Raw genomic sequence first — 142163 nt, forward strand, 5'->3', positions numbered from 1 at the left:
CAAAGGCCTTGCCTCGCAATGCCCCGCCTTGCAGCACGAGCACCTCTGCGCCCGCCTCCACCGGCCCTTTCCCGGAGCGTCCCTTTGAGCCGTTCCCTTTGCAGGGGGCACAGCTTTCTCTCAGTGGCTGGCAGGGAGGCCCAGGGCGTCAATCACATGCCTGGCCAAACAGCTCTGTCTTACAGGTCCAGTGGAAGGATAGCAAACCTGGCCGGGCCCTGATCTCTTTAGACAGAGCGTTCCACCAGGTTGGAGCCACAACCGAAAAGTTCTGTTTTAATCCCCCCCCCCCCCGGTTTTTTTTAATTCAGATTTTCCTGAAAACTTGGTTTGTAATGAAATTCCCCCCTATCATGGAAGATCAGGAATATCAGCAGTCACTAGGGACAGCCCCCTCACCACCTTCCGCAGCTCTGCCCACCCACCTGCAGGGTCCTGACCTCTCAACGGGTGGGGTGGGGGAGTGTCACGCCACTGGTTCCTGCTGCCCTCCTTCCCAAGCTCGTTTTAAGAGAAGGCGGCATAAAAGACAAGGTAGTTAGAGTGGGTCCTTGAGCAGAGCAGGCGGAAGATGGCAGCTCTGGTTTCTCCAGCGCTCCACTGCTGCCTTTCACATGCATGAAAGCCAAGGCTGCCTTTGTGGGCTGAACTGAACGCCAGAGTCCAGCACACCCAGCCACTCCGCTGGAGTTGCAGCCCTGCCAGGCAGCTATCAGGGAAGCAAGCCTCTGAAACCCGTCAAGGCCCAAAGGGAACAACCAGTCCAGCAGCCATCACAGGCACCGGTTGCTGCATCACTCTAATTCAGCACCCCAACGGCAAACTCCAGTTGGGCTTAAAAGGCAGATAAAAGGAGGCCGGATTTTAGCGCGGAGCTGCCCAGGTGGTGCCCCCGCCTCACGGGGCCGCCTGCCCAAGGAGGCCCGGAAACCGCCCGGCCTCCTGGTTTTCCCAGCCTGCAGGCAGACAATAGGCGGTGCTGTAAGGGAACGGCTCAAAGGGACGCTCCGGGAAAGGGCCAGGGACGGCGGAGGCGGGCGCAGAGGTGCTCGTGCTGCGAGGCGGGGCATTGTTCCGTCCGCCGCCTCAAAAGTTCCCTCCCTGTCTTTGGGGTCCCGCTTGGCTTCGTCCACATGTCTGCACTCCCTGCCCCGCTCAATGTTTTAAGCTCCCAGCTGCTGCTCGCACTGACGGCCACGGGGTAATCCGCCTTGAGCCTCAGCGAGGCAGGCAGGCTATAAATAACATTACCCGCAGCAGCAGCAGCAGCAGCAGCAGCAGCAGCAGCAGCGCGGAGCCGAGGAAGAGAGCCGGGGGGAAAGGACCGCGCGCCTCGGGCAGAAGCAGGCGCGCCAGGGGGGCCCAACGGGCCACGCCAACCCCGCGGAGCCCCGCCCGGGCACGAGCCCCCTCGGCTCGCTGCCAAGAGCGGAGAAAACCCGGGCCGGACAGCTGGGGCCGCGGGATGGCGGCGGGCGAGCGCGCCCTGCCTGCCTGCCTGCCTGCCTGCCTGCCGGCCGGCCGACCCCAAAGGCTGCCTGGCCCGACGCACGGATCCGGCCGAGCTTGGCCGCCCAGCGCCCCTCTCGCAGCCGGGAGCCAGGCCCGCAGAGGCGCTCGGCTTCCCGGCCGCTCCGGCCCAGCGCTCGCCCCCCGCGCGAAAGGCGGGCCAGCCGGCCGGCCGCCCTCCCGCAACCCGCCCGGGCGCACCTGCAGGGCCCCGGAGAGGGGGCAGAAGAGCACCAGCTGCGCCAGCCGCCGCCGCCGCCTCATGCTGCGCGGCTCCCGCCGGGTCGGGCCGGGGCCGGGAGGGCTGCGGCTGTGGGGCCGGCGGCGCGCGCCTCGGCCCGGCCCCTGCCTGCCTGCCTGCCGGGGATGCGGCTGCGCTCCGCCCGCGGCCTTGCGGGGAGGCGCGCCGACGCACAAGCCCCGCCCCTCCTCGCCTCTCCTCTGAGCGCGTGCAGAGCGCCCTGGGCTGCCGCGCGCGCGCGCACACACACGGGAGGAGGGGCTGGGGAGCGGCGCGCAGTAGCGCGAGAGCCTCTGCCGAGACTCGGCGCCTGAGCGGTGGGGCGAGGAGGCCGCAGGCCCGGGGAAGGGGCGCTGGCTCGCGGGCCGGGCCGCCCGGACGCTTACGCTTCGGTGCGGGGCCAAAGCAGGACCGCCGCCTCTGGCAGGCGCTCTCTGCCGGTGGGCAGCGCCGCAGCAGCCCCCACGCTGCGCCAAAAGGCGGCCCGAGGCGCGCAGCCTGGGGAGGCTCGCGGGGATCGCACAGAACTCCCCGACGAAGCCCGGCCGACCGTAGCGCAAACCCCGGGCTCCAACCCGCAGATCCGCCGGGTTTTCCCGTGGGGCTCATGCGCCACTCATGCACTTCTCATCACTTCCTTCCGTGGCCACGGAATGAACAGCAAAAGGCACACGGTTCCAAAACTGCATTAAATACCTGGATCCTTAAGGATACTTATAAACAAAAGCTATTGTAACTTCACAATATCAATGCCTGTGGAGCAAGCCGCAGAAACAACGTATCACCATTTAGTGGCGCCGCAATAGTGTAAAAACTGCATTAAAATTCATGGATCCTCGTGGCTTTTACCTGAACTCCCATCAAAATCCTCTCTGAAATCACACGCTACATTAATATCCATTGAAGGGACTGGACGAAACAGAGATGTCGTTCTTGATTCTTCCGATTTTCACATGGACTTCACAAAACTCAACTGTAAATTCACACCTGGTGTCAATTCCTGCGGCCTGCCCCACAGAACGCTTGGATTCCCTGTCCTGCCGCATCACAGTGAGTGGTGCAAAAACATCGATTGCGGGACTCGATAGGGACTCGGGGAAGGAAGTGCCAACTATCGAAGATTGGATCTACAAATTGCTGTACATGGCTGAAATGGACAAGATGACAAGAAAACTGAGAAATCTGGACTCAGGGCAGTTTAACACAGATTGGGAGAAGCTGAAACAATATCTGGAGAAGAAATGGGAGGTGGGAGGAAAACTGTGGCAGTTTGAGCACTACTGAAGTATAATAAAATGTAGAGGGGGGTGACTTTACGGGGGGGGGGGAAGAGATAAATGTGAATTTATAAGCAGTTAGATTAACAGATTGATATATATATATAGATATATATAGGTTAATAAATAGAATATTGATAGAAAATAATTAATTATAAGGATTAAATATAAGGATTGAGTAACCAATAATATTTTCTTTCTTTGATAAGATTTGTATAATGCACCAAACTGAATGTCTGAAGGTATAGACGAGTTAAATTGATTGACTATGTGATGAGAGTTATATAGAATTACCATAAAAAGATAGAAAGAGTAATATATAGAGAATAAGTCAAATTGTTTGATTCAAATGTGTAAGATTTTTATGGTTTATGATATATAGGTTTATGATATATAGAAATATTTAAAATTGGAAAATGGGATAAATTGTTTATCCAAGATGGAAACAAAGACTTACAGTTTGGGTATATAATAAGAAAAATAGTTAAGGATGTACTGCTTAGTATAATGGAGAATATATATTTGTTTTAGATAGAGGAATTTAATAGAAGTAAGGGAAAAGGGACAAAGGGTTGGAAAACTGTTCGAAGTCAACAAAAGGGGGGGAAAGGGAGGGGGTTAGAAATGAAAAATTTGGGGAAAATAGAATGTAAATGTAAAATAACGGATTCTAACCCAATAAAATTTTTTCAAAAAAAAAAAGATAGGGACTCGGGGAGGGGGGGGGGAATGGCCAGAGAGAAAGGCTTGCGTGTTCCCTAATCACCGTTTCTCTGCTCAGAATTTCTGCTTCCCAAGGCTTCAATCAAAAAGATCGAGTAGCTATGCATAATTAGCAGTTTACCCTTCACGGAGTAAGCAGGCCATCCTGCCAGCCATTCTTGGGGTAAATTAGCCTACTGGATAGGTTCATTAAACAACCTGGAGGTGTACTGCCAGCTCCTGCTAGACCCCTCTCTCTCCCACTGGCCCAGCCAGACTCCATGGTTCCAGGGAAAGGCTGAATCTTTCCCGAGAGAGACCCAGGCTAGACTAATGCAGCCTGCTCTTTGATGAGCGGCTCTTAGACAGCATCCAGAAATGACCCCTGGCCAAGAATGCAGCTCTTTGGCCGCTAGCAGGGGCAGGTTTTTAGTATTACTTCCTGATACCCTGTTTCTGGTCCTAGTTTAAAGTGCTGAATTTTATCTTTAAAGTTTTAAATGTCTGTCCAGTTCCTTCTGAAGCTACCTGCATATCATTCTCTTTAGAAGAGGGCAGAGGACAACCAAAAATGCTCAAGGGGCTGCAGCACCATTCCTGTGTTGAAGGTCTGGGACTTTTCAGTCTACAGAAAAGATGCAAGGGGGGTGGGGTTGGGGGACATGGCAGAGGTTTACAATTGATGCATTGGGTGGCAAAAGTGGATGTAGGATACTTTTCCACGCTTTCCCAAAATACTAGAATTCAGGGGCATCCAGTGATGTTGATGGGTAGTAGATTCAGGATGAAGAAAAGGAAACACTTCTTTACACAAAGAGTGATTAAAATGTGGAATTCCCTGCCAGAAGATGTAGCAATGGCCACAATAGTAGAGGGCTTTAAAAGGTGAAGAATTCTTGGATGAGTCATCCATCAATGGCTACTAGCCAAGGGGATTAAAGGGAACCTACATTTTCAGAGGCAGGAAACTTCTGAAACCCAGTGCTAAGAAGTTGTAATCCTAGTCCTGTTACATTGCTTATTAGATTTTTTCATCCTGTTGGTTGTATTGACTTGCACTGTGTAATCCACCTTGAGTCTCAATGGAAAAGGTGAACTATAAATAATGTAAATAAATAGATATTCCATGTTTATTGGCACTCTGGGCACCTGGTTGGCTACTGTATGAGACAGGAAAATGGGCGGCTGGTCTGATCCCACAGGGCTCTTCTGATCTTCCTCCAATGCCTTCCTCATTGCACTTCTCATTGGGAACGTGGTGGGTGGCCTTCTCAACAGTAACACACAACCTCTGAAACTCCCGCTCAGACGAAGGTCACATTGATCCCTAATTCTCGTTCATGCACGAGTAAAGACAGTGCTTCATCAGAAAATCTTTGATGCCCAAATATTTGTCTGCTTTCTTCTGTCTGCTTTTGGCTTGTTTCCCCTTGTGGGGTGTTCAGTAGCATAGAACAATCATCCCACATAAAAGGAGTGTGCCCTCTTCTGCATTTTCCCCAGAAGTGCCGTCCCTTTTTGAGATACAGCACCTAAAACTGTACTCCAAATAGGACCACACTATAGATCAGGGATAGCCAAACTTGTTTAATGTAAGAGAATAAACATCAGATGTTTGAGAGCTGCAAGACATGGTGCATTGAAGTGACTTCAGAGGAAGAGGTGGGTTTGGGGGGAGTGTCCTGAAAGTGACATCACAGGAAGGGGGGTTGGGTGCAGTATGCTGGAAGTGACATCAACAGAAGGGGTTGAGCTTGGGAAGAGCCATCACCTGACCTTTGACTTAGAAGTGACATCACAAAAGTGATGTCACATTCTTGCTAGGCTTCACCTCCCAAAGTCCCCAGATATTTTCTGGGTCAGATCTGCCAAACCCAACATTTTTACTGAAAATATGAAAGACATGGAAGTGTGAGCTTTGCCTTCCGGAGTGTCAGAACCAGTGGGGGGCTCTGTCGCCAGGTTGGCCTCTTCCTGCCACTCTACTCCCTCTCTGCTGGTCAGACCACTCCCTCTGCTCTCTTTGTACCTGCACGGTCTCCCAGCTACTCCTCCCCAGTTCTCGTGGCCCAGTCTGGAATTGATGACTCTGAGGGCTCCTCTGGAGGAGAGGAGCCTCGTGTAACCAGCCAGGACTCCTCAGGAGAAGAGGAACCTTGTGTAGCCAGCCCTAGCCGACTCAGCAGAAGCCGATGATCAGGATCAACAGCTGCTGGCTGATCAGAGTTTACAGCCAGCAGCTGAGGCAGAGGCACCAGCACCCTCCAGCCCCAATACCACAGGCCTCTCTGGCCACTGGGAGAGCTGCCCTTGGCTTCTCCCTGCTCAGCACGCCTCCCCTGCTCCTCCCTGTAGAGTCATAGAATCATAAGAGTTGGAAGGGGCCATACAGACCTTCTAGTTCAACCCCCTGCCCAGTGCAGGATCAGCCTAAAGCATCTCTGACAAGTATTCATCCAGCCTCTTCTTGAAAACTGCCAGTGAGGGGGAGCTCACCACCTCCCTAGGCAACTGATTCTACCTTTGAACTACTCTGACCGTGAAAACATTTTTCCTAATATCCAGCCGGTACCTTTGTGCATGTAGTTTTAGCCCATTGCCTCGGGGGTCCTGCCCTCTGCTGCCAACCGGAACAGCTCCCCCTTGCCCCCCTCCAAATGGCAGTGGGGACTGGCTGGGCTTTGCCAGGGCCAGAGAAGCCGCTGCTGTGGGGGTGGGGCATGCTGCTCCATGGGTGGTTCCTGGCTCAGTTGCCTGACCAGCCCAGAAGCATAGAGACCACCTTGTTCCTACACCGCCCGCTCAGCCATCCCGGTAACAAGCTGGGCAGCATTGGAACCAGCAGTGGCGCCAGGGTTTTTGGTGTTCGCAGCCAGCCGGCAGGCCGGGCACTCACACGCACACATACATGCACTGGCCTGCGTGATGATGCCATGTGTGACATCAGCAGGGGTGCGTGCGCGCCGCCAGCTCAATTGCTGCGGCAGGTGGCTGGGACGCCACACGGGTGGCCTCCAAGCTCTCCCGCTCGGTTGCCCTGCACCACTGCAGATGCCTGCCCGCGGCTGCTGCACCTGGCTGGGAGCGTGTGCAGGCGGTGGCAGTGGCACGGGGCGGGAGGGCTAGGAGGCTGCAGCTCCATAGCAAGCGGTCCTGCCCCCTGCGCCTCCTCTGGCGCCCCCTCCGGCACCCCACGCCCTGAGGCCACCACCTACCTACCTGGCCTCAATGGGCATGCCGGCCCTGGTTGGAACTCCTCCCAGGCTGTACAGCCATGCCAGAGGCTTCCTTGTGCCCAGCGGTTGCACCGCAGCCTGTCTCAGCTGCCCTCGGCCTGGCCAGCCCGACGGCTGTAGGAGCCTCCGCCGCTCCTCTACCAGATCACCCTTATCCACATGCTTGTTAATCTTTTCAAAGAACTCCAAAACGTTGGTGAGGCAGGATTTCCCTTTGCAGGAATGAATATTATATGCACTAAAATTCTTGATGGTTGTTGGGGGTTTTCCGGGCTGTATTGCCGTGGTCTTGGCATTGTAGTTCCTGACGTTTCGCCAGCAGCTGTGGCTGGCATCTTCAGAGGTGTAGCACCAAAAGACAGAGATCTCTCAGTGTCACAGTGTGACACTGAGAGATCTCTGTCTTTTGGTGCTACACCTCTGAAGATGCCAGCCACAGCTGCTGGCGAAACGTCAGGAACTACAATGCCAAGACCACGGCAATACAGCCCGGAAAACCCCCAACAACCATCGTTCTCCGGCCGTGAAAGCCTTCGACAATACACTAAAATTCTTCTTCAATATTGTGTGGCACCTTAAAAAATTAACAAGTTTATATTTCAGCAAAATCTTTCATTGATGTTTGTCTGTTGTTCTTCCCCCTGTGACTACTTTCCATGTTGACCCTTGCCCTTCCATTTATTTATCTATTTACTTCATTTATACAGACAAAATTAGATTTATAACAAATGCTATACCCCACCTTTCTCCCAAACGAAGCAGCAAAGTGGCTTACATCGTTCTCCCCTCCTGTTTTATTCTCACAACAGCCCACTGGGGTAGATCAGGCTGAATGTGTGATCAGTCCAAGATCACCTTGCAAGTTTCCATGGCAGAGCGGGGATTTGAACCTGGGTACAGCCCTCTAACTACTGCCTCTCTGTAACATTGCAATGAATTAAATGTGTGCATTTCTGTCATTATCATAACACAACAAAAAGTCATGGGGGAAGCCACAAGTCTTTTCTGCTGGCAGTCCCCAGCAGAAAATGGCATGACCTTTCAGGGCAAAATGTGGGTACATTCCAATCCACATAGCACAAGAAATGGCTTTGACCAAGACTTCTCTGGAAACATCTACTAATGCAAGTTTAGACAACAAAAGAGCAACCCAAGAAAGTGGACAGTTGGTCTTCAACTGGGGGATGAAACCATATGGATCCTCTAAAAAAATCCGTTCCACTTTGACCAGTCAAGCAGCGCAAAACTTCCAAATGGGAACATTCAAAGGGTAAGATCCTCCAGGTGCCGCTAGAGAGTCTTATTTTTTCTATTTGATTCTGAAGAAAACAATGAATCTTTGCTGGCTTTTTAGTGTAGTGGGGAGTATTAAGGTAAAACTTTTAGACTCCTTTTTGTTTTGGTATGGCTAGGTGAGTTAATAGGAAATAAATAATAAACACAGAAATCAAAAGCTGAATGTGCAAGGAAGAAATTAAAGGGACAATAGCAGGAACAAGAGCTGCTGCTGAAGGGGGTTTCTTCTGATTAAACATACTTTGAGATGTTGCCTATGGAAACAGGAATTATCAGATGTTTATGAGGAACACACATTAAATAAAAATCAGGTGCAACTGCCATTTAATCCTGTTTTAAGATGGTTGTGGAAAAGCGATATTCTAGCAGTACAAAAGGGTATGCAATCAATTCTAAGAAGTGCCCCCCTCACTCTATTCCAATCTCCGGCTAATTTCCTAGGACTCTGGTGTGACTGTACCAACAGTTCATTACTTCTTGTGTGTATGTACTTTCTCCTTTAAATACTCTTTGCTTTGAAAACACCAGTCTTGACAGTTTCCTTGGGAAGATGACCCAGTAAACGCTGATGGAGGTCTGGCTCATTACTCCTCTCACATAGCTTTACTCCTTGATGCTAATTCCCCTCTCTTACTCGCAAGGCGTCTCATTCCAGTAACACAAGGGTACAAATGTATTGGGAATCAATGATGAACATTATAGAAAAAATTATTGACCCTACTGTATGTCGCAAACCAGAAACTATATTGTTGAATGTATGGCACGGAACCACACAGTACCCACCTAGAGGGCAGATCTAGTGCCATTCATGATAACAGCAGCAAAGAGGACTGTCGCGCTGTCTGGCCGGCCACACGTGCAAATGCCGCCTCGTTCACTCATAATTTCGTGAGGGCCTGTTGCTGCTTGGCGCCCTTTGGGGGAAGGCAGGCTTGCTGTCGCCTAGCAACAGAGAGAGGAGGTGGCCACGGATTGGCAGGCAGCCTCCTTAACAGCAGTTGGGGGCGGGGGGGGGGGAGGGACGAAAGCCAGTTCGGAGAAAAAGAGCAGTTTAACCTTACACAAAGCTCAGTTAGTTTGTCAAGTAACATTTAAATGCTTGTTATTTTGTTGCCTTACTGTTGCCTATGAGAGTTTCTGTGTCTTAGCACGAATTTATCTATGTTAATAAACACCAACAAATATATAAGCCTGTGCATTAAGTTTCTGCCAGCTGTTTAAAATTCACACAGATAAGAAAAGAACCCAGAAACAGGACAAATGATACAGACTCGGCCGTTTAATCTCCTTAAGGAAAGCTGCGAAGGGTATGAGAGGCTGTGAGCAATACTCGGGACAGCAGTCAGCGGAGTGAACGCCTAGACAAGCTCAAAGGTGAAGAAGGGGCCGTATACCTCCTGTCAAACAATGGATTGCAAAGGTCTGGAACCTTTTAATCTCTGATAAAATAACTGACCAAATAGCTTCTTCCGAGAACCCCAACTGTAAATTGTTCTTTATGGAGACATGGCTTCCCTTCCTAAATTATATTACAGAACACCTTATTGAAGATAACATTATACCTAAGAAATATGTAGATATTTGCCTTTATTGATGGTTAATGACTTGTAAATAAGCTCAGTTTGATTAACATATCTTGTTAAGAATGTTTGGAATCTGGTTATTGTTATGTTGTTGTTGTTGTTGTTACTGTTAACTTAAAAATTTAAAACAAAAAGATTAAAAAATGATACACACACACACACATACATTATTTTAATATATGATGATGGTGATGATATTAATTCATGTGCATTACAGGTGGGGTGGTCCAGTGATAGGTCGCAAGTTTAAATTTGTATGATAAACAACTGCTTCTTTCAAACCTGTCAGTGTGTCTCTGCAACTGTACGTCTTGAATGTATGTGTGAAAAGGATCTAGGGGGTCTTAGTAGACCATACACTGAACATGAGTCAACACTGTGATGTGGTAGCTAAAAAGGCAGATGCAATTTTAGGCTGTATCAACAGAAGCATAGCATCCAGATGACATGAACTGATGGTATTGCTTTACTCTGCTCTGCTTAGACCTCACCTAGAGTATTGTGTTCAGTTTTGGGCACCACACTTTAAGAGAGATATAGACAAGTTGGAACACATCCAGAGGAGGGCAACAAAGATGGTGAGGGGTCTGGAGACCAAGTTCTATGAGGAAAGGTTGAAGGAGCTTGGTATGTTTAGCCTGGGGAGGAGACAACTAAGAGGTGATATGATAAGCAAAGAAAAACATACATATATACATAATACTTTGTCTCCATAATATATACTTTGTCTCCAGAATCGGGTACATATTGCCTCTGAACATGGAAATTTCATTCAGAAGCGTGGCCTCCAGATGGGCAATGCGTGGTCATCAGTGTTAGGAAAGTTGGCTAATCCAAGACAATTGGATATCAGGAGCAAAATTTGAGCTTAAACTGTTGGTTTTTTTTTCTAATGCCAGGGATCAGTCCTGGAGTGTAGGAAGAAAGAATAAATGAACATGCCTCTCAGCACTTGCGAAGTGCATTTTTCTCCCTTCAGAGTTACTACATATGGATTGGGGAAAAGCTTCCATACAAGAGAGTATTTTAGCTACACGGATGTGCTGTGGTGTCTATTTTCTGGATATTAAGCCCTGCCACAATTGTGGCTGTGTATTTGTGCCTTGCAATTGGTCTGGACACAGAAAAGGATCCCACAGAGTCACTTTCTCACAAGGAGTCCTATGACACTGTCAGGGCTTGCAGCGGCCGCCGCTGGGCGGTCTGCTCCTGACATCAAAGGGGGGCCAGGGATTCTGCAGGACCCTGCTCTGTGGAAGGAGGGGCGGTATACATCACCCTGACTCCCTCTCAATCCACTCGCTGGCCTGCTCAACCTGGCCTGCTCACCCCCTGCGTCCTCCATCATCTCCTTCTCCCAGAACTCTCCTCCAAGCCTCCACTCTCACACTGCTCTGCTCTCCCTCCACACCATCTCTCCTTACTCACACCCACCACCTCAGGGCTCTTCCCAGCCACCTTATATAGGGTTTCCTTTCCCCGCCTCGCCCTCCTTCTAGGCTTGTTCTCTCTCCTGACTTGGCCCAGCTGTGCCTTCCCTCAGGTGTTTCCCTCCTACCACTAATCCCTTCTTGGCTTCCTTGCCTTGCTGGCAGGGTGGGGTTGAATGCGAGCCATCCCCAGCTGAGGTCTCCTTGGCCTTGCTCACGAGGAGCTGCCCCAGCCGGCTTGTGTGCTGCTGAGCATGCCAGGCCTTGCTCGCGAGGAGCTGCCCCAGCCGGCTTCTGTGCTGCTGAGCATGCCAGGCCTTGCTCGCGAGGAGCTGCCCCAGCCGGCTTCTGTGCTGCTGAGCATGCCTGGCCTTGCTTGCGAGGAGCTGCCCCAGCCGGCTTCTGTGCTGCTGAGCATGCCTGGCCTTGCTCGCGAGGAGCTGCCCTGGCCAGCTTCTGGGCTGCCTGCTCATTGATGCCGGGCAGGGCTACCCATCTCCTCCCCCAGAATGCCTGGCCCTTTTCCTCTAGCCTGCTTAGCCCCCTCTCTTCCCCCTGGGGGGTGGGACTGGCTGGCATCTCCCTGCTCCCCCCAGCCTTCTGAGGCTTTGGCCTTTCGCCCCTTCCCCCTGGAGTAGGCAGGTTCTGGCTCTGTTTGCCAGACAGAGTGGTTGAACTGCTGTCTCCCGGCCACCCCCTGCTGCTGCCTGCCAGCAAGTCCGGGGGCTGGGCTGCTGACCCCGGACAGGCACTAAGAAATATTATAACGTGGAAAGTTTATGCTAGAATAAACAGTGATTAAAGTGCAAGAAGGCTCGTTTCTTTTTTGATACAACAGACTAACGTAACTGATTATCTTTCTCTAATTATAAGACATGATGCAGCAAAAGGTTTCCCCAAGAATGCCAAATATACGTAGGTGGTAAAGGCGCTTTAAGCCATTACACACCATTTGTGATCAGACTCCCCAGGGACTTTGGTAGCAGAGTTACCCTCTCCGTGGACTCAGCGGCTCAAAGCAGTTTCTCCAAGGAAGTCCCCAAAGGGCTCCCAGTCTAAGTGATGGGCATTAGTTAGACTTCATTGTTGCTTCTGCATCACTTCCAACAACATTCCATTAAACATCTGGCAAGTTTCCAGATGCCTCACGGTTGCACTGCTGTCTTTCCCAAACTTGCTTTAGTGGGTTCTTTCTGGAAGATCATATCCAAAACAGGTTCAGGAGAATGTAGAAGGGAAGGGGAGGATTTACACATGTCCTGTTCTTGTCCATTTTTTTCCACCCATCATTTCCCATTTTGGCACTTTTTACTTTTTTTTTTTTTAGATAGTTGGGGTATTTTTAGTTACTTGATAGTTGGGGTATCGTTAGAGTGGTAAAGCACTATCACAATATCTTGACCCCCAACAATAAAAAGCTCATCAATGGTGATTGGAGAAACGGAGGTAGGGAAAACCCAGTGAACCTTTGTGAGGCAGCCCCACTCCCACTGCCTATGCCTTTGCGTTTTGCAGCAGCAGCAGTCAGAGCTGAGCCGGGCCCGGGCCCCAGGCAGAAGCATCCTGAGAATACGTTGGAGTCTTCCCCCTTCCCTTTCGCTTCCCTTGTGAGAATTCACGAATTAGCCAGCAGATGGCGCTTTAGAGTCAGCATTGATCATTGCTAAGGGGCGCAGGGGCGGGGTGGGGCAGGAGGGGATTTTGTTTTTTTCAAGGGCAGGCAGGAGTGCATTTTTCCAAAGGTGTTTTCCATAGTGGGCTGGCCTTACGGGTGCAGTGGCAACAGAGCTTCTGGACCAGGGGTTTACTGCATTTTGCTGGCCCAGTGCCCTGACACCTCTGCCGCCACTCCACTGAAGTTTTTTTCAGGTTAATGGATACCATTATAACATTATTGTGTTATATTAGTCTATCAGGTTATTAGAATTCCCAGCTTTCATTTTTTATAAAAATAGGTTTCTAGCCTCTTTAGTTGCTATGTTATGTGCTATGTTAGCACATGTATCTTAATTCCTGCAATAGGAGGAGGAGTAGAAAAGAATAAAAGTTGACATTAGAAAACGAATTTTGTATTGAGGAGTTTTTTCAATGCTCCCCCAAAGTTTCCAATTTTTCTACTGGAAAAATTGAAAAAATTCCATGCAAGGGGAAGGAAAAACATTTTCTACCCAAAATCTCCCATCCTTGTGCAAGATCCCAATATCCCTATATCCATTTTTATGCTGCTCTTCCTCCAAGGACCTCAGAATAGCATTCATGAGTCTACTCCATTTTATTTTCACAACAACCCTGTGAGATAGGCTGAGAGTGAGTGGCCCTAGGTCTTCAGGCCTGAATTGGGATTTGAAGCCGGATCTTCCACGTCTTAGTTCAGCACAACCACTCTACCACACAGGCAGTGTATACGCCATACATTCTTGTTGGGCTCTCCTCTAGCCACTCCTGTAACTGGCAGGCGTGCTTGTTGGGAGGCATAGGCTTCCGGGTCTCCAGAGCGACCCACCGGTGTTCAACAAAGGACAAGATGCCACAGGGCCGGCGGCCATACAGGAGTTTGAAGGGGCTGAATCTTGTTGAGGCCTGCGGGGTCTCCCCTATGGCATCCAGGGATGACTCCCACTGCATTGGCTTTTCCTGAACCGATTTCCTCAGGGCGGACTTCAAGGTCTGGTTAAACTGTTTCACCAACCCGACGGTTTGGGGGTGACAGAGTGATGTGAGTAACTGTGTGATCCCCAAGGTGTGACACAACTGTCATATGAACAACGCCCCGGAGGAGGGTGCCCTGGTCCATTAGAATCTCTGCCAGAAGTCCAACCGCGGCGAGGTAGTGCAACAAGGCCCCGGTGATCCCCAGGGCATGCCTGGTGCAGAGCGGGATCACCTTGGGGAATCGAGTGGCATAATCAAGGATTACCAGGATATACCATGCTCCTCTTGGGGTTCTGGAGAGAGGCCCTACGGAGTCTATAGCTATGCTCTGAAATGGGATGGCAATGACTGGCAGGGGAGTAAGAGTGGGGCCCTTGGAGGCGTTCCACGTGCCAAAAAGCAAAAGATGCCTTTTGGCACATGGGACAAGTCTGGCACTGTCCCTTCACCTCAGGGAAGATGGCTGGCCAGAAGACGTGGTCAAGGACCTGGGCAAGGGTCTTCGTAGAGCCCTGGTGCCCAACCCAGGTGTATTCAAGGGCAAAGTTCAGGACCTCCAGCTGGCAGGCCACAGACATCAGAAGCTGGTGCATTTCTTCTCTGCCTCGGGGGTCCTTTGTCCATTGAATCCACACCCCGCCTTGCTTCTCCACCTGCAGCAGATGGTGGGCCTGGCAAGCATCCCTTGCCTGGCCTTTGTAGATGGCGACATCATCCCACATGCAGCGGAGGGGCCTGTTCATCTCCTGGGCAGTTCAGAACTGGAGGCCCCCTTCCCAGGATGTTCTCTGAGGACCCTCTGTGGCCTCGGAGGAGGGGCCAGCCAAGACCTCTTCTTGCTCCTCACCCAAGCAAGCCTGGACCAAGCCTGTGGCCTGGTGGAGGAGGATTGCCAAGGCCAGGCATCCCTTCCCAGCAGGATGTGGTAGGATAAGCCAGAGACTCGGGTGACATCCGGTTCACATATCCTCCCCTGGATTCTCATGGTGATGTGCACCACCGGCTACTGGTGCTGATGCCGGGAGGCACACGTCACTTGGGCCCACTGGGAGGTCGTCGGGGACAAGGTGGGCCCTGATCGCGGAGATGGTGCTGCCCGAGTCTCAGAGAGCTCACAGGCGGCAGCTGAACACATCCACCAGGATGAAGAAGGCCAGGTACCGCTGTCCGTGGGGTCGAACCGGCAGAGCTGCGTCCCATTCTGCATCGCGCTCCGTCACGGGGCGATCCCACTGGAAACGCCCCATCTTCCTGCAAGTGCGGCAGGGGCATTGCCCTGTCTTTGTGGGTCAACCCCGGGGTGGTTCTCTGGTAGGAGGGCTGTCCTGGTGACGTTGGATACAGGCCGGGCAGCACTAGGCGGCATTGGGAAGGCACCCTGTAGTGGCAGTCTGAGCTAGCGGGCCCAGCCCAAGGTTCGCACTCACCCTCCATGGGTCTCACCTGGTCCAGCCTGAAAATTTTCTCCTGGCCCCACAGGATGGGGCAGGGGGGCTGCAGCAGGGGACCCGTCCCCTAGGAGAAGAGCCGTATCGGCTCTTGAGTAGTTCTCAAGACAGGTCATCAGATCCTTGAGAAAAGGGAGATTACTGCAGAGGGCTCGAGCCCCGACAGGTGGGAATGCAATCTGAAGGACCTGCTCGGCCACCACCTTCTCAACAAGTATTACTTCCCCGGAGGTCTCAGGACCAAGCCACTGAGCAACCAACTCTGTAAGCTCTGTCACTATGAGTTGAGGGCGGTCTCCCTTCTTCCACTGGTGCACTCGAAACTGCTCTCTTTCCATTGTCTCATAACGGTCCGAGATGGTGGCCTCGAGGGTGCTGTAGTTAGCCGCTTGGTTGTTTGGGAGGGCTCAAAGTGCCGTTTGCCTTCCTTGTGAGGACGGGCCTAGGATGAAAGGCCTTGGGTGGCCTTGGACCTTGGGCGGGCTCTGCAGGACTCTCAGATACCTCCAAGTAGGCCTCCACATTCTCATCGGGGGCTAGGCGGGAGAGCTGGAAGCAGGGGGGACGCGAGGGAGCTTCCCTCTGCTTTGCCCGACCCAGCATAACCGCCCGGGAGTGGCAGCAGTCCCGTCCCAGGGCAGCCTGGGCTTCTTGCTGTGGTTCCCTACATCCTGCAGCTGCTTGTCTTGGCATTCTGCCACCCACGACCCAAACTGGGTCAAGTCCATGGCGGGTGCAGTCAAGGAGGATTCAGTTGGCCCTCTCTGGCCTGAAAACCGGAGCATCACTGGAGCTATGTGGGGCCGGTTGAGGGTCCACCCCGCAGGTGTCAGAAGGTGTGCCCAGGGGCAGGGCACAGTGCCTGTGCAGGCCACCAAGTTGTTGGGCTTCTCCTCCTCGGGGACAGAGTCTGGGGCTGGAGCCCTGCCCCCAGGGATGCCGTGTCCAGTGTCCAGCCGATGGGGAAGCCTCAAAAAAGGTGGAGGAAGTGGATTACGGCTGCACCCATGTCCCTCCATCACTGCCTTTGCCAGACCTCCCAGGCAAGCCTTAGGAGAGTTCTGGTCTTCCTCCCTGGTTTCCCTCTCCTTCTCTAGGGGTGGGCCAACCCTGGGCCTTTCCTCCTACCCCCCTTCCCATAGGCCAGTACAGCCTATCAAGAGTTTTCCCTTGGCCTTTCCCCAATCCCCTGAGGTGGCAGGAGGCCTGTTGGCTCTCACTCAACGGCAACATCCACTCCAGGGCTTCTTTGCCTCTAGTAGCCCTCCCCCCGCCAGGAGGGCAGTGCAGCACTTGCCGCTGTAGCTGTAGCCAGGGCAGCCACCAACACTAACCGCCATGGTGTTGGCTCTTGCTGGGCTGGACTCAGCCCCCTTGCTCCGTGGCTTGGCTCCACTTCTGCCGTGGCTGCTGCCAGCAGGTTGAGCAGGCGAGCCCCTCCCTGGGCCAGCTGCTGGGGAGTTGGGGGGCTTGGCTGTTCCTGCAGTGCTGTGCCCTGGCCAGACTGCCGCTCCTCTACTGGTGGTGGCTACACCGTGGCAGCCATGATCCCCACCGCCCCTTGGAATACCAGTGGGTGCAGGGGAGGGTGCTGCAGCCCCGGGCAGTTCTGTATGGTCTTTGCCAGGTGGAAGAGGGCAAGATGTCTTGCATAACTGTACACTGGGGGGTGGCTTTGCAGACTGTATGGCTTTTAAGTAAACTACTGGGCTTGCATCTCTTTTCAAGTATTAAAGCAGATTAGCGATCCGATCCTCATTAGAGAGCTGGTAAAAATACACACACTCACAGGCCCTGGATTCTGGTTGGGTTTTGTGTGTGTGTGTGGGGGGGGGGGGGTACAATGTGCTCACCAAGTAAAGATCTCCTGAAGTTAAAGATGAAACCCAGAGAATGAGAGGATCCTGGAGAAGGTGAGAGAGAGGATTTACCCCAAACAGCTGCAACCTGCTCGCTATCTGCTGCGTGACCCAGCAGGAGCGTCAGCTGTGCAAGCAGCCTGTTGCAGAGTGCATCTGTGTATTCCGCAAGGTTCGCAAGGAGGGGCAAAAGATGTGGGAAAGGAATTCATGGGATGCACCTAGGGCTGGCGCCAGGGTTTCTGGCGCCTGAGGCCGGGGGCAGCTTCAGGTCTGTTGCTTCCCCCCCACGCACAGGCAGAGTGCATGCATGTGCACTTCGACTGCGTGATGTCATTGGGTGTGAGGTCATCACACAGCATGCTGCTGCCAGCCAGCCCCATTGGCGCAGCAGGCGGCTAGGACAGTGCGTGGGTGGCCTCCCAGCCCTCCCCCTTGGTTGCCCTGCGCTGCCCCAGCTGCCTGCTGCGCCTGGCCCGCAGCGGTGTACTGACGGCGGCGCAGGGCAGCTGGGCAGGAGGGCTGGGAGGCCGCCCGCTCAGACCACTCCACGCTGCCAGTGTGCGCTCCCAACCATGCGCAGCAGGTGGCTGGGGAGGCGCGTGTGCCCTCCCAGCCCTCCCATTCCATTGCTCCGTGTGCCAGCCTGGACGCCTGCCATGCCTGGCCCGCGGCTGCTGTGCTCAGTTGGGGGCGCGTGCTAGTGGCGGTGGTGGCAGTGCGGGAGGGCTAGGAGGCTGCACAGCAGGTGGCTGGGGCGGTGCGCAGGTGTCTTCCCATCCCTCCCGCTCAGCCACCAGTGCTGCCGTCGCCAGCTCTGTGGCATGCGCCCCCGCCTTTGGCACCCCCTCCGGCGCCTCAGCGCTCAAGGTGGTTGCCAGACCCGCCTCAATGGACGCGCCAGCCCTGGATGCACCGTTCAGAACCGTTGCCAATGTGGCTGGTATGAATGGACTGGTGTGATCAAGACTTGTTGATGGCTCTTCATGCAACACCTATCAGAATTTGGGGAAGACAGAAAGACCGCCAGCAGCCGTCCGTTTGGGAATGAGAGGAAAAGGAGGACTGAGCAGGGAGTTGGTTAGAGGTGAGGAGTTCGGGGCACTCCTGCTCCTTCCGGAAGTCTGAGGAAGGATGAGCTCCTGTGCTGCTTGTATTCGAAAGCTTGCTTTCTTTTGGAAGCCGTTCAGAAGGACCCTGTAACTCTGGGCTCTATCCAAAGGAAACAAAACCCTCTAGCTAAATCAAAACGTAGTCAAGATTAAATTGACAAATAAAGCATTTAAGAGTATTTTCACTCCTCCCTCCCCTCTCCACCTATATATCTGACCAGTTTTTTCTTGCCCTCCATGCATCTGACGAAGAGAACTGTGATTCTCAAAAGCTTATGCTGCAATAAAGTTGGTTAGTCATAAAGGTGCTACTGGACTCTTTTTGATTTTACTGTTACCTTTTTGTACCTCTGTGACCAGAAATATATGGCACTTTTGGGCAATGATCACATACGACTATGGAGGGCTCTGTGAAATGCACCTCCCCTCCCAACAATGAAAATTAGTTGTGGCTTGTTTCAAATAGAGTACAGCTCCGTACTTGGCTTTATGCTTGTCTAAAAAATGTTCTGCTGCCATTCCCTATTGTAGCTCTTTCCCTGAACGTCCTAATTGTGGTTCATTATTGTACTTTGCGCAGTGACTGTCCTGACTGACGATTATGTTGTATTTTCACTTGCACAGTGTAATCTGCCTTGGGTCTCAATGAGAAAGGCGGACTATAAATAAATAAATAAAATCATCTGTGTACAGCTGAAAGTGGATCGGAGGAGCCCTGCTGTGGAGGGCTCCGGACGGGCAGTCACGTTGCTCCGTAGCAGCCGGACACACGGAAGCGCGGGGCACCTTCCAGCTGATTCCAGCAAAGGGCTTGCGATCCCGCCCTGCCTTGTTCGGCCACACGGGTCTGACGCCCGCTTCGAACTGGAAAGCGTCCCGTGCCGAGCGGGCCAGGCGCACAGCCGAGCCGCCCAGGCGCAACAGGGCCCGCAGCCCCCTCGCGGGTGCCGAAACTGGCGGCCCGGAGCGAAGGGGCAGAGACGCCGGCGACGAGGGCGGAGAAGGGCCGCGGGAGGCAGGCGCAGGGGTGGCCGGCTCAGGCCCCGGAGCGCCGGGAATGAATCGGGAAGAGCTCCGACGGCGCCAGCTGGGCCCTTCCCCGGGATTTCTGCCGCCGCTTCGCCGTCCTGCATGACTTGAGAAACTTGCCCGGCCTGCCGGGCCAGAAGCGCGCGTGGAGGAGGGCGGCCGGAGCGGCCCCTGCGACGCCCCGAGGCTCCGGCGGCTCCGTCCAGGGCGCGGGCGAGTCCCCTCGGCCCCCGGCAGAACGCCTTGGCCGCTTCCCACCCAAGGCGCGGCGCGGCGCGGGCAGGCGGGGGGGGGGCGGGGGCGCCGAAAGCCCGCCCAGGCCGGCAGACACGTGTGGGCGGTCCGCCCGCCCCGGAGAAGAAGCAGGAAACTTTCGGCAGCAGGAAGGCGGCGCGCAGTCGGCGACGGGACAGGCCGGGACGGGGCGCCATGGAGAGCGGCGGGCTCCTGCTGTGGGCGCTGCCGTCGGCGCTGCTGCTGGCGCTGCTGCTGCAGCTGAGCCCCCGGCTGCGCTTCCGGGCCAAGGTCCTCTCCTACTGCGCCCTCTGCCTCATGGCCTCCGCCCTCACGGCCCCCGCCTGCCTGCTCTGGAACGGGGGCCGCACCGTGGAGAACATGAGGTGCGGCGGGGCGGGCGCGGCGCGGGGCGGGGCGGGGGCCGAGGGGCGCGGGGGTCCGGCCCGGAGCGGGCGCCTCTCTGGCTTGGCCGCCTCCGCCAGCTCCGCGGGGTGAGCGGAAAAACCGGGCGCGGCCGCAGAACCGCCTGCCCGGGCAGGTCGCCGCCTCGCTGCGCCGTGAGGCTGAGGAGCTGCGCGCGGGAACCAGACGCGGCGCGGTGGAATAACGTCCGGGTGGCTCTTCGGGAGTTGCGGCTGCCCATTAAAAGAAGCCCGCCTGTACCTCTTTTTGTTGTGGCTATATAAGAGGAAAGGCGTATGAACAAAAAGGGCCAGAAGCTGCCTTGAGAAAAAATGCAAGATGAGAATTGAGAGGACCCAAGAGATCTTTATAACATTACAATGATAGAGGCATTTGAAAATGATAGCTTTTTGAAAATCTCCAGTACAGAGTGGGAGAAATTGCAGTCACTGTGGGGCAGTGGGGGAGGGAAAATCATACCTATGTGGGTGGAACTGGGAAGGATCCAGACTTCGCAGTGATCTTTCTTAAAAGATTTTGGTGCAGCACGTTTAGGAGAGCTTACAGGAAAGTGGAGGGAATGCTAAAAGAGGCCCAAGAGTGCTAAAAGGCTGTGTAGAAGCTGAGAAAAAACTCCACTTCCAATCAGCAGCAAATACAGACTAAATATGGAAATGACCCAAGTTTGATCCACTTTTATTTATTTGTTTCTATTGATCTATAGCCATTTCACTTTTCTCACTGAGACTCAAGGCAGATTATATAGTGTGAGATTAATAAGGTCAGTATCAAGGACATTTCAATAAACAATGCCATAGGGTACATAAATGCAAATTTGCAAAGACATAACCTTAGCAAAAATCAAATACAGATGTGAAGAAATTACGAAAACAGAGCATAAGCAACTCTGACATTAAGTAACCTGGAACTACGCAGTAGGATCCTACTTAAAGCAACAGGTAGGACATAAGGTGGCAAATAGTACACAGTAGTGAAGTCTATGGTCCCTAGCTATTTACCAAAGCATCTCTTTGAGACCACCACCTTACAGTGCAGCCCTCCTATCTAAATAAAAAGCCCTCTTGAATAATCCAGTTTTGCATCATTTGTGGAAAGCCGGGAGATGGAAGCCGTCCTGACCCCTTCAGGCAGGCCGTTCCATAAGGTGGAAGCCACCACAGAGAAGGCCCGTGCACAGGCAGCTGTCGATTTTGCCCATGTGCAGGGTGGCACCTGCAGGACACCCCGTTCAGGTGAGCGAAGCTGCTGTGGAGGAGCATGGAGAGAGGTGGTCTTGAAGGTATGCTGGACCAAGGCCGTGAAGTAAGCTCTTCCTGCGTTCCCCAGACATTGTGATTCCCATCAGTTTAAGCTTCTTAACCTCATGGAGGCACATCCTTGAATAGCTGCAGCAAAATCATAGGAAGTGTCCACATTGATGTTTAGATTTCTGTAGGTGTGCTTTGCTAAGGTTATGTCTTTGCATATTTGCATTTATATACTCTGTGGCACTGAGTATGTATTGGGTGTGTTTTCGGTGTGTTTTGAAGGTCATAACTTCAGGTAAAAATGTTGTTCCAATATGCAGGTGTTTCACCAGCTCTTAGGGGTGTTTCTGAAAATTGTATGTGAGCTACCTTCATTGTGTACTGCAGAGTGATTTTTTTCATATGGCAGTTTTCGTACAAATTTGTGACTGTGGAATATGCACACAGCGCCACGAGGCTTAGCTTCCAAAGGTATGCTGTGGTAGCAAACTAGACACTTACATGATTTCTTCCTCCCCTTAGATGTGTTTGTGGGTTCCCTTCTTAACAGAGTAGAAAAATATCACCGGTGAAGGGACCCAAAGACAGACAGGTGGTTGGCTCCTGAAAGGTGCCAGCCAGTGCAGTTGAACCCTGACCTCCTGCTCCACCAAGCTGTTGCAGAGCCTGTTGTTGGCATGGAAGGAGGGCCCATTGTTATGACAAATGCCTCTTTCATGCCCAAGGTGTGTCACAAATCGTAGCCTTGCCGTAGCTTTAAAGGTGAGGCTGGTGTCTTGGTGAAAGGCAGAACCTTTTTTCTCGGGCAACCATGTGAGCTGGCTGGGGATTTATCGGGCATCCCCTGAGATGCTGTCTCTACTGTGTCACGCTGCCCGTCTGCCACCCTGTTCCTTTTGCAGTGGTTCCAAATCATGCCAGGGGCTGGCGTAAGCAAAAAGATTCTCCTGGGCAGTTTGGAGCATGAAAAACGATGAATTGTAGCTGACTGCCAAAGCTGAAATTTCCTGCCCTCTCCCAGTAAATATGTGTGGCTTCTCTTTCGCCCAGACAGCGTGGGCATCTGGCATGCGCACCCGGGCACCTTGTTAGTGACATCTCTGTCACTTCTCTCTATCTGCTTTTAACTACATGCCTATAGTTATTCACCCACTTCACTTATACATCATTTTTTCCCCCAATGGGAACCCAGAGCAGTTCCACTGTTCTCTATTAACCCTGTAATACAGGTTCGGCTGAGAGAAAGTGGCTGGCCCCGGATCACCAGCAAGCGTCCGTGGCAGAGTGGGGGATTGGAGCCTGGGTCTTCCAGATACTAGTCTGACAGTAACCGCTGCGCCCCAGTGGCTTCCTAATATGAGCCCTTTTGGGGGTGGGTCTGGTGTGCGGGTGTTGGAGCAGGGCTGGCTTGCCTGCATGGGCTTCTGTCTCCTTACGAAGAGCCTGAGCAAGAAGTCCCCCTCGCCCTGCTTGTTCTGGGTGGCCTCCCCGTGTCTGCTGGGCTATGAAGGAGCCGTCCTCTGTTTTTGCCTCTCCATCTGGTATTCACATAAGTATTTTCTTGTGTGCTTTTTTGGATACTTTCTTCATTGGCTGTTATAAGAGGGCCAAAAGAACAGGCTGCAGGTGGGACTGAACAATTCTTAAAAGCAAAACAAAGCATGAGCTTGCACAAACAAGGGTGATGGCTGTTAGTCTGGTCCAGGAAGGCAGTTGGCTGAAATAGGTGCGAGTTACTTTCCAAAGGGGGGGCACTCTGTGGGGGCCTGACCGGAAGGCTAGCGGCAGCATGGTTGCTGCTTCTCATGGCAGATTTCGGGGAGCTACAAAACCCAAGTGTCCTTATTCCAGTAATAATGATACTTAGCATTTATGTTCTGCTTTTGGGCCCTCCAGTGTGCTTGACAGACATTATCTTTTGGTCTCTGGAAATTTGGGGAAACACTTTAAAAAGCTCCAATGAAATCTGTTTTGGAATGAGTGGAATACAAGTTTTTTTAAAAGACAAAGTTTAACTCGCTCAAAACGCATAGCATGAGGATTTTTGTGCAAGACGAGCTACAGTATTGAATAATCATTCCTGTGCACATACAGACAACGTACTTTCAAATAGGGGGGTTTGATCCAGGATTTGTGATCTGGCTAAAGAGCCGGATTTATGCTGATCTGAATTATTTGTCTGCAGTGTTGGAGCATCAGGAGGGCACTGGGTGGCATGAAGTGGAAGCGAGCTCCGCACGGCAGCTGAACACCAGCACGAGGTTGGCGGGCAGGAGCAGTGGAAGGCTGGTGGACAGGAGAGCTTGTGGACTGGGGGAGAGGCTGGGGGAGAGGCTGGTGGGGGACAGGAGGCAGCAGGCAGAGTGAGTTCCCGTCTCACCACTCCACTCCTGCCTGAGCTCCAGTAGAGCCCTTCAAGGCACTGCTAGCTATACTTTAAACTCCTCGGCTCTGGGATGCCTCCCACCCCAGTTTCAGTTTGGTAGGATCCTGTGGTTTGACATTGGTTCCCTCGCTGTTGGTCTTTGTTGGTTCAGCTTACATTGGGAGTGGGACTTGCGTTTGGGTCTGGCTTTTGGGCAGGGTTGTCCCTTTGCTTAAGGTTTGCCTTTGCCTGGGAAGACTTAGAAATGTTCCCCCATAGGAAACAATGGAGAGTGGCTGAGGGCAGCTTGTTCAGGGCCCATAGAATTGGACCCCAAGGTCCAATCTTCCTGAAATTACGGGGGTATTTAGTGGTCAGGAAGGAGTAGATTCCCTGCAAATGCGGTGGAGTTTACTTGAAAAGTGACAGACCCCACCCCTCCGCCCCATCCCTCCAAGTAGTCCCCCCCCCATTATTCCCCACAGAGAATAATTACTGGGTGAATTCAAGATTTTTCGAACTGGATTCGAGAACCTGACCCAGATTTCAGGGGTACTGAGGTTTTTGGGTATCCCTGAAACCTGGATGCAGATCAGGCAGATATTTTTAATGCGCCGTCCCTACTTTCAAAGTTCTGTTCATTGTCTAAATGTGACTCATTCTGTCCAATTAATATGCTATAACTTGCATGACCATGATAAAGTTATAAAGTTTGCATGAGGAGGTCAGGAAGGCCCCCAAACTTCTATAGCCCTGCAGAACGTGTAAGACTGAACTGTTCAGGGGAGAGAATTAGGGCTGTAGTGGAACTGAACGCTTTTATCGTGGGAGTTGGATCGTGGTCTCTTGCATTGTCTTTTGCACGCTTTCACTTGCTGTGGCTGCCTGAACTTCTGCTTCTGTAATCCATTTTCTACATTGCTTCTGGTGCATCATGTCTTAGACTGTTTTCGTCGGCATGGTCTTCTGGTTTTGTAATCCTCGTCTTGTTGCCCTGCTGGTTGGCTGTTTCATGCTGCCTGGTTTTTATGCTTTGTAATCCACCTTGAGTTTCAGCAAGAAAAGCGACATAAATGACTTCAGTAAATTAAATTAGTATCCAAATGAAAATTACTTATTTACTTACCTCGTTTATAGCCCACCTTTCTTGATGAAACTCAAGGTGGATTAATAAACTAAACACCTATTCAAATACCCAGATCTGGGTGGTTCAGGCTAGCCCAAGCTCATCATAACTTGGAAGCTAAGCGGGGCAGGGGCACCAAGGAAGTCCAGGCTTCTTGCTACACAGAGGCAGCCAGTGGCAAACTGCCTCCGTTCAGCTTTTGCCTTGAAAACCCCAGCAGGGGTCGCCACAAGTTGGCTCCAACTTAATGGCACTTTACACATACAACATCCAAATATTGCTGCTAGTCCTATTGTGACCATTTGTGACTTTTTAAATTTAAATAACATCTTTTCTTTACCACAAAATCTGTATTTTCTGATTTCAGCTTCTACTTTCCCCTACCTCTTAGATGGTAAACACTATGAGACATGTGCCAAGGTCGCTTAGAGCGAAGCAGTTTGCTGCGCTCTCTCTAGTCTTGTGTGTGCACTTGTGCAAGAGGGCGCCGTGTGGCCGGTGAAGTGCACTGAAGGTTTCTCATCCTTGATTCAGGCACTTTCTGCATGGGAAGGTTACTCCATGGCATGCCCTGGTAGAAGGAGGAGGCTGGTGGCGAGAGGCCAGCACTAACCCCTTCTCCTCTTAAGAGGATTTTGGGAGCTGCTCGCTAAAAGTTGTTGTGTTGCTGACAGTACTAGCTCTCAGAATCCTCTTGCCAGCCTGTTCGTTTCTGAACTGCTTTATATAATAGGTTCGGGCCCCAGCTTGTCCAGACCTGCTGGTGTCTCCAGTTCGGGCCAGCCAGACCTAAACAGGACCCTCCCAATGCAGAGCAGGATGGAGACAGCCGCCTCCTGCCCCTTCGCATCTGGCCCGCGGAGGAGCCCCTCCCACGGGCCAGTGACGGCAGCTAGTCGTCGTATTCTTGTCTCCTTGGAGGCATTTGTTATCTTAAAGGCAGGCAGGAGAGGAGAGACAGAAAATGTGTGTAAAAGTTCCCTTCCTGGCATCTTGTCCTGTGACGCAACCAGGCAAGTTGTGACATTTATGGTTCTTTTCCTCCCTTGCTCTTTCTGCATTGCCACGAGCTCCATGGTTTTCCCTCCAACTAACTGCGAGGTGCCTTAGGCTGAGAGAGTGAGTGTGACAGGCCCGTGGTCTCCGAATAAACTTCAAGGCCTTCTTTGTCTTTTATCACATTTATATGCTTCCCTTAAAAAGGCTCAAGGCAACAACAGTTTAAAATGAAGAAAACAACAGATATATAAAATCATGGGCCAGGCAGACCATTTCCACCATCCCTCTCTTGTCCAGTGAGGGAAATGAGGCAGAGAGGGTGGCTTTCCCACAAGAGAGACGGCAGCACAGAGGGGGGATGAGTCTAGACCGCCAAAATCTTGGTCTGCCTTGAAAGTGACATCTCTCAGTCTAGAGAAACTTGACTGTCCCAATCGAAAGAAGGGACTGCACATTCTGCTTTCAGGAGTGGCATCTCACACCCTGCCTCGGCAAAAAGGATTGCCAGTCGGTTGAAACATCTCGGCCTGTGTGTGGTGCTAGCTGGCTTCCTTCCAAATGCCCCTCCCTCTTGCTTGCATCTCTTACACCACCTGAGTGTTGTGAAATGGACCTTGCCCTCGCTCTGGTGAGAGCTGGGTGTGGGGAAGGTGGGCAGCAGGCCAGTTCTGCCCTTTCTGTGGGTTCCTGTGAGGTAGTGTGTAATCGGTCCTCCCTCAACCCTTGTTTCCTGGGCAATCTGGCTTGGGGAGTGATGGCTTCTCACTGTTCTAGCTAGTTCAGAGTGAGGGCATTCTTTCAGGGAGTGTCTGCTCCAGTCTTTTATTTACGCTGCTTCTCTGGAGAGGGTTCCCACTATTGTTGTTCCTGAGAGAGTCAAGAGAGACCAGTGTGCTACCTCAAGTCCTAGCAGGTGGATGGTGTTGTGGGATTTTGGGGGTATGTTTCATCCTATGAGATTTCACCTCTGCTTTCTCATTTCCAGTTTCCTTCTTAACTGAGCTGGAGCCTTGAGCCCCCCAGTTACCAGTGGCCCCCCCCCCCAAAGGGTGTAGTGTGTGAAGAGACTAAGCACTTTGGGGCACATTTGGGTGGCCCAGATTTTAAGGGCTGGAAGTAGTCTTCTAAACAATATTGGTGGAAATGAACAAGGACTTGAGAATGAGAGTGGGATGGTAATGGAGGGCCAAGTGAGTCAAGGACCCTTAGAAGAGGAAATGAGGTACAGTTGCCTGTATGCCAGTGCTAGAAGCGTCTGAGCCAAAATGGAGCTGGAGCACTTGGTGCCAGTTTTATTTTCTTTTATAGTCCACCTTTCTCACTGAGGCTCAAAGCAGATTATACAGTGTAAATCAATGCAGTCAACACGATGGGACATCCGGTAAGCAGTGCAATCGTATCAAGACTGCAGACATAAAATGTGAAACAAAGCTGTAACAAGGCATAAGTATTAGCACGACATGCTAAACAATGGAGAAATTACATAGCAGGATCATATGTATAGCAAGAGATAGTATGTACTAATCACAGTAGTACACTTGACATTCGCCCTCTAAAGCAGAGGACATCTTTAGGTGATTCCCACTGTCCAGTCAGGGAGGCAGGAACTATCATCATCATCATATACCTTTATTGGCATAACAGGCAAGAACTAATTTTCTTCCTCTTCCTGTCTGGCATATGGGACACCCTGGCCGTTTCCGCACGGCTTACCTCAACCCGGAATGCTGTGCAACATGCCGGAAAAAATGCGGAAGATCTCATTTTCTCACGCGAGTTTTGCACGATGTTGTGCAACATCGCGCAAAACTCGCGTGAGAAAACGTGATCTTCTTCGTTTTTTCCGGCATGTTGTGCAGCGTTCCGGGTTGAGGTAAGTCGTGCGGAAACGGACCCTCTCTTCAATTCTGTTCCTGCCTCCAGGGAGAGCAGTTCTTCAGCAGACTAGCTCTGCTACTTTCTTATCACTTCACTTTCACTTTCCCATCCCTGCTCCTTTGCTCTCCTCTTCCTCTTTCCTTTGTCTTTCAAACTCTGTTGACTTAGAACTTCCATAGTTCCTCTCGATCTTCTTGCTGTCCTCTCCTCTCTCTTACTACTCTCCCTGGCTGACTGAGAGGATCACGGTAGCCATTTGGGGCAGCCGCCTACAAGATGGACACCATAGATTCTGAGATGCAGAGGAGTTAGCTGTGTTAGTCTGTGGTAGCAAAATCAAAAAGAGTCCAGTAGCACCTTTAAGACTAACCAATTTTATTGTAGCATAAGCTTTCGAGAATCAAGTTCTCTTCGTCAGATGCATGGTACAGAAACTGGTCAAATATAGAAGAGGAGGGGGGAGGAGGGGAGGAGAGAGAAGATGCAATTGGGGGGGAGAGGGAGGATGCAACCAAAACATTCCTTTGCTAGTAAATGTAAACATCTCCTTTTGGTGTGGCTTGTGTGAGGCTTCAAAGGAGTTTGCCGTGCTAGTTTGTAGCAGCAAAACAGCTAGACCATCCAATTCCAATGCAGTATAAGCCTTCGATAACCACAGCTCTTCCTGTCAGATGCATCTGACAAAGAGAACTGTGGTCCCCGAAAGCCCACGCCAGGTGCCACTGGGCTCCCCCAGACCCCGCCTCTGTGAAGGAAATCTGTTACCTGTGATAATGTGATAACCATTCATAGTCCCTATTCAGTCCCAGCTTGACAGAGTCAAATTTGCATATGAATTCCAGTTCAGCAGCCTCCTGTTGGATCTTGTTTTTGAAAGGTTTCTGTTGAACCACAGCGACCTTTAAATCTTTGATGGAATGTCCTGGTAGATTGAAGTGTTCTCCCACTGGTTTCTGGACGTTTCCATTTCTAATGTCAGATTTGTGTCCATTTATTCTTTTGCGTAGAGGTTGGCTGGTTTGTCCAATGTACAGAGCAGAAGGACATTGTTGGCACATGAGGGCATATATCAGATTGGAGGATGAGCAGCTGTAAGAGCCAGAGACAGTGTAGTTGATGCCATTGGGTCCTGTAATTGTATTCCCTGGGTAGATATAGGGGCAGAGCTGTCATCTGGGTCTGTTGCAGGGCCTGGTACCTGCGCTGGTGACTCTGCTGGCCGATTCATGGTTGTGAGTGAGAAGTCGTTTAAGATTGGGGGGCTGTCTGTAGGCAAGGAAAGGTCTTCCACCCAGGACTTCTGAGAGAGAGGTATCATTTTCCAGGATGGGTTGTAGCTCACTGATGATACGTTGGATGGGTTTGAGCTGGGAGCTATAGGTGACAACCAGTGGTGTTCTGTTGTTAGTTCCTTTAGGTTTGTCCTGGAGCAGGCTGTTTCTAGACTAGTACCCAGATACTATACTATACTATACTATACTATACTATACTATACTATACTATACTATACTATACTATACTATACTATACTATACTATACTATACTATACTATACTAGCAAAGGAATGTTTTGGTTGCACCCTCCCCTTTCCCCCCCTAATTGCCTCTTCTCTCTCCTCCCCTTCTCCTCCCTCCTCTTCTATATTTGACCAGTCTCTGTATCTTGCATCTGACGAAGAGAACTTGATTCTCGAAAGCTTATGCTACAATAAAATTGGTTAGTCTTAAAGGTGCTGATAGATTCTGAGGACAGCTTTCCTAGACGACAGAGAGGAATGCGCCCCAGTATTCGCATCTAACGCAATGGGGATTGATGAATCTGGTGCCAACATGCCTCCCAGCTTGTACGTGCTCCCAGCAATGAGTTGGCACCGACATGCCTCTACGGCTTGTGTGGTCTCCCAGCTACAAGTTGGCCTCAGAGCCACAGAAGATCTTCAAAAGGCCCATTCCACTGAGCGGGAGCTGGAAGCATCTTCATGCTCCTGCTCTGCGGCTGGAGTTGGCATTTTACCTCAGCCCAGGCTTTTGGCTGGAAAAGACACCAGGAATCTCAGCTCCAGCGCCACAGTGAATGTGCCTATGCCGACCTCCTGGCTTTCCCCCTTTGAACTCTGCCTTTACAACAGGACTCTCCCCATCAGGTGGGTAAAATATGAAGGGCACAAACTTGCCTGTGTCTGTGAACCTTTTAACTTCCTAAGACTAACCATGAGGGAGGAAATATATAATCTCTGCCAGGCTGAAACCTCTGTTAATAGTGGTGTGGTATCTACCTCCTCCTCCTCCATCCTCCACGGGTGAGGCTGTGGCTCAGTGGAAGAGCTTCTGCTTTGCATGCAGAACGATCCAGGTTCATTCCCCGTTAACTCCAGTTAAAAAGATCAGGTAGATGATTGGAAAAACCTCTTCCTGAGACCCTGGAGACCTGCTGCCAGTCTGAGTCGACAACGCTGACCTTGATGGACCGATGGTCTGAGTCAGAATAAGGCAGCTTGTAATGTATAGCAGACAGGGACCGCCACTGAGCAGGGGGATCGCCCTCAGAGAGCATCTGTAATGACAAGGAGAAGGAAGAATTCCTTCAGATGAGGAGGAGGAGGAAATATCCATGCCAGAACAGTCAGCCCAGCTGTCTGAATCTGAGGTCTACCAGTATTTACTACCTAAGACATTCTCAGCCTGAGGGCTGCAGGACTTACCTTCGGGGGAGGAGGACCCTTAGACAGAGAATACCAAATCCAGACCCAGGGAAACAAGAGTCTCTCCCTCGGGAAGGTTCCTGAGAAAAAGTCCTCCCATTTCCAGAATATTTTGGGAGACAGCTCAAGGCTGAGTGGTCTAAACCATCAGCCAATAAGCAATTCCCTAACGTAAAAAAAACTCCCAAAACCTGTACTCACTACCTTTCTTTGCTATGAGATGTTGTAGGTACCTGCGATCGACGCTGCAGTGGCTACACTTCAGTCATCTGGTTCCTGTCAGAGGACGGGCAAGGATTAGTCAGAGGCATCCATGACAAGAAGAGAGAGGCCACACTGAAGAGAGCTTGCGAGGCCATGGCCATGGCTATTAAGGCTACAGCCATTGCCTCCGGAGCATCAGGAGTATGGATCAGAAAACTGACCCCACTTCTCCCGTACAACAACAGATGCCCCCCTTGAAGGGGCAGACAGAAGTTTAAAGGCGGACCTTCACGGCAGACACCATCCTGGATGCACTTTTTCTTCCAGGACTATGGTCTTGGCAGCAGTAACAAGTCAGCACCCTTGAATAAGAGCATGGACAGCAGATTTACACTCTAAAAATATCATCTTGGCTTACCACTTTGAGAGAGACAAGCTATTTGGGGATGCCCTGGGAAAGATCTGGGTTGAGACCCAGGACAAAAGAAAGTGTTGCCAAAAACACTCAAACAATCTGAGAGGCGATTCCTTGGCCCTCGGCCATTTTATTCACAACACACACTACCAAGTTCCAGACAGGATTCCAAGCGACTATCCTGGGATAATCTAGACAGCCCTTTAATAAGGGGGGGGGTCCTTTCAAAAACCCACTTGTAAGGATAGTGGTTAAGTAACTGGATGCAGTACTCTGCTGGTTCAAATCTCACTACTGCCATGAACTTACCACATGGCCTTGGGTAAACCAGTCCTCTCAGTTCCAGCTCCCCAGCTGTACTGTGATCTTTGTCCCAAGATCAAACAGACAGTTCTTCACACGTGGAAAGAGATCTGACCTTGATACCCAGATCTCTAAGACAGGACTCGCAAGCTGTCCCTGTAAGAGGCCAACTACTCTTTACCATCAAGACTGGGTTGACAAGCAGGCAGACCTTAGAAATACTCTCACAAGGCTATTCCATACAATTTGAAAGCTACTCACCAGAATGTTTTGTCATCTCTCTCCTACGCAAAACCTTAACTCAAACTGTAATCCAACACCTTCTGGGCATTCAAGCTGTAGAGCATGTACCCCACAACGAAAGAGGATGGGGGAGTCTATCTTCTTCACAGTCCCTAAAAAGAATGGGGGCTGGAGGGCGTTATTAGACCGCGACTTTTTGAACACGTTTATCAAATCCATCACTTCTGAATGGAGATTCTGCGCTCAATTGCAGAGGCCATTCAACCAGAAGAATACATATCATTTACAGATCTCATGGAAGCATACCTCCATGTACCAATTCTGACTCCCCATCAACAATACCTAAGATTTTGTGTGTGGGGGGGAAATCAATGGGCAGTTCTGAGCTGTCCCTTTCAGCCCATCCACCACGCCAAGAGTGTTCACAGAGCTCCTGATCAACCCCATCGTATGTCTCAGAGAGAGAGAGGTATTCATGTTCACTTGTCTGATCTTCTGGTCAGATCAAGTTCAAAAGAAAAATCTCACCATGACACTCAGTTCACCATTCAGTTCCTACAAAGCTGGAACACCTGGGTGTATGACCATCAAAAGGGTGTTGTGTATCCCTCACCAAAGAAAAGGTCAGGGAGACCAAACAGCTGGCCGAGACTGTCACCAGAGTGAAAATCACTTCTCACGACACTACCCAAACTGATGGGTTTGCTAGTGGCCAACAACAATGTAATACCTTGGGGTTGTCTACATGCAAGGCCGCTTCCGACCTTTCTCAGAACTTATTAACAACAGATTATGGAGAAGAGAGATTTTCCCATTCAGGTACCACTTCAGATCAAAAGATTCATGACGCCTCGAGAACAATAAATATGTACAGATGTAAGCATCACAGGTTAGGCACGTCTTCGTATCAATGTCTTGGAAATGTGAGCGTTTGTCTGGCCCTGTTCCAACTCAGAGATCAGATAGTGAACTCTCACATCCTGATCTGTGTGGACACGGTCGCAGATAAGACATATGTAAACAAGCAGGGGGGGATCCAAGACCTTGAGACGGCGCAAGGAGACGACAAGGATACTTACCTGGGAGGAAGGTCACCTAGCCTTGATCAGAACTGAACACATCAAAGGCATATCCAGTGTCCAGGCAGACTGGCTGAGCAGGCAGACCATTCAACAAGGGGAATAGTCCCTTAAGAAAGATCTCATCTAATGGATAATATCGCACTTCACAACACCTCTCATGGACCTGTTTGCATCCCAACACAACCATCAACTACCAAGGTACATGACAAGGTTTGTTCCACCCACAAGCAGATGCCCTGACATCACAGTGGCCATTAGGCCTCCTCTACTCATTACCACCCTTACCAGTAATACCCAAACTCCTGAGAAGGATCTAGGAACAGGGAGTGAAGTGCTAGTGACTGCCTCTTGGTGGCCCCTCCGACTGCTTTTCCACACTCCAACAGATGGTGATATCTCCACCCCTCATCCTACCGACTTCTCTGGTCACGTTACAGCAGGGAATGATTTGGCACTCTCATTTAGACTCACTCTGCTTAACTGTGTGGAAATAGAAAGGAAAACCTTCCTAAGATGGGGATATTCCAGAGAGGCGGCCGACACTCTCCTAGCATCCAGAAAACAGTTCACGGTCAGAATTTTCAATTCCTCTTGGAAAGCCCTCACTCAGTGGGGCAGGAGGAAAGCAGTGGACTTTTTGAACAGCCCTGACCAAACATCCATTTGAACTGGTCAAGGATGTTCCCCTGAGAAGGCTGAGAATGAAGACCATCTTCCTCATTGTGGTCTTGTCTGCCAGAAGAATCTCACACCTAAGTGCACCGTTAGTCAGACCTGAACTCTGTCTTTCACAACAATAAGGTGATACTTCATACTGTCCCCACCTTTTCTTCCAAAAGTCTGTTCCAAATTCCATAGGTTGCAGGAGTTAAGGCGACCGTATTTCCACCTGTGCTCTAAGTATCCTAGGGAGAGGCTCTGGACGCTCAAGGCCTGTCTGCGCCAAACATGCAAGTCAGAAATTCGGACTTACTGTTCATCAATATATCTCTCCTCAATTTGGGGAAGAAAATGCCTTCCGCAGCCGTAGGTGCCAATAGCAAAACATACACTGTTGAAGCTCTCATCACAAAGCTCTCATCGCAGAGGTTGCTAATGGAATAACGGCTCACCCTGTGAGGAGTGCCACTACCAGTGCAGCATTACACAGGAGCACCTCTGTAGAAGAAGTCTGCAAGGCAGCAACAAGGTTGTCAGTCTCAACCTTGGTAAGATGCTACAAATCAAATCTATATGATTTAGCGGACACCACCTGCGGTAGAAAAGTACTGCAGCGCATGATCTTGGACGAAGACCACATCCCACCCAGAAAGTGGAACCTGCTTTGGGAGCAGCCAAGATGTCCTCTGCCTCAGAGGGAGAACGGACCTTTGGACACTTACCGTGAAGGGTCCTTCTCCTCTGAGGAAAGGAGGACATCTTGCCCTCCCCGGGTCATCCTCCTCCTCTACCCTGCTGCCTCATTCTTCTACCTCCTCCGGGTTATGCTTTATTTATAGTACATGTTAACAAAACAGGTGTTTTTTCCTCTCAGTATTGATAGTTGCTGAATGATAAATTCAGTGTTACTGCTTTGTGGAGTCACCTGAACTGAAGAGAGAGGGTGTTCCACACGCCAGAGAGGAAGAGGAAGAAACTTAGTTCCTGCTTCCCTAATTGGATGGTGGGAATCACCTAAGATGTCCTCCTTTCCTCAGAGGAGAAGGACTCTTCACAGTACGTGTCCAAAGGTCTGTTCTCTTTCCCTTCATTAAAGCACCTTCCTGAACCACTCAGTTATAATACAGCCCTATTACCTCTGTAAAAAAAGCCTGCTTGAATAATTCAGCTTTACGTAGATTGTGGAAAGCCGGGAGAACGGAAGCCTTCCTGACCTCTTCAGGCAGATCATTCCACAAAGTAGGGGCTACCACAGAGAAAGTACGTTTATGGGCAATTGTGGAATCTCCAGAAGGGCCTGTTCAGATAAGCGAAGCTGCTCCGGTGGCGCATAGGGGAGAGGCAGTCTTGCAGGTATGAGGGGCCAAGGCCATGAAGTGCTTTGTATGCGATAGCCAAAACCTTGAATTGAGCCCAGTGACTGATGGGAAGCCAATGGAGAGACCACAGAATGGGAGTAATATGCATATTCTGCCTGGCTCCTGATAGTAACTGAGCTGTGATGTTCTGTGTCAGCTGGAGTCTCTGAGCTGACTTTGAGGAGAGGCCTATGTAGCGTGCATTACAGTAGTCTAGTCTTTTTTTTTTTAATAATATTTTTTTATTTTTCAATATCTAACATACAAAACTACTACATACATACATAACCTACAAGACAGTAACTACAAAAGACTACAATAGCACAAGGGATGGGAAAGAAGGGAGAAAAAAGAAAAAGGGAAGGAGGGGTGGAAAAAAGGGGAAGGTGACCTACAAACACTAAACACTACATTTCAATGCTTTCCCTTCATACTGCCATAATAAAAAATAGCTTAATAAAATAGTGACGGAGTGGTTGATCATACAAATTACAAATTACAGTTCAAATTAACTTTTTCCCTCCCCTGGGCCTCGGGCGCAATTCCCTCTGCGCAGCTACCGCCGGAGCGCTCACTGCCTCCCCCCTCCCTCCCTTCAGGCTTCGGATCCTCTTCTTTTTGCTTGGTGTCTGGTCCAAATTCTGGATTTTTATCCACGAAATCCCTTAGCTGATCTTCCGAATTAATCTTGTAAGCTTTATCTTTATAACTAAACCCGATTCCTTCCGGGAGTAGCCATTTATACTTTATATCCCGTTCCCTCAAAAGAGCTGCCAACATCTTGTACTTAAATCTTTTCTTCCGCACTAAAAATGGAACGTCCTTCAATATCTTGACTTTATTTCCCAGAAAGTCCAATTCCGCATTGTATGAATTATATAGCATACTGTCCCGGACCCTCCTAGATGAAAACTCGATAACAATCTCACGAGGCAGCTGCCGCTTCGTTGCATATTTTGAAGATGCCCGATGGACTCCCAAAATGGCGCTTTTCACTTCTTCTTTAGTTGCCCTCGCAGGTGTCGCTAAAAGTTCCGAGGCGAGATCCCATAAATCCTCTTTTTCCTCCTCTTTAACATTCTGGAGACGCAAAATGGTTTGTGTTCGCTCCACTTGCAATCCGATCAGCTGATTTTCCACCAACTTTAATTCCCTGTTCGCTGCTCTCGTAAGTGACGCACTTTCCCGGGCAGACTTCTCTGCCCCCCCCCGCTGCTTCTTTAATGGCTTTCACATTGCTTTCAATTAAGCCCACCCTTTGATCTGTTTCATTCAGCTTGTCAACAAAGGGTTTTATGGCTTCCATAACCGCTCTTTTAACCAGTTCCTCAAGCGTCTCGCCCCTCTGCAAGGCCGCCGTAACTGACTTGCCAAGAGAAGGACTCTGCTTTTTCGCTGCCATTTTAGGGGGGGGGGAACCGCCAATCTTCCGAGACTCTATGAGGGGGGAAAAATCCGAGTCTTCTAACCTTCAGACCCCACCACTCCTCACATGCGCTTGTAGTAACAGAAGGGATTCGCTTACTTGCAGGCTTTCGCCTAATCCTGCTCCTTGCCGTTTTCCATAGCCCGGCAGCACACTGGGTGCCGCGCTCGTCTGCCGGCCTCCATAGGGACAAACGGGCGATTTACCCCCTGCCTCGATCTGTCAGAGGGCTCTTCCCGCCGCGTCCCGGACTCAGACTCCCTGCCTGAGAGTCTGGGGGCTAACCTTTGCAGATCAGCCGCCCGGCCAGGCGGCTCGGCCGCTTCCTCTCGGACCTGCCGAGAGGAGCGTCCGACATGGCTACGAAAACGAATCCACAGTAGTCTAGTCTTAATGTTAATGTGGCATGGATCCAGGTGGCCAGATTGGCTGTGTCAAGGTAGGGGCCATCTTCAAGGATGAATTGGAAGAAAGTGGGTTTTTTCAGCTGAATTGACTTGCTTCTCAAGCATTAATTTTGGATCCAATATACCCCCTAGTACTCTTGACCGTTAGCAAAGGTCACCTGAACTCCCTCAAATGTCGGAAGCACCATGTATTTCAAGGTCTCCGCTTTCCCAACCAGCATCAGTTCTGTCTTGTCTGGGTTCCATTTCAGTTTGTTCAGTTTCAGCCATTTGACCACAGCGGACAGGCAGGGACCTCTAGCGCAACACCAGGTAATAGAGTTGGGTGTTGTCAGCATATTAGAATCATAGGGTTGGAAGGTACCTCTGGGGTCATCTAGTCCACCCCCCTGCACAGTGCAGGAAATTCACAACTATCTCCCCTCCCCACACCCCAAGTGACCCTGCTCGATGCCCAGAAGATGGCAAAACACTGTCAGGATCCTTAGCTGAACTGCCGAGGGGAAAATTGCTTCCTGACCCCAAGGTGGCGATCGGCATTACCTTGGGCATGTAAGAAGACCACAAGAACTAAGCACTGATATAACGCATTCTGCCCTCCCCTCATGATCTGCCCAGGTTCACAGAATCAGCGTTGCTGTCAGATGGCCATCTAAACTTCTGCTTTAAAACCTCCAAAGAAGGAGAGCCCACCACCTCCCGAGGAAGCCTGTTCCACTGAGGAATCCCTCTGTCAGGAAGTTCTTCCTAATGATTAGCTGAAAATTCTTGATTTATTTCAACCCGTTGGTTTTGGTCCGACCTTCTGGGGCAGCAGAAAACAACTCTGTGCCATCCTCTATATGAAAGCCCTCGAGTACTTCAAGATGGTTGTCATATCACCTTTCAGTCATCTCTTTTTCAGGCTAAACATTCCGAGTTCCTTCAGCCTTTCCTCACAGGACTTGGTCTCCAGACTCCTCACCATCTTCTTTGCCCTCCTCTGGACACGTTCCAGCTTGTCTATATCCTTTTTAAATTGTGGTGCCCCAAACGGAACACAATTAGATGAGATCTAACCAGAGTAGAGCTATACCATCACTTCACATGATTTGGACACTATAGCCCAAAAACGCATTTTCTTTTTTAGCTACCATATCACACTGCTGACTCATGTTCAGTATACGGTCTAATAAGACCCCTAGATCCTTTTCGTACATAACTACTGCCAAGACAAGTCTCCCCCATCCTATAGTTATGCATTTGATTTTTCCTACCTAAATGCAAAACTTTACACTTATCTCTGTTGAAATTCATTTTATTTGTTTTAGACCAGTTTTCCAGTCTGTCAAGATCATCCTGTATCCTGACTGTATCTTCTGGTACCCCTCCCAATTTAGTATCATCTACAAATAAAGAATTCCTTCTATTCCTTCATCCAAATCATTTATAAAAATGTTGGAACACAACAGTTCCCAGGACCATATTGATGACAGCCAAACCTAAAACTACAAATTATTTGTCTTAAGGGCTTTACGTAGAGGCTGAATAGCTGGGGGGATAGGATTGTGCCCTGTGGATCCCCACAGGATAGGACCGTGATGACAAGTTGTCTCTAATAGCAAACCTTTAAGACCGGTCTGTGAAGGGTGGTTTAAACCAAGGCATATCCCCTGATACTTACTACTGCCTCTCAAGTGCCTCTACAGAATGGCATAGTCCACTGTATCACAGTCTACAGAGATGCAAGAGGGCCAACAAAGAAGCATGGCTTTTGTCTACATTTAGGTTAACTAAGGTTACCAGTGCTGTGTCTCTGCCCCATGGCCCATGCAGAGAAGATGAGTTGTTTGAAAATGTCTGGAGTTGGTCTGCTACTGCTTTCTCAGTCACTTTGCCCAAAAAGGGCAGGTTAGAGACTGTCGTTACGTTCTTAGACACGTGAGCTGCTTTGGCCACTGCTAGCTCAATAGGGAGCTAGTCTGGTTGGGGTTGCTTTCCCAGAGGGCTAGCAGTAAAGAGGTGCTCTGAGAAGCTGTGACTGACCCAAGGTCACCAAGCTGGATTCAGGCGGAGGAGTGGGGAGTAAAACCCGGCTCTCCAGATTAGAGTCCTGCCGCTCTTAACCACGACACCAAACTGGGAGAGGATACAATCATCATTATTCTTAGAGGTGGGGCTCCCTGTGGGCTATTCCAGGTCATTCTGTGAATCTGTCAGTTATTTTGTGGGGTTCTTGCTGTTGCCTTGGAGCTTTGTTGGCTGTGTAACCTTTTTGCCAACATACCAGAGGCATACTACAGTTGCACATAATGGCCCATTTTGTTTAACGGGGACAAATTCAACTATTCCTGCATGTATCATCAAATGGTAACGTAGCCATACAGGACAGGAGGAGAGAAGCCAATTGGAAGTTGGACCTGTCGCAGGCTTGAGCCCGCTTGTGTTCCAGAAAGGTGCTTCTCTGCTTGGGAAAGAGGAGTTTGTCTTTTCTGCTGCAGTTGGTGGGCCACGTGCTTTGCGTGCCCCATTCCCTCCCTAGAGCTCCAGTTCAAATTCCTTTGGGAAGAGTGTCTGTGACTTGCTGCCAGGCTAGACAGTTTGCTTCCCTGCCTTGGTATGAGGCAACTGTAGACAAATAGAGGATTTGACCCACATGATACTTTGGTGCCCTGGATATGCACTAGAACAAGAAAGATTCCTTAGGAACATTTTATCATGGCTCTTAGAGAAGCCAGAACAGGTTGAATTAATGCTTCAGCTGGCAGACAGAGATAAATTTGTTATAGCTAGCTGGCAAGAGTTATTGCCTCTGAAATAATATTTAAAAAACCCTGGCCTACTGGCTCCCTATTAGATTGATTCACTGTTGTCTCACTCTGGGTCATTGGTACTGGTATTTTATTTTTGAATTAATATTTGATTTAGGCTGTCAGTTATTTCTAAATAGTTGTATGGATTTTAAATGTTGAAATTATTATTATTATTATTATTATTATTATTAAATGCAATTATGGTTATGTGTTATTTAAAGAGACTTATTAGGAAGTCATGGTTGTTTTACTGGTTGTCTTGGTAGTTATTGTTTTATTGTATTTATTGCTATGGTTCTTGGGCTAATGCACTAAACAAATGAGCAATGGTATAAGACACCTAAAAAACCCCATTTGTCTAGAGGAACCCTCTGACTTGTGCTGTACAGTTGAGAGGTGCCGGACTCAGTTTCACAGGCAATCCAGACCATGTTGCTGGGACCCCTTTCATTCCAGGGGATTCTCTCTATTTCTTACTTCAGAACTGACTTGTGACTCTTAAGTTTTTCCCACTGAAATGTAATTTCCCATGGAGGGAGAGCGGTGTTGCATAGTCCAAGTGGCACATAGTGTTTCAGGCCACCAATCCCATTATTTTTTCCTCCCTCCCTTCCTTCTCCCATCTTAATTTTTTTCCTGTTTCTCTCCAAGTAGGCTGGTATGTTTGATCTGCCTCTGTCCTGTCCACAGGATCATCAAGAATGTTGTCAGGAGCTTCAAATACCTCTATGGCTTGAGGTTTGATGTGAAGGGCCTGGAGCATTTCCAGGTGGAGGGCCCGTGCGTCATTGTTTCGAACCACCAGAGTGTCTTGGATATGATGGGTGAGAAGTTTAGGGTGATTTTCAAAGGGATTGATATTAAAGCAAAGATTCCAGAAATTGATAGAAGCATTAAAACACTACCAAAAAGTGTTAAGATAAGAAGAATCCTAAACAATTTAAAAGTAAAGTTGTCTAAAAGTAACACAAAATGTGGTTAAATCAGGAAACAGTTGTAAAATGACTTCTTAAAACCAGCTGGTCTAGCAATCCTACCTGTGCATAAGGAAAATACCTGGCATAGAAGGAGCCAAAAGGTGCTTATATCAATCAGACTGTTCCTGGGAACCCAAATATATCGGAACTTAGATGGCCTAGGGATATGGGGTGGTCTTTCCATAGCCAGTCTCTCCTGGTAACGGTGGGAGGAAGAGCAGGGTCTGCAAAGATGGTTCTAAGTGCTAGGGGTAGGGATCCTGACTACAGGTTGGGAAATTCCTGGAGATTTGGGAGTGGGGCTTGGGGAAGATGGAGTTTGAGGAGGGAAGGGAACTCGGTGGAGATATGGCTCCATAGAGTCCACCCCACAAAGCAGCTGTTTCCTCCAGGGGAACTCGTCTGTGTAGTCTGGGGGATCAGCTGCAATTCTGGGAAATATCCAGGCCCCACCTGGAGGTTGGCAAACCTTGTAAAGTGGGTTCAAGTGAGGAAAAAATGCTCCTGCAGGGTCTCTGCTCTCAAGCCAGTTAGTGCTCTTCCCATACTGCGGCGGGCCTGGAGATGAATCTGCAGTTCTCTTAAGACAGACAATAGGCAGCAAGCTGCCAGCTGGGGCTCTGGCCGTCTTCCAGGCCTTGCCATTATCCAGTCTGGATGTGGACAGCCAGGGTCACTTCCTGCCTCTCAAGAAAGGGCCAAAGCAGCTGTGCACTAAAGAGGGGACCTGGACCTCCATCAGGAAGTGCAGGCCTGATGCAGACCAAGTTGCCTCCCCAAGACCTTGACTGGCTCTGTCAGCCAACTGATCCAGAACTCCCAAATAGATTTGGAAGAAGGGCAAGGTACCGTTTTGTGGCAGACTTATCCCATGGTGAACTCGGAGCAAGAGACCCTCAAGACTTCCTGGCTGAAGTGGGGCTACAGCCAAGGGCTTTCTCCAGTCCCAGTATCCACAGTCTGCTCTGCCGTTAATGCTGGGCACTGGGTTCTGCAGAACAAACTTGACTTGTTCTCCCTCTCTTCTGTAGGGCTGATGGAGATCCTACCAGACCGCTGCGTCCAGATTGGCAAGCGGGAGCTTCTCTACTTTGGCTCTGTAGGTCTCATCATGTACCTGGGCGGGGTCATCTTTATCAACCGAAAGAGTACCAGCAACGCCAAGTCTGTGATGTCCGGTGTTGGCCAAGCTATGACCACTGACAATGTGAGTGAGTGTGTTGGAAGGAGGGTAGACTTGGGGGAGGCAAGTTTTTATTTTGCTAGCCCCCGGAGTCTTGGCTCACAGAGTGCTTCAGCCACATGGAGTTCTCTGAGGAGCTCGTGTGTAACAGCAGTAAAAATGAGCTTCCTTTTAGGGGAGCAGGTGGAAGAGGTGGGGCCCACATTTCCCTGAAGGCGAGTCGTCTCCTGACAGGCAAGAGTTCAGCCATTGCTTGGTGTGCTCCACTGGAAAGATTAACACCCTACATCTTGAGACAAGCAAGCCAAGAGTATTTCTCTGCCCCCCAGTAAACCCCAGGAATTGTAGTTTGGTACTGATCGTTCTGTTGATCTCTTCTCTCCACCCTGTAGTGCTGAGAAAAAACAAAAAAGGGTTGGAACACAGTTTTGCTTTCATATCAGTGTTTTGTGTGGATCCTAGAAAGTGTGGAAAGTTTCCCCAGTTCCAGGTCACGACTTTGTTGTGTGTCATTGGATTTCTATCCCACATTACTTTGAATTAAAAATTTTTTACATTTTTTAAAAAAAAACATAACAACAACATTCGATTTATATATCGCCCTTCAGGAAAATTTAAAGCCCACTCAGAACTGTTTACAAAGTGTATTATTATTATTATCCTCACGACAATCCCTTTGTGAGGTGGTTGGGGCTGAGAGAGTGTGACTGGCCCAAGGTCACCCAGCTGGCTTCAAGCAGGGCAGTGGGGAATCAAACCTGGCTCCCCAGATTAGAGTCCCTCGTTCTTAACTGCTATATCAAACTGGCTCTAATACTTTTTAAAAGTTAATGTTTTCTGGAATGCCTCTTTAAATGAAAGTGGAGAATCCTTTCTGGAGAGAGAGTATAGAGGAGAGGGCCTTTGTGTCCCCCTCTCCCCTTAATGGAAACAGCTCCTTTGAATACCTCCGAAATGCTCCTATCCTAACTGTTTTGCTGTAACCGTTAATTTCTTTACTTGTGTTGTTAAATAGGTTCAGTATCTTTTAACCTGCATAGAGCAGAATGGAGGGGGGAAAGTACAGAGGTAGTGGTGGGGGGTTTTTTTGCCTCTTCTAGGAGCTGGTGTACTGCAGCCCAGATCTTTGCCGGCAAGGCTGTGTTTGTGGCCCTGCTCTCCTGGTTGCTTGTCCAGCCCAACCACCTTGTGGTCTGTCTGCTGTCTGATAGAGCAGAATTGGGAAGGCTCTCTCTCTCCCTCCCAGCGGGCCGTTGGTATGCCCTGCTGGGTGAGCGTAGGGGGGGGGGCACTAGTGGTATAGGCTTGAGCGAAGAGGCTGGATGGTCACCCTTCCACTCTCCTCCCTTCAGAAGGTGTGACTGGGTAGGGATGTGGGCAGTCAGCCAGTTCAGTCATTTTTAGTTGAGTGATTTGGATTACATTTAAATAACATGGCATGTTACAGCACATTCAGATCAACTGCAATTTATTTAAAGGATCACTTCCTGCTTCATTGATACACCAGGCCAAATTGGCCCTAAAACAAGAACCACCAGGCTGTTCAGAGCTCCCAGCCTCACCAATCCTGACTAGTCACACTCACAGCCTGGTAAGACCAACGTCCTTTACAACAAGGCCAAACGAGGAGGGTGCATCTCCACTGACCTTTCAGCAGATTTTGAGGGCCTCTGACACGGCTCCAGGCTGGGGTTGGAGTCATGGGCCGCCCCAAGAGCCCCTCCAGTGGTAGACACTGTCTTGGCAGGAGAACCCCCCCCCAACAGCATCTGTGCACACAAGCGACTGCAGAGGCACCAACTGGAGCAGGCTGGCCACGACTCTCTCCAGGACGCGCCTCTTTCTCCTCCCTCTGGGCGTTGGCTGCTTGGCCACCGGGGGTGGGGGGTGGGGGTGGGGAGGGGGCTCCTGCAGGTGGTCGCTTCCTCCTGATCTCCCCAAGAGCTTCATAACTTGTCTTTTCCAAGTGGTATGCACAGTCCTCTAATCTGACAATATTCTGGTTTTCTGTTACTCAGGCAGACCACCCGCCCCCAAAAATCTTACTTGGCATCAAACAGATTCCTTTCTCCCACAAGCACCTGAGTTAAATGGGAACGGAGGAGGCTGAGGATGGGGAAAAGGCTTATTCTGAACTCTACACAGTTTAATTCACAAGCATCAGAATCAGTATTTTAAAATGAAACTGCCTTCTTCTACTGTTGTTAGAAGTTATTTTATAAATACGTCTTTATTTTTTAAATGGTATGAAGTTGGAAAGGGGGAAAGGAGAAAATCAGAAATTGAGTTTTATTTTTAGATGATTGGGTGAGAAGCCCTTATTTTTGAAAATCCTGCCTAAATCTGTACCCACCCATAAACTGAATTGTGCATGAAGAGGCAGGGGACTTTTATGGCTTAGTTTTAATCCCTTTCTTGTTTGTACAGTACGGTTTTATCATTTCTTGTATTAAATTTGGATAAATTATTTTTTTAAAAAAGAGGCAAGGGACTGCATTCATTCAGTGTTGATGGTTAGGCACTCTGTGCATGCTCTGAATTACATTTTCTTCTACAACTTAATCCTACTATTGAACATACTCCTAGGCTAAGCACAGGAGAGGTCTTGGCACAAATTACAGGATTAATCCCAGAGTGGTATAACTGTGTGATTCTGTTTTAGCAAAACCAAAAAAGGAGTTTTAGCCACCATAACATCTAGCAGAATTATTGTAGTTTAAGACCTTTCATGAATTGAATTCTCATTTAGTAGATATGAATATAAAGGAGATCTGTGCACAGTGGGGTTGAAATACCTTAAAATACAAGAGGTAGTTTGTGACATTTCTACTCAAAGTACTCTAAGTATGAGATACACACAGTGACCATTCTCATCAGTTATAATTTCTGTTTAAGCTCTGGTCATTCATGCTTCAATAAATCTGTTAGTATTTGAGGAAGGAGAGCAATTGTAACAGCCATTAAAATAAATTATTGCCCCGGCTTATTATCTTTTGATGTTAAGCAGACCATGCTTGGTGGAAGGCCGTCTCCTGCTTGGTGTTGGCAGCATGTGGCTCTGGTCTATTGATGTGGGTTCTTCCCTTCTCAATGGGCAGGTGAAAGTTTGGATCTATCCAGAGGGCACGAGAAACGGAAATGGGGATCTCTTGCCATTCAAGAAAGGAGCATTCCATCTGGCCATCCAGACCCAGGTAATAGGAAGGGGCTTTGTATGGCCATCGAGGTCCAGACCCTGTTCAAGGCCAGGCATTCAGACCTTTCTCTGCCTTGCTGTCCAGTCCGTACTTGAAGATGTCCAGGGAGGGAAAGGTCTCCACCCTCTTGGGTTCCTTTGCTGGACTCCCCTTTAGGAAGTTTATCCTAACATTCACCTGAAATCTCCCCTCCTGTAACTGAAGCCCGACAGATCTAACCTCTAACCATTAGAGATGGTATCTAACTCATAATTGTATAAACTTCTTAAGGTCCCCATAGCGCTTTGTTCCTTCTCTAGATGCATTAGGCTTCCTTTGTGGAGGGCGAGTACAGTCTCTGGGCCTTGTGGACCCTGCAGTGTAGGAGCGATTGAGGCTTGCTTTCTAATCTGCTTCCTGGTCTTCTTCCAAGGTTCCAGTCATTCCTGTGGTGTATTCCTCCTTCACTACATTTTACAACCCGGAGAAGAATCTGTTTACATCAGGTATGGCAATGGATTGGAAGCCGTTTCTTCTGCTTCCGTCGAGATGAGGCTTTGCCTCTCAGAAGCGTTTTGACTGTAGCTTTACGTCAAATGAACGTGAGCTTTCTGGGCATGACTGCCCCACCCAATTACGTGAGGCAAACAGTCCCCATCTGCTGCTTCTGCATGTTGAAGGGATTTGTGCTGGCAGAAAGCTTTTCTTGCTCAGGGTGGTTGGGAAATATCCCCCCCCCCCACACACACACACATGCATGCACACAATTTGGGGATGTTCAGCAGCAAAAAGAGTTGATGGGAGTGGAAAGGGAGAGCAGAGGGGGGTATGGAAGCAGGAAGCCAAAAGAACGCTGGACTGGTCAGCCCCTGCCTTCCTCGCTGCTCTTCTGTTCGTTTCTGTTGGTCACCGCATTGGTCACGTGAGAGTTGATAGTCTGTTGCCTCTTCGCTGGGATGCTGCCTCAGCCTCTTAAGGTGAAGGATCTCTCTAGACATCCAGGTTTTTAAAGAGTTGGCTCAGGTTTCCCCAGACTCAACCTGGGTTCCTGCAGCCATGCAGCAGCTCTGGGAAATGGATGTTAAAGGAAATAAAGGAGAGCCCAAACAGCCACAGAATGCCACCACGGGGGCAAGTGGGGAGAGGTCTCTAATTTTGCTGCTCCATGTGGAGTATTCTGGGCACGTGGAACAGTAAAAACAAGGAAATACCCTCCCCTGCCCTGCCCAATTTTGACATGAGAAATGGCTTGAGGTGGGAGGAGCCCCTCCTTCCCCCACGGGAGGCCCTTTGGGCTTGCCTTTATTTCCTTTAACATCCATTCCCCACAGCTGCTGTGTGGGGGGGGGGAGCCCAAGCTGGGGCTCTGGGTCCTTGACCCACCTCTTTAAAAACCTGGATGTCTAGAGAGACCCTAAGACAGAGAAGTGTGGGGGTTGCCTGGCCATGGCAAGAGGTTTCTGACTCTCGTGAATGAGCCCTGCAGCGAGATGAGGCTTGGTTCTGTCCTCTGGTGCCCCCACCACACTATCAGGTGCAGGCAAATGGCTTCTCAAAGGGGGCGGTGCAAAGGCCTCAGCGAGGCTTTCCGGGGTCACGTTAGGTCATGCCGGGCTCTGGCTTGCAGCTTTCTTGAGCAAAGACTGTGCTTTAAAATGCACTGGAAAGGATCCTGCAGAGGGCCCAAGGGGCAGGCAGCTGAGGAGTTTGAGGCTTCCGGCTTAAACGAAAGAAAATCTGGAGTGGGGGCTCAGGTTGCCGTTGTGCAGGCTGTAGAGCACTTCCTCTTTTCCCCATCACATTGGCATTGAGCAGTGGCAGTGACCATCTCTGAGAAGGCACGCTGTGCATCATTAACTGGCAGGATTTGCTACTGCCAGGAGGGCTGCTGGCTCCTGGCTGACAGAGTCCTCTCTTCCGTGGATCTGTCTCATCTGCTCGAAAGAACTTCCCATTTGAGGGGCAGTCTATCCCTGAATCCTAATTGCCAAGGGAACAAATGATACAAGGCTCTTGCTGTCCTGCTATGTTAGGCATCAGGTGGCCACTATTGGATCCCAGAGGCTGGATCAGAGCGGTTAGTTACAGTCTGATCCTGCGGGCCTCGTGTGCTTGCTTGATGTCGAGCAGGCTAGCAGCGTTTTAAGGACACCCTCTGTGGTCACAGCTCTTCTCTTTGGGGGCTCTGAAACAGGGTGAGAGTGAGAGAGACTCCTCTGACCCCAAAGGCTTCTGGGCTCTGTGTGCCTTAAGCCACAATTCCTCAATCGGCGCAGGCAGCATGGATGGGGGCCTTGAAATCTGCGACATGGACAGTAGCCGAAGCATCCCTGTGCTGGCTCTGGTCTGTCCTGCATCTCCTCTGTTGTCTTCTCTCTCACCCCCCACCCCCCACCCCGTCAGATCCTGCACTGCAGAAATGGGAAGTCCTGCTGTCAACGGCAGCTCCTCTTCCAAGCTTGGCTGTCGGAGCTCGGCGGGGGGGAGGGGGCTGTTCCTCTGCCTGTGGGTCAGGCAAGGCAGCTGTCTGCCCTGCTGGTGCTTCCTTTTATTTGTATTTATCATCTTGTGGTTCATGGAAGCTTCTGGCCCAATCTGTTGTTCACCAGCCTTGAAGGTACCACGGGACTTTGTCTTACCTTCTGGCTCTATGCCAAAAAACTGACCTGTTCCGGCAAATGCTGCTTTTTAACGTAACTTGATCGGGTTGCATGTCTATCTTGCCGTTCTTCCATGGAACTCAAGGGGGAAGCTGGGCGGTGCCCCCACAGCCGCAGGTCTGCCCCAAGTCAGCCAAGTGGCTGCCTCCGGTATCTTCAGAGCATGCCCAGGACCCTCGTTTGCCCTGTCTGGCTTCTGCAGCCTCCCTTTGAGTAACAAGACCAGTGTGGCTGCTTTGTTCTGCAAGTGCTGTCCAGCCTCAAACTGGAAAAGTTGGCGAACCAGCCAGGAGGGGAAAGCTGAGGGCAAGGGAGAGGCGTGCCCAGTGCAGCATGGAAGGCGAGTCTGGGCAGGGAAGATGATCCCAGGCACGCCTCTTGCCCAGTGCCGTGGTGAGGTGGTGCTCCCGTCCCTCAGCCTCTTACTTTTATACTGTGCTTGTTTATTTTACTCCTATTATCGGGCATTTTTATTTTAATATTATTGTAGTATTATTAATGTTGTGACCCGCCCTAAGCCCTCTCTTGGGGAGGATGGGTAAGAAATCTAATAATTTAAATTCGGTTAAATTCCCGGGCTTCTGAGCTGGAGTTTAGACCCATCCAAACAGACAACTGTCCGTTCCTTCACAGCATTGTTTTGTTCATGGAGGAGGTGAACGTGACATGCTGCCACATCAGCTCAACCAATCACAGTTGGAGGCTTGACTGCAACAAGGACAGTACATCAGATTTGTCCTCCTCCATGAATTAATCAAACCAAAGCCCTTACAAATGTAAACAAACAAAATCTGAACTAGTGGCCATCATCCCACCTTGCAGCGGTGTTAAGTACTTTCTGTTAATCTAAATTTAAAGTTTTTAGAGGGAGATGATTTGACCTTGAGCTCACAAGCCGCCGTGCCCCCCCCCCTGCATTGTCAGTCATGAAAGGAGGCGGTTGATAAGCTGGAAGCCACCTGCTCAGTCTTCCTTCTTTCCTTGCCAGGCAGAATCCGGGTTGAAGTCCTGCCACCCATCCACACCAGCGGCATGACAGCCACAGACGTCACAGAGCTGTGTGACACATGCTACACCACCATGAGGGAGACCTTCTTCAGACTGTCAGGAACAGCCAGAAGAGTGAATGGATCCACACCCCACCTTGCCCAGTAGTAGCCTTTGGCCAAACTGGGTTCACCCCCCCCCCCCCCACACACACACCAAAGGACTTCTGCCTGTTGCCAAAAATGGCCGTGGCTCTGTTGCTTGGGGTCGTGGGAATCTTTGAAAAGCCTGGGGGCGGGTCTCTGTGTAAGCATAGCCCTGGAAAGGGAGTGCCACCTTCCTGCTATTCACCCCTCGTACCAGCACACACACACACCCCCCCCCCCCGAGGAAGGCATTTTCTTGCGTGTTTGCTGTACCGTTCTCCAGAATTGCCTGCTTGGAACTCAACTGAAGTCTCCATTGGCCTGTTTGGCACTTTCCAGCTGTTCAGACTGATGACATCCAGATGCACACACTCTCTCTCCCCCCTCCCCTGCCCTTCCCCAAGGTTGTGGGGGGAGGATGTTCCTGCAGTCGTACGGTTTATGGGGACCGCTCTCATCTTTGCATTGAGTGGCTGTAATCTTTTCCAAGATGGCAGGAGAGCTTTGAAAAAGGGGCTTTGGAACCTTGTAGAGCCTCCCCCACAAGTTGAGGAGTGGGGAGGAGAGCAGCGTGGCGGCTGTTTCTAGGCTCCAGCATGACAACGTGCAGCTCTTCCCTTCTTCGTTTGGTCGTGCTGCTCCAAAATGGGGGCAGGGGCACAAGAGAGGCCTTCATGCAAATGTCAGAGAATTTATAATGGATTCAACATTGCTCTGTTTGGGGCTGGCCAGGCCTCTGTGGCCAACCAAGAACAGATGCCACAAACTTCGGTGTGTGTGTGTGGGGGGGGGGGGCACTTTGCACAAAGCCTTTGGGAACCACGAGGCTTGCCCTATGATAAGAGGGCTGAGCTTGCCAAGGGGAGGGGAGGGGAATGTTCTTCTCTGTCTTTTCTTTCCTTACCCATCTCCCATTGATTTGAAAACTATGCTGCTAAGTTGCAAGTAGCTCTTTAAACAGGGAAGTAAAGAAGTGTTTGGGTTGGTCAAGTAAAATCAAGGGTCAGCAAGTGATTAAGTTTCTGCTTCTTTGGCATAAAAATGTTCCAAAAAGTCATTAAAATTGGCATCTCCCGAATTCCACTTTGGGTTCTCACAGAGATGTGTGGCTGGACTTGAGGATGCAGGCAGCATGACTTTAGCTGAATTACAGTTTCCGTACAAATGCTCTGGCCTGTGGATTGGGCAAGAAAAATACGTCTGCTTCAGTGTTGAGTAATCCCATGGGCTACAGTGGGATTATCTATTTGAAAGAAATTGATTTCAGGAGAGCAGCCCAAGGACACAGCCCCATAAGTAGCCCCCCCCCCCCCGCCCACTGAAACACAAAAGCTCTTGCCCCAGTTCCCACTTGCGGCAGTGGGGCTTGTGCCAGGGGAAGCCATTCCTGCGCTTGGCCCTCCTGGCCCTTGGAGAAAACAAAGTCCTTCCATCTTAAAAATATGTTGCTAGAATTATGGGGTCTGATGAAACAAACAGAGCTCAGTAGTGTGACTATTACTGCAATAGTTTATAATGTTCTTGAGATAGTGTGTGTGTGTGTGTGGGGGGGGGGGTTGCCCTTGGGGCTCACCAATCGCTTCTGCTTATTAAAGGGCTTTCTAAATATGTGGTCTTAAGTTCCAGCAAACAGGGATTCTTTTGAGTGCCAGCTGGCCACTGCTCTGACTCTGGAAATGGTTGCAAAATTTCCAGAAGTGCCTCCTAGCCCTCTGGGCCTCCCACCGATTTGGAAACAGCCTGGCAGAACAAGCACTGGCCATGTGTTTGTGTGCGTCCGGGGTATGCACTGGCTGCGGCAGCTTCCTTCCCCCTTGAGATTGGTTGTAAGCCTGTGCCATGCTAGCAAAGAGCAGCATTCCTGTGCCCTCAGAGGGTGGGTTGAGGTCAGCTGGAGCATCTAAGCCCAGGGGGAGAGCTGGCTGGCCTGGCTTCTTCTGTGGAACACCTCTTGGAGGTTTTCTCAAAACCAGCCTCTCTGGGACAAAGGCCCAGCACGGTTGTCGTCCTGCTAACACAAGGGTGTGGCTGCATCTTTCCTCAGATTTGGAGGGGGGGGGCGTCTGATGGCCAAGGCCAGGACTTTCTCTTGGTCACATGCGATGTCCCCCCCCCCATCCTGAGTGTGTGCAAATGTTGTTCTGGGCATGGGGGCAGCTTGCCACGAGGTGATCCGCTTGCCTTCCTGATAAAGTTGCCAGTTGCTCTTCTGCTGTCAAGAGGGCTTGGCTTTAACAACCAAGCAAGTGTATGTAAACATTCTTGTTAGTTTTATGCTGAAATTTGTTTTGAGGGAGAAGGGGTTTTGCAAACTATTGCTTGAATAAAGGAGCCACGTGGCTTTAAAAGAAATGGGCTGTTTCCAGGGCATTCAGATAACAGCAGGCCCTCGCCAAGCACTTGGCCCCCAGGATGCGCTAGCCTGAGGCTGACACAGATACTTCAGGCTCTACAGTTAGCAAGGAGGGCAGCGTGGCTGGCAGCCAGAGCAAAGCTCCTTCCCAACTATTGAAGTGTTTTGATAGCTCGCTAATTTGGCCACTTACAATGAAGGAGCCACTGCGGGGACTTGGACCCCCACAGCCTTTCAGAGGATGTCGTCATTTTCACCTTTTTGCACCCGGGGTGACCCAGGTTTAAGCTGCAGAGGTGGGGAGTGCACTGCCTGTGGCGCTTCCTGGGTGTTGCTCTGGCCCCTTTCCCTTGAGGGAAGCAGCAGGTGGAATGGAAAAGTGCCCCTGGGTTGCTGGAGTCATGCAAAGAAGTCACACTGGCACACCCTTCTGTCTTGCCTTGTGCAAGAACACTGAACCCACAACTCAAGTTTCCTTCAAGCATATGGATGGGAGCCAAGAGTGGAAAGAGGACTAAAACCCTCTGTGCAAGGTGGCGGCAGTCAGGACTACTCTGGTATAAGACAAGATCCCTGAAGTAGTTTGTGGGGAAGAAGTCTGGATCGCTTATACAAGAAGGGCAGCCAAGAAAGGCCCTGCCCACTGCAAAACCAACGTCGGCCCACTGTTGCTTAGAAAGTGATTATGTGTTGGATAAAATGGGGCAGGTTATTTTTTTTGAATAAAGTCAATGATTTAAAAAGAGCCGTCAGACCCTGTTGGATGTTTTGCAGGCCAGGCCAGGCCAGCTGTAAAGGTGCTGGTTAAAAACATCCATCTGGGGCAGAAGTTGGCCCCCTATTTTGGCCTTGAGCAGAGTTTATTGTGCCACACTCTGGGAGTGCCCTTGAAGACAATCCAGAAACTTCAGCTGGAAAGCTTGTGTCTTGCTTTACTGCCATGAAACGTGCTTCAAGGTGCTGGGGGGGGGGGGCGGCTACATGTGGCAAGTCCACTCCCCCCACACATGCACATAGGTGCTTACCTAGGCACATTAAAAATTCCTTACTGGAAACGAGGCCGACAGCAGCCCCTGCCTGGTAGAAGGGGCCTTCCTGAGGGTGACAGGGCAGGCTCTCCCTGTTGGCGGCCTTGTGGAGATCAAGGGAAGGTGGGTATCCAACAGGGCGAGGCCTCAGCCTGGGCTAAGGACAGTGGCCACCCCCCCCCCAATTTCATCCTGGTCTCTTATCAGCTCTGGTAACTCCTTTGTGGATTTGCTTGTCCTTTTTCCATGTCTGCCCAGAAATATTGGGGGGGGGGGCTCTTACACACGACCTAATTAAAATTGTGTACGGGATGTTCCAGGACCAGTTCAAAATTTGGCACAGTGTCCCACAAAATACAGTTTCCCCAATCCAAATGAGCAGTTGCTGATTACGTACCTTTCTTTTTTCAATATCTCTGATAGATTAAATATACATTTTTACAAATGTAAGTTTATTGCAATCATTTTTAAAAGGGAAAAAAATCACAGGCCCTCTCAGTTGCTGGCCTAGAGTCCCCAAGTATTAAATGACAAGTGAATCGTACCATTTCATGCAGTAATGAGCTGAATATACACCTGAAGAATTTTGCCCCCAATCCTGCACTGGAATAAAGCAAGCTTCTGTTCGTTCATGTTGCTAATGGCCTCAAAGGCAGCCTCTTCCTCACAGCAACTCTGTACTAAAGGTTGATCTGCAGGGTAGCAAAAGACTAATTTATTTGTAATAGGTATTGGCTGCATGGAAAAAATTCTTCTGCAACCTAATGGGGGTTCCATGCAACCACGCCTAGAACGGGAAAACGAGCTCACTGTCATCTCATTACAGCCATCTCCATTTAACACCGAAAACCTGTTTTGGGATTAGGTGAGGGTAATTCAGCACCCTCCCAGAACTACAATGCCCAGGAGCATTTCAGGGAGCCCTGAGCAGTAGAAAGCTGAAGCTGGTAGCACGATGCCTTTTCACATGAACAGCTGACTTTTCCCAAGCTGTCCCTTGAGGGAAAAACTGCACTTTTGATTCGTGGTTGCTGTCTGAACCTCACACCACTTGAGGCTAGGCGGGCAGATGGGCAAGAAGTACCTCTTCAGGAATAAGATCCTGTTCATTTCAGCAGAGCTGCCATTCTGTGGATACGCAGGCCCACAGCCGACCGTGCGTGTTTCGCTGGCTCAAGGTTCCAGTTACCAGAACCAGTCTCGGCTGCAGTGCCCGGGAGGTATATATGATAAACACTGGGAAAGAGGGGAGGGGGGACCAGGTCAAAAAGTAGGGCTCTTCTTCCTTCTCCGTCCACCAAGTTCAGGTTGGCAGGTGCCTACATGGAGATACAAACACCCAAATCCATGATGGTTCCGTTTTCACCACATCATTCAACCCCCCTTTAAAAACAGGAGCCCAGTAAAACGGCTGGCTCCAACCTCCGCGTCTGCTGGCGCCTGGGAGTGGATGCAAATGAAGGTGAGACCGGCCTGCCGCTCAGACTGGGGTCCGGCCTCTAGGCTGCAGCCTCAGACCCAGCGTTCACTTTTAGAAAAACAGCCCCTCCCCCTTGTAGTCCTCCCAAGCAAGACTTAAGGAAGGGCTTGCCTTTCCTCTGAGGAGCTTAAGGCAACATAAGGTTCTCTTCCCCCCCCCCCCATTTTATCCTCTCAACAACTTTGTGAGGTAGGTAGATTGAAACTAGCCCAAGGTTATCTAGAGAAGTGCTGGGCAGAGTGGTGATGGGTCCTAGTTCAGCACATGAACCCTGGGGCATGCAACATGCTACCAGCAAAACCATGTTGTGGAGCCAAGGGGAGGGTCCACCCCCCCAACTTCCTCCTGCACTCCAGAAAGGCACTGGGCCCCTAAGGTCAGCATGCTGCCCACCCCCCAGTCCCTGAGAGGTGGAATCTGCCCCCCACATACACACATCTGGAGAAGTGGAAACAATCACAGCTGGAAGGCTCGAGATTACAACAGAGAAATTCTCCAGGGGCTTGTAACAGATTTCCCCCCTTGGCCAGAATGGAGAAATTTCCCGTGGTGGGGGAGGGAATCAGAACATTAGTTCTCCGCCATCAACCGCTGGCATTCCAGCCACACCTGACAGGTATGTGGGCAACAATGGAGCCAGGCACAATCACGAGGGCCCATGTGATCAGGTTGTGGGGCCCCTGCGCCAACCACAACTCTAAAGCAGGAAGGATAGTTCTGCTGCTTGTGCCCTCTTGCTGCCTCCGTCCCACTGGCTACGGAAACAATAGGAAAGCCTGCAAAGACAACAGGGCAGCGGGAATTTCCATGCCCCCCCCCCCCCGCCGCAAGGAGACACATTGCCTGCACGCTCCCATACACCAACGAAGGTGGGTTGGCGGCCACCTTAGAGCCGTCCCCTGGTGTTCCCATTTAGTAGCCCTGCTTCTACAGCCTCTTCCTGTTCCACAATGGCTCCCACCATGCAGAACAGGCTTCCTAAGAAAAGGGGAGGGGGGTCACAGTCTTCAAAGTTTTTAGGAAATGTTGTAAGGCTGTTTTATTGGTGAGGTGTGTGTTGCAAGTGTTTCCTGGAGTGAGGAATAGGATTTTGTTGTATTCTGTCCATTTTTAAACTTGGAATTGTAAACCACCTTGAGCCACAAGAGAAAGGTGGGGTGGAAATGCTTTATTAAAGAAATAAAATAAACCACCTTTGGGTAGGGTTGCTGGTCTCCTGGTGGGGCTAGGGACCCCCCACTCCCTGCCTCCTCCTCCCACCGCTACTCCTCTGGCCGATGGGAGAAAGGGGCGGGAACGGGCCTCCCAGTGCCAGGTGGTGGCATCACTCCCAGGAGTGCTCCTGGGCTTCGTGCCAGACTTAACTCGGCCCCAAATCAGCCCAGCATGAAGCCTGGGAGCACTTCCGGGGCCCGAGTGATGATGTCACTCCCGGAAGGGATGTGCCCGCACTGCCCCAGGAGCGTGCACGCATGAGAAGAAACTAGAAGCAAGTGCCAAGTCTCCCCCCTGCCTGCCACTACTGGCTGCTCAGATTTTAGCTGGTACTGTTAAAAATTTCTTACTGTGCGGGGGGAGGGGGGGAAATGAAAATGAGAAAGAAAAAAGGACAGGAATAAAACCGGAGGCTGCCTGCCTCCCCACACCCTTACATGTCTCCAGCTGCTCCTCCAAAAAGGAGATTTGCTCACTGAGGGAGTCTATCCTGTCCAGCTGCTGCCACACGTGCAGGATCAGGCCCAGCGGGCTGGCACTGACGCTCTCCAGCCCTGGCAGCTCCAGTTTGAGGAGAGGGGCCAACGCCAGTTGAAGCTTCTGCAGAGAGGGAGAAGAGAGGCTGCATGGTGGCCTGTGCAGGGGTGGCCAAGGAGAAGCCAAGGAGTCCACAGAGGCAAACCACATGGTGGGCCTGCCTTGCCGCATCCTGTCCAGCGCACCCATTTGCGGGCAAGGTCAGCCCAACGGACCTCTGGAAGCTCCCATGCAGGGCACAGGCGCACAAGCCGGCCTGCTGTTTGGCCCCCTGCTTTCTCTGAGCCACTGTTGGACAACTTCTCCATGCATGTGTCCGAGCACAGCTAGTAGGCATCACCACATCATGTGGAAGTGAATCCCACAGGCTCACTTCTCTGCTAGCCACCCTGAACACACTACCCATCACCCAAGGTTTTCCATGCAGCCAGAGGGACTCACTTCCTCCAGCGCCAGCACTCTGCTCCTCAGCTCCTCCACGTCCTTCTGCACAGTCAGGTCGGAGGCTCCAGCTACGCAGGATAATTGCAAACAGAGAAGAGTTCAAGAGTCCCCAAAGGGAAATGGGTTGGGTTGGTGTCAGCAATCCCAAAGAGGCTCTAAGGCGATTTTGTTCCCTGGGAGGAGGAGCAGAATAGGACAGTGCAGTCCTGGCCATGGCCTGGCCACCCACTAACCCCCCCCCCCCACTCCACAGCAATAGTCGGCATTGCTCAAGCAAGTCAGCTGGACCCAACTGGCTGAATGTGCTGCTAGCGCACCCTGGGTTTGCCTAGGGTGGTGCACTCAGGCTCAGCCACATGCCCCCCTCCTTGGGAAACTACTGTGGATAGGGCCAGCCCCACTTTGGGGATCCCCCCTACCCAAGGAGTGGAAAGGGTGAGCAAAAGGGGGGGGCTCTGTTACCACCTGCATCCCTGGGGAGTGGCTATTGGAGACTCATGAGGGGCTCCCCAGTACTCCTCTCTTGCGAGATGCCAACCAGGGTCAGCAAGAGTCCTCCTTCCCACACCGCCAGCTCTGAAGACGATGCCCAGCCTTGCTACTTCCGCCAGCTGTGGGTGCCAGCCCTCCGCGCATTATTACTCACGGTACGAGTTTGAAGTGGCACAGCGCGTACCAAAAGTAATAATGGGCTGTGGTCGGCATAGCCTGGCGCTCCTCTTCTGGGCTGCTGACTCCTACTTGGCAGTGGAAGTGCGACCAGGGAGCAAGGACAAGCAGCAGGCCTCAGCAGATGCTGCCCCCTGCTGAGCGCCCAGGCACTTGGCTGCCCCAGAGATGCCAGACTGGGTCCAGGAGTAGAAGATGCGTCACGTATACCAGGAATCAGGAACCAGCCTCCACCGAATCTCAGCCCTGAATCAGAAAGCGCCTCTTGCCAGCTGCTACGGCCCAAAAGACAAGCTTGGCCTCCAATGCCAGGGCTGGGGGTTGAATAGGATTTTCAAGGAGGGGCTTTAGATTTCTGCACAGCTCCCTCCTAGGACAGCCTACAAATATTTGGGACGAGGCTTTCAAGACACAGAGCAAAAAATCCCCTTTCCGGCCCAAGGAATATCTACTAATCCACTCATCTGGGAGGGACGATGGCTCAGAGGCAGGGCCTTTGCTTTGCATGTACAAGGTGGTCCCCGGTTCAATCTCCACCATTCCCAGCTGAATGGATCCAGTCACAGGCAACATGACATACCCAAGAGAGCAGCTGCAAATCAGAGCAGACAATACTACGCTTGATAGATCAGTAGCCTGACTCGTAGAAGGCAGTTTCCTGTGTGTCCGCCAAGACAAGTTCTGCTGGGATGCAAGCCAGACCTTAATGCACGCAGGGAAGAGGGGACGGGGCTCTCTCTCTCTGTCAAAGGGCGCTCAGAGTTTCCCTGCGGCACCAAGAACAAAAACTCTACGATGTCACTGCTCTCTAACTCTAAGGAATTTCTAGGGGTGTCCCAAGGACAGGGTTTCTCCCGCTAAACCATCTCTAGTTGGAAAGTGTCCTCTTTGATGCTTTCCCTTAATCTTATGCAGCAGAAACAATACAACTCCCTAGTAAGTTAACCTGGACAACGGTCTCCTTACCCAGACTAGTGACACCAGGGGCATCGGTGGGTGCTTCTGGGGCCTGGCATGTTTTCCCATCAGCCCGGAGCATATGCCCCTGCTGGCACCTGCAGCTGTAACTCCCAGCCACGTTGGAGCAAGCCTGACTGCACCCGTGTCTTCCTCCGGCACATTCGTCCACATCTGCAACCAGAGAGGGAAAAGGGGTTTTGAGGCAACCAAGGAAACAAGCATTCAGCACACACTCTAAAGGACTGACGCTGCTCCCAGGCAGTTCCACTGGCCTGCCTGTTCCATCTATACCGTTGGCGGGAGGGGGGGGGGCTGGGGCTCAGATGGCCCCATGAACTGCAGAGCAGCTGTAACGCCCTTCTGCTTCTGCTCAGCCAGCCACCCTCAGCCAAGCCTGTTCTTAGAAGTGCCATCGTTCCAGGCACTCTATAAGGATCTACCAGTTGAATCTCAATAACTTCACTGCAAGAGTCCAAGACTGCATGAGTTAAAGATTTATTGATGATCCCCAGTTCAGCATCCCAAAACGTTCTTTGTGAGGAATAAAGTCTGGTTCTCAATACTCAGCATATATCGACATTTAAGCACAGCCCCGTTCCCCCCCTTCTATCTACAGCGAATAGGAAGGAATTTAGCTACAGCAGATATCTACAGGAATGCGAGCTAAGAGAATGTTTTTATAAAGTCAAGGTTATTTATCTATGGCAATGGCTCTTTTCTTGCAAAAAGTTCAACATAGTCAGATAACATAAGTCTCTGCCTGTCAGCTAACAGGATCCTTTACACACAAGATTTTACACAGCATGTCAACAAGTATCAAGCCCCAGCATAAGAGTTAACATGAAGTCCCTAAAGTATGGCAGGGGCTGCCAAGACCATGAAGCTTGTAAAGTACAGCTTATGGCAAGGGCCATGTCCCTGACACGCTCTTCCTTCTATTCCAGGCCACTGTGTTGCTGGCAGGCGCCTCCCCAGCGACAAGCTGATGGTTGTAAGGAGATGCCCCCTCCTTCTGGATTCTGGACTTACCCGAAACACTGACTGGGTGTTTTTGCTTCTCCCCCACTTACTCACTTGCACACTGGTGATTTTACAGGCATGCTTCAAAGCAGCCACTGCTTGTTACAATAAGCAACACCAAGAACTGAAGCTATTATTTGCCCTTAAGAGGGATCTCTCTCTCTCTCTCTCTCTCTCTCTCTCTCTCTCTCTCTCTCTCTCTCTCTCTCTGTATATATGTATTGAGCAAGTTTGGCCTCTCATGGGTTTTCCTCCATATCTACAGTCATACAGTTCCACTGAAGCCCCTTAAATGTCACAACCACAAGCACGAGCCAAGGGAGAGAGACAGAGGGCCAAAGCTGAAATTCTCAGAATGGCGAACTCTACACTGCAGCACACATGTGTGAGCCAGCAGAGTGGGATCTGGTGGCATGGAAGACACACAGCACTTCCCTAATCCACTCTTTAAATGAGGAGGCACACGATCCCCAACAAGCTTGCTCATCCCATTTCCCCCCCCCCCGCTCATCCCCCCCACCCCCATGTGAGCAATGTCATTCTGCACTGGGCAAGGGGTTGGACTAGATGGTCTGTATGGCCCCTTCCAACTCTATGATTCACCACTGGAACTGCCCAGCACCATAGTAGCTGGACCACATGGCTGGTGAGGGAGCTGACGTGGTGACCTGCAGCAAAAGCTATGCCATGTTCATCTTATCTGAGGGTAATTGAAAGGACACTTGTAGCAAGTGTAGCCCTACTGGAGAAGAACATGCACGGACTTGAGGCACGCCTATCCACACTTCAGCTTATCAGGGAAGGTGAAGAATTCTTGGAAAGAACACATGAAGCACTCTTGGGAGGTCAACAGGAGGAGGAAGAGAAGGTAACCCAGGGAAAGAAAGAGCACCAAGTACAGGAAGAGGACAAGTGGAAGAACGCGACCCACAAGAGCAGGAAAATCAGGAGACATTCTGAGCCTTTATGGCTGAGCAATCAGTAACCAGGCCCTCCCCACAGAGCATGACTCTAGACTACTGGAACAAGAACTCCTATCCAAGGCTCCACAGAGTAAAAAGGGGGGGTTTCTCAGGCCCCTGTAGATAGGAGGACCTGTGCTTCTTCCCTCCCAAATTGGGGATTCCCTACTGAGAGAGGTAGAGGCTGAAGTGTGCTGACCAGACCTGTCATCTCGAGAGCTACCTTGTTTACCAGGTGCATGCATCCAAGACGTGACAGAAAGGCTGGAGAGACTCATCAGATACACAGATTATTATCCCTTCTTGCTCATCCATGTGGGAACAAATGACACTGCCCAGCAGAATCCAGAATGTACTAGAAGAGACGATGCAATAGAAAGCGGAAGGACCTGAGAGCCCAGGTTGTGATTTCCTCACTTCTTCCTGTTGAGGGCCGTGGCTTAGGAAGGGAGCAGAATACTGGAAACAAGTAACTGGCTACCCAGATGGTATCCTCAGGAAAGACTGGGTTTCCTGGACATGGACTATGCTGTCAGGATGAAGCACTTCTCACGGGGGCAGGAAAAAACTGTTTCGCAGGAGCCCCACAAATCTGATAAAGGCTTTCAACTAAATCCTGTGGGCAAGGGAGACAAACCCCCAACACTAGGATGATACAAATTATTGGGGATAAAAGCTCTAATGGTGAGTGGGGAGGGACACGTGTGCAGGGACCCATTAATTTGTAGGTCAGAACAAATACAAAGAACTCAAGAAACACAAACCACAGAATCCAATGTCTCTACACTAATGTGCAGAGTTTGGGAAACAAACCAGAGGAAGCTGAAGTCTTAATACAGGATGGGAACTATGACCTAACAGGTATTACTGAAACTTGGTGGGATGAGAGACACGACTGGAGAATTAAGACTGAGGGGTACATTTTTTTAAAAGGAAGAGATCAATAAGGAAGGGGGGAGGAGTGCCATTATATGTCAAGGATGTATGTATTTGTGAGGAAATCTATGCATCTGGGCATGGAAGGCCAGTTGAGAGCCTTTGGGTAAAAATAAAAGGAGAAAGAAATAACACTGATATTATGACGGGGGTCTGCTATAGACCACCAAGTCCAGGCGGACTTGGATGACGCACTCGTAAAATCAGATTACAACGTTTTCAAAGAGACAGGACACAGTGGTCATGGGAGATTTCAATTACCCAGATATTTGCTGGAAGTCAAAATCAGCTAACGATGTAAGGTCTAATAAATTCCAGACTTGTCTTGCTGATAACTTCATATTCCAGACGGTGAAGAAGGAAACAAGAGGGTCTGCTATCTTGGACTTGATTCTCACCACCAGGAAAGAACTGGTTGATGATGTGGAAACAGTGGGCACCCTGGGTAAGAGCGACTATTTTGAAATTTAAGCTCTTGGGGAAGGGAAAAGATTAAAATAGACACACAGGTTGGATTTTAGAAAAGCTAATTTTAACAAGCTCAAAGTTATGCTGAGAATACCATGGTCAGAAATACTCAGGGAGAAGGGAGTTCAAGATTAGTGGGAGTTCCTTAGCAGATTGAAGTCACAATCACAAATGATTTCAGTAAGAAAGAAAAATGGAAGGAACCTAAGGAAGCTAAGATGGCTCCATAAACAGCTTTCTATAGACCTGAGAATTTAAAAAGACACATTGAAGAAACGGAAGGGGGGCCTAGGAACCAAGGATGAATATGAACAAATTACCAATGCTTGTAGGAAGAGTATTAGGCTAAAGCTCAGTACAAGCTTAGGCTAGCGAGAGATGCTAAACACAACCAAAAAAGGTTCTTTGGTAATATTTAGAGCAAGAAAAAGAACCCAGAAGTGGTAGGCCCACTGCTGGGAGAAGCACGTGGAATTTTATCAGGTGATGAAGAGAGGACAGAACTGCTCAATTCATACTTTGCCCAAGTCTTCTCTTGCAAGGGAAACTCTGCAAAAATGGCAAAGAGAACACGTGATGAAGGAATGGAGTTGCAACTTTGGATAGGCACAGGGTGATAAGCAGACACCTAGCTTCTTTAAATGAAATCAAGTCCTCAGGGCCACATGAATCACATCCTAGAGTACTAAAGAAATTTGCTGATATAACTGCAGAGCCTCTGTCTATAATCTTTGAGAATTCTTGGAGAACAGGTGAGATGCCAGAAGATTTGAGGCGGGCAAATGTTGTCCCCATCTTCAAGAAGGGGAAAAGGGAGGATCCAAGTAACTTCCGACTCAGCAGCTTGACATTCATACTTAGAAAGGTTTTAAAACAGATCTAAGTCAGTCCTTGAGCATTTAGAAAAGACAGCTGTGATTACTAAGAGCCAGCATGGGTTCCTCAAGAACAAGTCACATCAGATTCATCCTTTTTTGAGAGAATGTTGGAATGCTGAGGACATAGTTTATCTTGATTTCGGTAAGGCTTTTGATAAGATTCCACATGATATTCTTGTCGACAAGTTGCTGTTAGGTGGATTTGTAACTGGTTGACAAATTGCACCCGAAGAGTGCTGGCAAATGGTTCCTCATCCTCTTGGAGACAAGTGACAAGCGGAGAGCCTCAGGGATCTTTCCTGGGTCCTGAGTAGTTCAACATATTTATAATTAACTTGCAATTTATTAAAATTGCAGATGATACTAAATTGGGAGGGGTTGCAAATACAGAAAAAAGGCAGAATCAAGATTCAGGACGATCACAGAATCACAGAGCTGGAAGGGGCCATACAGACCTTCTAATCCAACCCCCTGCCCAACGCAGGATGAGCCTAAAGCATCCCTGACAAGTATTCATCCAGCCTCTTCTTGAAAACTGCCAGTGAAGGGGAGCTCACCACCTCCATAGGCAGCTGATTCCACTTTTTTTAGGCATATCAAAAGTTTTTCCTAATATCCAGCTGGTACCTTTGTGCATGTAGTTTTAGCCCATTGCTTCGGGTCCTACCCTCTGCTGCCAACTGGAACAGCTCCCTGCCCTCCTCCAAATGACAGCCTTTCAAATATTTAAAGAGAGCAATCATGTCCCCCCTCAATCTCCTCTTCTCCAAACTAAACATTGCTCATATTTAGTTTACAGTACACTCTTACTCCAAGATGTGTTTCGCATACACTACTACCCAGAAGTGTATCCCCCATCCTGTATTTGTGCTTCACATTTTTGTGGCCCAGATGTAGTACTGTGCACTTGTCTTTGTTGAATCTCATCCTGTTCACAACCGCCCACTTCTCCAGAGTATTCAGGTCTTGTTGAATTTGAACTCTATCTTCTTGGGTGTTTGCCACTCCTCCCAATTTGGTGTCATCAGCAAATTTAATGAGTAGCCCATTTACCCCTTCATCCAGATCACTGATAAAAATATTGAAAAGTACTGGGCCCAAAACCGATCCCTGTGGCACCCCACTGGACACCTCCCTCTAATCTGATGAAACGCCATTGACTACCAATCTTTGGGTGCAGTCCTAACCAGTTCCCTATCCACCGAACTGTCCTATAGTCTAGTCTGCAGTCTTCCAGTTTACCCATTAGAATGTCATGGGGGACCTTATCAAAAACTTTGCTGAAATCCAGGTAAATCACGTTGACAGAGTTCCCACGATCCTGACCAGCTGAAAACTGGGCTACAACTAACAAAATGAATTTCAACAGAGATAAATGTAAAGTTCTGCATTTAAGTAGGAAAAATCAACGGCATAATTATAGGATGGGGGAGACTTATTTTGGCAAAAAGGATCTAGGGGTGCAAAAAGGATCTAGAGGTCTTAGTAGATCATACACTGAACATGAGTCAGCAGTGTGATGTTGTAGCTAAATAGGCAAATGCAACTTGGGGTTGCATCATCAATAGTGTCCAGATCACACAAAGTCATGGCATCACTTTATTCTGCTCTGGTTAGCCCTCATTTGGAGTACAGTTTTGGGCAGGACACTTTAAGAAGAATGTTGACAAGCTGGAACATGTCCAAATAAGGGCTACAATGATGGTAAGGGGATCCTATGAGGAAAGGCTGAAGGAGCTGGGCATACTTAACCTGGAGAGGAGATGACAGAGGTGATGCGATAGCCCTCTTCAAGTATTTGAAGGGCTGTCACATGGAGGATAGAGAGGAATTGTTTTATGTTGCCCCAGCAGGTTAGACCAGAAACAATAGGTTAAAAGTCAATCCAAAGCGTTTTCAGCTAAGCATTAGGAAGCACTTCCTGACGGTTAGAGCAGTCCCTCAGTGGAACAGGCTTCCTCGGGAGGTGGTGGGCTCTCCTTCTTTGGAGGTGTTTAAGAAGAAGCTAGATGGCCACCTGACAGCACGGCTGATTCTATAACTCAGTACGTGAGAGGGAGGGCAGGAAGGGGTGAGCTAGAGCTAGGATCCTCCTACGGCCCTCTCGGTGTCCCAGGTAATGCTGACAGGGGTCATTTCGTAGAAAAAGAGCTGCAGGAATTCATTAGCATAACTCATTCGCATATGCCACACCCCTTGACATCACCGGAAGTGTGTCAGAAGGCAACACCCACCCCCTCAGGCTCCACCCTAAAAATCTCCAGGTTTTTCCCATAGTGTTTTTCTAGACTGATTAGAGCTCACCACAGAGAAGAAAGCCAGCAAAACAGATATTTAAAGATAAAAATTAATGTTGCAAGTGCACACTGTACATCTGGGAAGGGGGGACATCATAACACAGTGTGTTTCTATAGTGCTTTTCTAGACAGATTAGAGCTCATCACAGAGAACAAAGCCAGAAAAACACAGATACCGGGGGGGGGGGTAGATAAATAATAGCAACACTCACCACCGCTTGCAGACCTGGAGGAAAGAGGTGCAGGCCCAGCTCCGAGGCTGCTGCGGCCTACGCGGGGCCTGCACTGGCTTCCAAGCTGAGAGGACGGCCCGTGCAGGCCCGAGCAGCCCGGCTGCCTGTGGGGCTGGTTTTGGAGACTGCTGCAGGCCGCGCGCCACCTTGACTGGCCTGCGGGCCGGGAGGACGGGCTGCACAGGGCTGAGTGGCCCGGCTGGCCGCGGGGCCGGCTCCAGAGGCTGCCGCGTGCCGCCTCAACAGGCCTGAGGGTTGGGAGGACGGGCCGCATGGGCCGCCCCCCCCCCCCGCAGCTTCCCCCCTGGCTTCCTACCAGGGAATCCAGGTGGTGATGGGGTGCTGGTGCCGCCGCCACCTGCTGCTAAAGACATGGGCAGCGGGGAGGAAGGGGAATCACGTGGGCGGGGACACCAGCCAGGCCATCTCTTTTCAGAGGTTCTGGAACGGCGTTCCGGCACGTTCCCCCTCAAAATGAGCCCTGAATGCCGATCACCACTTTGGGGACAGGAATGAATTTTCCTCCAGGTCAGATTGGCCAGGGATCCTGGAGGTTTTTTGCCTTCCTCTGGGCATAGAGGAAGAAGCTGTAAATCAGGTTTAGCAGCTTCGTGACTTAGGTCAGTGGGGGGGGGGGGGGTGAGGTAGCTGTGAATTTCCTGCATTGTGCAGGTGGTTTGACTAGATGATCCTTAGGATCCCTTCTGGCTCTATATTTCTATGTAGTCCTCATGCTGTCTCCAGCGGCAGCCTCCAGCCACTCAGAAGCAGCTGGAAAAGTGGGGGGCAGCCACTCACCCCACCAAGTGTCTATTAGCCACAGGGGTCCAGACACAAAATAACCTCTCACCCTCATCCTCCAGTCTCCTTGCAATGCCATTCTTTGTGTGGACTGTTAATTAAAGGGCCTGGCACAACAACTGGTCCCATTTATACAGAGAAAATTAAAATTCTCCACCCCAAAAGGCCAAATTCCACAGGTATACAAATGTTTCTAATTTTTCTTGCTTTTCAAAACTTAACTGTGGTTTACTCATTAGGCTGCTGCCATCCTGACTCCAGTAAATCAGGTTTTGCAGCTCCTTTTATTCAGCTGCACCATCCACAAAATCCCAATTTCCTAGTTCAATGATGAAACTTTTAAAACACAGATGATAGCTTAACTTGCAGAGTATTGTAATATTAACCAAGGAACTGTGAATTCTGATATTAAATGGGAAACTTGTAAAGCTTTTATTTATTTATTTAAAGCATATGCATCCCACAAGAAGAAGCTTAAAGGAAGGGAAGAAATGAACATGAAAACAAGTTGAAATGTTTGTTAACTCAGTTTGCTACATGTCCCAATCCAGATCTCTGTTGAGAGTTGCAAAAGGTTAAATATGAGTTAAATAATACTGTCAATCATATTGGGAATGAGGAGAGAGAGCTGGCAGATTTTTGGCCCATCATTTAAGGCCAAACCAAACAACAAGGGATACCTCCGAGCCTGCTGAAATGTAAAAAAGAGGGGGAAACCCTGGGAGGCAAATCAGCAATTGTATAGTAGCTGAAGTCTTTAAACTATCCTCAATTACTTCAACAATGAAAAACAATTATGTGAAACACTTTAACAGCCGTTAGTTGAACTGTATTAGCAACTTTAGACAAACAAAATGTAGCAGAGATGACGACTCAATATACACAATTTAAATGCAAGTAAGTTACTAGTCCTTACAGAACTTATAGTTCAATGAGTTCTTATTTAATTTTTCTCTTGTTTGTTCTTCCAGATGTGTGAGAACGGTTCTACTCCAACTTCAAACTCAGCAACTTCATTCATATTCCACTATAATGATGCAATGAAACAATGATGTATTCCAACCTCATGTAGGATGTGTGATTTTTCACAACTGATTGAAGTTAGAATAGGGGAGAGCCTGGATAGCTTCTTGATAGCCTAATGGGCGAGTGCCAGCATTCTCTTCCCGTTTCGTATTGGTCACTTTTTCAAAGGCGTAACATTAAGCAATTATTAATGTCCGTCAAAAACTACATATGGTAACTGGATGAGACATGACCACATATGATTGTTTAATGTTCAGCAATAAAGAGCAGTACAACTACCTATCATGGACTGCACGCGTGACACGGCTGTGGAACCCACAAAGCCAGAAGGGGCCGCAAAGCCAGAAGGAGCTAAAGAGCCAAGAATCAGGCGGTCAGAGAGAGTAAACAAGAACATACCACCAAAAAGACTTTCCTGTCTGGCAAGGACAGAAGTTGTGCCTGAACCCTCCCCATGGGGAGACGTAACAAAAATGCCTGCCAAAGAAGCAGAGAAGTGAAGAAGGGCTGCAGAGGAAGAGATTGAATCTCTCATCAAAAATCAGACATGGACCCGTGAAGAACTCCCTCCATGGAAGAGAACAGTACAAGTGGATTTTCAAGACCAAACACGATGCAGAAGGTGAAGTTGAAAGATACAAGACGAGACTGGTTGCCAAAGGCTACACTCAGAAATACGGTGAAGCCTACAATGAAACCTTCACACCAGTGGTGAGGCACACTTCAATAAGGATGCTCCTGCGTATAGCTGCAGTGCAAAAGATGCACGTGAAACATCTAGACATAAAAACAGCTTTTCTGCACGGTGAAATAAAAAGAGGAAGTTTACACGGAAGAAGATTCAAACAATCCCAGGAAAGGCGCCTCATTTGTAAACTGCAAAAGAACTTATACGGGCTCAAACAAGCTGCAAGATGTTGGAATGAAAAACTATGCCAAATGTTGTCCAAAGAAGGTTTTAAGTAAGGCAAAGCTGAACAATGCCTTTACTCAAAGTACCAAGACAACAGATGAACTTACATTCTGGTTTACATCGACGATCTGATTTTGTGTTATGACGAGAAGAAGGACTACAATGAAATAGTCCAAATCTGAGTTAAGAGGCTGAAGTGAAAGAGTTAGGAGTTATCACCTACTACGTGGGAGTCCAAGTAGAAAGAGAAGAAGGTGGGAGTTATCTTCTCAGGTGAAAACAGAAGTCCTAGAGTTTCTGGAATATATTCAAATGAAAAATTGTAAGGCAGCAGATACTCCTACGGAAGTAAATTACCTAAAGCAACAAGGAAATGATGGTCTTCTGCCCGACAACAGACATTACAGGGAAGCACTCAGAAAATTGCTGTACATAAGTACATTAACGCATCCAGATATAGCAGCAGCAGTTGGCAGGTTGTGCAGGAAGGCTGAGTCACCAAGCAAAGGAGATTGGAACGCAGTCAAGAGACTGGCCAGATACCTGAATGGGGACTGTGCCTCTGAAACTGAGGTTGCCAACAAGTAGTAAACCCAGATGGTTGGGATATATGGATGCAGATTGGGCAGGAGATACCAAGGACAGAAAGTCTATCAGTGGACATTTATTCTTTTATGTCAATGGAGTAGTGAGCTGGAGCAGCAGAAAACAAGGAATTCTGGTGCTGTCCTCGACTGAAGCTGAATACGTATCCAAAAAACAAATAGAGGGGCTCTCCCTGGGACTCAAAGCCCCAAACAAAGAAGAAATCCTGGAGGACTCTGAACAAAATTATACAGTCTTCTAAATACTCGCTTTTATAATTTTATAAAGTGCCAATGGTGCAAAAGTGTCTAAAGTCTATCAGTACATATCAAATCAACAATTATTACAAAATATTTAAGAACATTACAACATATACTAATGTATCCAAATGGTGGGAGAAATATACAACAATCCTAAATAAGTCGGTTCATTTACAGTAGTCCGTTCATGTCGTGGCTACTCACAGCTCCGCAGCTTTGGCGTGGTAATCTACAGCTCCACAGCTTCACATATTCTATACGGTTTTCTGCAGCTTCAGCGTTATTTCTGATTCACTGGTTACAGAGCTTTTGCACCGACGTGAGTGGACTACTATAAATGAACTGACTTATTTAGGATTGTTGTATATTTCTCCCACCATTTGGATACATTAGTATATGTTGTAATAAAACATATAAAAGCGAGTATTTAGAAGAATGTATAATTTTGTTCAGAGTCCTCCGGGATTTCCTCTTTGTTTGGGGCTGAATACGTATCAGCAGCAGAGGCATACAGACAACTGAAGTGGATGGTGCAACTGATGAATGACTTTGAGATAGAAGAACCCAAACCGATAAAACTCTTTTGAGGACACTCAAGGGTGCATAAAACTTGCACGAACAGAAAAGATGAACTCTAGAACCAAACATATTGATGTGAAACAACATCCAGTGAGAAATATGGAAGAGGATGGGCTTATTGAGTTGGAGTATTGCCGCATAGAAGAGATGATTGCCGATATGCTCACTAAGCCACTCCCTAAAGACAAGTTTGAAAGTCTACACAAGAAGTTAAACCTTGTGGACTCCGTACACTGGACCTTGAGAAGGGGTGTTGGAATTACAATGTCTTGTGTACGGAGAAGGCAGAAGACACAGAATACCTGCAGGGCTCAGCAAATCTAAGCGTTAGATAGACAGCAAAATAAGATGCTTCTTTCTCCGTCTCCTCTATTCTTCTTGCATGTCTCCAGATTGATATTCTTAGGCTACTTCCCCGCTTCTTCCCAGAAGTCCCCCTCTCCCAGTTTAGTGAGGTAGTTAGTATCTATTCTACTTCTCTGCTTTCTATCAAAGTTGTAGTTCCTGAATAAACTCTCTTCATTCACTTCTCAATCAGACTCAAGATCATTCCTAAGATATACCAGAGCCTACAACTGTGAATGACCTGTAGTTTCTGTCAGGCAGAAAGGCATCATATAAATATATTAATAAATAAACAATCACTAATTCCCAATTGGTAGTACCCTGGCATAAAATGGAGTTGAGCTACCCCAACCATCGTGACCGGCTGCGAAGTTAATGCTTTCCCAGGGGGTGATGCTTTTAGACACAGCCACGATTGCATGGGGGAATTCTCCCATCAGTGAGAAGAAGGGGAGGGTTTTACCTGTCTGGCAGCACCTTCCAGTCCACCCTGCAGGGCAGGCACACTCGTTGGGAAACAAACACTTCCCACCATTTTGGCAAGGCGGATGGCAGATGGCTGGAAAAAAGACCACTCATTAAAACTAACAGCCAAAGTAACTGGCAGGGACTGTGAGCCCCAGGGAAGGCATCTAGTCTGCAGAAAGGCTGGGGAGTCAGACATGGCTTTAGATGCCTCTCTGCCATGGCAGTCACTGGATTTCCATGGGCCACTCACGGTCTCCCAGCCTATCCTCCTTCGCAGAACTGTTGTGAGGACAGAGGGGGGAACCAAGTGCGCCACTCTGAATCCCCTGGAGAAATGGCAGGATAAAAATCGCCATAAAGAAACCAACGGGCAAGGCCCTTCCTGTGTTAAGGCAGGAAAGGCCCATCCAGGCTCTTCTTCCCAGTCTTGTGAATGCGGCAAGTGGCTGTGGCCAACAAAAAGGAAGGCTCTGTGCCCTTCTGGCTGCCACATAAGTGGGGAGTGGGCTGCGAGGGGCGATGGACCCATCAGTGCTGAGAGGGCAAATTGAGCCACTTGAAAGAAATGGGACAGAAACACCACCCAGAATCCCCAGCGCAATAGGGCCTTCCCACTCCCAAAATGGAGGGCCACAATGCATGGCAGGCGCTGCTGGAGACCCAGGCAGCCCACACCCCTTCACAGGCAGGCAAAGGAGGGGAAGGAGCAGGGCAGTCTTCCCAACACCCAACAAGGATACTGGACGGGGGGGGGGGCAGGCATGGGCACGTAGCTAACCAGAATCCTTCTGATCACTTGCCAGGAAGAACGGTGCACTTTCAGGGCCCTGCTTCCTCTGAAATGTAGTGGATTGGGTCCTAATTTTCACTAAAAAGGGTTTGCTGGCAGAGAAGCAAGGCACCCTTCGTGTGCTCAGAAGCACTTGGGGGGGGTCTCAGTGCCGGTACAAAGCCCCCACCCTGAAGAGCCGCGTCTCTGCAGCACCCCTAGAAAGCTGCACCTCTCCAGCATCAAAGGAAATCTGGGCTTACTCAGCACTTCATGATCATCTGCCATCTTTTCACCAAACTTATGGGAGAGTGGCTAGATGACAGGTCACCTGGAGGAGAGAAGGGTCCTGGCCCTTGACAGAAGAGGCTTACCTGCATTACATCCACGCCAGGAGTGGCCATTCACCCATCTCCACCCAGGACAGCACCTGTACGCTAGCTGAGAAACGGTCTGATATGCCCAACGGCGGGAGACCTTGTAGGTCGTGCTGCAGAGAAGGAGCGGGAAAGGACTGTTCCAAGCCGGTCTGCAGCGCTTCTCCTCTAAGGAGCCAACTGCCCCTTCCAGAAAAGTCCCAAGAAGGAAGAGTGGAGGAGGGGACAGTGCAGCCCCCTCCCAAGCAGCCCCTCCAGCTATTGAACTAAAGGAGGCTCCACAGAACAAGGAAGAGCAAAAATCTTCCATACACAAGGATGTGACACAACACTCAGAGGGAGAGGCAGGCTAGTGTGGAGGGACCCTTGAACCAGGTCTTCGCCCCCCAATGACCCAGACCCATCGCATGCCCTCCAATGAACCAGACCCTTGTTCCATCCAAGTCAGTACTGTGTACTCAGACCGGTACCTGGAGTTTTAGGCAGAGGCCAGCTGGGGGCCTCTTTGGAAGCTGGAACGTTTGGAAGCAAAGAGAGCTGGAGGCCTCCGAACAGGGGTGGCTCTGGCCCAGGACTGGGGTACTCTGAGCTCCAGAGCTGCAACTGGTAGGTTTGGGAAATTCAGTGCACTGACATGCACATGATTTCCTCTTGTACCATGTTTCATCTGCTGCCGATCTGAGGCAACAGAAATGTATGCCCAATATGCTGAACTGGATGCCTCCATCCCTTCTGGGCACCTGAGATCTTACCAGGTACTACTTGCACTCTGTTTAGGCCTCAGTTAAAATTGCTTTTGAAAAAACGGAATTCTAGGAAAGTTGAATTTTGCACCTATTACGAAATTCTGCCTTCTTTCTGTATGTTTAGGTGAAATACCTGCAGCCCTGTCCAAAAGCAATTGAATATGCGTGGAGGGAGAGAAAATTGACACCAATGAGAAAATTGTTCTTTTGGAGAGGCGGGAGCTGGAGCACTAGCAGTCCAGCTGACAGGTGGTATCGCAAGGGAGCCCAAGCCACAAGTCCTCACCGTGCACTGTCCCACCAAGGCCCTAATCCGAGGCTACTGCGCCGGGCTCTGAGAGGGAGCAGGGAAGGGAGCTGCTGGACTGGGGAGTCTTTTTCTGTTGCCTTCCTTAACTGCTGGGGGGAATTAGCTGAGGTTACTGTGTGGGAGGACAGTGTTGGGGGGGGGGCAGTGAATGCGTCGAGCCTGCTGCGAAGTGGTGCCAGTTGGAGTAAGTGTTTTTTTCTGTTTGTCTCTTTTGCCTGAGTTGGAACTAATTGAGGAGGGTGACTGTTGCTAATTGGAGAGTGTCTGTTATGCCTGGGGCTGACTGCTGGCCCCGGCCTCTGCTGGGTGAGCCTTGAGTTGCATTAGGCTCCTCTTCGATCTTCCCTTTGGCTCTTAGCCTGAGGGTCCGGCCCGTGGGCTCTGTTAGAAGCTGAGTATCTCTTACATCTTATAGGAGTTAGGCTTTTCCCCGCTCTTCTGCCAACCTTTCACAAGTTGACTTCTGAGGCAGTTTGGCAGGGGAATTATCAGGGAAGTACCATAAAACCTGAACCACCTCTGAAATGGATTGCAGCAGCATGGCTGGTGAGAGAGCTGAGGCAGCGACATACACTGAACATGAGTCAGCAGCGTGATATGGTAGCTAAAAACGCAAATGCAGTTTGGGGCTATATAAACAGAAGCATAGTGTCCAGAACACAAGAAGTGACGGTATCACTCTACTCTGCTCTGGTTAGACCTTACCTAGAGTATTGTGTTTAGTTTTGGGCACCACAATTTAAGAAGGATATAGACAGGCTGGAACGTGTCCAGAGGAGGGCAATGAAGATGGTGAGGGGTCTGGAGACCAAGTCCTAGGTGGAAAGGTTGAAAGAGCTTGGAATGTTTAGCCTGGAGACGATTGAGAGGTGATATGACAACCATCTTCAAGTACTCGAAGGGCTGTCATATAGAGGATGGTGCAGAGTTGTTTTCTGCTGCCCCAGAAGGTTGGACCAGAACCAACAGCTTGAAATTACATCGAAAGAGTTTTCGGCTAAGCGTTAGGAAGAACTTCCTGACAGTTAGAGCAGTCCCTCAGTGGAATGGGCTTCCTCGGGAGGTGGTGGGCTCTCCTTCTTTGGAGGTTTTTAAGCAGAAGCTAGATGTCCATCGGACAGCAATGCTGATTCTGTGAACCCGGGCAGATCACGAGAGGGAGGGCAGGAAGGGCTGCATCAGTGCTTAGTTCTCGTGGCCTTCTTACCTGCCCAGGGTAAGGCCGATCACCACCTTGGGGTCAGGTAGCAATTTTCCACGGGCCAGTTTGGTTAGGGATCCTGGAGGTGTTTCACCATCTTCTGGGCATGAAGCGGGGGACACTGGGGCAGTCGGGGGGGGGGGGTTGTTATGAATTTCCTGCATTGTGCAGGGGGTTGGACTAGATGACCCTGGAGGTACCTTCCAATTCTATGATTCATCATTAACTTCCTGCGAACAGCTTGCTAAGGGTTGACCAGGAACACAAAAGCATCCAGGTGAAGGCCACCCCCTACCGATTGACTCCCGCAGCCACCATCTCTACTTCAGCCCTGAAGCAAGCCGCAGCCTGCCTCCTTGCCCAACCCCCGATGTCTTGCATTAGCAGCACCAGGGAGAACAGAACCACCCCCCACCCCCCCGGCCAGGTCCCCAGGAAGGGAACTGCTCCATACCTGTATGTACTGCAAACCCTCTGTCCCTGGCACATGGTGAGGTAGGGCTGGTAGACAGGGTGCACGGAGGACACCAAGAAGGACACGGTGCGGCTCTGCACTTCTGCAGAACACACTCTGCGCCTACGAATCAATGATCCCAGCAGAAGGTGAGAAACACCAAGAAAGAAGCTCCACGGCAAGAGAGGCCAGACAGCGTGCGAGTTCAGTGACACGTCCTCTAGCACGGACTTTCTAAGACTAGTTTGGGCATCCTTGTTACAAACAGGGTAACTATTGCGCCTGGGGGGGGGGGAGTAAAAGGCAGGAGAGATGCCCGCCTTCTTGCAAACAACGGCACTCGGATTTGCTGAGCAGTCTACACCGTTCAGAATCTAGGTAACTTGCTTTTAATTAAAAAATAATAGATATTTCTCTAATAGACAACCCAGCCAACATACAGTAAAGCATTTCTGGATCCTACCAATGCCAGTCAGAGAAATCAAGCATGTGAAACCACTAGGTTTAATTTTGGCTGTAATGTGTCCGTTTGTTACTGGCCCTGGCTGTATCTGGCTTACTCCATTGCCTGGTTACATTTCATTTTTTAAAAAAAAAAGAAAATATAAGCAATAAAATGCTTCTTTTAAAAGCATGAGTCATAGTATTTTTGCTTCTACCTTTCTTGAGACAAACAGAAGAGATCTCCAAAGTGTTGAGGCGGGAGGACAGAGCGCATGCTTCAATTTTCAAAATTTGGAAGATCTGCACCTACACAGCGATGCAGACATGTGTCTTGCATCATTTCTGAGGGGCCAAGGAAGGCTGTCTGGCAGGAACCCCTGGGGTCTTGTATGCGGCTCACCTGGCCGTGGGCTTACCCTGGCAGAAAGGAATGATCAGCATCGGTCAATGCAAGCATCAGAAGACACCCCACAAGAAGGCAGCTGTCCCTCCTCATTTCTTCTCCTCTGTTGGGACTTTCTCCCCCCCACCTCCAGTGCAGCATGAAGGAAGAAGGGAGCGAGCAGAAGGGTCAGTTCCGTGAGCAAACCTGGAACGAGAAAAAAATAAGTGGCATGAGTGAGAGTGCTGTCCCTGGGCCACAGGGGCCGCCCAGCAGTGTAAACAGGCATTTGAGAAAGGCAGGAGCTGCCCCGGGAGGAGGAGGAGGCTGGCACTCTCATGCTCTGCCCAGGAACGAGACTTCCGTAGCCCACCTGGCAACCCCTCGCTCGCTCGTGGCCCAAGCAAGTCAGAAGGGGAGGGCCCTGAACTAAACGACAAACTGGTGTCAAATAAACCTGGCTACTATTTCATGCCAGATTTCAAAGCATTAATTTTTTTAACAACTGTAACAAAGAGAGGAACCAACCCTAATTACTCCAAACCCAAGTTGTTATAAAAGTAATACAATTATTAGCTGCTATCCACAATGATTTGTCACTCTCTTAATGCTGACCAAGAAATAAATGCACTCCATGATGTCTAATAGATCAGCTTATTTTCCTTGGATTTTATTTGAAACTATTTGTATTTAAAATTAAAATTAATCACACACACAAACTACAGATGGTTTTGGGGATGTAGTGGAGCCTACTGCAGAACACACACACACACACTCACTCACTCACACACACAGGGAGAGAGCACTCTAAATATCTGGCTTGTCTAGTGATGCTCTTGAGGCTGAACCCAAAACGAAAGGCCCAGCAGGTGGCTCAGGTTTTCTCCAGGCTACCCACCATTCGCCCAGGACCCAAAGGCCTTGCAGCCCAATCCTCCCGTTCCACCAACCAGCCCCCCTCCCACTCCCGAGGGCAACAAATGTCATCCAGACCGCCCTGGGCCACGAAGAAAGGCGGCACCATCAGAGGGGCGTCTCCAGCAACATGATTCAAGCAAGGGAGCTCCAGAGGAAAGCAGCCTCGCCTGGAGGGAAAGGGCTTGCTGACACCCAAGCCCAGCGAGCAGTCAGAGACGGTGTTCTTGGGTGAGAGAGAAACACCCCGTGCAAAGGATGCAACCGTGTACCATGCCACCCACTTGCCACATGCCTTGCCCACGAAAGAACTGAGCAGTTTTTAAAACCACAGCCTTAGAGGGGGATGAACAATCACACCCGCACATGTTGGTTGCTTTAAAGACCGCCCCCCCCCAAAGTCAAACACAGCCCAACTGTCACACGTCCTGGCCTGCCAGCTGCTCAATAGCAAGCCAGAAGTGTCTGGGCCTGCACTGGGCAGGGTGGGTCACCTGCACTGGGCACTGGGCAGGGTGGGTCACCAAGGCACAGGCTGGCCACACACAAACAGGCAGACACTCACCCCATGCCTCCCCCCACTGGCTGTCCTGGCAATGCCAAACCACTAATTTTCCTATAAAAACACGCCACACAAGAACATTCTTCTCCTCCCATTTTAAAGAGGGTTGCTTCTTATGATGCCCAATAAAAGCTTAAATAAATCAGGAAAGATCCATCCTACTCAGACGTCAGCTTCTCTCCTCCCCCATGAACTTGAAAACTTGGTTTTAATCACATGTGGCTGACCTCCTCAGACTGAGTAATCAATGCATCTTTATCCCCCATTCACTCTGTACTGACTCTGCAGGAGGGGGGGGAAACAAACAACTTTTGCTTAGATCGGCTCTTGTTGAGAAAGGTGGCTAGTTTTGTTTTCTTTAAGAAGATGAAAGCTGATCCAAGGTCAATAAAAGCCCCAAAGGGCGCCCCCCCCCCCAGTTCTGGGACTGGAATTACTAATTCTGTCTTATACAATTCACTTCACTGGGGCCCCACGACAAACTCTGGTTTCTGGAATTTGGAACACACTATTAAAACCATTCAGACTCTGCAAAAAATAGTACCTAACTGATTTGCACAGAGTAAAGTATGAGGACCAGGCTGGAGAGTTCTTGAGGCTTTGCTTCCCATGGGGCATGCATACCAGCGCTTCCATTCCACAGTTAGTTTTTGGTCAGACAAGTTTGGCAGCCCCTTAGAACTACAACGAACCCACAAAATCCTGTTTGTTGCCAGGCAAAAGTGAGGTGTGCAATCCACAAGCAGCAGCAGCAGCAGCTCCTTTTCCAGACTTAGGCCTCCAACCCTACACTGTCTGCAGCCCTCACAGAAGTCCCATATTTGAATGGCAGAAATGTACAGGAAGTGCCTTCCCCCATCCAGGACAGTGCAACAGCCTTGCCCTTTTCTATGGGTCCTGGAAAGCCATCTAAGAATCAAGTCTATCTGATGCAGGCCTAAAGATAATTACAAGTGTAACAGCCAAACGCAAGAGGATCAGATTGTGTGTGTGAGAGCATCTTCAGCAGTTACCTGGAGAAAGGAGGGATTTCTGTTCTGCTATTATGAATAATTTACAAGCAGGCAACCTGCAAGGACTTGCAGGGGGCATCTCATTTTACCCTGTCCCAATATGTCCCCTTCCCTGAGAGCCCCCACAGCCTCCCCCCTTTCCCTGCTTCCTTCTCTCCTTCCCATCCGCCAGCCCACCTGCCTTTTTCTATCCACCCCCACCTCCACCTTTCCCTCCTTCCTTCCCCCAGAAGCCCCTACCCAGCAAAACTGTTGCCCAGCTGTGTTGTGCCAGCTGCTCTTCCGGGCCCAACTGAGCAGTGGAGAACCTGCCAAGACTTGCCGGGCGTTCCTCTTACTCCCCCGCACGCTCCTCCCTGCACTATTTCTTTTTTCCCGCCTCCTGGCAATCCCCATATCCTCACCTTTCCCTGATTCCTTCTCTCCTTCCCACCCACCAAACCAAATGACTTTTTATCTAATATACCATCCTCAGCTATATTAATTATTTACTTCATTTATATCCTGCCTTTCTCTCCAAAAGGGACCCAAAGCAGCCTAAATATTCTACTGTCCTCCATTTTATCTTCACAACAATCCTGTGAGATACATTAGGCTGGGAGAGAGGAACCAGCTCACGGTCACCCAGCAAGCTTCCATCCTAATCTGAAACTCTAACCACTACACCACACTGGCTTTCACAAGGAGGCTGCTGTTAAACTGTAGTTAGCAGTAAGTTCTGCCAGGGGTTACTGCCAGGCCTCCCTCAAAGGCCAAACAGGCCTGGAAAGGGGTCTGCACCCTCCCCTTGCCTTTACTGACAGAAATCAAAACTTGAAGGCTGGTAAAATTGTGGTTGCCTAGCAACCCCCACTGCTGAGGGCATTTGTTTCTTAAATGTAGAGGTGGGTTTGTCTGAAAATCTGGGGCTCTTATCAGGTCTGTAGAAACATTTGCCTTGCCCGTTCATGGTTTTGTCTCTGCATCTAAGTAGGCACAGATGAGGCCACTCTGACAATTAGATATACTGATGGTAAAAAAAATTCTGATGAACACACAATTAGTTTGGAAACTAGCTACATTTAAGGCAATTGTGTGGATGCCACCAGCAGTTCTAAAAGATTAGAGAAGCAAAATTATTTCACTCCAATAAGTCAGAATTCTTCTACATTCCATTAAAGCAACAGTTAGTCCACACAGGGCAAAGCTCCAGAAAAAAATTAAAGGCTGACATCCAGAGCCCAGATAGCCGAGGATTTTTTCCAGTGACCTATTGGCGCAACTGTTTTTTCTTGCTCTTGTGACTTGCTACAAGCCTAAGAGTCAGGAACTTGTTCCCATTGACCAGGCACAGTCCTGATCCTCAGGTCCCTCCCCTGGCAACAGATTCTGGCTGGGGAGGCAGGCGAGGCTTGAGCTGAACTTGACACCAACCACGGCTGAAGCATTCCCCCCCCCCGGGGGGGCCTCTGCCCGGCACCCCATCTTTTTTTTAAGCAGCACTCTGAGGGTAAAAACTTCTCTTGCCTCAAGCAGCATCACATTGAAATCAGATTCGAATCAGATTCAAACCTTCTGCAGTGAAAACAATGAAGAATATCATAAACATCACAGATATCCTGTCACAAAGGCTTTTATGAATTAAAGATCAGTGTCAGATTCATGTTGGCTAAGATGGATACAGATGAAAACATTTGTGAAGCCCATCACACATCTATCCTTGTAAAAAGGAAATGCATGAAATGCCACATTTCCTCATATGCAGACCTGAGAGTGGATTCTTGGCTTCTTTAAACTGCAGCCTGACACACAGAAATGTATAGTGAAACTCTGCCCATCGCTGCCTCCCACCCAAAACTGCCAAGGGTCAGGTAAGCTCTTAGAAACACAGGAGTAGGGCTAGTTTGCAAAAGGTCGAAATGCTTCTTGCCTTCCCAGCAGCCAGCGGGGGGGGGGGGTGTCCCAGCATCTTGTAGGTGGAATAAATTGAGATGCCGTTTCGCTAACAGGCACCTCTCCTCTGTGAACGTTCCAAGTCACCCAGGTGTCCCCAACACAGCCCTTCTGCTCACACTGCCCTCTGGCCAAGTCTAAAAGCAACACCAGCGTGCTGACCTAGGACTGCCCCCAACGTCCACCACAGAGAAAGTCCCTTGGACCATGGGGAGGGAGCTGCTTGGGTCATGGCCTTGTGCCCACTGGAAGCCAGGTGCCCAGGCCCACCTTCTCAACCCCACAGCGGAAGCCAAAGCTGATCTGGCATCCCTGGTGAAAATCCATTTACCCAACATGGTCATACAGCAGCCCATGTTTCAAAAATCCCAGATCACCAGCAAAATCCAGTAATGGGACCATGTCTGTAAGCGGAAAAAAACCCAGTGGCGGCAACTGACTTCAGTCCAATCGGATCTGCAACATTCCTCAAAATCAGCACTGCTGACTAAGTGAGAATGTGCTCAGCTAACAGAAATCATTCCCACACAGTGGCCCTTAAAGAGACAGCCCACTCACAGAACACTGGCGGCTTTCCCCAGGAATCCAGAGGTCTCCCTTTTGAAAACGGATACAGGCTGTTTGGCTTCCCTTTTTAAAATGCCTTTTCTGGGAATGCGGGAAAGTGTGCTCCCAGAAAAGGTGCTGGGGGAAAAAAAAAAAACAGAAGCCAAACAGCCTGCAACGGTTTCCAAAACGAAGAACTCTGGATTCCTGGGGGAAAGCCGCCAGCATTCAGTGAACTGTTCATCCCTTTAAGGACGTGTGGAAAGGACCCATGTTATGAAGGAAGTAACAACGAATTCTGGAGCAAAATCAACCCAGCCCAGAGCGCCGGATTTAAACTCTGCAAGCTGTTCGGCCGATGCTTCCTTCGTGCAGCCCCTCAGAACGAAGGGGGGATCCCAAAGGTCTGCTCGTCCACCATCCCCTTTCCAACAGCAGCCAGAGAGATGCTTCCGTGAAGCTCACAAGGGAGAGAGCAGTTCTGCACCGCATCCCTCACCGAGAGATACACTGCCCCTGAACAGGGAAGGTCCACTTAACTATCTTGGCTAACAGCCTTCCCTATTTCTGCCTTCCATGAATTCATCGACTGTCTAACAGCCAAGGAATATTCCCTTCATGATTTGTACTACAAGACCGATGACTGATCAACCACGAGCACAAGCACGCCGCTTCAGCGGAGAGGGCTTTCCGAGAGTCCCAGGAACTTTTAAATGGACCCACCAGGCCACGGCCCGTCCTAACCCCTGCCCCAGGGGCTGATCGGCGCGCCGTTGGCTGTCCGCCCCTTGCCCGATGCCGGCCCCGAGCCCTCCCTCCGGCCCGACGCACGGAGCAAGTCGCTGCTCCCCGGCCGCAGTTCCTCCCCCTTGGAAAGTGGGTCGCCGAACCGCCGCCCGGGTCTCGGGGCTGCGGCCGGGCCAAACTGAACGACGGTGCCTCGGCGCGCTCGCAAAGGCCGTCCCGGCACGTGAGGAAGCGCCCGCCTCGACGCGGGGCGGAGATCGGCGCGTTAAAACGGCAACTCGCCCCTCGGGCGCTTCTGCGGGCGGCCCGCCCCGATCCAGCCCCACGCGGCGGCCGAGGCCCCTCCCCGCAGCCATTGTCTCGGCAGCGGCCGGGCGGGCAAGAGCCGTCCCTGCCCCGGCGCGCTTGGAGGCGCCGCCCGGCGCTCGCCCCTCCAGCCCTACCTCGGCGCGTCTCGCAGAGGCCTCTGCCGGCCGGCGCCTCTCCCCGTCCCGCGCCCAGCCACGCAGCCCCCGAGCGCCCGCGCCCCTGCCGGCCGGCCGGCCGCCTCCTCACGAGGCCGCTCCGCGCTCTGCCTCCGGCCGGCCGAGAAGAGGGCGACGAGGGGCCCCTGCGCCCCGCCGGGCTCGCGGAAGGAGCCGAGCGTGGAGCGGAACCCGGGGGCCGCCTGGCTGCGGGGGCCGGGAGGGAGCCGGGGGCCGGCCGGCCTGCCCTCCCGAGCCGCGCAGCTTCCCCAGGAGCGCTCGGCGTGGCGCGCCCCCAGCCCGAGCCCGGCTCCGCGTGACGCAGGCGAAGCCGGGCACAGGCAGTCCCGGCCCGGCTCGGCAGCAAGTGCGGCCGCGGCCGCCACCCTCTGCGGGGCTCCGACCTCGACGGAGGGCTGAGTTTGCGGCCGCTGGAAGTGCACGTGGGAATGGCCCCGCCGGGCGCCTGCTGCGCGCTTCGGGTAACGGGCGGGGGGTCCCGGGCGAATGCCGCAGAAGGAAGCCCCGCGCAAGCCCGCGGGCCAGGCCGGGGCTCGGCCCGTCGGGCTCCGTCCGGCTGTGCGGGCCCCCTCTAAGCCCGCTGCCGGACTTCTAAAGACTTTGGCCACGAACCCTTTCCCTGGAATTCAGACAGGATCCGAGCAAATCTGCAAGAAACCCTGGCAGTCCCACACAGGACGGGGCGCGGATTAAAAAAGCGAGACACTCGGAGGGAAACGGCATTTCTTGCCACAGAGAAGAAGTCGGTTCCATTTGAAGGCACCTTGATTTCTTACCCTTGGGTTGCCAGCTAGCTGACCAGCCTTTGCTCCTGCACCTTCAGTTTGTTCTGTGTACATCCTCAGAATAATGCCCCGCTCCCTGCCCTGCATGCGCCGTTTGCGCAGATGTCACAGGGACAAATCTGACCAGGTTTTTTTCCTATCAGTTGTAATCCTGGCTTGTTCTCCTGGGAGTGGAGAGTGCCCTCAAGTCGCAGCTGACTTAGGAGACCCCTGGTGGGGTTTTCATGGCAAGAGACTAGTTCTCTGTGTTTCTTTATAAACGGAGAGGCCGGCAAGCCATTGCCCCCCCCCCCACAAAACACACCTCCTGCCCTGTTTGTATGAACTGGGGCAAAGCTTCCTGCATCTGGTGGAGAAAGGCTGTATGAATAGACGTAAAGTAACGGCTGAAAGATTTGTAGGTTAGAATTGTCTTTCATTCTCACATTGCTCTAAAGCTCCAAAGTTATCAGAAGTAATGTCGAAGGCTTTCACGGCCGGAGAACGATGGTTGTTGTGGGTTTTCCGGGCTGTATTGCCGTGGTCTTGGCATTGTAGTTCCTGACGTTTCGCCAGCAGCTGCGGCTGGCATCTTCAGAGGTGTAGCACCAAAAGACAGAGACACTGAGAGATCCCTTTCTTTCGGTGCTACACCTCTGAAGATGCCAGCCACAGCTGCTGGCGAAACATCAGGAACTACAATGCCAAGACCACGGCAATACAGCCCGGAAAACCCACAACAACCATTATCAGAAGTAACTTTCTTTCAACACAGATTAAAGTCTTTGTGCCGTAAAAATTATTCTATTTAGGGAATTTATATGCTCCCTCCCCAGAGTCCTGCTTGAGTTGGTTTATGAGTTGGCTTAATACCCTAAAACACCCAAAATCACTAATATAAAAACAGAAGGAGCCACTAAAAATAAGACTGGGTCATCAAAATAGCATTAAAATCAAACACTGGGCACTCTTTAAAACCATAAAAGATCTCAAACCAGAAGCAGACCATAATATTTAAAAGATTAAGCCCCTGCATTAAATAACGGGCTTGGCTGACACGTGAAAGATACCGTGGTAATTCGTGGTGAACCTCAGGGAGGCATCCCAAAGGCCACCCACCTCGGCTCTTGCAGGGAGGGTACCAAGAGGAGGGCTGGGCGGCAGGTCTGGTCTGGTGGATTGGACAGTCTGGGAGAAGACGGTCAAGCACCTGGTCCCCGTTGCAAGAAGGGCTTTAAAAGTAAGAACCAGAACTTGGAAGTGTGCTGAGAAACAGGCAGCCAAGAGCAGTCACCTCCAATTTAAATGTAACTTTACTAATCAGTGCGCAAAAATAAACCATGAGGCGTCTTTTGAGGAATCTGTATATCTCCTCCAAGCGTAACACACAGCTAAATCCTACAAAGCTGTGAGCAACAGTTGTTCTAACAACACCATCGCAATCACATAGGCATCTCTCCACTACTAAGTGATAACAGTTTTATAACAGTTTCATTGCCAAGGCTCTCCCCAAATATCTTAGAAATTGTAGTTGGAAAAACTCCTTTCTCTGCCCTTGGAGATCTACTGATGATTGCACAATCCAAACAAATTACAAAACTCACCAGATCCATCTTGGCCAGTCATTTGTTGCTACACAAAAGTAGATCCCTTTAGAAGGTTCCTTGTCTTCTTACTGTTGGAGAAAGAGAAACCAAGTTATGCAGGTCCCCTTTTCCCTAAAAAAGACTGCTTCAGCCATTCCTAAGGGGAGCGGTTCATACATACAGCCCTTGGGTTGCCAACAAGCTGCTCAGACTTCGCTCCTGGCTATAGAGCAACTTGCTCTATAGCCATTCACAGGGAATAATGCTCTGAGCCGGTTTGTGCAGATCAAACTGCTGTGAAAGGCACGTGTGAGATCTGTTCATTTTCCAGCCAATTAGTGATCCCAAGGACCTAAAGTAGGAGGGGGGCTGTTGGTACTCAGTATTAAGAAAGGGAGACTGTTATGCATGTTGATAGGATGTGGTGCCTGCTAATCGCACTGCCAGGGTCCAATTACATTCCTTCCACAGATCCGCAAAGGCTTCTTCCACATGGTGACAATGTAGAGGCATTCCCACCGGCAAGAACGTACAACACTTCACACCTACCCTGCCTCTGCATTCCAGGACCACCATTTCCCCCACTCCACTAGAGGGCTTGTTGTAGCATCCTAGCACTATAACAGTCTATTAGGTCCATTTAGAAAGAAAAAGTCTCAAGCTCCTTTTCACACAGAGATAAGGAGAAGGCACATCACTGCAACCCGAAGAGCTAGAAATGTCCTTTTAAAATTAAATCTGGGAATTGCGAGGAGCTGGTGAACAGGCGTTGCATTATAACGCTATACTGATACGTATAAGTGATTATTGAGTGGCTTTGCATGGGTGCTGCAAAAAGCCTTGCTGTGGTTTGGGAGCCAAGCCAGAGCTCACCTGCCACGTGAAGCAGCCGGGGGAGAAACGAAAGGGGAGCAAAGCGACGGGAGTGTCAGCACGGGACAGCGCTGTGGGCAGGTTCCCTCCACCTCTCACACTGATTTACTTGTAAAGTTACTTTCTAAGCAAGTAGGTAAAACACTAAGTAGTCAACATTGCAAACAATCAAAAAAGCAACCCACTACTACTTGGTTCATTCCTGGCCAGGTGACAAAATAATTAATAAAACGTTCTCTAATGCTCCCTAACCGAAAACCCAGCAACTGAGCTGGCCCGGTAGATTTCCCTGGCAAGGAAGATTCGCAGGACAGCCGCCAGTGCTGGGAGGGGAGGCAGTGCTCCCCCCCGCCCCCCTTCCCCCGGGCATCTGAACTCAGCAAAGCAAGATCTCCTCAGCCAACGTTTGGATACAGGAAGATCCGCTAACAGGTGGCCGGGACAAAGGAGTGCTGCAGTTCAGGTGAAGAGGGTGGCCAGCAGGCAGGTGCCCCTTTTCTCAGCCTGGCATCCATGGAGACTTCTTGCTCTCCGCCTTGGCTTTCCTCGGCATGACCAGTTCTCACCTTTCCAAAGACACAGAGACAGGCTTGCCCAGGCTCCCTGTTTCTGCTGCAGTTGCTAATACAGCACAGTGATGACAGAATTTCCACACAGCAGGTTTTCCTCTTTTTTAAAAAATCAGTGGTTTAATAGTGTTATATCGCCATACCATTATACCAAAATATGCATCATGTTCTCTGAGTTCCCAGTTTCCATTTTTTTAAAAAAAAGTCTTGCCAATTTTGTTGCAGAGATATATTTCCATATGTGAACACAAGAAAAAGGGCTAGAGACTTAGTTTTTAAAAATGGAAGCTGAGAATTCAGAGAATCTGATGCATGTATATCAATATAACACTATTAAATCACCCATTTTTTTTTAAACCCTCTGCAATAGAGAGAGAAAATGGAGATTGGGGGGGGGGGAAACGGCTGCTGCGTGGGCAGGACGAGGAAAATCTCGCCCACAGCCCTTCCCCACCCAGGCTTTGCTGCAGCCTTTCCCAAAACTTCGGAGTGAAACAGGTTTGAGGAACACGAGAGAAAAGCCAGGGAGACCTCCAGAGACGTGCAAGTGCACCACAATGCTGCTGAGAACCACTTCCCAAAAGCATTGGATTTGGGGCAAATAATCTGTGCAGAAACACCCACCCACCCGCTATCCCCCCCTTCCCCCCCTTCCCCTCCACTGGCTCCATGAAACTACAAAGGAACAAACGTACGAACTCCCAAAACACTCCGGTAGCTTTTCCAGACATTTTGGGCTGTTGGTTTCTCCAGTGTGGTTCTGTTTTTATTCCCTTGATTTGTTCACACACCCAAGAGTGAGAGCAGGGCTCCCGAGTCTTTACCAGAGACAATGCATATCTGCCAGAACTTCTGTGCTCCATGGACCTCCTTGCGGTGAACACATCTTCAAGTACAGGGTTGTTCCAATTGGATTGATATGGTTCTGTGAACCAATTAAATCTGAAGTCAAATTTGACAGGCAAAAAACCTCCTGCCAAAGCTATGGAGTCTCTTTATTGGAACTCAAAATCCTGCAAAAACTGCACCAGCTTTTTATCCAAGAAAAACGTGTCTTTTTACATGCAATGCATCTCTCATCCTGGGACCCAACATGGTTCTCAAACTCTACTGAAAAGTGGGGGCCATGTTAGTCATGGCCCAGAATTGGAGGTGCCAGATGAGAGAAGGCCTCCAGGTATCCCAGGCACAAATGTGTGGAGCTGCCCAACACCCACGTGCTTGAGATGAGCCCCCTGGCTCCTTGCTGGCAAGGCAGGCAAGCACCAGGGTTTCCCTCTCCTGTGTAGTACCGAAGGGCTAACTGCAGCATTATCCACTCAGTACAGAAGCCACCAAAAATACTTTCTGGCTGCCATACATTCCTCTTGAGTTTGCCCACACGATGCCACTCTGGAGCAGCACCTCCCTGGCAGTTGCTGGCACTGCGGTAGAATGCATCAACCCAACCCAACCAGGTTGACATTTGAGGCAAACCCCAGAGAAACATTGTGATGCCAGCCTACACACATGGGGACTGCCTTTCTATACCAGAGGAAGGTCCGCCAGGTCCTGCCAGCTTCCCAGGACACTCTGGAGCAGATGATAAAGGGGAGGATGCTGCTGGTGCCAGCATCTGGTACCCATGCTGCGTGTAGTGACTGAGGGGCTGAGCCCCAACCCCACAGGCCAAACTTGCTTTTTGCCTCAGAGCCAGTGCTTTCCAGTTCACACAGGACACCCTGGAGAGAGATTAAACAAGTGCGAAGCAGCCGGAATGGACTCCTGGACTCTGGCTGCTCCACCTCTCTAGCCTCCCCATAAATAGTAGCAGCAGCAGCGGCAAATACTGCACCCCCATCCCCACAATTTCTCTATCTGTTGACGAAAATCATAATGGCCACCGTTCTGTTTTGCAATGAGTAGGGGGTATGTGGAGGGGGATGTATTTGAAAAGAAGGTTCTGGCCAGCTCTTTATGCTCGGGAAGACTGGGCCACATCCTCCTTATAATTATTGTAAGATCTTCCAGCAGCACCTAATTTAAAACAAATTTATAGGGAAATGGTAGCAAAACTTCCACCAGTGGATCCGTAGAAAATGCACTAGACAATATGCTGGTATGACCTGAGGCATATTTGGTTCCTGCCAAGGTTCTGCAGAAGAGAAGCCCTCTGGAACAGAAGCACTTCGCTGCAGGGTCCTTTTCAAACACTGCACCCCTCCCATACTGTCTCCCTTGAGCAATCCTCTAACAAAGACAATGAGCAATGGCTAACAGTAGAAACAAAAATGCTCTCCACCACAAAGGCCCCACCTTTGCAAGGCACCTTTTTGGCACACAATAGCCCCGTCTTACAGGCCACGAGCCCCAGAGAGTCTCCACCAGTACCTGTCATGTCCTGCGGCGGCCACAGGCTGCAGACCACCTCCCACCTTTCCAGAGAGCCGTTCTTGAGTCCAGTTGCCCCCAGATTTGCTGCTCTGTGCTGCCTCATGGCGTAAGGCCCGCCTGCCCCAGCTGGGCTGACTCTGTGCTTGCTGCCCCCCACCCCAGCCCTGCCGATCAGTGGCCATGGAGCACAGAGGCAGGAGGTCCCTTCGGAGGCAGAAGGGTGGCTTTTTATGCCCATCTTCCTGTGTCAATCAGGACTGGGATGGACAATCCAGACAGGAAGTCCTGCGGGTGTTGCTGGCTGATAAGGAGTTGTGTTCGCAGAACAAACACAACAGCCAGCTCGTGAGGGCCCAGGAGGGGAATTCACATGAACAGAAGGGAATGGAATGACAACAAAAGACAAAACTTTGTCCTTCGGGGCACTTCCGAAAAGTCCGATTGGCTCTCTTCAAAATATGGGGCTCTGTGGCAAACCTTCCCTAGGTTCCTCTCACCTCTCTCTTCGGCAGGAACAGTGAAAAATGCAGGTCTTCACAGACACCACACCCCAAATCCCCCTCAGTACAGCCCGGTGATGCTCTTCCTCCTTGGCCTGCCATGTACCCACCTCTGTGCGGATGTGGCTCCTCCATCTTGTGATGAGGAGGATACTGGCCCTGTCCCCTGCAGGACAAGCAAGAGGGCCAGCTGGTGATGACAACGGAGGAGCAGGGACATTCACCCCCCCCCCAATGAAAATGTACCAGAATGTCAAATGCCACCATTCCAAACACAAATGGAGAAGAGTGCCTTTGAACCCTGAGCCTTACCATGTTAAATTTTATTCCAGATGTCAAAGCCTGAGTCACCCTAAGACTGGATCCCACAAGGAAAGAAAGGCATCACTCAAAGGTGCAGAGACCATCCACTGCGCCAGAGCGCAGAGCCACCCTGCTCACACACTCCCATCGTATGCTGGTGACGCCCTCATGACAGAGGGATGGAAGCAGCTGACCACTCTGTGCTGATGCTGCTTGGCTTCTTCTGGACTTCGGCCCATAGCAGCCTCACACAGAATACAACCAGGGAGGATCAAGGGGAATCCCCCCCCCTTTCCCCCATGCACACCCATTGTAAGGAGGCTGCGGAATGACCAGTTGGACCCTTGGAACGAACACTAGCAAGACCATGCAGAGGTGGCTTTGCCAGGTACACACAGCTAGAGGCCAATCCGCATTAAGAAAAGGAAGAAGAGTAACAGGCACCCTGGAAGGCATCTCAAGCACAGCTGAGGTTTTATACTATCAAAAGCAATTGGGGCAGCTGATCATACTCAAACATGTTTGGATGCCCCACACACCAGTAACTGGTGCCGTGTCCTGTGCTGCTCTGGTGGAGGCAGGCTCACACAACTGCCACTTGCTTTTATTCCGCCGAGCAAACCTGCGTGCTCCATCTCTCCCTGCCCCCCCATGCAGGTGGCATGGCCTATAGCAGAGGTCCCCAGCTTTGGGGGGGCCTTTAGGCACCTTTGGAATTTTGAGGGGGGGTAAGTGCCACCCCCAAGTGGCTGCCACAGGAGGAGGAGCCAAACCCAACATGGCTCCCACAGGAGGTGGAGTCAAATAGAACGCCTCCTTAAAGCTTCTGGGAAGAAGGAAAGCCTGAAGGAGGGATGGAACCGCTCACTGATTAAGGAAAGCCCAGGTGCATACCCCTTCTCCTGATCATCTGAAGAAGGGTAGTTCACAACAAGCCCTGCCGTACACTTTCTGAAAGGCTCAGAGGGAACAAAGGGCAGTACTGGGAGTGACACCGGGGGAACCCTGGCCCATAGGATGCCAGCAGTGATTAGGGTGATGGTGCAATCTGAGGAGTTAAAACAGATCCGTGTTGACTGTAGAGGACACCCTCAACCCCCTCCCAAAGCGAGTCCCGTGTAGAAGATGCCTATCTTCCTTTTCTGACTGTTCAGTTTGTGGCATTTTGTTTGTTTTTCACTGTTGCAATGGAGCAACCTATCAAACACAACCCCTTTACTGTATTACTGTATCACTTAATCAGGTACCCTCCCCAAAGCCCACCAGCAAATTGTACCTTGTGTACGGGTTCGGCCTTTGACCGGTTAGCTGGTTTCCCATGGTTGCTTCCCATGGTTGACTGGTTGCTTTGACTGGCTGTGCTGTCCTTCCTTCCCTTTTTGAATTACAGACAGTGGCTAAAGAATCCAGCACAGCTACGATCACAGCCAGTCACAGGACTAGGGGGATGCTGCTTTGGAAGGTTACTGTTGAGGTTCTTCAAAGCACCCCGGCACTCTCGGGTTGCCCCCGTTCTGTCCATCAGTACAGAATGCTGCTGTGTTTACGCTCCCTGTGCCGAGGTCAGATTTATTACGGTGCTGCAGAATCACCTAACCGCCAGTAATCATCATCAGTGCCGAGAAATGCTTTTTGTAACTGCACTCTGATTTATGAATGGTTAATTGTGAACTTTTGAATAGACGGTTACTGTTCTGAGCCAACGCCGGCAGGTATCCCTTTTATTGGTTTCTGTGGAGGGCATGCTGGACGGGATGGGGGGCACAGGGGGTGAGAAGCTTCTCCTCACCCAGCACTGGTAGCAAGGCGATGGTTTCCCTTTCTATCCAGGAGAAACCATGTGTGCGCAGGCTTGCCTTTCCCTTTAGATTGCATGTTGAAAAGGAACCTTGCGTGTAGAGCTTGGAAAGGGTGTCCAAGCACACTGCTTGTGTGTGTTCTCAGAAGAAATGCTCCAGGGGGAAGTGACGAGAGGATTGGCTGCTGGTTTTTGACATTCTGATTGGCTATTGCAGGTTTGTTTAGCGCGTGCATGGAATATTAGTTTCAGTATGTCACTAGCATGCAATTAAAAAAATATGCACTAAAAGAAATGGTGAGGTGGGTGGGGTAATGAGAAATGGCACAAGCATTACAGACAGGTGAGATAACTAAATTAGGCCATTTCAGAAAAACAGATTGGAGACGGGGGACAGGTTTCAAAAAAGGGCAGGAGGGAAATAGAGAAAAGCCCAGAGAGCAGAGTATACACCATGAAGCTACGAGGAAACAACGAGGAAGAAACAGTAATGGAGGGAACTGAAACAGGAACACGAAAGCTGTCTGGAAGACACCAGTACTGAAACAGCCAGCCATAACTGCTTGGGCTAGGGAGATATATCTCACTATCCTGATACTCAAAGAGAAGTCGCCCAAGGAGGGTGTTTTTCATATTGCAAACAATGCCACAAGAAGCAATGAACTTGAATCCACTGGCTCAGGCGGCTTTTTAAAAAGGATTGAACGAAGGAAGGGAGGTAGAACTATCCATGGTTATTTCTTATGATAGCAAAATGGAATCACTTTGTTCAGAGTTGGTTTGTCTCTCAAGACCAATTACTGGGGAACAAGAGCAGGGGGGAGCTGATGAGCCTCTTGCCCTGCTGTGCTGATGGGATCCATCTTGGCACCTGCCAGAAGCAAAATTCTCGCGGCAGATAAGGTAAATCTGGAAAGAGACAGATTCGGAGAGGGGCAGGACCAACTAGGGCAGAGCCTGGCCCAGGATCCACCCACTCAGGACAGTGCCAAAGAGTGAAGGGGGCCAGGTGCCGAGGAGCACAGCTGACGGAGGAGAGCTCCAAGCCAGCAGGAAATGCTCCATTCTTTTCAGAAGCACAACGTTTACAAGTTTCACCAAGCAGAGAAAGATAAACCTAGCACCATCCAGATTCCCGTTCTCCAAGAGCACAAAGCAAGAACTGAAAGGGCATCTCACTCAAATTGGTGGGAGCATGAGAGCTTATACATTCAGTCACAAATGTACCATACATGTATGCTGCCTGATGTTAAAGATTTAAGTGCTCAGAATCAAGCAGTTGGAAAACCTTCTGCAAACCAGTCCACCCATTATAGGATCAGAAACATTAAGGCTGAGATTCTCTCCGTAGCTCAGAACTAAAAATTCGTGCAGAGCAGATCTCTCAAGAAAATGATCCATGTGGCACAACAGCTGTTGATCCCGTAACTGTCCGGAGTTGCTGACTACTCAAGAAAGGCAGCCAAAGCACTCGTGGTCTCCTCCCGACGCACTCGCCTTCTCCTTTATCCTCTGCTTGATGTGCTGTTCTGGCTGCTTCTGACAGACGGCTCCTGTTTCTCTCCTGGCAACTGACTGGCCCTGGCACTTGGGGTCAGGCTTGGTGGTAACCCAGGCAAGCTGCCTGTCCTGTCCTGCCTACCACCCTATTCAAGGTGTAATATGAATCAATGTTGTCAACCCGGCAGCATGATGGGTTGGACTACTGACCTACAAGCTGAAGCTGGGCTTGGTAGCCAGCATTAGGGTAAACGGGCGACTCATTAAATTTGCTGATGATACCAAATTGGGAGGAATGGCAAACACCCAAGAAGATAGAGTTCAAATTCAAGAAGACCTGAATACTCTGCAGAAGTGGGTGGTTGTGAACAGGATGCAATTCAGCATAGATAAGTGCACAGTATTACATCTGGGCCACAAAAATGGGAAGCAGAAACACTGGATGGGGGATACACTTCTGGGCAGTAGTATATGTGAAAGGGATCTTGAGGTAAGAGTGGACTGTAAACTGAATATGAGCAGTCAGTGTGATGCGGTGGCAAAGAGGGCCAATTCAATCCTGGGTTGTATCAAAGGGGCCATAGCGTTGAAATCGCAGGAGGTCATAGCCCCTCTCTATACTGCCTTGGTCAGGCCACACCTGGAGTATTGTGTGCAGTTCTGGAGGCCCCACTTCAAAAAGGATGTGGACAAAATCAAGAGGGTGCAGAAGAGAGCAATGAGAATGATCAGGGGTCTGGAGACCTATGAGGAAAGGCTGAGAGCCTTGGGAATGTTTAGTTTGGAGAAGAGGAGATTGAGGGGGGACATGATTGCTCTCTTTAAATATTTGACAGGCTGTCATTTGGAGGAGGGCAAGGAGCTGTTCCAGTTGGCAGCCGAGGACAGAACTCAAAGCAAAGGGCTTAAATGACATGCAGAAAGGTACCGGCTGGATATTAGGAAAAGCTTTTTCACAGTCAGAGTAGTTCAAAGGTGGAATCAGCTGCCTAGGGAGGTGGTGAGCTCCCCTTCACTGACAGTTTTCAAGAAGAGGCTGGATGAATATTTGTCAGGAATGCTTTAGGCTCATCCTGCATTGGGCAGGGGGTTGAACTAGAAGGTCTGTATGGCCCCTTCCAACTTCTATGATTATTTTCCGCTAGTCAATCCCATCACAATAGCAGTAATAAGTAATGCTGGGGGCTTAAAGTATGAAGACAATGACAATCAGTGGCCTGTCTGTATGTATTGGAGGCCTCTCCCACACTGAAACAATTTTTTCACTGAGAGCCAACTACAAGCGGCAGCAGTCATAGGTCCATCCCATGGCCACTGATGCCTTTTTAGAAGCATTTGTTGTTCTTTTAAAATTGCTGCGAGACCCCAATCTGAGAAGTGTGTGGTGCACAGCAGCCCCAGGAGCCCTTGTTCCCCCCCCACACACACACACACACCTTATCTGGTGCTGAAACAGCAATGGGGGGCTAGACAGCAGACAAACTGTAAAACACAGCCAATGGAGCAGCCAGAAGTTAAGATGGGAAGGATATAGGAAACCCCCCCCCCCTTCCCAACTGCTGATGTATTCTTTTTTCAAGGGTATCACAAATGCCCACCTGGTGACTCACTCTGTTTGAACCACATATCTCACCTCCCCACCGGGAAAAAGCTATTCTTCTCAAGAATGCACAGTTAGTATTTTTAACAGTGATTATTTTGGGTAGTGAAAACATTCTCATTTGCAAGTCTTTGCTTACTCAGGACTATGCACAGGCAAGTTAAAATCCATCTCATACTGAAAATCACAGAAATGTGGATATTCAGCTTAAAGGGCAGGCAGTTTCTTCCTTGTTTCTTTTTCTTCTTTAGGGAAAGGAGGGCCATTAGGCATCGGCCACATGCAACACTTTTGCTCAGATCAAGCGTGCACAATTTACTTTACCAGAAATCTCCTACTTCCTTTCCCTGGTAGGAAACGGGAAGCGAATGCAAGAGGGAGATTGGGAGCTTGCTTGGAAAAACAATTAAAATCTCATCAGAGAGGAAATGGGATCTGCGTCAGGAAAAAAAATCACTTTGTTGGTAAAGGAAGAGGGAATGACCTTTGCATTTAAAAGCCTGGACGGTTGACAAGACCTACACAAGGAGAGCCTTAAAAGGCCCTTTCCTGCCAGGAGGCGCTTAGCGACTGACCCCACCGTGCCGGTTGGGCGGGTGGGCCATCTGTGGGAGCCTGAGATTTATATTCAGGGGTGCTGCCTCCCGGTCTTCCTCCAGGGTTTAGAAGAGAACCCTGCTACTTTACTTTTCAAAGATAGCACAAGAATAAATTATTATTCAGACCTTCGAACATTTTGCAGACAAAAAGGGGTATGTGTTTGATACGGCAATTCTTATATAAAAAATGGTCACCTGAGCCCCTGTTACGCATCCTGCAGCCCTTGCTCCAGCTCCCAGAGGCTGCATATTCTGTTTCTCTTCTAACAATTTAAATGCTGGGTGGGGGGATATTTTGGGTAAAGATGTACGAGAAAAAGAAATTGTCCCCAATAAACTTTTGCAGCAGCATCCCACAAAATGGCAGATTTGTGAATTGCAGGCTGACTTACAAGGTGCAGACATGCTCTGTTATGACCCCTTTCTTTCTCTTGGGTAGATTTGGTCTTTAATAAGCCTTTTATTCTTGCCCCTCTAGGTAGATTGCTGCCACCAGGCATTAAATTCCAGAATAACTTAAATTTCTCCTTTTAGTAATCTGTCCAAGGGCCTGGCTTTTTCATGGTACTATGTGTCCCTGAGGAGAGGAATGGGATATAGGAATGACAGATACACTGGGATATTTAAAAAAAAACAAAGTAAACTTTTATTTTTATAAGAAGCGTATTGGTTTCATATTATTTCTAAAACTTGATGGTTTCAGAAGGGTCGTTCTCAATTCTTAAGATTACTTTACTTAAAACCAGTCACACAGACCTTCTCTCAGGCTTCACACACAGATTGCCTGCTTTTGATATTAATTTCTCTCTCAATTGCAAGAACTTTTCTCAGGCGCACACACAGCTTGCCTGCTTTCTCCCAACTGAATGTTCTTTCACAAACACACAGTTCAGGTTTCCACACAGGTTATATTTCTCTCAGACAACATACACAAGCTCAGGCTGCACACAGCTTGCCTGCTAATACTAGACTCAGTATTTCTCTCAGAACTGCTCTGCCCCCAGCTGGCCTCTCTTGCCCTGACTGAATCTTTTCTCTCCACTCAGTGGCCGTCGTCACACGGGCTTCTATTTAGCACGAAAATGGCGCAATTTCCCGGCAAACACCCACCTTATTCCAACACTGATGCGATTTTCTCTCTTCTGCTTTGTGCTTGATAGTCGCGATATTTTGCGCCTCAGTGTGAATGCCTCACATCGAAGTTTTTCGCCTCGCCACGCCATAGGCCCACCCTTTTTTTCTCTCCTCAATCCCAGAATCCATTTCTCCCATGACTCCCCTTTTTTTTTTGTAATAATGTCTTTATATCGCTATAACGACATCACACAATGAAAATTTTCTGCTGAAGAAAATAAGTAAAAATGACTGAATTGCCATCAGAGAAATTATTATTTTAACCCAAACCCACATCTCGCTAAAAATGGCCGTGTTCAGTCATTTTCCGGTTTGTTTTTTTAAAATTACGATGTTATAGCGATATAATGCCTTTATTTTTTTTGCACAGGAAAATTTTAAACTCCGCAACCGTTCTATCCGACTTCCGCTTTCAGTTTTGCGTTACCGAGAGGATCTTAGGCGCGGAAGACTGCAGCCTCATCCAGCTGACAACAACTTCAGTTGTGCACACGGATTTCAGATTATTCAGGAAACAGCAGTAGATTAGGAAGCTGATGTTATTCCATTATAGCGGAATTAAACGCCAAAATTTTTTTTAAAAAAGGGGGAGGAGCTGCTTCTGCGCCCATTAGAGAGAACGGAACAGAGCGCTTAGGTGTGGACAGCTGGGAGCGCGAAGAAACGCGAGGTGACCCAAAGAACCGTTACTGTGCCAATATCAGCGATGACGCTATATGCTGTAAATTTAACAGAACAGATGCCCGTGTGACGATGGCCCGTAACTAAAAACTGCAGTTCACTCCGCCCACACTCTCCGTCATCAACCAATCATCTCACTCACTCATCCCTCTCTTTCACCCCCACTCTTCATCTATACCACACCAAGCATTTAAAAACACGTATACACATTTACTTAAAATCATTACATGCTCCTTTCCAAGATTTAAAGCAGGGGTCCCCACAGTATGGGTGCCCATGGATGGCATGGCATACACCAGCACCTTTCCTGGTAACTGCGATGGGTTTTTAGAAAGCAGGCTTGGCCAGTCAGGCTTTTATCCAGCAAGACTTCCAGTTGACCCTTGGAAATCTGATTGGTTGTGCAATCAAGGTAGCGCAGTTTCTCACAGCATGAAGATCTTCATTGCATGACTGAAGGTAAGCTGTGTCCATGTAGGAAAATATTTTTAAACCATATGTTCATTTGAAAAGGCATCCTGTCAAACAGAGCTTCTGCCTGAAATGCTGTAGAGTTATTGCTAGAGCTGTGCACGACCTACTCCCTGACATTTTGGGGCTGGCTTCGCCTGCTGCAGCAGCCATTTTGTGCCCTGTGCCAGAATTCCAAAGGTGTACCATGAGCTCAAAAATCTTGGAGGCCCCTGTTTTAAGGACTGGGGATTCTGCAAAGGGAGAAGAGGCCTGAAGAATTACAACCCCTGCAACACACCTTGCACATTTTGAGAGGGACAGCCTTCTTGAAAAAGGCAAAAATGAGGAGAGAAGGGTATAGGGTTGCCAGGTCCCTCTATCCTCCTGCCAGGGGGGTTGGGACAAGGGGCTTCCCTTCTTCTGATACCATTCAAACCCTCGCACACGAGCGCAAAGTGCACAGGTGCTCCGGCATCAATGTGATGACTTCACTACCATAAGTGACGTTGCACTGGTCACGTGCATACTCCTGCGCTCGCACCCAGCTGATTCTGCCAGTTTGTGGCCCAAATCGGCCCTAAACGAAGTGTGGAAATGCTCCTGCAGATGGCACAACAACGTCACTTACGGAAGTGACATCGCCACGCTGGTAGGGAGTGCTCACATAGCGTGCGCTCCTGAGGTGCCTGCTGGTGGCAGTCAAGCTCTGGGAGCTTGCCCCCTCCTGCCAATCGCTGGGCAATCAGCGGATGAGGGGGCAAATCCCTGGGAGTTTGCCTGCCACTGGCAGGCTCCTGGAAACCCTAGAAGAGTACATACCTGACTGGCCAGGACCAGCACACAAGGATGGCTCTGGGTGGAAATACACATTATGAAGGACCTAGAGATGCTCAAGTGATCCTTATTTCACATGTCCCCCCCCCCCCCCAGCTTCCCATGCACTCGCTCGCATGGTCACACTTCAATTTTGAGAGCCAGTTTGGTATAGTGGTTAAGAGCGTGGGACTCTAATCTGGAAAACCGGGTTTGATTCCCCATTCCTCCACTTGAAGCCAGCTGGGTGACTGTGGGTCAGTCACAGCTTCTAGGAGCTCTCTCAGCCCCACCCACCTCACAGGGTATTTGTTGTGGGGATAATACTGACATACTTTGTAAACTGCTCTGAGTGGACGTTAAGTTGTCCTGAAGGGCGGTATATAAATCAAATGTTGTTGTTGTTATTTTGCTCCATGTGATTACATTCACATATTCGATATCAGTTCCTCCTCAGCTGCTAAAAGTATCCCAGTTTCCCCCACATCCATTCATTGAAATGCAAATCTTGACAGTTTCTCACACTGTAAAGAAATGCAAATTGGCAATTCAAAAGAGCCTCAAGTACTTGTTCTTGCAGCAAAAACAGAGCTGAATTGGCACTTTGCCCTCCAAAATCTCTTCCAGATGCAGTCACACAAAGGGAGTCCCTGTGAAAGCAGCATGCACATGCGCCAAGCAAGGACAGCTTGCACGTGAATTGAGCCCTACACACACTATCCTGTACTTGAGTACCCATAGGCACTTAGTAATGTGTATTTACACCCTCTGATGAACAGGGACAACTGGAGCACAAACCATTCCTCGCAAAAAACACCTCTTCATAAATAAAGAGAGGAGCCCTTGAGTAAATGAGTAAGCATATTGTTTTGCCAAAGGCTAGAGAACAAGTCTGAGGTCTTAAACTTCCTATTTCCCTCTTTCATTTTCTCCTATGGCAACTAGTACCTATTGCATACAGATTGCCTGAGATGTCAATATTTTTCTTGCCTCTCCAGTTTCTTCTGTGTAAAGAGGCATTCCAAAACAGCCATTTTCTCCAGGGGAACTGATCTCTGTTGCCTGGAGATGGATTGTAATTCTGGGAGATTTTCAGGCCCTACCGGGAGGTTGGCAACTCCAGGTACCACAACGTTGGTAAGTAGTGTTGCCAGTTCTAGGTTTGGACATTCCTGAAGATTGGGGGGGGCGGGGGGGGCGGAGCCTGGAGTGACCAGGATTTGGGGAGGGAGGACCTCATTGGGGTAGAATGCCATCTAATCCAATGTCCAAAGCTGCTATTTCCTCCAGGGGAATTGATCTCTGTTGCCTGGAGATTGGTTGTAATTCTGGGAGATCTTCAGCCACCACCTGGTGGTTGGCAATCCTATTCACTCCCCCAAACCCTGCCCTCCCCAGGCTCCACTTTCAAAGTCTCCAGTAATTTCCAGTGCTGGAGTTGGCAACCCTAAGACTCATGGCACAGGGGAAGGAGCTCCGCACGCCACTTTCCCACCTGAAATGGCCCCAGGTTGCCGTTCTTTGCCCTGCTGGAGAAACCTAGGTGAAGCCATCAGTACATGTAAATTTCCCCAGTGGATCAAAGATTGCCTGCTTGGGGCTGCTTCAGGCCACAAAAATGGTGGAGGGGAGGGAAGCTGAAGCTGATCCAAGCCAGGCCTGCACACTCAAGTCCTCAGCTGGGGACTCAAACAACACGGTATAGAAAACCCACAATGGGGGGTTGGAGGACGGACATGGAGTTTGTAGTGTGTGAACCAGGCCTCAGGTAACAGGAAGAGAAAAATCAAAAAGAGTTCAGTAGCACCTTTAAGACTCTTTTTGAAGGTGCTACTGGACTCTTTTTGATTTTGCTACCACAGACTAACACGGCTAACTCCTCTGCATCTAGGAAGAGAAAAAGAAGCCGAGCCCAGATCTCATTCAACTGGCACAAAGATGTTCTTCAGATTCTGCCCCCCACCCCCATGCTGCCAAAGGAGGCCATCTTTTCTGCATTGTGCAAGCTCCCTGGTAGCAACTGTTGAGGGGGGAAGAGTTATTAAGGCAATATATAGAGTAGGCAGAGGGGGAATGAAGACACAATTGCTGCAGTCCCCCCTGGAGGCAGCTCCCCGCCCACTTACCTGAGCTGGGTGTCTTGTCCATGTCTTGTCCATGTTGAGGGAGACGAGGCTTCCCTCTGGTGTTCCTGTCCTGTAAGAATTCTGAGCAGAGCAAGATTAGAGAGAGAGAGAGAGAAACCATCACGCCTCTTTCTTCCTTGGTGTTTGAGCACAGTGATCTTTTTACATGCCAAGTGTCCACCTTGTAGGGGTTCATCACCAAAGGTGACCCCCCCCTCTTCATGAGTGGCGTGCCCTAAATGCGTCCAGCAGGAGGCCAGAGAAGCACCTCCCTCTCGTCTGATGGGGCCTGGCTGGGAAGCTCCATAGCACTCAGGAGGGCCGGGAAGCTGGGAAGGAAACATTTTCACTCTCCGTGACTTCTATAGAGATGTTGACGGTTATGGAAGGGCTGTTGCTAGCATGGCATTATGTTGGCACCAGGGCAGGGAGCAGGCTGGAGGGCTGAGGATACTGCTAAGCCCCCCACTCCTCCTTCCACGTACCCCACTTCTGAGTAGCATGGCTCCAGATGCCTTACTGCTGCCCAGGGCTTTTTTTCTGGGAAAACAGGTGGTGGGACTCAGTGGGTTGCCAGCACAGGGGGCAACACTTGGCGGGAGGTGGTGCCCCTGGTACCACATGTGCGTGCGCAAAGTGCATGCATGCTCCCAAAGCCAATGATGTCACTTTGGGTCAGCTGGAACAAGGAGGGAGTTTTTAAAAGTTTAAATCACCCTTGGCGAAAATGGTCACATGGCCGGTGGCCCCGCCCCCTGATCTCCAGACAGGGGAATTTAGATTGCCCTCCGCACTGCTCCAGCGGTGCAGAGGGCAATCTAAACTCCCCTCTGGAGATCAGGGGGCGGGGCCAACAGCCATGTGACCATTTTCAAGAGGTTTCGGAACTCCGTTCCACCGCGTTCCAGCTGAAAAAAAGCCCTGGTGCTGCCAATCTGCAGGTATGCTAGTATATCTTGGCATTGCACCAGCATAGAACTTAAGTGGTATCCTAAGCCATTCAGAGAGAAGGTTGGAGGATTGTGTTGTTAAATTATGGCAATGTCAGTGCCCACCCTGAGCTTTAATATTCAGTAGCTTTTGAAAAAGTTGATGCCCCTGCAGGATGTGAGGGATCCACAGACCAAACTACAAAGAACTTTGTGCATTTTGTCACAGGTCTGCTTTACCAGTCAAGCAGGGAAGATGTAGGTGAAGGCTGATCAACCCTAACTCTTCTTTGCTTTGCCTCACTGCACTTTGTTGCTTGAAGCGTTTTTCTTCCAAGACAGCATCATGGTTGTGTGCTGGGGAAAAAATGCTTGAGAATTGCTGGAGTCAAGCTAGGCAAGGAGGGCTAAAGGTAAACGTCTGGCTGCCCACCCCACCCTTTGCCATATACTCTGCTGTCTTGTTTTAAAAAAAAAAGACTCCCCTCTTTATATGTTACTGGATACCTCATGCCTACCTTGGCAGCATTTTCCTGGGTCAGTATCCTGTTCCCAGCAGAGGCCAGCCAGTCAGTTTTGGATGCCCACAAGCAGGGCAAAAAAGCAACAGCTGTCCTATGTGGCTTGTCAGAATACAGTGCAAGCCCCTTTGGGTCCTCACCGGGGAGAATGGCGGGCATAAATGAAGGGAATCGATTATCCTAAACAACGGGTGCTCCCCCTGATCAGAGCTTCTTTAGAGGGGGGTCCTCTTCGGTACAGAGTCCTGGCACCTCTTGGGCATTTGGGACGTGGGGTGAGAGGGGAGAACATCAGGAGTACTGGCACCTCTAATCATGAAATCATGGGCTGATTTCTGTGAGACACAGTTTACAGGCTGAGGACCGCATTCCCAGCCCATGCACAGTTAAAGTCATATCTGACTTGCATGTTGCTTCAGTTCCCAGGCATGTAGATGCCACTCAGGATTGGGGCCACAGTGCCCATGCGGAAGGACCTTCCACCTTCTCTCCCCCCATATGCTGTTACCCTGGATACGGAAGGAACTGTTTGGCCCATTGGGGAAGACCTCATGGAACCACATGGTCCTCTCCATGGGTCCAAATAGCTCCCCCCCCCCCACCGACTGTTTCTGTTTAGGGTAGCAACATGCTGGGGGAGAAAAGGCAGCAGGTTCTTCTGCACTCACCCCATGGAACTCAGTCTAGAGAGCCTGGGGGAGTGGAGGGTAACGTGTAAGCCTCGGCAACTTCTTAACAGGGCAGCTGCTCGTAGGGTTGTTCCACAATTCATTTCGGTTTCATGGAGTTCGACTAAAGCACAGTTTTCCCTTATTGAAGAGGGTCTTGTTCTATATAAAACAAGCTATTTTTGCCTGAGAATTAAAATTATTTCACCTGGAAATTAAACCTCCCTATGTATAGCTTTTGAATGCCGGCAAGTCATACTCAGAGCAGAATCTGCCAGACTTAAACAAGCACCACCCAATTTCATATCCTTTTAAAAGCTGGTGACAAACTTCCTTTATATTCATTTGAACAAAACAGGAACCTTGAAACTCTTGCCGACATAGAGGATTTACGCCTGTAAGGGCTGCCTGATGAGGTTTCCAGGGGCTAGGCCATGTTAGGATCCGCACGCCACCAGTGGTGGACTGTTGGTTTTGGACAAGAGTCTAGGCAGGGGTGGAGGGCATTGTCTCATGATTAGAGATGGGCACGAACAGCAATATGAACAAAAAAGAGCCACGAACAGCCCAATCTGCTGCTCGCGAACAAGCTGTTCCTGAGGCCCCATTCTAAATGAACAGGCGGTCGTTGCAAGCCTCCTTCGTTGCTGTTCGTTGCTGTTCGTCAAGCCAAACAGTCTGGCACCTGCAATCAATTCCCTTGGCAACTAAGGCAGGGATTGTCTGAATTCTGTCCGAACTCCTGCTGTTGCCCTGGAATCCCCAATCTAAGCCCAATTTAAGCCCAACACTTCCAACTTCTTTGTCAGACTGCACAGGGAAGCCATTGAAATTCACAAGCATAAGCAAAACTTCAACAGGAAAGAAGAAACCTTAAGAATGAACAGAGCATGGTTTCCAGTTCTGAAAAACACCAGGCTAACAAAACACTCTATACTCGACAATAGCCCTGCAGAGAAGATTAGCACATCAAGCACCAATCCATATGCAAAAGAACCTCCTCAGGATACAGTGAAGCCTCCCGCCATTAGCATTCCACACCCTCGGAAACTCTTACAGGATGACTCAGCTCAACCCCACCCCTCCTGAGTAGATACACAGCTGATTCTGCCAGTTTGTGGCCCAAATCGGCCCTAAACGAAGCGTGGAAATGCTCCTTACACAGGACGGCAGACTCAAAAAGAATTCCAGTCCAAAAAGGGGTCAGACAAGGTTGTCTACTGGCCCCGTTCCTATTTAACATCTATGTCAATTCTCTAATCACATGCTTTCATACAATTGACACTCATGCCCCTGTGTTCTCTCGTGGCAGAAAAGTTCCAATTTTAATGTATGCTGATGATGCTGTTCTTTTATCTCAGACCAAAGTTGGCTTGAAGCGAGCTTTAGAAAAATTTAATGATCAATGTAACATTGAATTGTTAATAATTAATTTCTCTAAAACCAAAATTGCTCGTTTTGGCAGCTCATTTAGGAAATATAGCTGGAATATGAAAGAAATTAAGAACTTTCAATATTTAGGCATAACTTTTTCCTATAATGCCAAATTCTCAGCACATCTGACCTCATCAGCCACTTCGGTAGAGAGAAGTGCAAATGCCATCCTTAAATTGTTTAGAAGGAAAGGCGCTGGCTTTCTCCCTATGGCCTTAAAAACTTACCAGGCAAAATCTTTGGCCCAACTTTTGTATGGCTCACAAATTGGACTCTCTGCCAATTTTAAGATTCTTGAAACAGTCCAATCAAAATTTCTTAGATCTCTATTTGGTGCTCCCAAGAGTACATCTAATGTAATACTTAGACAAGAGGCAGGATTACCCAGAGTTGAATTAAAATTATGGGAACAGGCAATATTCCTCTGGCTGAAAATTCATTATAATCCAAAGGGAATGATAACTCATCTCCTAGCTGCGGACCCTTATCCACCTTGGTTCACACAAATCTTTAACAAGATCAAGAAAATTGGCCTAAATCCTGAAGATCTTTTTAATGGAACCCTGAATATGGCAAAAACAGCTATTACTCAGAGGCTTCTTGATATTGAACTTCAAAATGAAGAAGCTCTACTTCCCAAGAACTTCAGGTGTTTAAAATCTTGGCCTAATTTTTCAGCTGCCCCATATTTATCCAGTATAACCCATGAGTCCTACAGATGGGCATTTTCTAGAGCCTGGTTTGAGACATTGCCTTCAGCTGTGTTGTACGGCAAATTCTGGCAGATACCAATACATGAGCGCTTATGTCTGTGCATGTCCAATATGGTGGAATCTGTTACTCACATACTTTTATTCTGTGAATTTTATTGTGAAGAACGGTCTTGCCTCATACTACCACTTTTGTCTAAATTTATCCCCTTGCAATCCTATTTGGAATTTAGACCAGAAGTTCTGCGCAAATTTCTTTTAGAAGATTCTCAGAGCTCAGTAACCTATGCTGTGGCCAAATTCTGCTCTTTAGCTATCAGAAAACGTAAACTTCTCTTAGTGAAAAACACATTATAAACTTCTTATTTTTATTTTCATTACTGTTATTCCATTTTAACTCTTATCCCTTTTATGTCTTTGGTTTTCCTGTACTGATAATATTGATTTATTGCTTGTAATCGTATTGTTTTATACTGCTGGCTTTTGCTGTAATAAATTGGATTTGGATTTGGAGAGTGCATTGGAGCTTGAATTTGCTTTGTGTGTGGTGGGATATGGATCTACCCCTTCAGGTTCCAGGGTTGCTGCCAGGCTCTGGGGCCAAGCTATTATTTACTGTTGGTACCTTTCCTGCTGCCTGCTCAGGTCAGGTTTCTGGGAGTGGTGCAGTAAAGATCTTGACCAAACGCTGGAGGAGAGCCTGCTGGCCCCCATGAACATCCAACCACGAACATGTTCGTGAACAGGTCGTGCTCGTAAGTGCTCGTGAGTCCCTATTTGTGGATGGCAATGAACAACGAACATCATGTTTGGGTTTTTTTCCTGTTCGTGCCCATCTCTACTCCTGATATCCCATGCAGTCAAAGCATCACTGGCAAGTGCTAAGGCTGATCTTCTCACCACCACCTCAAACAACTGTGTTTAAGCCATAACCTGGACTACCCACTTTTAGCCCAGCTCTCCTATCTTATGGCATTTACTCACACAGCATCTGATGATTCAGAGTTGGGAGGGCTACAATCATACATTGCTGATGGCTTCCCAAAGACCCCGGCTAGTCCCTGTAGCCTACAGGATGCTGGTTTATAAAACCTCTTTTTAAAAGACAGCAGATTACGCTTCAGTGTTTGCTCTATGAGTGCCGGAAGTCGGGCAGATTTTTTAAAAATCCGTATGTGCCATCTAGGTCCATTGGTTTGAAAAACTGGAGAGAACTATTGGTAGAAATCTGTTGCATGGAAGGCTATAATCATCAGAACATCTGGAAGTCTGTTTATTCAGTCAATATATCGAGGCATTATCCTCAATATTATCACCATTGCTAACCTGTTGATAGCCAAATGCTGGAAGAATGTAGGAGACCTTAGTATCAAAGCTTGGATACATAAAGCATGGCAGATAACCAAAATCACAAAGCTGACCAAATTACAGCCCCATCCCAAGAACCTTAAACTGGGGGGGGGTTTACCACGGCAACAAAGGTAGGGCTATTCCACATGGCCAGTCTGCAGAGGGGAAGAAATGACAGACTCCCCTCCACAAGGCCCAGACTGCATTGGGAGATCCCAGAAGCCCCAGCAGCGCCCACCCATCAGCTGTATAGAGCTGCTGTAGCATAGTGGTTAAATGGCTCGGCTGCCCATCAGCACTCTGCTGGTTTTCCTCCACCACCCTGAGCTCAGCAGGTGTCCTTGGGTGAGCCCCTCCTCTCAGCCCAGCTCCCCAGCTGTATTGTGGGGATAATAATACCACTGCCTTTGTTCACTGCTCTGCGTGGGGCAGTAATCTGCCCAGAAGGACAATATATAAGTGCATTTGTTGTTGTTGTTGTTATCGTTAGCTGTGAGTGGCACACATGAGCACAGCCATCCAATATCCACCAAAGCAGCCCTGGCCCCTGGTGTCACACTGCCACCGCCCACAGGCAGACTGCCAGAAGGCGAGGAGGAAAGAGCCACCAACCCTGCAGCCCCCAAGGAGGCCAGTGACAGGAAGGGCAGGAGCCCTGGAGAGAACACGCCACAGGGAGCTTCTGCACAGGGATTTTGTCACACCGGCGGCTGAGCTCCCTTTGGTCAGGCTGGGGGATGCAGACACAGGGCGGCCCCTTCAGTAAAGCCCATACTGTCCCTCTCTGCAGTCCCCTCACTGGGCAAGAGGGCCCCTCTGGTGGGCAGGAGGCATGTGTTCAGTACCAGAAAGGGGGACCCAAGGCAGGGGGGGGTTCAAACCCACACCTCCCACGCTCATGATCAGCTGCCTGATAGGCAACCCATCCATCTAGTGAGGCACAGAAAAGACACTGCACAGGGCATTCCCCAGCAGCCCTTCCTGACATCAGTGCCAGCTATATGGTGCCAGGCAGGGAACTCTGCAGAGGCAGGCAGCATTCAGCAGAAAGGCACTGGGGTAGCAGGGCCAAGGCCCCCAATTCAACCCCCCTCAGGTCTCCGTCCAATTGCACACAGCTGGGGTGACCTCCCTCCCTGACCCCCACACACCCTTCCATGCTGTCCCTTGACAGAGCAGTGGGAGAAAAATGGGGAAAGAGAAATTCAGCGTCATGTAAGCACTGTGCCATCACTTCTGGTGCAAACCAGAAGTAACATCATCACAACTCTGTGGTAAAACCCTGTGGGTCTCTTGAGTGTCATGCCAATGTGATGACATTGCTTCCGGTTTGCACTGGAAGAGACATTGTGTCATCACCACAACACCTATCAGGTACATCCTTCCCACTGCAATTTCCTCCCAGGTCCTGGCCAGCAACCCTACACAAAACTGCCCCTGCACATATCATCATGGGAGATGGCCAGGCCATGCTGAATGGCTGCCCCACCTGTCCATCACTGTGGCCAACACGCCCCCTATGTACCATCTCCCTCCTGCACTCAAAGGCCTGTTACTGCCATCTGCTCCCACTAGCCCGGGGACCCTTGTGCTCCGAACATCTGGTAGCACTCCAGGCTACAGGGCTGATCAGACACCAGCAGTGATGGGGCGGAGTGTGTGTACTGGTGAGCCTTCCCTCTACCCCTTGCAAGACCCCCAAGGAGTGACCCGCCCCCCGAGCAGCTCCCCACGGGAGCTGTGTGCAGCAGACTGGTGAGCTTCAGAATGAGAAGGGGGAGTGCTGGGGCCTCATCTGTCCAACTCCAGCCCCTTAGGCCCCAACCAGAAGATCGGCTTGGCCATAAGTCCTGTTGGCATTTCTCTGGGTTTCCCGGGACCCACTCTGACCCTCTCACAGATGGCTATGTTCCCAAGCATGCTGCAGCCCATGGCACCAGGGGGCCGGGATCCAGCCTGCTCCCCTGTTTCCCAACCCACAGTGGCCTCAGGGCCATATGGTGCCCACCCCAACAGGCCAGTGATGTCCCCCTGGGGCCATTTCAAGCTGGGAAGATGCTGCAATCTGAACCAGCCCCCAGCAAGCTTAGGGCCCACCCAGCCACTACCCTCTGGCTGCGAGAGGAGCAGAGTCAGGTCGGGACTTGGGCCTGGGCCTGGGCCTGGGCTGGGCTCCAAACATTTCTTGAACAGCATCAGGAAAACTGTGAAATCCGACAAACTTTACTTTACTTTACTTTGATTGAATTTTTATACCGCCCATCTCCTGAAGGACTCAGGGCGGTGTACAGCAGAGATAAAACATACAATATAAAATATAAACATATTAAATAATTTAACTCAGAAACAGGACAACTCAATGAAAACACATTTAGGCCAGCCCCGCTTGTTGGAATAAGGGCACAGCGAAAGGTGAGTGGGTCAGGGACCATACGGATCTCCGGGGGCAATTCATTCCAGAGGGCAGGGGCCCCGACAGAGAAGGCTCTCCCCCCTGGGGGGTCACCAGCCGACATTGTTTGACCGACGGCACCCTGAGGAGGCCCTCTCTGTCGGAGCGTACTGGCCTGTGGGAGGCTATCGGTGGCAGCAGGCGGTCTCGTAGATACCTAGGCCCTAAGCCATGGAACGCTCTAAAGATGGTAACGGTCTCTCCAGTTCCTTGATTCCGTGCAGTGCTTGTGGCTTAGCAAGTAGCACTGATAGAGTGACAAGCAGAGCCATCCCAGCCCCTGCATGCCCACGAGAGGGTGGCTGTGTGGGTGGAATGGCTGTCCCAGCAGCTCGAGACAGCGTAGGCGCCTGGCTGCAGGGAGGGTGTTGGCAACCTCATAGCAGAGCAGCGAGTTCATTGGTCACTGTTGCTGCTGGTCAGGCCATTGGCTTGTCAGGTGGCTTGTACTGTTCCAGGAAGCCATCCTTCCAGTCTCCATCCTCTTGGATGATTGCCTGTACAAAGGCTGAAAAGAGACCAGGCAGTAGTTTCCTTCCCAGACAAGTCACTCTGCAATGCTATAGTGCAGTTCTGCAAGGAAAGGAGAGAAAGCCTGTGAAGAGCAAGGTGGGCTGCATGGCAGAGAAGCAGAACATTACAGCAGAAAGATCCTCTTTGCAGATTGGCACAGTTTAAATTCCACAATAATGAGCTGAATTTGTCTTGGGAAAAGAACTGGAGGGAGAATCTGTGAATGAGAAGAGCCGTGAATCTCCGAAGACTCCACAGTAGCTGGGAATGGGCGAGGTTCGGCTTCCAGGCCCGCCCGCCCAACGGGGCCCCTTCCTCCCAGCCCCCCCCCCCTTGACTCTCTTTCCTGGCCTTAACGAGCCTGTTTTTGTGCTCGGGGTACGGTTAGCTCAGCACTCCAGAACAAGCACCCTGTGTCGGAAGGCGTCCAAATAACAATACACGGGGGGGGGGGGGGCAGTGTTGTTGTTGTTGTCAACATCGTTGCTTCATTCTTCTTTCAAGGGGAAGGTATAGATCTTTGACTTGCTGTGGTCATGGTGGTCTTCACAGGGGGAAAGAAGCCCAGGTAGGGAGCCCAAAGGTCCCCTGGTGGGCTGCATCATTTGCCTTGTCCTGACTGGCCAGGTGCTCTTGAGTCTGTGCAGACTGAGTGCTCACTTCTCTGCCTTCAGCACAAGAGGCATCTAAGCATCTGGGAAGGGTTTCAGTACAGCTTGGGGCACCCCCACACCCCCCCACAGCGCTCGCTTTGTTGGAAAGCAAGTGCTGCCCTGGTGGCAGGGTATTGCTTTCCCATTCCCTGCATGCTTTGCAATCCCCCCTTGGGTGCAAGTGGAGGGGGGGGGGCGTTTTCCAAACCTGCTTTAAAGTGACCAGAGTGCTCTTTAGTTGGAGTTTATTTTTCTGCACTCTTTCAGATAATTGTGCCTTAAAAAACACCCAAACAAATGGTGAGTGTTGCAAATAAGGACCAGAAAACCCTGTTTGCTGTAGAAATGCAGCAGCTCAGTCATTTCTGGGAAAATTGTAAAGGAGAAATTTAACATTTCTGAAACCAAATTAAACTATTAGTGAAACTGAAGGGTATGCTGAGGTGTGAATGACAGGCAGACAGAAGCAGCCCTGGTCCTCACGTGTTGCCTTACCCACTGCCTCACCTCCCACCCCGTTATGGGGTTGTTCATAGAAGTCCTCCTCTTTGCACAAGGGAGGGAGGCAGCCAGCCCCTAGGCAGAGAACCCTTCCACCTCCTGCCAGGCCACTCTTGCACAGCCACCTGACCCGTGCTGGGCATCTCTTGCTTGAGCCAGGTCGAGGCAGCTGTGCTGAGCCAGGCCAGTTTCAAAGCGAAAACCTCACTGTGCACGTTACACCAAGGCAGGAAAGGAGCCAGTAGAGAAGAGGGTTTCCTGCCTCTTTGGCACTCCAGAGCCCAGATTTCCTGTCAGTCTACAGCCCTGCAAGTGCAGAACTGAGATAAGTCCCAACCAATGCTCCACCATTTCCGCCTTTTGTCCCTGGCTTTTTTCAGGCTTTCCTGTGGAGGAGTGTCTCATCTGGGAAAACACTTTGCTTCCTACGCCCTCCTGCGCTGCCCGCCACAGGGCCACTGGGTTCCTTTGCTTCGAGGCCTGCGAGTAAGGGGCTTCCAGGCAGCCTGAGGACTCTTGATCCAGCTGACACACACTTACTGCAAGCAAGTAAGCAGCTGCTGGGCCCTGACAGTGTGGGCTTCCTCAGCTGTAGGTAACACTATAAGAAATTAGGCTTAGATGTGGCTCAAAAAGACACCCGCTGGCCGGTAAGAAGCTTCCCAAAAGTCGGGCAGACCCAGCAGCTCCAGAGTGCTCGCTACTCTCCCTGCTTGTCAGGGACACTGGAGTCCACAGCCTTGTACTGGGCTCAGAGGTCCTCCCACCCCCACAGTTCCCTGAGGGCTGGAGAGGTGAGCTTCCTATCTCCCACGCCTCAGAGCCTGGCTCTCAGGTAGGGCAGGGGTCAGCAGTTTGTCAAAAGCGACACAAGGTGCCCCCAGCTGAGGCAGGCCCTCATCACAGCAGCTGCAGACTTAGGGATCCCATTCCCCCAGTGGGAATGGGGGATTCCCCCGCTTTTCACCCTCTGCCCCCCCCCACCTCCAATTACCTGGCCGGCAGGGGATGAAGGTATGGGAATGGGCCTCCCGGGCACTCTCACGGGGCGGTGCAACGACCTCACTGACATAATTGCATCACCCCAGGAGCACCTCCGCACTCTGCTGCGGGTTGATTTCGGCCCCAATTGGGCCTGTTTGAGGCCCAGATCAGCCCATGGCGCCTGCACTCCTGCGCCTGCATGCTGACGTCACCACACAGCCACAGGCCCATGTGTGCAGCGTGCGCGAATAAAACATAAAGAAGGGAAGGAGAAGGTAAAAGCCAGGCCTCCCCCTCTCTCACCGGGAGGGTCAGGGGATCTGGCCAGCCTGTGCAGACCCGGTCCATAGTTCAGGGTGCTACGGCTAGTGCTGTGCACCCAGGAACGACGTTATTCTGGTGGCTCTGGGTGGAGGCTGGCAGGCCTCCGGAGGCAAAGCCCCCAGTGGGTCTCTGAGTGGAGCTCAGCGTGTTTCCATTGGTCTGTAGGCAGAGCTCAGAGCCAGGGCTGTTCACTTACACTGTAGAGTAAAAGAAGAAAGGATGGGAGCGGATCTGGAGAGTTAGCTCAGCCTTGCCTCTTGCTTTCTTTATAACTAGCAGAAAAAGCAGAAATTACTAGGAAGTAGTGTTGCCAACCTCCAGGTGGGGCCTAGAGTTCTCTCGAAGCTTCAACTAATCTCCCGATGACAGAGATCAGCCCCCTCGGAGGAAATGGCACCTTCAAAGGATGGACTGTACAGCATCACATCTCTGCTGTTTCCCTCCCCTCCCTGCCCCCAAATTTACAGGAATTTCTCAACTCAGGGTTGGCAACCCTACTTATCCATACATATTGCCAGCAACCTACCTCTCTTCTCATGTTGTTCACACTGTCTTTTAAAAGGGGTGTGTGTGTGTGTGTGTGTAGTTAAACAACATATGAGCCACCATGTGGGGACTGCAACATCAACGGAGAACTTGCGCTTGTGGGTGGGCAAGCGTAGCATGGGCACCACAGACAGACCCTTGGTGTCTCTGCGGATCTCCACGAACGCCGTGCTTGTCAGTGGAGCCCCAACGAGGGTGCCAGGCCACCATCTGGCAACCCGGGATCTTTGGGGGTGAGACAAGGAGCAGGAATAACATTGCTCTACATGTCAACATCACATTCAAGCAAAAACTCAGTGATAGCACCAGGTTTCTAGAGTGTCGGCCAATGTGCTGTCATCATGTCCAGATCTTCACCTGGGTGTGATGTCAACATGTCATGCAACATCATTTCCACCATCACCCCACAGCTGGCCGCAATCCCTTGCACTGAGCTAGAGAATATGGAGGACATGGCTTTTAATACGGCCACTCCAACCAACTCTTTCTGTCCAGGAAGACCATAAATAGGGGCTCTTAAATTAGAAGACCAGCAACTTGCTCCCGCACCACAATGTCCTCTGAAATTTCCAGAATTTCTATTGGATCTTCCGCCTACCACAGGGGCAGTATGAAATCTACCGTGGTTGGAGAAATACCATCCAGGCACATGCAACCTGGCATCATTTCTGAGGCCCCAATTTACTGGTTTTACAACACAGCATTATCCCCCCCCCCCCCCACACACACACACTCAGAAAGGACAGGATGTCAATGCTCGTGAGAGCTGCAGCCATTTGAAGGGGAGCCAGGCACACAGTTATCCAATCTTTCTGAGCAGACATTTCCGCTGGGCGTTTCCTAGCAGCACAATTCACTCAGCTCCCTTAATAAATCACTAATACCTCACGGCCTGTGGTTCACCTTGGAAAGGAAACTGGAGCCAGGGGAGAAGATAGTGGAAGAGGGGCTTCTGAGTTCAGAGGCATGGAAACGACCCCATCCCGCTCCCACCAGAAAGGTGTACACAGATGTTTTGAATTAACAATGGGCCCACGAATTCCCCATCAGCTGTGGGGGGATTATGCACCGTATAAAAAACAGCCTCATTTCCATGACATTTTGGCCAGCATCTAAGCTAGGAATTTGACAAAAGACTTCCATGCCGGCAACCCTCAGGGAACAAAAGACTGCCGAGAGCCATAAGGTGTGGCCAGGTTCCTCATGGCCAGATAAATCAGGGCATTTTGTCAATGGAATGGAACGATGATTGTGCTATTCTTTGATCGCCCGGGGAAAGAAGTCAGAAAGAATCGAAGTGAAGTTTCCATCCTGCTGCCTCCGCACTTTGGCATTTCACAGATGTTTTCTGAGGCATAAATAGAAGCCGGTCCAGTAACACAAATAGTCCATATCCACACAGAATTTTCTTGAACAGTTTCCGAAAGAGATGAGGTAGCGGCAATCCAGACCGCCGTGGCCTGGGTGGTTCAGGCTAGCCCAGACTCACCAGGTCTCAGAAGCTAAGCAGGGTCAGCTTTGGTTAGCACTGGGATGGGAGCCTGCCAAGGAAATCCAGGGTTGCGACACAGAGGCAGGTAATGCGGAAACCACCTTTGAATGTCTCTTGTCTAGAAAACCCTACAGGGTTTCCATAAGTCAGCTGTAAAAATGTGGGGGGGGGGGCGGTTTCCAGGGCCCCTAAGTGGGGGCATAGTGTCAGGCCCACTGGAACCTACGCACCCATAATACTGGGAACAGTACAACAGGATGTATTGCCTTTCTTACTGAGACTCAAGGCAAATTACATATACAGTGTAAGTCAATATAATCAATGGCTGGGACATTCAATAAACAATACAATAGGGGATGAGTTGTAGAAATTTGAAAATAAGCAGAAATCTGATATGGTGCTGAAACAAAATATAAGCACCTTAACATGACATAGATGTTAGATACCAAATTGGGAGGAGTAGCAAACACCCAAGAAGATAGAATTAAAATTCAACAAGACCTGAATACTCTGGAGAAGTGGGCAGCTGTGAATAGGATGCAATTCAACAAAGACAAGTGCACAGTATTACATCTGAGCCAGAAAAATGGGAAGCACAAATACTGGATGGGGGATACACTTCTGGGCAGTAGTATATGTGAAAGGGATCTTGAGGTAAGAGTGGATGGTAAACTAAATATGAGCAGTCAGAGTGATGCGGTGGCAGAAAAGGCTAATTCAATCCTGGGTTGTATCAAAGGGGCCATAGCGTCGAAATTGCAGGAGGTCATAGCCCCTCTCTATACTGCCTTGGTCAGGCCACACCTGGAGTATTGTGTGCAGTTCTGGAGGCCTCACTTCAAAAAGGATGTGGACAAAATCGAGAGGGTGCAGAGGAGCGCGACGAGGATGATCAGGGGTCTGGAGACTGAGCCCTACGAGGAAAGGCTGAGGGCCTTGGGAATGTTTAGTTTGGAGAAGAGGAGGTTGAGGGGGGACATGATCGCGCTCTTTAAATATTTGAAAGGCTGTCATTTGGAGGAGGGCAAGGAGCTGTTCCAGTTGGCAGCCGAGGACAGAACTCAAAGCAACGGGCTTAAATGACATGCAGAAAGGTACCGGCTGGATATTAGGAAAAGCTTTTTCACAGTCAGAGTAGTTCAAAGGTGGAATCAGCTGCCTAGGAAGGTGGTGAGCTCCCCCTCACCGACACTTTTCAAGAAGAGGCTGGATGAATATTTGTCAGAGATGCTTTAGGCTGATCCTGCACTGGGCAGGGGGTTGAACTAGATGGTCTGTGTGGCCCCTTCCAACTCTATGATTCTATGACATATTAAACAACACAGAAACTGCCCAGTAGGAGCAACAGGTGGGGCACTCAGTAGTATAGTCTATAGTCCCTATCACTTTACCAATACATCCCTGTGAACCATTTCTTTACAGCACAAATGAATAGTTGAGTTTTGCATGGTTTGTGGAAAGCTAGGAGAGTGGGCGCTCTCCTGACCTTTTCAGGTAGGCTGTTCCACTGGGTAGGGGCCACAACAGAGAATGCATGTGTACAGGCAGCTATTGATTTGGCCTATTTTCACCTATAGAAAGCCATGTTATAATGAACAAAGCTGCCATGGCAGAGCATAGGGAGAGAGACAGACCCACAGATATGTACCAAGGCAATGAAGGGTTTTGTATATGATAGCCAAAGCCTTGAATTCAACCTGGTAACTGTTGAGTAGCAAATGGAGTGATTGTAGAATGGGAGCAATACGCATACTCCACCTAGCTTCTAATAATAATCTAGCCATGGCATTTTATACCAGCTGGAATCTCTGAATTGTAATGTAATAAATAATAATAATAAATAATCTTTCCGCTGGGCCTGCAAGACGGAGGGGTTCCGCCAGGCGTTTGGTGGTGACTCGGCTGTCCTCTCGCCGGCCGTACCACTGAAGACCGTCCACCACCCATGCAGGAGCTCACAAAGCCTGATGCAGGGCATTTTGTAAGACCCAGGCCCTGAATTTTAATATTTATATCCGCCACTGAGAAATGTTGTTGTATACGGAAAAATGTTTTAAATGTTTTAATTGTTTATTCATGATGTTTTTATTGTTTTAAATTGTATGTTGTAAATTGTTGGTTGTTACACTGCCCTGAGCCCATCTGACAGGGAGGCTGGTCTAGAAATGTAATGTAATGTAATAATAATAATAATAATAAATAAATAAATAGACTGTGAGGGGACACTTACGTAGAGTGCATTACAGTAGTTTAATCCTGATATTGCCATGGTGTGAATCTAGGTGACCAGATCGGCGGCATCGCAATACGGGTCATCTTCCAGGTTAGTGTGAGTTGGGAAAAGGCTATTGTGACTCCTTTTGACCAGCCCACTGGCTCCGAAGGCCCAAAGGAAGAGCCTGAGAATCCAAGGCTAGGGAACCAGGAGGACCAAAGGCACGAGGGAGGCCCCGACAGTTCGGTGGATAGGGGACTGGTTGGAGGACCGCACTCAAAGAGTGGTGGTCAGTGGCGTTTCATCAGATTGGAGGGAGATGTCTAGTGGGGAGCCACAGGGCTCAGTTTTGGGCCCGGTACTTTTCAATATTTTTATCAATGATCTGGATGAAGGGGTAAATGGGCTACTCATTAAATTTGCTGATGATACCAAACTGGGAGGAATGGCAAACACCCAAGAAGATAATAGTTCAAATTCAACAAGACCTGAATACTCTGGAGAAGTGGGCGGTTGTGAACAGGATGCAATTCAACAGAGATAAGTGCACAGTATTACATCTGGGCCACAAAAATGTGGAGCACAAATACAGGATGGGGGGTACACTTCTGGCTAGTAGTGTATGCGAAAGAGATCTTGGCGTAAGAGTGGACTGTAAACTAAATATGAGCAGTCAGAGTGGTGTAGTGGCAAAAAAGGCAAACTCAGTCCTGTGTTGTATCAAAAGGGCCATTGCATCGAAATCGAAGGAGGTCATAGTCCGTCTTTATGCTGCCTTGGTCAGGCCACGCCTGGAGTATTGTGTGCAGTTCTGGAGGCCTCACTTCAAAAAGGATGTGGACAAAATCGAGAGGGTGCAGAAGAGAGCGACAAGAATGATCAGGGGTCTGGAGACTGAGCCCTACGAGGAAAGGCTGAGGGCCTTGGGAATGTTTAGTTTGGAGAAGAGGAGGTTGAGGGGGGACATGATTGCTCTCTTTAAATATTTGAAAGGCTGTCATTTGGAGGAGGGCAAGGAGCTGTTCCAGTTGGCAGCCGAGGATAGGACTCAAAGCAATGGGCTTAAATTACATGCAGAAAGGTATATTAGGAAAAACTTTTTCACGGTCAGAGTAGTTCAAAGGTGGAATCAGCTGCCTAGGGAGGTGGTGAGCTCCCCTTCACTGGCAGTTTTCAAGAAGAGGCTGGATGAATATTTGTCAGAGATGCTTTAGGCTGATCCTGTACTGGGCTGGGGGTTGGACTAGATGGTCTGTATGGCCCCTTCCAGCTCTGTGATTCTGTGACACTGCAGAGGTGCCCATTGACCACTCTCCAGCCACTCCAGCAGCCGCTCTGCCAGAGCCTTCAAGGAAGACATTGCCACCAGCCTCTGAGATAGCTGGTAGACCTCTGCCTGGCAGGACACAAGCCCATAGCCCCTCAGAACCCATTCCTCAAGAGCGGCATCGGCAGAAGGCCTGGGCCACGGCAGCTCAAAGAAGGCCAAGAGTGCATGGGTGTCTTCCAGGCTAGACTGAGTTGGGAGAAGGCATCTTTGCAGTGCATTCACTTGCTTCTCTAGCAGCAATCATGGATCCAGTATAATCCCTGGGCTCTTAACTGAGTCTGTAAGGTTCAGCTGAATACCACTCAAAGTGAGGAGAACAGTGTCCTTCAAGATCTCCACCTTCCCAATCAGCACCACTTCCGACTTGTCTTGTTCAGTTTCAATTTGTTTGTTTTTAGCTATTGGACTTCAACTGTCAAGGAGCAACTCAGGACCTCTACCACATCAGCAAGGGATTTGGATAGAGAGATCTAGAGCTGGGCGTCATCCGCATATGGATAACATCCCACTCCGCAGCTACTGAGGGACCTGGGTCAATGGAGATGCTAGTACTGGTATGGCATGAAATCACCCATTGTACTGGAACAACTGCTCAAGAACCAGAACCTTCACTTACACAGAACTGAAGCTGCTGGTGCCTCTGGACGGGCTTTTCCCTTAGGCGTTGCCAAGGAACTTATTGGAGCCATCGCTGCAGGCGAGGACTTTAGACTTCTCAGTTCAGACATTGTGGATTGTCATAATCCGCCGATCTCGATTAAAGGGTGTGCACCATTCATGAAGCAGAGATCTTTATGACCCTTGGTTTATTTTTAGCCAGATACCGTTAATCCCAGCCAGTGTTTTCCACATTCTGGTTCTGTCCAGTGTTGGTCTGTAGAGATTTTATTTGTTGTCTGTCTACAGCAGTGCACATGTAACTATTCATAGCTCCAGAAGAATTAACCATGTTAGTCTGTAGTTGCAAAATAGTAAAGAGACAAGTAGCACCTTTAAGGCTAACCAATTTTATTGTAGCATAAGCTTTTGAGAACCACAGCTCTCTTCATCAGAGGCATGGAGGGTATGAAGAAACTGGCCAGAGATATAGAGGTGGTAAGCAGAGGGGGAGAGAGTGTAGGGAGTGAGGGCCACTCCACCTCTTTTATGACTTTTGCAACTGATTTGCTTCTACATGGCCCTCACTCTTTGCACCCTCTCCCCCACTCCCTCTGCAAAGGTGCCGGATCAGGCTGTGAATCGTCCTGGATCAGGCCTGAATCGGCCCAAATCGGGACGATTAAACTTAAAACGACAGATAAAACATTGGTGAAGGAGGAGGGGTCATTGAACAAATGCCAAGCCAAAAAAAAATCTTCACCCACTGATGGAAGACAGCAACAGCAGGGGACAGATGAATCTCCTTGGGGAGAAAGTTCCAGAGTTTTGGTGCCACAACCAAGAAGGCCCTGTCCCAGGTTGCCACCCTCCTAGTCTCGGAAGGCAGGAGCACCCAAAGCTGGGCTTCCATAGATAACCACAGCGATTGGATAGATTAATAAGGGAGTTGGTGGTCAGAAATGTTGCTCCCAAACCATATAGGGCTTTAAAGTTTAGCACCCTAACTTTGAATTGTGCCCAGAAACAAACTGGGAGCCAGTGTAGATGGGTCAAGACTGGAGCGATATGTTCCCTATGACTTACTCCAGTCAACACATTGATTGCAGCATTTTGCACCGATGTAATTTCCAATCTCGTTTGAAGGGCAGCCCCACATTAAGAGCATTGCAGTAATCTAATCTGATCGTGCACCATAGTACCCAGATCTTCTCTGATCACGAAAGGCCACAGCTGGCTACCCAGTGGAAGCTAGTAAAAGGCACTCCCGGCCACAGCTGCCACCTGCTTATTCAGCATTAGATGTGGAGCCAAAAGCTCCCCCAAACTATGGATCTGTTCCTTCAAGGGGAGTGCAAACCCTTCCATAATGGGTGATACCTGGATCAGAACTTCTGCTCACTAGTAACACCTTTATCTTGTCAGGATTAAGCTTCACTTTATTAGCCTGCATCTACTTCTCAGCCGCCACCTGGGATCAGCTGGAAAAGTGAGACAGAGCTCAGTGTCATCTGCATACTATTGATAACTTAGCCCAAACCTCTTGATGACCTCACCCAAGGGTTGCCAGGTCCCCTTACCCTCTGGCCACTTACCTTTGTGGTCCCCTTGCATGTGCGCTCCCAGCCTGCACAATGACATCCCTTCTGGCAAGTGACATCATTGTGCAGACCACATGCCGCCCCTGGGAGTGCTCCCACATTCTGCAGGGGGCTGAATCAGGCCCGATTCAGGCCAAATCGGGCTGCTGCAGAGTGCTGGAGCACTGCTGGGTTGATGCGAGGGGGCTTGGAGTGCTCCAGTGCTCTGCAGCAGCCCAATTCGGCCTGAATCGGGCCTGAATCAGGCCGCTGCAGAGTGCAGGAGCACACCACACTGCCCAAGAGTGCACCTTGGGAGGCATGTGTCCCCGCCTTTCCCCCCACCAGCCAGGTAAGGGGGGGTCAGGGGATGGAGGATGGGAGTGGGGGATCCCCCATCTCCACAGGGGGACTGGCAACCCTTCCTCACCCAGAAGTTTCATGTAGCATAGGGGAAATGATGGAAACTTGTGGGACCCCAAAGGCCAAAAACCAATGAGCTGAGCTATGGTCTCCCAGCAACACCTTCTGAGACCTACCCTCCAGGTGGGACTGGAATCACTGCAGACCGGCGCCTCCCAGGCCTAATGCAGAAAGGCAGCCTAGAAGAGTACCATGATCAATGGCACTGAAAGTTGCCAAGAGGTCCAGAAGAATCAACAGAGTTGCTCGTCCAACTTCTTGTGCAGGTCATCCACCAGGGCAACCAAGGCTGTTCCAGTCCCATAACCAGACATAAAACCAAACTGGAGAGGATCTAAACAATTCACTTCATCCAGGAGAGCCTGAAGCTGTCCAGCCAGCACCCATTCAATCACCTTGCTCAGGTGTGGGACGTTTGAGATGGGTTGATAAGTGTTGAGATCTCCAGGGCCCGGGAAAGTGGGGGGGGGGGGACGCCTCTTTAGGAGCAGACACACCACAGCTGTTTCAAGGGTAGGGTGACCGACCACGCCCTCTCTCAAGCAGGCCTTAACCTCTTGGATCCAGTCAGCCAGCTCTCCCTTCCCCTCCCCGCAGCAGCTTTAAGTAGACAGAAAGGGAAAGAGCCATACAAGCAGGGGGCAGGCCTCAACCCTCAAGGGATCCTGTCCACATCCTCAGATTGAATAAACTGAAATGTGTCTCAAACAGCTGGATAAGTCAGCACTCTGGCACCACCTGACCCCGTTACTGGTAATGTAGAGTTCACATCAGAAGAGATGCAAGAGGTTTTGTTTGCAAAGTGCTGAGCAAAATGGCCATAGTAGGCCACAGAACAGGCCTCCTCCTGTAGGCCAGATCCCAGCAGGCTTCTGAGTGCCTGGAAAAAGCTCCTCCAGCCTATGCTGTGCAGACACAATGGTGGTGGGAAAGGGTTGCTTCGTTGCTGCCTTCGCTGCCACGGAGTATACTTTAAAAGGAACTTCTGCCCGTGTCTTATTGGACATAGCTGTAATTCTGGGAAACCTCCTGGCCCCACCTGGAGGATGGCAACCTTACTTGAGCCCGCTCTACTGTCCGCTGCAGCTCTGGCTCCAACCAGGCCCCTCATGCCTGCCTAGGAGTCCAGTTTCTGCTCCTCGCCACCCAGAGCACGTCCAACTAGACCGGTGGATCCGGGCCCACGGCCTCATGTCCTCCTTAGGCCCTAGTTTGTCCGGGTGGGTGAGGCCACAGCCCAAGTCTGCGGGGATGCGACCTGTTCACAGATTTAATGAATTGCCCATATTTTAGGGAATGCACACTCCATAAACTGAAAATGTATTATGAATAGAATTTGATTGTATTTGACAGAATTTGTGTGCTGAAACAAACGTCAACTTGCCCTGCCTTCAGTTTCAAAAACTTGGAGAGATAGAGGGACTTTGGGGGATAGCAAAGGCAAGTCAAACTGAGCAGCTTGGGAGATACGAAAGATTCTAAGTTTTGCATCATTCTGTTGTTATTATTAATATAGAACAAAAAGGAGAAAATTGCTTGCTATGCAATCAAAATCCAAAATGGTTGTGAAGGAGGGACACAAAGGGGCCGGAACTAAAGGCCTGGCTGAGTTCCCGCACTACCCTCCCAAGCAGGATGCCCCCTGGGTCGTTTCTGAACAGCTGCAGAGTAGACAGATGCCCACCAGATGGCACCATTGGACTTAACAAAGGCAAAAGTTATAAACAGCCTATAGTAAAGGAAGGAATCTCCTTTCAAGCCCTGACCTGGACAGTCCACCTTAGCAGGGTCGGCCTGGGTTAGCATTTGGGTGGGAGACCACCAAGGAAATCCAAGGTTGTCATGAAGACAGGCGATGCCAAACCACCTCCATTCCTCTCTTGCTCCAAAAACTCTACAGAGTCCCCATCAGTCGGCTGTGACCTTATGGTACCTCTCCCACTCTCTCACATCTCTTTAGGAAAAACAGAGGCCAGCAAGGGCCAAACATCAGCCAAACCCAATGCAAGAATTACGGCTCTCGTTACTGATGGTGAGCAGCGGAATCACTCAGTAGTTTTATTTTAACAATGGCTGAGATAAATTTATGATGGTTACAATGATATATCAAACTGACATCAAACTGGATCTTTATTAGCTTGTGCAAGAAGTCTTTCCCCAGGTTATTCTCATTCTGTTGACCAATCCCTCTCTTTCTCAGCTGAGATTAGGTATCCATAAAGTAGAAAATAGTTGACAATAGCCATATTGGCCCACGCAAAATCCGCCCCCCCCCCCAGAAACGAAATCATGTAATACCTTTTATTGAGGCCAACCCAAATGGCACAAAGCCGTGCGTGAAGATATGGACACACCAGGGCTACACTCTCCTCCTCCCAGATTGCCAACTCTGGATTGGGAAATGCCGGGAGATTTGAGGGGAGAGTCTACGGTGGACAGATTTGGGGCAGGGAGGGACCTCTGAGGGGTATAATACCATACATGTCCCCTCTCTAAAGCAGCCATTTTCTCCAAGACAACCTATCTCTGTAGTCTGGAGATCAGGTGGTATTCTGGGACATCTCGAAGCACCACCTGGAGGCTGGCAACCCCCCCCCCCAGATTTCTTCTGGGCCTGCAATTAACACCCCTGCCTTCTCCTGGCTTGGGCTACCTGGGAGCACTACAGGTGAGAGGTCTCACCCTCAGTTTGCTTTTCTGGCCAGGCCTGGGGCAGTCTTATCCAGGGGGGCAACTAGAGTACTTGCCCTGGATCGGGGGGGGGGGCTGAGCTGGAGGGCCCCAGAATGCCAAGCTGCAGCATCAGCCTCTGCCACTGGGGCCTCATGGAGGACCAGCGTGGCAGGGCCAGGGAGGAGCTGGGTGGGCTGTCACTCCACCTGCCTGGCCACTCCAAGAAGAGAAGTTACTGCAAGCAGTGGGTGAGGAGAGAGAGGGAGAGAACGCGGGAAAAGAAGGAGAAGTCTGATCTAGGTTGGACGCCCATCCTCGTTTCTCCTCTGACAGGCAGGGAGGGGGAAAGGGGGCAATTGTTGCCATGGAGTTTTTGCCTAGCTTTAGAGTCTCTTGCTGTGGTGACCCCCTGGCCTCTACGGCAATGGGACGTCACGATCTTTATTGCCTGCCAGAAATTCCATCACATGCTGGCATAAGATCTTTACACCAGGATCTCAAGAATATTATTAAAACATGCTTTTCCCTCATTTTTCATGCTGCAGCATCTGGCCTGATGAAGAGCTCTGGAGAACTCAAAAGCTTGCACAGTGCTTGGTGTCCTAAAAAAAGGTATCACATAGGTTGTGTTTTTGGTTAGATTCGGATCCAGTAGCACCTTAAAGACCAACCAGATTTCCAGGGAGAGAAATCAAGATGGGTAGCCATGTTAGTCTGTCTGTAGCTGTAGAAAAGAGCAAGAGTCCAGTGGCACCTATAAAATTAACAAAATTTGTGGTAGGGTATGAGCTTTTGTGAGACACAGCTCACTTCTTCAGATACCACTTCTTCAGTGACTCATGAAAGCTCATTCCCTACCACAATTTTTGTTAGTCTTATAGGTGCTACTGGACTCTTGTAGATTTCCAGGGTACAAGCTTTTGAGAGTCAAAGCTCCCTTTCTTCAGTGTGTGTTGAAACCCAGTTGCAAAGGAGAGCAGGCCAGAAGGAGGGAGTTGGAGGGGGTGCGGAATCATGCAGCATGGGGTACTTTAGGGCTTACATATGCTCATGGCTCTGGCTGAAGTAAGACAACGGTTTACCATCTCACACCTTGCTGGAATGTCACACCTAATGGGACAGTTTCAGGTGTTGAGTGGCAGTAGAACAGCAAGATTCAAGTCCAGTATTCCCTTAAAGACCAACTAGATTTGCATGGTATGAGCTTTTGAGAGTCAACACTCTCTTTTCAGCCATCTACTGAATATCAGAGAAAGTAACAGGTGAAGAAATCATATTTGGCCATGGCTGCTATGAGGTGGTGGCAGCAAGGCTCCTCCCCATTCTTGGATAAAAAGATGGGAGGTGTGGGAGATCTTTGATGAGACATGGGGCCCTTTGGGCTGCTTCTGCCAAGGGAGCAGCTGACCAAGGGACAAGGCTTACCATCAAGCACTCTCCACGAGGACTTACAAGTGCAACATCCTGCCCTGCAGCAGATTCATGTGTGACTTTGCAGCCGTACTGTCAAAATCTCTCCCCCCAAATCCCAAGGACAGCAGGAAAAATTCCTTTCTTTGAATTAAGTTTTAACTTTGTGAGATAAGCTACCTTGACACAACTATACGGATTGGGATCTTAATTTCCTCAATATTCATGAAACAGCCCCTTTTGTAAGTCCAAATAATTTGGCATAATGCTGGAGTAATTTTAAGGAATTATTTGCAGTAATCTGTGTTTGCTGAAGAGTTTTGGTTCCCCACTTGATTTGAATTCATTTCTACTCCATCTTTCCTTTCAATAGGGACCCAAGGGGCTTACATAATTCTCCTCTCCTCCATTGTATCTTCACAACAACCCTATTGTCAGTCCCTGGCAGTCAGGTCCCCTCAAGTTCTCCACAGTTAACACACAGGGGTTCCAGTTGAAGCAACTTTATTAGAGATCCATACAGTTGAGGGTGTTCACTCACAGGTAGCAATTGGCAGAAGTGACTATTCAAAAATGGACACTACTAATTATAGGGAAACTTCCCACCCTTTGGGTCTGTTGACATTCTGGCGCAAACCCCCCAAAGAGGTACATGGGAACTGATTAGTTTAGGTTAGACAGAGTACAGAATTAAATCATTGCAGTCTCTGAGAAAAGATACATCACTCGCTGCTGCTCGCAGCTGGCATCCAAGGACACTTGCTCCAGAAGTGAAAGTTAACACTTGCGATAGATAACAGACAACCCCCACTGGCTCAGTGCATTGCAAGTTAGCAGTTGACACACTCTCAGATGGGTTATACGGAATATAGAATACAACCTTAGCAAACATTTATGATCCGCACAAACACACTAATGGCAGGTACGCTGGCATACATGACACCTATGAGGTAGGTTAGGCCGAGAGTGTTTGACTGGCCCAAGGTCACACAGCTGGTTTCTATGGATAAGTGGGGATGTAAACGTGGTTCTCTCAGATCCTAACCTTATTCTCTAACCATTACACCAGGCTGGTAAATGCTTATTAATTATTTAGAATCTAACTCGGCCATTGATTTTGCAAACAGCGTTGCTAACTAGCAAGCAAGCAAGTCTTTATTGGCATATAGAAAAATATAAGATATTAAACACAGAAACGAGTCCATACAGAATGAGATTAAATTTACAGATAGGAACAGGGCAGCAGTACAGCAAAATCAGTATAGGATATTACTTGTCAGGGCGTATAGCCACGGCACTGTAGAGAAACTTTGCTACTGTGGTTGTTGGGGGTTTTCCGGGCTGTATTGCCGTGGTCTTGGCATTGTAGTTCCTGACGTTTCGCCAGCAGCTGTGGCTGGCATCTTCAGAGGTGTAGCACCAAAAGACAGAGATCTCTCAGTGTCACAGTGTGGAAAAGATGTGCTTTGCTACTATTTTCGGTTATTTCCCCATCTGGGTTGTCAAGCAGAATCTGAACCTTAAAATCATCAGAAAACTCTGAAAGTTGGGCCAGAATAGGATGTAGAAGATCCCGGCGTGGCGCCAGATAAAAAGGGCACTGGAGAAGAACATGGGAAACAGTTTCAACACAGTCCATCAAACAAGGACAACACCTGCTACAATAAGGAATCCCACGAAATCTGCCAGATAAAATGGCTGAAGGAAGAACATTAAATCTGGCCAGAGAAAAGGCTCTACGCAAATTGGGAGCCAGGAGTTGGTAAAGGTATGCTGCCGGGAGACTTACATCAGGGACAATCCCCAAGTTTAGGGGAGAACAAGTTCTATTAGCAGAACTATAGAGAGTTTGTAACTCTAATCCCAAAAGACTGGATTTTATTTTTGAGAAGGCCTCAGACTCAGATAGCAGGGATAAAGATTCTATAGATAAGCTCAAGGAACTTATTTTAGCTTCAATACTGGCTGACCAACTAGGGTTGGCAAATTCAGATAATAAATGGTACGTATAACTGGGGAGATCAGAATTAAAATGGAGTTTCAACCAATATTTAATAGTGTGAAGCCATGCCTTGGTGGCCAACAGATTCTGACCGCACTCTAAGCATAAGGCAGCATATGGAACACACCCCATGATCTTACGCAGAAAGTTAGATTGAACACGTTCAACTGAATTGTCAACAGCATCAATCCAGAGTGGGGCCCCGTACAATAACTGAGCTCCAATTTTATCATTGAGGCTTTAAGAGCAGCAGACACATATTGGTTACCTCGATCAGAAAAATAAAAGCGAGATATTGCTGCAGCATTAACTTTGGCTGTATTAATAACCATCCTACGGTGGAAGGTCCACGTAGCATTAGATTGGAAATAGACACCCAGGTATTTAAAGTGCTTAACTTGTTCAAGTCTATTACCATTGGCAATCCAGTTATGCAGTTTCCAGGAATTGGGGAGAACCAACACCTTAGATTTTTCATAGTTCAACTCCAGTCTGTTGGTCACACAATATTCAAGGCAACGGTTCAATAAACGATTCAATCCAACACGGGAGGAAGACAGAAGAGTCGCATCATCTGCATATAATAACAAAGGGATAGAAACGGAGCCAAGTCTAGGACTGTGACCATCAGCCAGTGACAAAAAAGGGGCAAGAACATTTTTTAAAAGATTAAACAAATGGGGGGGGGGGCTAAAATGCACCCCTGCTTAACCCCCTTCTTAATAAGAATCCTGGGTGAGAGTCTCCCGAGGGAAGAACACCTGACCTGGCAAGACGTTGCTGACTAAAGTCTTTGGATAAGAGATACTAACCTCTTACCTAGTGACATCCCCTCGAGCTTTGCCCAGAGAAGTTCTCTTGAGACAGAGTCAAAGGCCAGAAGGTCCAGAAAGGCAACGTACAGTTTAGATCTTTTCCTGCTTTTGTATTTATTAATCAAATGAGTGAGGAGGACTAAACAATTATCCAAAGCTGACTTCCCCTGGCAAAACCCCACCTGTTCTGGGCCTAATATTTTGCTAGATGACATCCAAGTGCTGAGCTTAATTTGCAAGAATGTAGCGTATAGTTTCCCAATAACGGACAGAAGGCTGATTGGTCTGAAGTCAGAGGGGTTAAGATGACAACCCTTCTTATAAATGGGAACGATTATCGCATTGGTCCAGGCAGCTGGCAGCTGGCCAGTCTTATTTACCATAGTGAAGAGAGAAGCAAGCAGAGGGGCCCACCACTCTGGATCAGCTTTCAGCACCTCTGGCATTACCGCATCTGGACCGGGAGCTTTACCTGATTTGAGTTGATCTATAAGAGTTATTATTTCCAATTGATAGTGAGGTTCAGTAAGATCATATACATATTTACTCCACAGTCCCACTGGGATTAATTGGGCTATATAATGGTGCAAAGGATTGCAGTCTTGAACATATGAAACTGCTCTCAAGAGGACAGGCCCTGAGGAAGAAATGGCCATGCCTTGGGCCTGGAAGCTGAGGAGCAGGGATGCCAGGTCTCCTTGGCAACCAGCAGAGAGCAGAGGGAGAGGGCGGGCAGAGGGGTGCACACTCCCACAACATAATGACATCATTTCCAGCAATTACGTCATCATGCTCAAAATGGTTTTTTGGCAAAAACTCAATGGATTTTTCCAGAATATCGTGTAATTCGTCTCTTGGAGTTTAGCTCATTGTTACATTGCAAGTAACATCACAGCATCACTCAGAAGAGCCTGCCGCCGGCTGTTAAGTCTCACTGTGTTCCCCCTCACTGGCCACTTAAGCAGCAGTGAGGGCCAAGGGCCAGCAGGGGGCAGTGGTACGAGGGAATCTTCCGGGCTGGCAACCACAGAAGCCACAGTGAGGCCGAGAGTCATGGCACTGCCCAGCAAACAGTCCTCAAGTGGATCCAGTCTCAGGTCAGAAACACTTTTTTAAAACTTCATTTATACCCCACCTTTCTCTCCAATGGGGATGCAAAGCCGAAGGGGGGGGGGCTAGCACTTACTGGGAGATCTCTCCCGTGCACATAAAGTGAGCATGTGTGAACTTCCTCCACACGCGCATGTGTGCTCCTGGCCTGCATGATGATGTCACTTCCAGGAAGAGATGTCATCGTGCAGGTCATATGTTGCCCTGGGAGCGCTCCCCAAGGGGCCCGAAACTTGGCCCGAAACTTGCCACTCTGTAATGGCCCGATTCAGGCCAAATCCAGCCCAAATTGGGCCGCTGCAGAGTGCAGGAGCACACCATGCCACTCAGAAGTGTGCCGTACCACCTGGGGGCACACCACACCACCCAAGAGTGCACCCTGGGAGGGGCATTCCCCCTCTTCCAGCCAGCCAGGTAAGTGGGGGTGGGGGGTGGATGGTGGGACTGGGGGTCCCCTGCCCCCAGCATGTGACTGGCATCCTCTGAGGAGTCCGTCAAGAGAAGAAATACACGATGTTGAATAATCCTAGCAATGTAGGAACAGACTGCGTGTGTTCTAATCAATACTTTGGTTAGTTGTAATACATTCATTGTTACGTAAGAAATGTCTGTTTTACATAACTTGTTTCTGAACAGTCTTTTTCAATGTTTGGCTGTGGCACACCCTTTTCCCAGGTTCCCCCGCACCACTGGGGGACAGTGAGAGGTTGAGGCCCCTGCTTCCCTCTGCCACCCAGGACCCCCCCCCCCCGACTCACATGACCGTGGTGGTGGGAGGCAAGGGGGCAAGCAGTGGCTTCTTGACGTGCCGCAGGGGCCGAGGAGGGTGGGCAGCAGCTTCTTGCTGTGGTCTGAAGGTGAGGAGAGTGGGCACCGTCTGTCTGCCTTCTCCCTGCCTCCCAATGTGGAAGGGGTCAGAAGGGCAGGAACTGCTCTCCAGCCCCAGCACATGGGGAGTGGGTGGGCATTATCTGCCTACCTCCCTGCAGCAAGGGGCACCCCAAATCCCTGAGCCAGCCTTGGTGTTTCATGAGGCCCAGGAGGTACTGCATGGGGGACTGTCATCTCACTGGCAGCAGAGACCCCCCCCCTCCGAGACCTCCTTCAGAAGGCCGGGCAGCCTGTGCTGGGGAGCTGCCTCCCCAATACCGAGCTCTAGCCCCTTTCTTGATGCTTCAGCTGCACAGATGCAGGCTCACGGCTGTCAGGAAAGTAACGGGACACCCCCGTGGAAGCAGGCCCTTTCAGGGCTCGCTCTGGAGACCCACCTGGGGAGGGGGGGGCATCACCCCAAGCAACATCCTCTGGTCCGGGGAGCCCATCATTCCAATGCGAAGGGTAGCTCCCCCCATTTCCTCCTTTGATTGTTCCTCACATCAAGAGCCCCCCCGGGCACACTTGGTTGGCTCTCCCCAAGCCCAAGAAAACCAAATGCTCTGCTCTTCCTATTTCTCTTTCCTGTGTAATGAGGCCACTATGCCTCCTCCTTATGGGTTGATTCGGGAGCGCTTGTGCCCCCTGGTGCCTGGTTTGTAGGCTATACCCAGTCCTGCTATGCATGCCACCTTCTTTGGACTGATGTCCAAATGGCTGCTCAGAGTCCCGCGGCCTCCTGCCAACTCTCCCCTCCTGGATCTCAGAGCCTCCTGTCTCGAGCAGGTCTGCGTTCCTCTTGGGGCTTACGCTTGCTGCCCCAGACAACTTGCCCGCACCCAATAGTACAGGCCATACAACCCTTCACTCCCCTTGCTGCTTTCTGTCTTTCTCCCAAACTCTCTGCCCCTTGAGTTACACATTATACACATTTGTGTTGGACATGGGAATATCTGGCCTCTCCTAGGGGCGTTTTAAGATTTGGTGCTACATACTTGCTCGATGCAGAATTGTGTCCTGCCTTCTCACTCGATAAACAGTCCCTGATTATTCCACCACATTCCAGTCTCTGTTTTCTTTATGCGTCTGCCCCGGAGCTTCGTCCCTTTGTTCTAGAGGTGCCTTTAGCAGTGTGTGTGTCCCATTTATAACAGGAGTGAGAGGCGTGGGGGAAGAGACGTGCTTCATGGCTTCTCCTGAGCAAACGTGGACCCAGGAAAGGAGCACACGGTAACAGGAGTCAAGGCAGGCCCATCACTGGTTTTCCTTGCCAGACGGCACTGCCATGTTTGCCAGAGAGAGAACAATTTGCAAGTACCTAAGCCTGTGTGCTTTACTGTGCTTTGCTGTGTGCTTTTTTTCATGAGCCAGAATGCAAACAATTATTTTAAAGTTGTTATGCTTATAACAAGTATCTTCCTTAAATAACATCTTCAGTTCCATCTATGCCCTTTAAACAGACTGTCAGGTTAGTCTGGCAAGTCTAAGCAGTTACACAATTGAACTCCATTGACTTAGACAGGTGAGGCTTGCATTATAAGAGAAGCTTTTTTTCCTGATCAAATTGATAAATGCAATCACGATTTTTAAAAATTCACCGTGAGCCAGGGGAAATCTTTAGTGGGCATTGCTGGGCAGGTCAGAGCACAGCATTTGGAGCGCCTGAGGAGCCATACTGCTGTCAAAAATGTCCCTGTTCTTTCTTTAAATGGAAATGCCCACAATTAAAAGGCCTATTTAGAGAAATTCTGTGGTAAATTAGAGCCCAGATTTATTGTTGCTGTTGTTTTTCTTACTGCAGCTGTTGTTATTGTTACAACAACAACATTTGATTTCTATACCGCTCTTCAGGACAACTTAATACTCACTCAGTGGTTTACAACGTATGTTATTATTATCCCCACAACAATCACCCTGTGAGGTGGGTGGGGCTGAGAGAGCTCTGAGAGTGCTGTGACCGACCCAAGGTCCCCCAGCTGGCTTCAAGTGGAGGAGTGGGGAATCAAACCCTGCTCTCCAGGTTAGAGTCCTGCCGCTCTTCACCACTACACCAAACCGGCTCTTTGCAAGGGAAAAGTCTCATGTGCACAGAAACTGTTCTTCTCTGCTCCGTTTAGGAATTGTGATATGATTAGTTTTATACATGAGCAGTGTTTTTCTGGGATGTGTGTAACACTTTAACAAAACCATAATTTTACTAGTTCTGTATATTATTTTCATATAATCAGCTTCCCCCCGGCTTGGCCAATAAATCAGTGAACCTTCTTTGGATCAGGTATAAAATATCTGCACACATTCCAGGCTGCTGTCTCTTTATACATGGTCAGGTTCCCAGTCAGGTTCCAGCCCACACTGTCCCCCAGATCTGCTTTTGGGGATGTAGAAGATTCCTCCCACATGACTCCATCCCCTACCAGAGGCACCAAAGGTTCATTTGTGTGGGACGGGAAATCTGCGGTTGTGAAAACAAGCAGCCAGAAGGTGTCACAAGTGGCTCTCTTCCCTCACGGTCCCCTCCCCACCTGCTGTGAATAATGAGTGTGGCTCTCTGGGGACCAGGTGGATTAATGTGGGAAAGGCATTGATGAAGGCAGAGGAGGGGGGCGGGGAGTGCAGATGCTTTCCTGGACTCTCCAATCAATGCAGACCTTGGAGAATGAATGAGAACTTCAAAAGAAAGGCTTCTGTGAACAATGGAATGTTTTGAGATCCCAGATGGCTGTGCTGCCTGAAGCGGTTGCCGATTGCCGAAATGCAGCACAACCTATCCTGCACACTCCAGCCCTTCTCCTTCCCTGTGCCTTGCCCCCCCCCCACACCCTTGTGATGACTGCAAACAAAGGGCCAGTTCACAAGTCACAGTGAACACATGTACATGCCATGTGCCACGTACACTTCATTTTTCTTTATAAGTGTGTCAAGCAATTCTTGTGTTACTTTCAACACATGTACATCTGAACATGTGATACGAACCCACATTTATCCTGGGACTGGTCCCCCGTTTCATTTGCATAAGCGTTGGCTCTCTCTTGAGAGCAGATGCGTGCACACCAACGAAGGATGAACATGCGTTCTGAGAGTCACGTGAGCAGGGCTCGTCTCCAGGAGTGAACGGCGCGGGAGGGATCAGTCCAGCACCCAGCAAAGCTTGGCCTGGTGGGTCTCTTCAGAGGCAGTTGTGTCCAGGCAAATGTCTGACAGCCACAACGCAGGGGACACTTTTAACAACCACAGCTTCGATGTGGTGATGGAGGATTTTTTTAAAGGACCCAGCAATTGTGAGCAGGGCGAGATCTCTGCCTTGGGAGCCAAGAGGAGTCGGGCAGTTCAGGGGCAGCAGTCAATGGGGATTAGCAGCTAGTGACAGAACTACGGGGCAAAGCAATTTCAGGGGCTGAGAGTTGGCACCCTAAGGCAGAATTCCCAGAGCAGCTGAGAAGACAAGAGCTGACCATGTGCCCTCACACTATGAACACATGGAGCTGTCTGTCTTCTCAGCACGTGTCCCCGCTGGGACCGGCAGAGGCTCTCGAAAGGAGGTCTTTCCTATCCCCTGCTACCTGATCCTTTTAAATGGAAAGGACGGAGGATTGAACTGGGGACCTGCTGGATGCCAAGCAGACACCCTGCCACTGAGCCACAGCCCCTCCCCACTCTGCTGTGAGCCTCGGCTGCTGGTTTGTGCAAAGGGCTCTTTCGCTAGTATGGCCATCTTCAGGTTCCCAGGGGGGTGTGCTACGTTTTCTGAGGACAGAAGGATGCAGCCCCATGCCATGTCATCTATGAGTCCCTGGGATTGTGAGTGGCTGGTGAGTTAGTCTCACCAGCCACTCCTCTCTAGCAGCTGTGGGAATAGGAAAAAAATGAGGCAAGGAGCTTCCCACTTTCAAGGAAGTGCTTTAACGGGGGCGGGGGGGGGGTCAGCTCTGGCCTCTCAGGAGGCCTCAGAGCTCAGTTGAGTCTCCCCCCTTCCCAACTCTGCCTGTTTTTGCTGCTGACCTCCCACTGACCCACGGGCTCCACAAGCAGTAGGAAGCTGCCTTGAGTCACAGTTTATGGTGAGAAAGGCAGGAATAAACGTTTTTTTTAAATAAATCAATTGTGTCCCACAAGTATGAAGATGTTTTTCCTTATGGCTCAGGAGAGACCCGTTCCTTAGCCTTCAGGTGCTGCTGCTGCACAATGAAGCTCACAATCCTGCCCTTTGAGAGTTGGCATAATGGCGTGGTCCCCAGTTTGAACCTTGGCAGCTTCCACACGGCTTACCTTTTGCCAGAACACAGTGTCTTCATGCGCGAAATTGCACCAGGAAGACACTGTTACGGCGCGATTTCACGCGAGAACACGCTGCTATCATACAATTTCGCACGAGAACACGCTGTGTTCCAGCAAAAGGTAAGCTGTGTGGAAACGGCCCTTGTTTCAGCCATAAACTCCCTGGGTAGCTTTAGGGCTGCCAGCCTCCAGGTGCAAAATAGAAAAGAGTCCAGGAGCACCTTTAAAACTAACCAACTTTACTCTAGCATAAGCTTTTGAGAACTACAGTTCTATTCGTCAGATGCACAACGAAGAGAACTGTGATTCTGGAAAGCTTATGCTACAGTAAAGTTGGTTAGTCTTAAAGGTGCTACTGGACTCTTTTCTATTTTGCTACTGCAGACTAACACAGCTAACTCCTCAGCCTCCAGGCGGTGGCTGGAGATCTCCCAGAATTACAACTGATCTCCAGGCCATAGAGATCAGTTCACCTGGAGAAAATGGCTGCTTTGGAGGGTGGACTCTATGGAATTATACCATGCTGAGGTCGTTTTCCTCCCCAAACCCTACCTTCTCCAGTCTTCATGCCCTACATCTCCAGGAATTTTCCAACTTAGAGCTGGCAACCCTACTTCAGTCAAGCTTTGCATCTGCAGTGTGGAGATAATAAAACCAGCCAACCTGACGAGGCTGTATGCATTCCTAGAATGGCCTACATGAAGCCCTTTCGCACTGTTCTTTCCTTTCCTCCCAGGGCTCGTAACTACAGATCAGGGGCAGGCCCCAGATCATGCAGCACCCAGGAGAACCTCCAGTCAGTGGGCACCATGTTTGGGCCGGTTCCCAAGAACGCTCCCCTGCTGTTTGCAAAGAATCCTCAAGGGCAAGGCAGACGAAGGGAGGGGCAGTGGCACCTACCACCTCAGACGAGAGTTGTGGGTGGTAGAGGCCTGTGTGTGGTTTTTCCTTTTGAAGGAATTCTTCTGTAGAGGGAACCTTTAAATCACATTTTTAATTTGCTGATGACAAGATTGGCTTTGTGGCCCATGTCTCTGGTCCCTATCAGGGCCATTCTCACAGGAAACACCCCTCCCATAAAACCGAGGGGAATGGAAGGTCAGTGGAAACCGTTTCTTGAGCACAACCTAATCAGCCAGCTGTCAGATTGATACTCTCTGCGAAGCCTTTCGCCTTAATTGCCTCCTTTGAAGTCTGAACTGAGCTACACTGCAGTTCCATGTTGCCAAGGTTTAAAAATAGGAACACAGTATTAATTAGTGCCGTTTGCTCAGCTTTATGCAGGCCGCTCAACAGGCTGACAACATGGGCATGCCCACTCAGTCCTGCTTGACTTTTAAACCTGTGAGGGGTCAGGAGGAGTCGAGTTTCTGTTTCCGATGTCAGTCCCTAAGTAGTGGTTAGGGTTGCCAGTCCCCTCTGTGTGGGGGCGGGGCAGGAGATCCCCAGCTCCCACCCTCCACCCCCTGCTTACCTGGCTAGCGGAGGGGGGGGAAGCGGGGAAAGCTCCTCCCAGGGCATGCTCCCAGGCAGTGTAGCGCACTTCTGCAACCACTAGTGGGCCAATTTCACCCCAGAATGGGCCGAATTCGGCCCCAAATGGGCTCAATTCAGCCCCAGACTGGCTGAAATCAGCCCTCTGCGGAGCACAGGAGCACCCCAGGGCCCATTGCACTGCCCCGGCAGCACTCCTGCACTCTGCAGCAGGCCAATTTTGGCCCCAAATGGGCCGGATTTGGCCCGAAATGGGCCCAAATCAGCCCACTGCAGAGCACAGGAGCACCCCAGGGCCAGTTGTGCCACCCTGGGAGCTCAGGAGTGCTCCCAGGGGTGGCACATGGCCTGCGTGATGATGTCACTTCCCAGAAGTGATGTCATCACATAGCCCAGTGCGCAGGGATGTCTCTGAGATGAATGCCCGGTCTCCCGCCTCCTGCCCAGAGGGAAGGGGGCCTGGCAACCCAGGTAGTGGTTCCTTCCCTGGGATGCCTTCTAAACAACACGAGGCAAGAGAACGTGCTCCTGGCAGTTTACACAATTAGTGCTACAACCTGTGGCAAACGAGTCAGTGCTGGGTGAGGGCCAAGTCCTTCTGCCTCATGGCACATGGTGGTCAAACCCAAGAGTGTGAACAGAGAAGTCTCTGGTTCAAACCTCTTCACTGCCATAAACCACCGTCCTCTCTGTCTCATTTGAAACTGCTGTTGTACAGATGTCTGATCTCACGAGGCTTTTCGAACTCTACCTTCCTTCCTTCCTTCCTACCTACCTACCTACCTAGAATTTTGTTGCTGTTATTTTTTAAAAAATTATTACTGCATAACTACAACCAGCTCTCAACCATGCTTGTGTTCAGATAAGGACTTCCATTGAGACTTCAGTCACAGCCCATCTCGTTTTTCAAAATGAATCACTACGATTCTGCCTCCAGTTGACATAACCTTCCAACATCCACTTTGTGCAAATGCCAGGAGTTCAGATGTGGAACATGCATTTGGGAAGGTGGCTTTGTTATGGTTCCTCTGGGCAGGGATAAGGCGAACAAAACATATCCTTGGCATAGGCTGCTGTGGGGGGGAGGGATGTTCTGAAAGGTGACCTGGTCTTGGTACAGCCACACGGGTGGCTGTTGACGGTTCTTATCAAACTCACCAGTGACTTTGCTGCCTTCTCTGGACAACAATGAAGGTCAGGGGGCAGTGAGGGATGTTTGATTTCTTGCCATCTGAAAAATCCTGTTCGACTTTCTTGCTTTTCTTTCTGCCTCTCAAATTGACTGACAGCAAACCTGGGAAGAAAAGGTTGCCTTACCTTGAGTGCTGAAGTTCTCAAGGCCTTCACTTAGTGGGCGCACTGCAGGATCCGAGGAAGCCAAAAGAATACAAGCCAAACCCGCCTGGGCCCTCCGCATTCTAGAGAAGAAGCTGCTCAGGGACTCCAAAACAGGTGGATACTCTAAGTAGCCCGCCTGTCCTCTGATCCCTGGGTTTTGGTCTGTCCTGTCCAACAGAAGGACGGCTGGTGGTTGATAGGACTGTAGACAGCACTCTCCGCAGGCGTGAATTGCTGTGGTCAAACTCTCTCGGCTGGAGAGAGCAGGGTTGGGTGTGGAAGCACAGTTCAGATGCTTTCAGGGCCAGATGCTGCTGCTGCCCGGCAGTTTCCCCCCCAGCAAACACAGGAAGGCTCTGGGTCAGAGGGGGGAGCGCACCTTTGGTTGTGCTCGTTCCAAGCATGATTCGTGGCACTCCTGTCTTTCTGGGGATCTGGTGTGAGATAGTCGAGCCTCTGCCCTGGAAGGAGTGCCTGTTTGTCTCCACCTGTGCCCTGTGTATATATTTGAATGAAGTGAAGACTCAAAAATTCCACAAGCCTCCTGGGCTCTGTCTCCTCCCAAAGGAACCTGCACGAGAGTCTCAAAGCTCTAGGGAAGTGAGGGAAGAACACAGACGTCTTCGGTGCAAGGCTGTTGTGCTTCTTGTCCGTAAGTGCTCCAGCTCCAGCAGAATGAAACCCAGAGTTGTGAAGCCGTCGTCAGGTCAGAGCCAACCTTGCCCCTTCCCCACACTCAGTTTTCCTAAGTTGCGTCAACAGAATTCGCATTTTTATATAGCAAGCATGGGGGCAAGTGGGGGACACCTGTCTAAATTAATGTTTGTGAATCAAAATATGGACCCCAAAGGAGAAAAAGGATGCAGACAATTGATGCTCCCAAGGCTGTTGGCATGAAAATATCCATTCGGGAGAGAATGCCAAGCACTCTAGCAATAGCCCAGAAGAACCATGAGGGGAGGAAGGAGGCTGGCCCCTCCCAGCCTTTGAAACAGCGTGGCAAAGAATTTCCTACCCAGCCAGGAGGTGGGAACTTTGAGCCCTGCTGCGGTGCATCAGAGCTACAAGGCCAGGCACCTCCTCAGCCCTGGAGGTTTGGAAACCCAGCGTGGTTTGGTCCTGTCCCCGTCCCGTCCCGTCCCTGTCCCCCCCCCCCGATGGTTTTTCATTGTCCTGCTGTGTACTTGGTGGGTGTTTCCCCCCCCCCAACAGCTTCTTCTCTTGCATCTCTGGCCAAGCCAGTCTCAGTCCCCCAGGCTTTGCGGCAGGAGCGGCTCTCTGCATAACTGCGCAGTTCCCAGATAAAACACCCCTGAACATTGCCTCCTTCGTCCACAATGGAGCGTTCTTGGCAGCAAGCCGGAAGCAGCAGCAGTCGATTGCCGGGGGAGGCGAGTTCACTTTTTGCCACCCCAAGGGGCGTTCGTTGTAGCCCTAGACTGTCCGCTCACTGGCCCTGATTCCCTCCAATCTCCCCCCTGACTTTAGGAGCACCACTGTCGTTGGTCTGGAGGCCACCCCGATTTACTCCAGAGGGTGGTGCCAGCTGTGTGGGAAAGCCTGTGTTTTTTTTTAATTTCAGCTCACCAATTCCTTTTACACCCCTTGTTCATACATACCCCCTTGTCAGGCAGGCCTGTGACCTGTCTGCCATACTCAGTGGTTTCTGTTACTGTGGGGGACGAGAGGATAGGTTGTAGTCCTGCTCTTCTCTTGCCAGTCTCTCTGCTGCTGCTGTCCTGCACTCGAGGGCTTGGGAATCAGCCAAATGACTGACCTTGGAGCCTTGGTGCCTGCATTTCTTCCCCCTACCAGCTTTCCTGCGAGAGACCACGCACCAAGACTAATGGACTTCTGCTCGAAAAAGGGAGAGGGGAGAGGAGGGTCTAACTAGCGCACTGGGCCTTCCTCTGGTATTCCCGGCAATTGCTTTGCACTGTGCTCTAATGGCGGCTCTCTCTTAATAAAGGCCTTTAACTCATCCAGCCTGGTCTGATGAAGTGGAGCCATCTAGGAGAATCCCCTAGCAGAGCCTGACGCCCCTTCTGTCTTACTGAATTCAGCAACAGTACACGAGGCTTTCACCTCCCAGCAACCCTCAGAGTGACACGAATGTGCCAGGAATTGTGGCTCTCTTGGGCTGCAAGAAGCTGGCCAGACTGGTGCCATCTCTGCCCTTCTCCTTTGAATCCAGGGAAGTGGAGCAACACAGGCAGTGGCGGCTCCACAAGTCCTGGTGCCACTGCCTGACCCAGTTAATGCAGAGAGCAGAGAACCCTTCACTGCAGACGGCACAGCCTTCTTAAGGCCTGGCTTGTGTTGATTCTTTGGGGTTCGATGCCAGTAGTTTCCACATGGGAAGAGGCTTGTGTAGCTTCCCTGTTGCTGGTGTTGCTGACAATTCAGCATGAGAGCAATGGGGCTTCCCTATGGTGGCAGGTTCCCCCACAGTACCCCTGCCCCAGTCCCCTGGCAGTGGCCATTCACCCTCCCCTGGGCCACTGGGGCTTATCCAGGTTTGTTTTTTTAGAAATTGGCAACTTTGTATCATTATATCAATACAACATGGCAGCAATAACTGCAACCAGTGTGAATTTCCAGCTTTAGTTTTTTTTGAATTCCTGTCATGTCTGAACCCCATCCATGCCAATGCTAACACTGAACCAATGTTTAATGCTGCACCTTCATGTCATTTTGCAAATGTCCTAACCATCACTTTTGTTTCACAAACATCCTGAGAACACAGCTGTCTTATCTCCTTCCTTTGAAGCTCCCAGAAGCGACCTTGCACTGTCTGAAATGTTACAGTTTAATCTTATGCCTTTTGTCCTGTTTAGGCTCATGCATAAACCCTGGAAGAAATTCCCAGAACATTTCCTGCACAAACCTGTGGTTTAGTTGGGAGGGGGGAATGATGGGGTATTTAGAGGTGTACTTTCTTCAGGTTTCTATTCCTGTCAAGGAGCGTTTACCGCTTAGATGCTTTCTTGCCTCCGAGTAATTCTATGGACATTTCTGTGGAAATGATCTGATTTCTGAATAAAGCCATTTAACCAAGAGCCTGGATTTCTTGCTGCAATGGTACAGGGATCTACCTGCCACATCCTGTCATCCATAGCCTGACAATTCCTTTCCCTTAATATCTCTCCAATAGAAGGGGCTAGAGACTTACTCTTCTGAAAAATGAAAGCTGGGAATTCACAGAGCCTGTCACACTTAGTGTTATTACAATGGAACCTCAATGTATTGATAGGAATGATAAAATGAGACCCTTTTCCCAGCAGCAGCAGAACAGCACGGTCAGACTTGAACCCATGCCTCACACACCTGGGAGCACACAGAAAAAGAGACAGCGCTGTCAACACCAGTCACGTACAGCAGGGCCGGCCAGGCATGGCACGGCGGAAGGGACAGGTCCAGCATGCGCCAGCCCCCTGACTCAACTCCCAGGTGCAGAGAGGCAAGACGTTGCAGGGAGAGCTGGCCCAATCCCCGCACGCCCAGGAGGAGGGCAGCTCAACTGGCGCAGGATCCAGGCTCATGGGAGAGAGCCGACAACCCCACGGCAGAGCAGGTGCCTGGGCACGTGCAGTTTTGGGTGCTCTCACTGCCAGCCTTGGGGGAGTGGGGCCAGATGGCTGCCTCCAAAAAGACAGGAGGACGGTTCCGGGAGGGCACTGTTGGTACACGACATTACGTTTTCAGGGGACAGTGTCACGCTAACTGTGCATTGTTCAAAGACTGATCAGTCACGAAAGGGATCGGCCATTGTTCTTGGGAGTTGTGGTACCAAGGAGATTTGCCCTGTGGCTGCATTATGGCGGTATGTGTCAGCCAGGGGAAATAAGGCCGGGGTGTTGCTTCGACACCATGATGGTAAACCCCTCACAAAATATCTGTTTTGGGCGGTGACTGGGTGTACGCTGGCCAAGTTAGGCCTGTCTGGGGTTAAATTTGGAACCCATTCGTTTAGAATTGGAGCGGCCTCTATGGCCGCAGCTATGAGTTACCCTGTGTCAGCCATTAAGAAGGTGAGCAGATGGCGGTCTTCTGCTTATCGAACGTATGTTCGCCCCCTTACTAAAATGTAAATGTGTATCATGTTTTTTCTTTCAGGAGCTGTGCTGTGCCACGAGAGGCTGCGGATCCTCATCGTTGGGCACAGCATGGTTTTCTGGGCGGCCCACCAGGCCAAAAGGACATCGGTGGGGACCCAGCTTGGTTTGAGCGATCGGGCTTTGGTGGAAGGGCAGGGTCGCCGCGGCCTTAGGTGGCCAGGCCTGCTCCCACTTCTGTTTGAAGGGAGGTCTTGTCCTCCCCCCCCCCATTTTAGTCATTCACCTGGGCGGGGAATGACCTTGGTTTAACGGAAGGCAGAGCCCTCTCTGTCCAGGCTGAGGCGGATTTACGTATGGCTAGCCCCCGCTGGCCGGGGGTGATGATCGTGTGGTCTGCAATGCTCCCACACCAGGTTTGGCGGGAAGCTCGGGACCCAAGGGCGATCGAGTGCGCTCAGCAGAAGGCCAATAGAGCCCCGTTCAGACCTATGGAGGGAGGTTAAGGGATTTATTTGCCCCATCCACAAATTCAAGCAGGATTTGCGGACCTCTGTCGGGGGGGTGGGGTTCTCCTCTCGGTGAAGGGCAACAGCATTTTCCTTGATGATCTGTGGCAAGGGCTTAGGCTGGTGGCAGACCACCTGTGGGGCGCAAGGGCATAAGCAGAGGCTTGGCCCTAGCGTTGGCAGGATTGGGTTTGGAAAAATCAGCGGGCCGGTGAGCACCCTTGGCACGTCCACATTTGAGGGGGAAGCGGGGTCTCTCAGGATCTCTGGTATTGTTTGACGGCTGCCAGCAGAGAGGGCAGGCTGCCGCATGGGGCCTCCTATACACGTACGGCCCCTCACGTTTGACGGCAGGGGGGTTATTAGGCTTGGTAGAGGTTCCATACGCCTAGCCGGCTGAGTGCCAGCCATACCTTGGATGGCTCGCCTCCGGGGCAGAGGGGCTCGCCCAGACAGGTCAGGGCAGAGGTCCATGGTACCGCTTAGTTAGGCCCTTGCCACTATTATGTTCATGTTCATGCTGTTGTCAAATAAATGACCTTTAGTACCCAACAACTGCGTCTGCCTCTTCATTCCACCTGGGGTGGCAAATGCCATTCTGTTGGTGAATTTAACTTTCTAAGTGCTGCAGGAGGGAGGGGCCAGCTCTGGAATGGAATTTGATTGGTGGGAGAGCGAGTCAGTTGCTGGAGGGGAGTTGGAAGTTGACAGTTGGTGGCTGAGGAGAGGGAGGGAGGGCTCTGAGTGGAGTGGGAGGTTTGAGTTAAACCCAGTAACAAAGTATTGCGCCTGCCCTATACAACATCCAGCTAGGCCATGAGTATAGAGAAGGAGGGAGAGATATCAGGGGTTTTGTTTTTTCCTTATGTTATGTATTGTCTTCCGTTCACTGCATACTTGTCTGGGTGGAGTTATAATCTTAAATAAATTTTGTTGAATTAATGAAGGAATGAAGACCCTCTGTTCCACATAGATCCCCAACTGCTTGGGTCCGCTAGGAGGGGAGAGAGAGAGGTCAAGGAACACAAAGGGACGTAATCAGAGGGAGGTTAGGAGGCTGTCCCGCCTAACTGGAAATCCATACCGGGACAGTGGTGGCAGCAACTACCCGGAGACAGGAAAGTGAGACACCCCCTTCAGGTGCCTGGCTAGGCAAAAAGGGAGGGGTAGGCAGAGCGGGGTCTACCAGTGGGAGGAAAGGCCCCGATTTGCCACAAAGCTACAGGTGTTTTTCTATTATTTTGGGGTGTTTACTCCATTGGCTTCCTTATTAGTTATCGGGCTCAGTTCAAGGTCATGATTGTCACATTCAAAGCCCTTCACAGCCGTGGCCCCTCATATCTGCACAACTGCCTCTTTCCCTAAGTTCCTCTATGGCAGCTTTGCTCATTTGAACAGGGCCTTCTGTAGATACCACCCAGCAGCTGGCCTAAACCCAGAACTGCCTGTACGTGCACTTTCTCTGTGGTAATCCCCACCTTATGGAATGGCTTTTCTGAGGGGGTCAGAAAAGCCCCTACTCTCCTGGCTTTCCGCAAGCTATGCAAATCTGAATTATTCAGGAGGGCTTTTTTTACACAGGTAGGAGTGCTGTATCAAGAAATAGCTCAGAAGAATGCCTTGGAAGCTAAGGGACTATAGGCTATGCTACTGAGTACTTCCTGCTGATTTAGATATACTCCTACAGTTTCCACGTTGTTAAACATGTCATGTTAATTAATTATGCTTTGTTTCAGAAAAGTTTCATCTGTGTTCAGATTTATACTTGTTTTCAGTTTTTCTGCTACCATACTCTATTGTAGCTGCTCACCGAATGTTCTGTTGCTCACTATTGTACTTCGCTCAGATAATTTCCTACCTCTTGATAGAATTGCATTTCACTTGCACTGTGAAATCGCCTTGGATCTCAGTGAGAAAGGCAGACAATAAATAAATATTTTAATCCCCCATTGTATTTTTTTGGCTTTCATATTTCCCTACAAATCTGGGGTTTCCTTCAAGTTTGTTGAGAAATCTGCCTTCTGTCCCCAGCCTCAATCTGCAGATGTTTTGAGCCACACTTTATGGCCCAGTTCAGAGTTAGATATGTGATTAAAACAGAAAAGATACAACATACAACCAGCACAAGATGCTAAATTCACACTGTAAAGACCATACCCCAAAGTCTAGTCTTTAAAAGTCAGTGGCCGTCGTCACACGGGCTTCTATTTAGTGAGAAAATGGCGCAATTTCCCGGCAAACACCCACCTTATTCCAACACTGATGCGATTTTCTCTCTTCTGCTTTGTGCTTGATAGTCGCGATATTTTGCGCCTCAGTGTGCATGCCTCACATCAATGTTTTTCGCCTCGCCACGCCATAGGCCCACCCTTTTTTTCTCTCCTCAATCCCAGAATCCATTTCTCCCGCGACTCCCCTTTTTTTTTTGTAATAATGTCCTTATATCGCTATAACGACATCACACAATGAAAATTTTCTTCTGAAGAAAACAAGTAAAAATGACTGAACTGCCATTAGAGAGATTATTATTTTAACCCAAAACCACACCTCGCTAAAATGGCCGTGTTCAATCATTTTCTGGTTTGTTTTTTTTTTAATTACGGAATTAAACACCCAAAAAAATTTTTTAAAGGGGGAGGAGCTGCTTCTGCGCCCATTAGAGAGAACGGAACAGAGCGCTTAGGTGTGGACAGCTGGGAGCGCGAAGAAACGCGAGGTGACCCAAAGAACCGTTACTGTGCCGATATCAGCGATGACGCTATATGCTGTAAATTTAACGGAACAGATGCCCGTGTGGCGACGGCCCGTGTCTTAAAGGTCCCGCAAGGGTGTTGCTAGAGGCTGCGATGCTGGTGCCCAGAAAGGCCAAACTGTTGCTTGTAGTGACCAAGATGACAGCTGCTGTTTTTAATGGATGGCAGATCACCGCTCCTGGCGGGCTGTTCTCAGTTGTGCTCTGGGGACTTCTGCTCCTCCCCAAGATGCGATTTCAGAAAAGAGATCAGGATGTCCAAACGACAGCAGAGACAGGCTCTCAGCTCCCCAGACAGCAGCCAATAATAACAAACCGAGCAACAACAGTACTTCGGTTAGTCCACAAGAGGTAGCTTATTCTTTTCTCACTGCTCTCTCTCGCCATCTCATGCTCTCTTCCTCTGCCACACGGGTGGTCAGGGTGAGCAGAGCCAGTGTGTGCGCCTGTGCAATAGTATAGGAGGTCAGTCATAACAACCCTAAATGTTAACACTTTAGCTTTAACAATTATGCTAATGCTTTAATAAAACAAATAACAATTCCTATAAATATGTTAATTAGGTACCTTTTACCTTAAACCTCTATTTTCCACTTTGTCTGCAGTGAGATTGTCTGCCACTAGATGGTTTCAATATATATATATTTGAAGCTTCACAGCTGAGTTACTGCACAATGCTGTGTCAAGACTGAATGGACTCATTCAGTTGACGAGATTAAAGCACTCTACACATGCAGAGACAGTACTGGGACTGGCTTAGATCGTTCCTCATGAGATGAACTCAAAGGGTTGCTATTGGAGACCAGCTGTCCTTAGTGTGAGAGAACTACCTTGTGGGGTTATCTCTCTCTGTTATTCAGCCTCTGTGTAAAGCCTTTAGGAGAACTCATTCACAGCTATGGAATTGGATACCATCAATATGCAGATGACCCAGATCCATACCTCGTTATTCAAGTCCCCTGGTGATGCAGGAGAGGAGGGGTCTCGAACTTTTTTGAGCCTGCAGGCACATTTAGGATTCTGACACAGTGTGGTGGGCACAGCAACAACATGGCTGCTGCTGCAGGAGATGGAGCCACCCCAAGATGGCTGCCGCAGCTGACCTTCCGTCTCACAGTGAATATCCTTGTGCTGTGGAAGCAGCTTCTGCCAAAGCAATCTCTTTAAAAATCTGCGCAGCCCGTCAGATTTCTAATGGCCAGTCAGAAGCAAAGTCTGGCAAAAGTCCTGCCTGGACCGACCCACTTCCTAAAAACATTTGGGGGGCACCAGGAAAGGTGTTGGTGGGTGCAATGGTGCCCACAGGCACCATGTTGGGGACCCCTGCAGCAGAGGCACGGAATCGAATCTTGACGGCTATTCTCAACTGGCTGAAAGCAAACAAATTGAAATTGAACCCAGTCAAGACAGAGGCGATGCTGGTTGGGAAAAAAAAGAGATCTTGAAGGATGTTGTGCTTCTGACCTTTGATGGGGTTCAGTTGGCCCTGGCTGACTCAGTTAAGGGCCCAGGGGTTATACAATATCCAGTGCTGCTATTAGAGAAGCAAGTAACTGCAGCTGCAAAAGGGCCTTCTCCCAAATCAGACTAGCCTGAAAGATGGCTGCTTGGATTCTGGGCACATTCACACCGAGACTAGACTACTGTCATGCACCGTACATAGGCCTCCCCTCAAAGCTGACTCAGAGACTCCAGCTGGTGCAGAACATGGCAGATAGTTTACTCTCAGGAGCTAGACCGAGCATGCACATCACTCCCCTTCTGTAGTCCCTCCATTGGCTGCCCATCAGTTACCAGGCTCAATTCAAGGCCATGATGACTGCCACATTCAAAGCCCTTCATGGCTTTGGCCCCTCATATCTGTGCAACTGCCTCTCCCCCTATGTTCTGCCATGGCAGCTTTGCTCATCTGAACAGGGCCTTCTGCAGATACCACCCTGCAGTTGGGCAAAAATCAACAGCTGCTGACACGTGCGCTTTCTCTGTGGTGGCCCCCACCTTATGGAATGGCCTGCCTGAGGTGGTCAGGAGAGCCCCCCCTCTCTTGGCTTTCTGCAAACTATGCAAAACTGAATTATTCAGGAGGGCTTTCTGTCCAGATCATAGGGCTGTGTCTTAAGAAGTAGCTCAGAGAGTTGCCTTGGAAGGGACAGGGACTATACACTACTCTGTTGGGTATTGTCTGCTGATGTAGACGTGCTTCTACTAGGGAGTTTTCCACATTGCTAAACATGCCATATAAATTAGTTAAGC

General features: G+C 49.8%; 3 protein-coding genes across 6 annotated transcripts in view; 1 reads left to right on the forward strand and 2 right to left on the reverse strand.

The window, feature by feature from the left end:
* DIPK1B (divergent protein kinase domain 1B) overlaps positions 1-1877 on the reverse strand; it is a 20674-nt gene extending 18797 nt beyond the window's left edge. Inside the window, exon 1 of the mRNA XM_054997520.1 lies at positions 1711-1877. Within this exon, the coding sequence (XP_054853495.1) occupies positions 1711-1773 (63 nt within the window). The 5' untranslated portion in view covers positions 1774-1877. The remainder of the gene's footprint in view (positions 1-1710) is intronic.
* A 17848-nt stretch (positions 1878-19725) lies between these two features.
* On the forward strand, positions 19726-52122 carry AGPAT2 (1-acylglycerol-3-phosphate O-acyltransferase 2). Of its 3 annotated transcripts, none has more exons than XM_054997422.1 (6): positions 19726-19994; positions 39896-40065; positions 41250-41425; positions 44500-44595; positions 45011-45083; positions 48226-52122. In XM_054997422.1, exons 1-6 carry the CDS (start codon positions 19804-19806, stop codon positions 48390-48392), a joined length of 873 nt encoding a protein of 290 aa, XP_054853397.1. In that variant the 5' UTR covers positions 19726-19803; the 3' UTR covers positions 48393-52122. The 3 variants fall into 3 exon arrangements, with proteins under 3 accessions (XP_054853397.1, XP_054853398.1, XP_054853399.1); XM_054997423.1 differs by having other exon boundaries at positions 39932-40065; XM_054997424.1 differs by having other exon boundaries at positions 48230-48399.
* A 77-nt stretch (positions 52123-52199) lies between these two features.
* On the reverse strand, positions 52200-86060 carry EGFL7 (EGF like domain multiple 7). 2 transcript variants are annotated; one of them, XM_054997420.1, is made up of 10 exons: positions 85873-86060; positions 82079-82149; positions 73545-73717; positions 72685-72807; positions 69971-70086; positions 68823-68918; positions 57063-57227; positions 55425-55495; positions 54884-55046; positions 52200-53070 (listed from the first exon to the last, which is right to left on the reverse strand). In XM_054997420.1, exons 3-10 carry the CDS (start codon positions 73670-73672, stop codon positions 53015-53017), a joined length of 918 nt encoding a protein of 305 aa, XP_054853395.1. In that variant the 5' UTR covers positions 73673-73717; positions 82079-82149; positions 85873-86060; the 3' UTR covers positions 52200-53014. The 2 variants fall into 2 exon arrangements, with proteins under 2 accessions (XP_054853395.1, XP_054853396.1); XM_054997421.1 differs by lacking the exon at positions 85873-86060 and adding an exon at positions 84327-84348.
* Between the last annotated feature and the right edge of the window lie 56103 nt (positions 86061-142163).

Source organism: Eublepharis macularius, chromosome 14 (assembly GCF_028583425.1).
Source record: "Eublepharis macularius isolate TG4126 chromosome 14, MPM_Emac_v1.0, whole genome shotgun sequence".
Taxonomy (NCBI): domain Eukaryota; kingdom Metazoa; phylum Chordata; class Lepidosauria; order Squamata; family Eublepharidae; genus Eublepharis; species Eublepharis macularius.

What these genes read in the sequence shown, in the direction of transcription:
- AGPAT2 (XM_054997422.1), top strand. Translation starts at nt 19,804, where the DNA reads ATGGAGAGCGGCGGGCTCCTGCTGTGGGCGCTGCCGTCGGCGCTGCTG. An exon ending in CGCACCGTGGAGAACATGAG is followed by an intron (nt 19,995 to 39,895) that starts GTGCGGCGGGGC and finishes CTCTCCAAGTAG; the next exon opens with GCTGGTATGTTTGATCTGCC. An exon ending in ATCTGGCCATCCAGACCCAG is followed by an intron (nt 44,596 to 45,010) that starts GTAATAGGAAGG and finishes TCTTCTTCCAAG; the next exon opens with GTTCCAGTCATTCCTGTGGT.
- EGFL7 (XM_054997420.1), bottom strand. Translation starts at nt 73,672, where the DNA reads ATGCTGCACTGGAGGTGGGGGGGAGAAAGTCCCAACAGAGGAGAAGAA. An exon ending in TGGAAGGTGCTGCCAGACAG is followed by an intron (nt 57,228 to 68,822) that starts GTAAAACCCTCC and finishes CTCTGGTTGCAG; the next exon opens with ATGTGGACGAATGTGCCGGA. An exon ending in CCCTGGTGTCACTAGTCTGG is followed by an intron (nt 55,496 to 57,062) that starts GTAAGGAGACCG and finishes TATCCTGCGTAG; the next exon opens with CTGGAGCCTCCGACCTGACT.